Raw genomic sequence first — 107,990 nt, forward strand, 5'->3', positions numbered from 1 at the left:
AGACAGAGAGAGAGGGAGAGAGAGACAGAGAGAGAGGGAGAGAGAGAAGAGACAGAGAGAGGAGAGAGGGAGAAAGGGAGAGAAACAGAGTGTGTGTGCTAAAGGCTGAGGGGAAAGAGGCAAGGGGCAGGCATGTGTGGGCTGGGCCAGCCCATCAGGAAGGGCACCACCCTTGGGAGCTGGAAGGGCAAACACACAAGGCAAGGGGCCAGGGGGACAGTTAAAGATTAACTCCCCCGCTTCCCCCCACTGTTTATGGCTGAAACACAAACACCACCTATCAGACACCAAAAGGCATGTGTCCTGTCCCCGCCCCCCAGCCTGGCTAGGCATTTGCCCATAGTATAACCCCAGCTTGGCGGGGGCGGGGTGGAGGGGGGAAGGTTGGTGAGAGGCGGTTCCCTTGCCCATCACAGAAGCTGGGGTCCCAGAGAATATACTGGACTGGGAGTCAGCGCTTGCCTTGGCTTTTATCAGACCTTTGATTTCATTAATAGGAGCACCTTGTGACAACCCCTGCACAGATGGAGGCCAACACCTCTTCCGTCATTTATCACTTTGAAGTCAAATGACTTGTCCAAGTTCATGCAGACAGGAGAGCAGAGGCTGGTTCTCCCTGACTCCAAAGTGAGCTCGGTTCATTATGATGCCCTGCCTCTCGCCTGGCACAAAGTGGGTGCCTAGGACCTGCTTGTGGATTATTTCGTGTTAAATCGGGCAGGGAGATCTCACACCACCCATTTCCTCCCCACCTCATCTGCTGGGCAGTGCTGATCCCAGCTCCTGAGGAATCACTCCTGATAGCCTCCATCATGGAGACATCTGGTCTTCTGACCCCAGTCCTCGGGGCCAGGGCTCCAAGGGCAGGTTGTTGTGGGAACCAGGGAGGCTTGTAATGCCAACCTCACCCCAAAGCAACCAGAAAACAGGCGTCAGGCTGAGGGCTCAGCAGCTCCTGCTTCCCAGGCTGACCAAAGCCTCTCCCTCCAATGGCCCAGGTGCTTCCTATCGGACCCGATGGGCCCCCTACCGTTTCTCTTGTCTGTTGTCTCCCCCATTAGACGATGGAAAGCCGACATTGCTAAGACTGTGTGAACAGGGACTGTCTCCTGCCTTTCTCTGTATCCTTGGTGCCTAGCACAGAGCCGGGCACAAAGTAGGTGGTTAATAAATGCTGACTGTTGATGGCATCCAGTTTCAGAATGTCCCAGGACCTCCCTCCTTAATGCAATCTCTGATCACTCCGAGGAAATCAGCCTACAGTCTATTACGTGGAGGGAAGATATCCACTGCCAAGATGGCACCGACCGTATGAAGGTTCAATTCGATTCAGCCAGTGCTTGTGAAATATCTGCCTTGTGCCAGGCACCATTCTGGGAGCTGGGGGCAGTGACAGAGATGAATGTCATCGTTTTAGGGCATTTCCAGGTGAGGAAACTCCCTCTTTAGGGCAGAATAACAGGGCCCAAGCCAGAACATTATTGCTGTCAGTGATACAGAAGGACAAAACTTTCTCCCAAAGGCAAGGACTTTCCACCCCAGATCACCCTCCTGATCTGAATGCATAATGCAGTAGTGATGGTGTAAGGTTGGGAAGGGATGGTCTGAGTGTCCAGTCCCAGCAAAGGCAGAGCAGCTACTAATGTCCACGGTCCATCAAGACAATAATTGTAGGGGGCAGCTAGGTGGCACAGTGAATAGAGTGTCGGTCCTGGAGTCAGGAGGATATGGATTGGGATCTGGCCTCAGACACTTAAAACACACACACACACACACACACACACACACACACACACACACACTAGTCATGTGACCTTGGGCAAGTCACTTAACCCCAGTTGCCCTCCAAAAAGCAAAAACAAAAAACAACAAAAAAAGACAATGATTTTCTCCTACAAAAGGACAAAGAATTGGAGGGGACCTTCCATCCTGGGCTGAATCCCCACCAAAGGGGAGCTAGAAGTGGTGGGAACCGTGAAGGAAGCTGGTCCCTCCATCTTAGAGTGTGTGGGAGGAGAGAGTGTGGGCATGCAGCCCAGGGTCAGATTGCACAGGGCTCAGGAGGTGCACAGGCGGGCCCCAGGGACCACAGTTCATCAGGGTGAGGAGTGAGCACCAGGGACTGGTGAGGGTGAGAGGGTCACTGTCATGAATGAAATTTGGAAAATGCAAAAATAAACATTTTGGATAAAGAAGTGAAGGAAGAATTGTGAGGAGGGATAAATGTGGATGCACAGGGGACTCACCAATCAACTTAGTGTTTTTAAAATAACATAGAAAATGGAGGCAAGGGCTGAGAATGACTAAAAGTTTTGGCGTCTGAGAAGCCAAAATGGGCAGGGGATGGGGAAGACAGCTAAGGAAAGCAAGGAGATTTTGTTCTGTCTTGGAGCATGTTAGAAGAGGAGGATCAAGGAAGAAGCAGATGAAACATGTCTTAGGGCATAGAAAGATCTGCAGACAGGGTGGCGTTTCACAAGGTTGTAAAGAGAGACTGAGAAAGGTGAGGGGAGCAGTTAACACAGGCTCTGCCCTGACCAATTCCTGGTAAAATTCTAGAATGCATTGCCAATGAGATAGAAAGGGAAATTGTGAATTACATTTTGGAAACTTTAATCATCCCAGAACAAAGACCCATCTTTTCAAGGAAATTCCACCCCCCCCCAGTCTCCCCCTCCCACCCCAGCCAAACTAGACATGCCTCAGACAGACCACAGTACGAGTCAGAGTTAGGGACTGATTGGATAGCTGGACCCAAAGAGTAGTCAGTCAGTGAACACTTTTAAAGTGCCTGCTATGTGCCAGGCACTGTGCCAAGTGGTCATGAATGGGTTAATGGCGATTGGCACTGGGGTCTGGCCTTGGGCTGTTGAAAATGGTTGGTGACTTGGATAGATGCAGGTGACCAAAAACTAAGATAAAATCGATAATTCAGCAGATAAAGGAGAGTCAGGATTTCAAAAATCTCAACAGGGGACACCACAGAGCTGGCTCACAGAATTAAAATGCTCAGGGATAAATATCAAGGCAAGCATTTGAGTTCAAAAACTCAGCGTCACAAGCACAAGATGAGGGAGGTGTGGAAAGCATCACCTTCATTGGAAAGAGATCTGGGAGTTCCCAGAGACTAGAAGTAAGTGTGAGTCCCCATGTGAGAGGGCAGAGAAATGGGATTTGGCCGCACTTGGCCATGGTCAGGCCAACTCTGGAGGACTTGGTTCCACTCTGGAAACATTTTAGGAAGGACATTGATCAGCTGGAGTCTGTCTAGAGAAGGCAGGTGGGTGAAAGGGTCTTGTGTTACCTGACCCAGGAGGAAGGGTGTGTGCACATGGTGACTCTTATCTAGTATGCCAAGGACTGTCTTCTGAGCTTTAATCCAGCCATGCCAGGTGGATAAACTGGGAGCATTTGGGGGATGGGGTGGATCTCCAGAGAGGCAGATTTAGGCTGGATTTAAGGAGGAATGTTCCAGCCGTCAGAGCTTCCCTACAATAGTGAGTGCCCCCTTACTGGCGGTCTTTGGGTAAAGGCTGAATGGCCATTTGTCTGGAGTTGACAGGAAAGTCTTTATATCCTGCCCCTGAAATCACAGGTCCTTGACTTCTGTCTACACATAGTGCCTGCCCACCAGTGCCAATGTTGGGGGGCAGGAGGAGGCAGTCCTTCGGGAGGAACCAGGGACTAAGATTCCCTAACTAAGAAAAGCAAAGCCAACAGACCCTGAAGGCAATGCAGTTCTATAGACAATTCCTGACAGAAAGGCCATCTCAATGATGTGTTCCCACAGGGGGAAAATAAATCAGCTGCATTTCATGGCAGAGGTGGTGTCCAAGGACCTGCATTCAAATTCCCTCTCCCGCACTCCCTGGGTGACATTAGGAAAGGTCCTAGATGAATGTGGGCCTCACTTTCCTCATCTGTAAGACACAGGGGTTTGATCCGATGGTCTGGAAGGCCCCTTCCAGCTCTAGACCCTAGATCCTTCAAAAGCACCTATTTAAGGGGGTGCTATTCTTCTGATAAATCCAGCTGCTTCCCATTTGCACCAAGCAAGAAGCCATTCTTGGTCCCCTTTAATGATGTGCCTTCACTCTGTGATTCTCTCCAGTGCAGTCTGCCTATGGTGTATTTGTACCTGTTGTCTCCCCTCTTAGACTGTGAGCTCTGCGAGGGCATGGGCTGGTTTTTTTTGCCTGTTTGGCATCCTGACACACAGTGGTGCTTAATAAATGCTAGCTGACTGACTGCACCAGTCAGTAGTCCCCAAGTTTTCTGGTTCTGTGTACTTTAAAGTTCTTCCAGGGTGGGTCATCAACTCCTGGGAACTCCCAGAACAGTGACCATGGTTCCCAAAAGAAGTTACACAGATCCCAGTATCTTTCTCTATAAGACACCAGGCCACTGCAGGCCTGGCTTTGCTGTGAGCATTGATGGTGATGGAGAGGTAGCAGCCCCACTCCACCCTTCCTTTGGCTTAATCTCAGAAATTGCCCAATGGAAGGGAATGGGGGCCGCCCTTTGCCACTGGGGCCAGTAGCAGGTACCTTCCAGAATCAGCCCTCCCAAGGCCAAGCTGTGTGCTTTGGGACCAGGGACCCTCCTTAATGCTTCCCAGCAAAGCTCCTGGAAGCTATTTTTCTTTCAGTGCCGGCGCTGAGGCAGACTGCGTTGGGGAGGGCCCTCAAAAGTCTATTCTTTGCAGACAGCTCACAGCTTTTCCAAGCCCACCACAGTCAGAGGCAATCTAAGGGATCAGAAAGCTTTCTGATTCCAGCAAGTCTCCCTGGCCCCTCTTTGCTGGCCCTGGGGGCAGGTTACAGGAGACTGCCCAGTCCCCAGCCAGCCTTGGGAGGGGCTTCTCCAAGTCTGGCAAGCACACAGGCCATCTGGAAGTTTTTGCAGCTCTGGCTGATGACTGCCCTCCTCTTGCTAAGGGTCTAAAAAGTGGTACTTCCCCAAAGGGCCTTTGGTCAAGGGATGCCCTTGATTTCCCATGGCTCTCAGGCCAGGGTATCAGAATGGGGGCTCCCTGCAGATGGAGGAGGAAGACTCAGGGTATTTACCCCACTTGACCCTGACTCCCACTCCCAGAGTTTAACACTGTGGCCCCACCCCCTGCGCCCAGGCCACAGCTTGAATCTAGGATCACATCCAAGTGGGCACCTGTCCTAGGGACACCTAGTCAGTGTGAATATCCATGTTATCCCAAGACTAAATGGGAAAAGAAACAATTGAGCTGGTCAGTCAGCACTAGGAAACAGGGGGAGAAAGCCGAGGACAGTCCCCTGTCCCCAAGATCCTGACTGAATCAACAGGGCTGGCTGGCACCAAGAAAAGCCTTGTTGGAGCACAGGCCGTCGGGTCGGAGGGAACCAGCATGGGAAAGACGAGAGAAGGGGCTGGTGCTCTGCTGCCAGGTCTGGAGTCCTTTGCTTGCGGCCTCGTGGGGCCCGGGAAGAGCGAGGCTCTCAGGTCTCCAGAAGGCTCCACGATGCAGCAGACAGGCCCAGCTTTGGAGGCAGTGGCCTTACTGACCCTGGTGGCTTAGAGGAGTCCTTTCCCCTCTCCGGACTTCATCTGTGAAATGAAGGGGTTGGCCGGATGATCTGAAGTCAACCCTCGGTCCTGCAAGGTAGAATGTGCTATCCACATCTGACTGGCGCTGGACTTTCCAGGAACCTCCAGAGATTATGTAACCGGGTGGCAGGCTGGGGGCTGCGACCTGCCCCGTCTGCTCCAGGGATGCAGTGAAGAACCCAGAGCAGTTTGATGAAAGGAAGCAGCACAGATGGGACTGTCCTAACATGGTCTTTAGGGGATAGGATGGAGACATAAGCACAGAGGCCCTCCAGGAGAGTGGGCCTGCAGGCAAGACCCAGGTAGAAGCAGTACTCCAGCTTAGCTCCCCCGCTGCAAACAGCAGAGCTGTGTGGGGCGGTGTCACCCCCAGCAGGACCCTCGAGGGGCCTGGCAAGGGCTGGCTGCTGACAGTGAGCCTCCGTCTGCCTAGGAAGCTTCCGACACCTGGTCTGAGGTGAGCTGCAGTCACTGGGGGCCAGCCACGAGCCCCTGGAGTAGCACAGCTCACACAGGGGTCCATCTTGCAGGTGCCCCGTGGCTGCCCCCGTCCTGATTCTTCCCATCAGCCCTGAGCAGGTACCATCAGTGCAGGTGGAGGCAGCACACAGACCAGGGTTAAACACCTCCAGCCTGGAACCACCCTCGGAGATGGCAGCTGACTACCACTGCTGGCACCAGATAGAAGGGCATACCTTCCCTGGACTGACCAAGGAAGAATCCATGTATGGGTTAAGGGATGCTATAAGAAGGTGGGCACAGAGGCAGGAAGACAAGCTGGCGAGGGTCATCATCAAACAGGGCTATGGCCTCAGCAATTTTCAGAAAACAAATGGCACCTGGTTGAAAAAAACAACAAATTACCAATACTTTAGCATGGGGGGGGGAGGGGGGCGCCAAACCTCTAGGCAAGACTTCTCATACAGGGAGACGACCTTCCCTACTTTTCCTGATACTCAGGGTCAGGGAAAGGACTTATCCAAGGTCTCCCAGTGAACAGCACATTTGAGACCCCTAACTCCTAAACCCAGGGCTTGTCCTGCCTCATGTGGCTGGTGACAATGGACAGTGGAATGGTGTCATTAGTTTGCTGAGACCACCTGAGTGAACCTCTCATCTGCTACCTGGCCCTCAAAGATGTCCCCAGCTGGCCTCTTGCTTCCCAGTCCAGCCTCACCTCAGCTCATCCCACCCCACAGCCTCCTTTACCCAGAAGCCCATTCTTGGCCAATCCCCAAATCCTGAAGCTAGACTAGAGAGGGCTGGGGAGGCTGGTTAGTGAAACCTCTCTCATTTTCCAGACGTGGAAGTGACCTGGATAAGGGCACACAGGCATTATTTATGTACAGGGTAGTCAGCACTCAAACCCAGGCCCTCTCCCTCCAAATCTGCATATTTCAGTGTCTTCATCTTGTTCTATTATATACACTATACACTGGCCAGAACGTTTTCATTTTTGAATTTATTAAAATGATTAACCTCAATACTGCAAGTCCATGTACAAAATTTTTGTAAAAAAATGTTTTTTTTTTTTTTTTAATGAATTGTAAAGAACTTACCTCAAATGCTGAAAAAGGCCTTTTGGCATTCATTCTTTCAGTACAAGGAATACAGAGTATCTCAAAAGTATTACAACTCAGTCAAACAATTTAAACAGTCATTTGAAAAATGATTTAAAATGGGATCTTTACATAGATTTCTATGATTATCTCCTAAGCTCTCACAATGTCTTAATCTTTACCCATCATTGCATAAGCTCAAGCGCAAGTTTTGACCTCCTGCACTCGGTCCCAAACTGGCCCCAGCCCATGACTCTCAATCCTCCCCCCGGCCCTTTTCCAGGCCCACAGCAGCTCTGAACCTTCTGTCCCAACATGGGAGGATCGGACTCTTGAGATGGCAGTGCCAGCGGCTCCCGGATGCTTGTGCAAACCAAACCCCTGAGAGGCAGCAAGCTACGGCACGGAGTCTTCCATCAGGGAACTGATGGTATGAGACCCATGGGACAGAAATCTCAGAAGAGACTGACAGAAAATAAATAAGGAAAAAAATAAATCTCAACTTAAAAAGCAAGAAAAATGAGAAATGTAATTAAAGATTTTTTATTACTTTACAACGAAAGCTAGAACCCATGGAAGGGTGGCCCCAAGTATGCAAAGAACCAGTCCAGGCCATTCCTCTACCCTCTCCCACTCGGATCCCCCAGTGTCCCAGGCCCCGACACGATGGACTAGCCATCTAAAGGACAGGACATGATTTTGAGCCCTGGAGTCATTTGCCCTCTCTGGGATATTACCTGGCCTCCTGGGGCATGTTCTTTCTCATGTAAGGGTGCTATAAGGATTAGGTAATGTCCAGAGGGGCTTGAACCCCTCACAGACAGATCATCGTGCTTCTAGACCAACTATGATCTGGCGGTCTAAGAAATCTACACCCACCACCCGTAGACAAGTCTGGCTGCTCCCTAAAGACCGTGTGAAGGGCTAAACCACACAGGCAGCGGAGAAGACAAGACTAGGGAACTCCCTCCTGGGAGAGTGAGAAGCAGGCCAGAGCCAGAGGGTAGGAAGGCCATTTTCTCTGGTCACCCCCTGGCATTTCAGCAGAAAGAGGGAGCCGGACAAGGTCTGTCGGGCAGGGGGTGGGGGTGGGGGCGGGGCAGACACCGATGGCCCCTCCCCAGCTGGGCCAATCCCCTCCTGAGCTACGGGCCTCATGACCACCACCTGGCATGGCAGCCTTTCAAGCTCCAAGTTCAGTGATTTACAAGAGGCTGGCATCAACACCAAGTTGTAATCAAAGTTGCTTTGTTCATTAAATTATTAAGAATTTCTCTTCCCTCTCCACAGGGCTCCTGTGTGGGCTGTGAGCCAGGAGGGCCTGCTGACCCGGGGCTCTGAGGGGTGGCCTATGGCATTGGCATGAATGTAGAGAAACCTTCCTGGTAAGTTCTTTTAATGTCTCATGACAAAAGTTTCTCACAACACACAAATATTTACAACATATACAGTGTTTTCAGTCCTTTCCATTGAATCTCCAAGACAAAACATTTTTATAGGGCACCACAGAACAAAAGCTGTGACTCATGTTTTTATTTCATAAACTATTATAAGTTAAAGTGAATAGATTTCTTTATATTCCTTGTAGCATTTTACAAGTGCAACAGAAAACGATGAAGAACCGAATGACGAGCTGTGGGTCATGGGGTCAATGCTGCCTGGTGTCACCACATTGTTTCACAGCAAATTTTTGAAAAAATAAGCACCAATCATTCTTGCAAAGAACAATTTTATCTAAAAGTATTGAAAAGTGTTAAATACAAGGTGTTTAATTTACATAACAAGCAATAAATACACCCTATCCAAACTTCCGTTCTGCACACTGCTACCCTCGTACATATGATGTACTAAAAAGCTAGCAAACTGTCAACACCTTTGTCATCGCACTCTTTAAAAAAGAAAAAAGAAATCCGTGTGACTTCCAACCAACGGTTTGCTACAGGACCAAGGCCACCAACAGTCCATCCGGGACAGCGTACAGTGTAAAACGGACAAGACTCCAGGGAAAACACCTACCAGGTAAATCAAAGAGCCACAGGTCATTGCTGGTGATAGTAACACGTACTCAGAACGTTACTATGCTGCTACGGTGATTCTGTAAATGACAGTTTAGTCCGCTCTCCAAGAGCCGGCGGCTGCTCTCGAGGGTTGAAAATCATCATCTCCACATCATTGTTCCCCCTCCCCTGTCCCGAGGGAAAGCGGGCCCCTCTGTACAGTGTTCTTCGAGCCTTTATTCACAACGGGGTGCCCCCTCGACCTCAGAATTGCACGCAAGAAGAAGGCGCGCCGCCGTGCGTCGGGCGCTGGCTGCACCCTCTCCAACACGAGTGGGGCTCCCCGCAGCCCCGCTCAGGCGTTCAGCCGCAAGGACTGGTCCTCCCGCCGCCGGGAGGAGATGTCGATGTCGATGGAGTCCTTGCCCACGATGAGCCGCAGCCGCTTGGCCGGCGGCAGGGGGATGAAGTCGTCGTCCTCGGAGTCCTCCGTGTCCTCGGACGCGGACGCCTCCTCGGCGCTCGCCTCCTCGTAGGGGCCGTAGTCGTGCGCGTCCACCCGCGACTCCAGCAGGGAGCACAGCCCGTTCTCGCGGAGCTCCTCCGCGTAGGGGCCTCGGCTCTCCTCTTCCCGCTTGAGCTGAATCTTCAGCTTGGTGGAGCCGCCGCCGCCTGGCCCTGAGCTAAACCCGTTATTAAGCTTGGCTACGTAGAGACTATGTTCCCTGTCATGGTCCTTGCTTAATTTGATGCTGATTTTGGAAGAGTTCACCCCGTCGCCGTCTTGGTCGTTGGCTTTACTGCTGCTATCGTGGCGCCTCCGAAGAGTCAATTTGGGAATCCCAGAGCTGTTTTCCAGGATCAGCTGCGCATCATACCTGGTGATGCGCCGCTTTTTTTTGCTTTTTGCAGTTCTAAAGTTGTCTTTTGTTTTGAAATGATCGGGTGTCCCCACAGCAGCAGGTGCACAGTCCTGGCGGCCCAATGGCCCGTCCCCTCTGTCCCTGGGCTCTCCGTGGTCAGAGGGAGAGCTGATGAGGTCGGGCACCGCTTCACTGCTCTCAGGGGCATCCAGGACTGGAAGGGATTCCTCTGCTTTTGCAAACTGTTTCAAAAGTTTTCCTTGCCGTGATTTCTTTTTGGCCATGCTTACGTCATCCTTTGGAGACCTCCCCTCCCCTTTGGGGGGCATGGTTTCGTGAGCCTTTTCCTGGTCATGCACTGCATGAGGGGCGGGTGGCTCCACACTGTCTGTGTCCGTGCCAGGGCCCGTGCCCGGCCAAGTGCTGGGAGAGCTGCCCGGCAGGTCTGGTTCAAGGGCCGGCTCAGAGGTCTCCTTCCAATTCGTTCTCGTCCTCACTGACCTCCGAGTGGTATATGTGCAGGGTGACCCCCCATCCTGCTCAGGAGCCCCATTCACAGGCCCCTGCCGGTGCTCTCGTGCCGCGTGGCGGGTCAGGCAGCCGCTGCCCGTGGCGGCGCTCGCTGGTCCCTCGGCTGCTTTGTCCTTTTTAATGGGCAGGTTTTTGTAGAGAACCACTTTGGGCTCTTTGAGGACCAGGTTCCCCACTTCGAGCTTCCTCGAGGCGCTCTTCGGTTCTGGCCTTCTGCACTGGTTTCTTAGCTTTATCTTGGAAAGCAGAGGCTTGATGACCGGCCTTTTCAGCTTCTTTGGTAGCCTGGGGTTGTGGAGAGGAGTGAGTTTCGATGAGGTAGAGTTGGAGGCCGCTGGGATCCGCGACACCGATGACGACGGCCGTGGGAGCGATCGGTTCTTGCTGCCCTTCTTCACGCCAACAGACGATTTCCTGTTGGCGGCTGTAAGAAAAAAAAAAAACCAACAAAGAGTCAGGGAAAGCCCAGGAAAGGGACCGAAGGTTCTGGAAACCTCTGGGCTGAGCAGGGATGGCCAACAGCTTCTGGACAGCATGAGGTGTGGGATGTACACTTTCTTTCCACGAATTCCTTTCCAAAGATTTCCACTTATGAAACATCTATTACTTTTTGAGGGAAAACTATTTCATGGCTAAACAGCTCTTATCACTAAGAATTTAGATTTCATGGTCAGCCTTTCCTTAATCTCCTCCTAATACCCAGACCAAATGAAACCAGCCTATAATTTTCACCCTCTATTTTTCCATGTCTCAAAACACCCTTAAAAAGGAGAAATCAAGAGAAAATAGGTGTAATTCACTTTCCCTACCCAAATCTTGTTTAGTAGAAAGCAAACAGTAATGGGTTTGAATGAATCATCCAAGTAATGGCTAGTGCTATTACGTGGACTATTCCCCAAACTCAGATGAATAAGGAGGAGCCAAAGCCCAGGACACACAGGGCAGGCATAGGCTCAGGGATGGCCCTGGGGAGTGAAGGGACAGGCAGAAGTTGTAGAGCTAAAGCTCGGGGGCATCCATGTAAAATATATCGGACACACGTGCCCTCCCCTCTTTCTGGACCCTCTATGCTCAATCCCGGCGATGTGGCCGGCACCCAGTCACCTTGCCCTCCCTACCTCCTCTGAGACCACCCTGATGCTTGAGCTCAGCAGGTCCCTGGATGCCAGGGCTAGACAGGCTCCCTAAGCTACCCTTTCCTATCCATTGTGTTCAGCTCAATGACCTCAGGAGACAGCAGGGACCCCCTGACTTGGGAGCTTATTGATTGCATTATGAAAGTGTTTACTGAGTCTAGAACAGACTGTTCTACCACACATTTTCCTACCATTACCCCATCCAATCAGAAGGGGATGGATCTTGTCACAGTGGGCTCAAGTGTGCTGACCACATCTCTCTTTATGTATTGGTCCATTCTGTTTCCTGGGGGACCCATAACACATTTTTTTTTTTTAAAGCAATCGGGGTTAAGTAACTTGCTCAAGGTTACACGGGCAGTTACTTCTGGGTGTGGTGCTAAGTATCTGAGCCTGGATTTGATCCCAGGTCATCCCAACACTGGAGCCGGTGCTCTTACTCGCTGTGCTACCTGGCCGCCCCTCCATAATACACTCTTAGCAACAGTGACCTGTGAATCCAATGGGACAATGACCAACCTAAAGGGAACTGATGCTCCTGGGAAAAGTAAAAGGTGCTGGCAGGCCTAGGAGAGAGGGAGACAATAAGAATCCTGACAGGCACACTCAAAGGTCATAGATGTTTTAGATATCATCCCTTCATATTCAACTCACCCTGTGCCCTCTGTCCATACACACACACACACACACACACACACCACACACATATACACACACACACCACACACTTATATACACATGCACACACACACATATTCCCTTTAACTAGGGGATAGATTTTTTTAAAAAACAAACATTGAGAAGCAAGTCAGGATCCTGGAGTGTCTCATCAGGACAAAAGGGCCCTGAGGAGGGGCTGTGAAAAGAGATCACTGCCAGGCCGTCCACTCTTCTTACTGGCTGGAGGTTCAAGACTGTGTACCCCCCTCTCCCCTCTTTTGCATGAACTATATGAATGAATAAAAGCATTTATTAAACACACATTACATGTGAAGTCCTAGGGTAAGCACTGGGAATACCAAGAGGCCCTGCCCTCAAGGAGCTCCCATTCCAAGGGGGAGATCACACATGGGGAGGGGGGTCTCAGGTGCCATCTGGATGGAGAAATCACACAGTCCTTAGGGAGCTGCAGCTGCCAGGAAGGTGTCAGGTCACTTCTTTGATATCATTTCTACTGATAAAGTCACCCCAGCTCCCCATGTTGAAACACTGGGCCAAGGACTCTGGGGGGCCACAACCTTCCCTTCTGGGTCCCCAATTGCTGCGGCTACAGCCCCTGCAGCAGCAGGTCCAGGCTATGTCTCCTCAGGGGCCACTTCCCAGGATGACCCCAAAACACGGAGGCTCAGCTCTTCCAAGGCTCTTGTACGCAGGCCCTGGGCTGTCTTTATCAGGGTCATCAGTTCTGAGGGGAGATGGTCATCAGGGTGGGGGCAGGGGTCTGACATTTCCCCTGGAGGGTGTCTTCCCACTCTAGGCAGGCTGGCCAGCCTCCATCCACAGGAGTTGTTTCCCCAGACAATAGCTACAATGGCTGGACAGGACAGCGGGATGTATAGTCTTATGGGTGCTGCTACTCCAAAGGTGTCTTGTTGGCATATGACGGTCAGGATTCTGGGTCCTTATGGCATTCAGGCAGGCAGCCACAGGGCTCTATGGTGACACCAGGGTACACAGGCATGACTGTGGGCTTGGAAGGGGGTAGCAATGGCAATGGAGAACTGAGATGTCCAAGTACATTAAAAGGTCTACAATTCTCTGACATTACAGGCTACATCAATAGAATTCAGCTGTGTAAAAAAAAAGAGCTAATAAGGACAAGAACCCGTGTCAAACAAGCTAAGCAGCGTGGCTGGTCCTGAGGTGTGAGCCGGCTTTCTGCAACATGCCTCTTGTCAGGGCTCAGCACAGCTGGAGTTAAGACAGCACATGTCCAAGTCCAGCTGGCACCAAGGGCTCCTGTCCGGATGAGGCCCTGCCTCAGAATCTTGGGGGGTTTTCCCATCCCCCTCTGGGCCTCACCAATGTGTCTGACTGGCAGAATGGGAGGGTGCTCTCAGTTCTCTCCTGGCCGCCTCTCCGGCTACAGAAAGGGAAGCAACATAAGGTCGTGGCTTCCCCGACAACTTTCAAAGGCATTAGCATGGTGAACAAGAGGAAGTTTCTCAATAAAAAAACCCCCAATGGAATCTAAAGGCTGACTTGGGTGAGGGAGATTGGCAGCCACACAAAAAAGGAAGCCCTTGCTCCTCATTTCCCACGGCTACTTCCTTTGGGGGCTCGATGCTGCCATCTGCTTTATATGGACACTTCAATCTCTCTCTCTCACAAGTGATCAGTAACAGAAAGAAATAAAGCGTGAAAGAACACAACTGGCATCCAAGGCCTTTGGTGGTGTTCAGAAAACAGATAAACACAGCAACAGAAGCAAAGCAGACCAACGACCCAGTTCAATACCTTGGAAGACATTAATTATTTAGGAAAGAACACCTGATCTGACAAATCTGCTGGGCAGACTAGGAAGCAGTCCGGCAGAGAGAAGGTGCAGGGCAGCATCTTGTGTCCAATTCACAATGAATACTCAGAGAGACTCTAGCGATGGCAGCTGGTATAATTTACAGAGTCCCTACTCTGTGCCAGGACCTGGGCCAAAGGGCATACTCTCATTTGATCCTTACAACCGCCCTGGGAGGGAGAGTCTAACATCACCCCCATTTTACAGATGGGGAAACTGAGGCAAACAATGATGTGACCTGCCCAAGGTCACACAGCTAGTAAGCGTCTGAGGCCAGATCTGAACTCAGGAAGACGAGTTTTCTGGACTCCAGGCTCAGTGCTCTTTGCCCTACATGACCTAACTAAACCAGACCATAAAAAATTAGGAGAGAAGCAAACCAGATGCCCTCCCAAAGCTCTGAAGAGGAGATGGCTTCTTAATCAAGCAAGGCAGAGAGCCAATTATGAAAGATAAGACTGCTCTCTGGCCACAGGAAACTGAGAAGTTTCCACACAAACCAATCAGGTGCCCTGAGGAGAAGAGGAGGAGACCTCAAAGGAATGGAGAGAAATGCCAAGCCCCATAAGGCCCAGGGCACTGGCAGCGTGAGGCCCCTGAGGCTGGAGGGCGGTGGGAAGGCGGGCACCCTGGGAGTGCCCCCACAATTAGGTGAATCGAGTAACTCTAGTGTCTGGCCTCTGACCCGGAGCTTCTACTGCAAGGCTTATGCCCACGGAGGCCCCTGACAGAAGAAAGTCCCTGCTCCCCACAAATACTGGGCGCAGCCCTTTCTGGGGCCCAAAGAATCAAGTAGGAAATAGCACGTGATGTCACAGAATGTGACTCATGCCAAGAAGCATGGAGGGAGGGATAGGAATTGCCAGGAGCCCAGGGTAAATGATGACCACAACCTCGTGGAGGAACCCCTGAAAATGATCAGAAGGGAATGAGAGAAAGCATGTGCCACAAAAAGAGACCGGAGAAAACACCCGGCCCTGCCTCCCCAGAGCTGTGAGGGCCGCACCCACAGTGCCCTGTGGGTGTTTGCCTCACTTTTTCAATGTTTCAAGTTTGCTGAATTTTTTTTTCCTTTAAAAAAGTATTATTTGATTTATGGCATGGGAGCAAAGAAAGTATGCTGGGAAAAATTCTGGTGATTTAATCAGAAAATTATTAATAAAAGTTTATTTTGGAAATAAAAAGACCATAAATGAACTCTGAGGGTGGTCAAAGGCACAAATGATAAGGAATGATACAGGAAACCCCAATGGTCCTCTATGCCAATGTGCTCTGCCCACCTGACAGTCTTCAACAATTATTTTAGGAAAACCAGACAGAACAAAACAGCCTACTGACAACTGATTCACTTTTCCATTACTGAAACATGGACATCTCTTAGAATAGAATGCTACATGTTTAAATTATGTTTTGTCCTCTGCACCACCGCCAGGGTAATGAAATGTGCCTCCAGGGCAGCTGAGCCCATGTCCCTGCCCTACTCAAGGCACTGCAAAGTCTCCCTAACCCTGTAGATCAAGCCTTAATTCTTCTATCTGGTCCTCAAGGCCTGCCTCAGTTCCTCGCATGCACATTAAGGCAGGGTCAGCTGGCATTCTGCCCACTTCCATGGCTTGGCATGGTGCTTGGCCATGCCTAGAATGCACCGTCTCCTAACCTCTGCTCAGAAGCCCTGGTTTCCTTTGATGATCAAACAAGCAGGACCTTCTAGATGGATGGTCCTAGGTCTGGCCTCCTCCCATCCCCCCTCCCCGGTGTTAAAGCTTTGCCTTCAATCCCCTTGTCTCTGTTTTCTCTGTGGATGTATCTTCCCAAGCAGAAGCTAGGTGATCCCGGGCCTGGCACTCAGTGAGTCACCTGGGGACTGATTCCAATGCCAGACCCAAAGTTCTGCTGCTCTAATAAAATGTTCGAGTTACAACCCAAATGCAGAAACCTGCTTATTTGCAAGTAGGCCTAATGACCCACACAGCTGTGGGACAGGCACTTCCTCAAATTTAGAAAACCACTTAGGAGCACTGAAAAGCCTTGGGAGCCTGGCTGGAAGGACCCTGAAGAGATCAGGCCCTGGCAACCAGATGCCTCCAAACTATGGCCCAGCTCTCTAAGACTGGGCACATTCAGGTAGCCCACTGGGGCAGGTGTGGTCTGGGCTGTCCCCTTTTAAAGCCAGCTGAGCATGGACAGGCGGTTTATACATGTGCCAATGGTGAATGTCTGGTCCTTCATGTCAGAGGTCCAGATGGAGGAATCCAACATGTTTCTAGCTGTGAAAACCTCTGGGCTTATAAGAGGAGCCAATGAATCCTGGAAATGGAAAACGAACATTTGGGATGATGCCAAGGATCCCCTGGCCCCAGAGATCCTACTGCCAGGCATATGCCCCAAGGAAGCTACAGACAAAAAGCCAGGCACCACAGACCCCAGAGGCAGCTGAGAACCAGAGCAAAGGCCAGGCCCAAGGAAGGAGCAGAGGAAGCCTGAGCTGCTGCAGGCTGGGAAGCAGCGTCAGGAGAGTGCTCTAGACGAGGGCGAAGGCTGGGCGGCCAGTGCAGCGACCGAGGGGACACCCCCGCCCCAGCTCTCTGCAGATCCCTGTCGTGAAAGCTGTCAGATTTCCTGGAGGTCTTGGTCAGTCTTGCTGGCTTTTTGTTCATGAGCTCCCTTTTTTGCCTGTGTCCTTTCTGAGCCGTCCCATGGCTGCCCCAGGGCTGGCATGCCCCACTTTGCTCCTGCCCTCCTGGGCAGGTGAAGACGCTGGGGAGGGGGACACACACAGTCAGTCCAGCCCCGTGCTCGAAGGTCGTGGGGCATGACAAAGGGGTCGTGAAGCTCTTTAGTCTAAATCCGTGCAGGGACCTGTCAGCGCTGCCCCCATGAGGGGGTTTCTGCAGCAGGATTCTTGGGTCGTTGTCCCCCTTCCAGTGTGGTTCACAACTGAGTCCTCTCTTCTCGGGCCTTGGCTTTTGGGGCCTTTGCCCTTTGTCTTTCAGTTTCTGATACTCACCAAACTGATCTGCCTCGTAGGAGCCCGCCAAGGGGATGGGTCACTCCTGAGCCGCCATCGCCACCAGAAGCTCCTCCTGGCCGCTGAATGACGCTGCTGTGACGGGCTGTGCCAACAGCCTCTTTTGTTCCCCTCTGGCATCGCTCTCAGGGCATATTCCCAATAACAGTAAGCAGTCTGAAGGAGTGGGGCTCACTTTCAATCCTGCCATGAGACACATCAGCCAAGGGCGGCAGTGACGGCCTGAAGACAGCTCCCATCACTGGACCAGAACAGGGGCCGGCCATGCTTTTCTCTCTCTTTTTTTGCTTTTTGGAGGGGGGAGGGTAGGGCAGTTGAGGTTAAGTGACTTGCCCAAGGTCACACAGCTAGTAAGTGTTAAGTGTCTGAGTCCAGATTTGAACTCAGGTCCTCCTGACTCCAGGGCCGGTGCTCTATTTACCGCACCACCTAGCCCCCCCGGATGTGGTGCTTAGAGGTGTCCCCCCTCCCCGGCTGCCCCCACAGGATTTCCAAATTTCATGCAATTTAGCACAGATCCATCCTGCCCCCTCCCCTAAATGAGAAACCAGGAACCTAGCATCCAAGTATCATCTATTCAAGGAAAAGGTGGAAAAAGCACATTAAATTCTGAAATAGCTGATTGGATCAGGAAGCAGAGGAGGAAATCCATACTAGTGGGGATCTGAGGGCCTAGCCTCAACTTCCTCCTCAGCTGCCCAAGGGAGCAGGACTCGGGGCTCAAGCTTGTTAGTCAGGGGCTTAAACCCCTTCCCTTCAAAGGCCGGGGTCCTCCTGTGGCCCCGTCAGCTCAAAGACCTCCCCTTTTGAGGAACAATGTTCTCAAGCCATTTCCTCCGCAGGCATTAGCTACTTACAAGAGCCGCGTTTACCTGGGAAACAAATGATGGTGTGATTTTTCTAAAAGCCACACAGCAGGGGAGCCCTGCGGCCTGGCCAGCCCAGTGCGGTGAGGGACGGCTCCCTAGTGCAGGAGGCCCAGGCACAAGGACAGAGCACACGCAGCCCTCCCCTTACTCACTCGCATCGTGCTTTTCCTGAGTGGTGTCTGCGTCCGTGTTGGAGCTGACAGACTGGCTGTCTGAATTCTTGCTGCTGTCCCCGAGCTTTTTCAGCCTGTTTAAGCGCTTGTCAGTCTCTCGCAGCCCATATTTACTATTGATGACAGGAGCAGGCGTGGGCAGTCCCACTCTTGATTTAAAAGCACCAGTTCCCCGTCTGGAAGAGAGAAGAGAACACTGGCAGTGGAGTCCACGCCCTCTTGGGGCTGGTGGTGGAGGGATGACCACAGGCCCTGGCTGATCATACCCCTTCCCTCCTGCACTGGAGAAGCCCTCAGATCCAAGGCTCAACAGAATTTGAACACACTGGATAAGAGCGACTGTTTAAAAAAGACAAAAACAAAACCCAAGATTTTTTTTTAAAAATCAATTTTTTGGTTCAATTCACTGGCCATTTGTTAAGTGCCCACAAGGAGGGACCAGAAGCTCACAGTGCCAGATTTCAGGGAGCCTCCATCCTCCTGATAGGACACAACATGGTGTCCTAGGACCCCAGGGAGACAGAAGGGGATGTGGTCATCGAGGGCAACCTCCTCCTCCCATTTTAAAAGTGAGGAAACTGGGGTGGCTAGGTGGCACAGTGAACAGAGCACTGGCCCTGGAGTCAGGAGGACCTCAGACACTTAACACTTACTAGCCATGAGACCTTGGGCAAGTCACTTAACCCCAATTGCCCCGCCTTCCCCCCTCCAAAAAAAAAAGTGAGGAATCTGACACCCAGAGAAGGTTAGACCTACACAAAGGAGGAAATAAAAAGATACGTAAAGTAACTGTGGAGCTTCAAAAGGATCAAGGGCTAAGGTGGGGAGGAGGGTGGGGTACCAGGTAAGGCCACAGAGAGGAGGCAGCAGCTGAGCTGAGTTCTAAAGAGGAGAGAGGTCATGCCAGGTACGGGCCCAGCCTAGACAAAGGTCAGAGAGGTGGAAAATGGAGAAACAAACTATGGCCAGAAGCAGAGGTGGGAGCCAGACGGAGAGGGCTTTACATGCCAAGGTGAGGAGCAGCCGGGGAGGCCCAGAATCTGGCTGGCTTGGCAGAGGGAGTCCTGACAGACAAACTGGAGAGAAAAGACCAAAGAGGCGCCTCGTCAGGGAGACAATGAGTGGTGAGGCGCAGGGGTCACTAGGGACCTGCCTACGACAACAAGGGGCCAGAGGCAGAAGGCCCTGGATGTGCAACCCGCCTCCAGGCCAGCACCCTCTTGTAAACATGCCCCCAGCTCCAGGTTCATGCCTTTTCCTTACGAAGGGCCTAGATGGTTGGCTCAGCCGGTGGGCTCAGCCCGGCATGGCTGGATCAAGTCTGCCCATAGGCCCTTGAGGAGGATGGTCATGTGAGCCCCTCGGATAAGCCTCCCAGGCCCAAGGGCCACTCTTGGGCCAGTGCCGCCCGTTTCAGCTAGGCCATCTAACTTAACAAATATATCAGAAGAAATCTCCGTGACCACCATTGCCTCTCCCTTAAGGCCCCAGGAGGGCTTGGGGAGGCCAGTGTCAAGTACGTACTTTATGAAGATGACACATTTCTATGCCCAGAATTTCTGGTGATTAGAAATCATTGAGCTGCAGCCCAGGTGCCTCAGTGGCCCTGCTTTCCAGGCTACACACCGCCTGGCAGCCAGCACTCCAACCGCCTGTGTGCTGCCACATGCTTTTAAGATAACGGAGGGGGCATAACAAGGGGTCGTTCTCAAAGATGCCCAATAATCCTTCCGGGCAGACCTGCTCTATGGGCGGGACTCCATCTCTGACTTTTCCCTGCTAGATGGCACACACCTTTACAGATCATGGGCACCTGAAAAGTCTGCAGCCTCATGAACAATCAACAGCATTCATTCATTCATTGAAGATCGTAAAGCATGATTTCCTGTGACCCTCCCCATCTCCTTGGGAACAGGGGCCGTCTGCATGCCCGTCCCACAGATGAGGAAAATGAGGGAGTCAGCAGTAAGGGAAGCCATCCATACAGCCAGGAGGTGGCCAAGGCAAGACTTGGAGGCACTGAGGCACCCTGGTCGTGGCCACTCAGCGGCACAGCGCGGAGTGGACGGAGCACATGACACCACTTATGGGATCCCTCTCTACGACCTTAACCCCAGCCTGGATCAGAGGGAGACAGAGGAAGCGCCACAAGCAGTCCCATTCTGGGCTCCTTAAAGCGCCGAGAGGAGAAGACACACACAGTCTCACCCCTGGCCTGGGCATCCTTGGCAGGGCCCATCTCGCAGCTCAGTGGAAATCTCTAAGAAGTAAACTGAGGCTTGAGCACAGGGGAAGAAACTTTCTAACAGAGCTTCCTAAGAATGCAATGAGCGGGACTGATAGGGGCCACAGTGATGGGGATTCTAGTTTGGGGCTGGCCTTCAAGGTCTCAACATGCTCTGATCAGTGAGGCAGAAAGAGCAAGAAGGGAGAACAGCAGAGAAAGAGAGGAGAGACACATGCACAGGGAGACAGAGAGGGGAAAGAAACTGGGAGGCAGAAGGAGGGGAGACACAGGAGAGAGACAGAGAGGAGAACCTGGCTTAGCGAGTTCCTCCAGGAATGACTCTGAGGCACTGAGGGTTACAATAACCCTCAACGCCCCCAGCGCTAACCCTCCGACCTAACCCTCAACGCCCCCAGCGCTAAACCTCCGACCTAACCCTCAACGCCCCCAGCGCTAACCCTCCGACCTAGCCCTCAACGCCCCCAGTGCTAACCCTCTGACCTAACCCTCAATGCCCCCAGCGCTAACCCTCAATGGCCCCAGCACTAACCCTCTGACCTAACCCTCAACGTCTCTAAGTCATTCCTAGAGTGACCCACCACATTCTGAAGATTAAGAATATATCTTTTGGGGAGGTTAGATGATACAGTGAATAGAGCACCGACCCTGGAGTCAGGATGAACTGAGTTCAAATCTGACCTCAGACACTTAACACTAGTTGTATGACCTTGGACAAATCACTTAACCCCAACTGCCCTGCCTTTCCCCCTCCAAAAAAAAAAAAAGAATATACCTTTCACAAGTGTAACACTCGCAATACTCATTATTTTCTCCAAAAAACCCGTCTCCATAATAACAAGATATTTCTTCTCCGGGCTCAATATCTCTCAGGGCTTTCACACATGCTGTGTCCCGACCAGTTGAAACAAACTGAAACATAACAAGGAATTCATTAAATGAAGGGTATGATTTGAAGAGGGCCCAGAATTCAGAGACACTGATATTTTTTTAAACAAATATACCTACCTTACAGTTAGGTCTGCAATCTGAAAAATGTCCAAAAGATAAAGTCAATTAAGTGCTGATAAGATCTGAAACACGAATAATTCCAGAAGCCTGAAACAAGCTTTCAAAGCCGTGCTGACGCCTGCGCTAAGAGTGAGATAGCGACGGCCATGTCCCATCAGGGGGACAGGAGAGGGTTCTTGTTGGGGCCTAAGGGGTGCCCCCCAGGATGGGCTGGGCTGGTCCTCACCAGCCCGAGAAGGCGCGTCTAGCTTGGGGCCGCACTCCCAGACTCCCAGATGGGGGTGGGGGTGGGGATGGGGGGCGCTGACCGCCGGCCCCACCCATCTTACCATGGTTTATGAAGGCAGCGGGGCCGAGCCAGAGCTGGGCACAGTTCTTCCTGGTGGAGTACATGACGCTGAAGTCATTCTCTCCATGCCGAAGGAGCATGTTCTCCTCGATCTCAGAGAGCTCAGCGATACAGCCCACCAGTAGCTCTATCTTGTCGTTCCGCTTCCTGGCGAAAACACAGAGAACAGGGTCAGGACCTTGTTCTGGCTGGGAATGGCCACAGTCCCCAGGTGACAGGGGTGCCTACCCACACCAGGGGCCCTCTCCCCCCACATCAGCTGGCCCCTCACGCCCTGGGCCTCAGGGGGCATCCGAATCTCATAGTTACCACTCTTTTGTTGCAACGATTTTGGCTCCATTCTGTTCTGATGAATATCGATTGCAAGGCAGGATTTCAAATCCGCTGTCAGTTGCAAACATTCGCAAATAAATAAATACCTAAAACATGGAGAAAAAAGTTTTGGTGTGACTCTATACTCAACTGCCTCATCACCAGCCTTCTTGGAAGCAGGCCCAAAGAAGGAGGTCATCGGGCTGTAACCTGGATGGCTATTCCCGGGGCCACAGGCCCTCTCTGGGGAGATCCAGTGGCTTCCTCAGAGCCCTTCTAAACACTCACACAAACTCCAAGGTTTCTGTCTGGGCATTCCTTCAATCACCTCCTCCCCACATTTTGTTATCTCCTTGTAAAAGGAGAATCGGTAACTAAAGCCACAGTGCACATCCATTATTATTCTATCATTAACTACTGAACTTTAAACATGTCTCAGCGCTAACAGGCAGTTTCCTACTAAGGTATGTCCAAACATCCACAGATTCCTTCCTTCTGGACGTTCTTTCCAACCAGGGACCCGTGGGCAGCCCGGCTTCTGGGGAGCCTGTCTCTGAGCCCCGGATCTGTGCAATAGGCTCAGCACCTGGGTGACTTTGCCTCCAGTGGGAGCACGGGCCCACAGCACCTCCCAGCCCTGGGTCTACGTCCTCAGGGCCCTTTCCCAGACCAGGAGGATGACCGCGTTCTGGCTCCCGCGGCTGCTGATGCCCCGTCCCACAGCGAGATGAGGGCGCCTAACAACTAGGGGGCCTTCCACCTGCCCCGTCAGAGCCAAGCTCCCCAGCACAGAAGGGCCACTGGGGGCCACTGCAGACACCTACGTGTTCTTTGAACAATCGCTCTTGCGTTTTATTCTTGTTAAGAAAATAGTGCCGAGCCCACTCGCCCGAGGTCAGGCATTTGAAGGCCTTCTCCAAGTGCTCGTCTTTCTTGAAGCGCTCAATCACCTCCTTCAGCTCTTCTTGTCTTCCTTTAATAGGACGAAATCTGCAAGAGAACATGAAGGCATCAAGCGCCTGCTCCGCGGGCCCTGCGGTCAGCGCCCAGCAGCTCGAGGCCCCGCCCCCGGCAGAGCCCGTGGATGTCTCGCCCTGTCACCAAGCAGGCAGCAAGGAGCAGGAGAGGGGCTCCTGGGCCTCCCAACGACGCCCCCCCCCCAGCCACCTGGCCATCTTAATGCTCATTCGATTGGGGTTCTTGTCACTGCACCTTCTCTTCTTCTCAATCTCTTTCATTTATTTTGTTAGATATTACAATTACATGTAAAATATTTTTTAAATTCACTTTTAAAAATGTGTGAGCTCCAAATTCTCCCCCTCCTCTCCCTCCCCAACCCCTTGAGAAGGCAAGCAAGATATTAATTATACACGACCTTACATTCCCAAGACAATGCCAAAGTGTCATGGAACAAGCCTGCTGGTAGAAGGAGCCATCTGGCTCCATTAGAGCGGGGCCACTGCCCTGGCTGTGCCCGCCACAGGGCGAACCATGGCCTGGGGAGCCTGGCTGACCTGGAAAGTCACAGAGCTGGCACGTGGCCTTCACCACTGGTGCTGGAGAGGCCGCTGGGCATGGGGGCCACCTGTGAGAGGGCCAGCTCAGAGGAGGGAGGAGCCTGCCCTCTGGTGGCCAAACAGAGCAACCTGCAAAGAGTCTGGACAGGTGGGGTCTTGGCACAACCCGGCTGGGCCTGGTGCCACCTCCTGGGGTGGGTAAGCACCCACACTGCCAAAGGGCAGAGATGCCCTGCCACAGGGGAATGACCATGGGGGGGCGGGGTCTTTGGTCTGGGTAACCCAGGAAGCCAAGCATGGAACCTTGTCCACCTCTGCAGCCCAGGTGCTAAGAAATCTGGGTGGGGAGGGGGGTCCTAGAGCCAGAGCTTATAAGACAATGCTGTGATACCCAAAATATGGCAACTGGGACACGAATAAAGCCAAAGGAAAAAAGGAAGCCACTGCTGAACGGAAGGCTAGCTCCAAGGCTCTCCTCCAAGAAGCAGAGAAAGGAATCCAAAGTCAGTAAGAACTCTAGTGTCACGGCACAGTGGGTCACTGCCCAGGGCAGGCAGCCCTTGTGGGGTGTACCTGCCTCCCTGCCCCCAAAGGAAAGCAAACAAAGGAGCAGAATGACTGCAGCTCCCACGTGTGTCAGCCTGCGCTGAAGAGGAGACAAAGTCTACAAGCCACACGACGAGAGCTGCCAAACAGACAGGACCCAGCGTCTTCAGTGCAAAGACGGCACAAGGAGGCCCAGGGAGGTCCGGAAAAGCAGGGCCCCCAAGAAACAAGAGGTCAGACCATCAGATGAACAAGTCTTCCTGTCAGTCAATCGACATCCCGCTGGATCTTCTGAAAGCAAGCTCAGAAGGGGGTGCCCCCAGCCCGGGGCACCCCAGGCCTGGGGACGCTGGGCCTGTAGTATGGGCTCGGCACTGGCCACTGAGGACACACAGACAAGGAAGGAAGCAGTGTTTGCCCTCAGGAAGACAAGACCTGCACAGATAGATAAACTCGGGGTTCCTGGAGGCAGCACCCGTGCACCAAGGTGTGGGCATGGGGGGTGACCAATGGTAAGAATGCCAGTGCGGCAGCACTGAAAAGCGTGAAGGGAAATCATCTGTGATCAGGCAAGGGCGGCAGGGAGAGCGAGGCTGCGTAGGGCTCCAGGGGAAGATCACGAGGGTCTGTGTTGGAGCCCGGAGGGTGGCGCATGGAGGACAGATGGAAGGAGGCAGAGGCTGGAGAGGGGGGCCTCAGGGCAGGGAGCTGAGAGCAGAAGCAGCAGTGGGCATGGCAAGGCATGGGAGCTGCAGGGGCAGCCGTCAGGGGCGAGACGTAGGGCATGGCCACCTGGGGAGGCGGAGCTGCAAACAGAGGTCTGAGAGTCATGGGCACGGCCATGAGAGGCAAGGAGAGGGCTCAGAAGGGAGCCTGGTGGAGCCAAGGGGGTAGAAAGCCAGAGAGGATCCAGAGGTGGGGGGCAGGTGGGCACGAGGGACGAGGACCAGGAGGAGGCCAGTGAAGAGCTCACCAGCTTTCTCACAGCTCTCCTTTGCAGGTGGGAAGCAGGGGTTCAGCATGACGCAGACAATGCAAAACTTCAGAATTTTATGTTTTTTGTTCTGCTAATTCTTTTTTCTTTTCTTCAGTCAGCTACTGACACAATGGACAGAGCACTGGGCCTGGAGTCAGGAAGACCTGAGTTCAAGCCCAGCCTCAGACACTTCCTAGCTATGTGACATTGGGCAAGTCACCTAACCTCTGCTTGCCCTGGTTTCCTCAATGGCTAAGTGAAGCTAATGGGAGCACTGACCTCCCAGGATGGCTGCAAGGCTTCACTGAGATGATAACGGCACATGGCAGGGGCTTTCCCAGAGAAGAGAACTAAGAAATTCGGGGTGTGCTCAAGCACAAGCGATAACCACACGGAGCCTGATGTGGGGGTCATTCCAGAACCAGAGACCGGTCAGTGCCAGGTGCTGCTACGGCCCCAAGGGGATGGCCTCTCGAGGCTACGCTGCAGGGCGCTCCTTTGGTCTGTGTTGTACCCAGCACACAGAGGGAGTTATAAGTGTCTGCTTGGCTGACTCCCTGAAGGATGGGACAAAACCAATGGTTTGGAAAAAATGTTAGCCCCCCAAAGATGACCAAGAGAATCAGGTGAGCTCCCAAGCCAGATGTCTCCTTCCTCATCGCTACAATCTGCACATGTTGAAGACAAGCATCCCTGGATGAGGTTTGGGAAAGGAACAGGCAAGCTCCCCCCGAGGTGCTCCAGGGCAGACCTCGGCAGTGGTCAGCAGCTGAGCCTGGTCTGAAGCCAGGAAGGCCCGAATTCAATCCTGCACCACATGCCCTGCTTGCCTCATTTCCTCATCTATAAAGTTGGGATGCTGATGGTGCCTCCCTCCTGGGGCGGTCGTGAGCCTGACGCACTCGGCACAGGGCCTGACATGCAGTAGGCACTACATAAATGCGTGCCCAGAAGGGTTGGGAACAGGAGCTGCCAGCCGTCCTCGAGGGCGCGCTATGGATGTGCACATTTACGCACAGATCTGCAGAGCAATTATGGATTTCATAAAACACGAATCTGAGGCCTCCTTGACCTTGGAGTCAGCAGAGCCGATGGAGGAGCGGAAAGACAGGGTCAGTGCTGGCTCCAGCGAAAGGCCAAGGAGGAGACCTCTGTGAGAGTGGGGCTCTCAGGGAACACAGGAGATGGAAGGAGGAACTGACTCATGGGGTCTATGGGGTTATGGAGAACAAGGCGTGGAACACCGGAAGGGATGGCGGGTGTCCACTCCCCATCTGAAGATGAAGACGCTGGCCTCCTCCATAGGCCATGAATGAGAATGGCCTGGACCAAGCACCCCTGTCCATGGCAGCCAAGGGCCAAATGAAAATGCAAGAATGAAAATAGGTGAATTTAATAAGAGACGGACACCCTGAGGGGAGCGGCCTGGGCCAGGAAGAAAGTGGTTCACTTAGACATGACATTCTAGGCAGAAGAATCAGAGGCCTGAGGACACAACGGGGAGGGAAGGACTGGCTCCTGGAGTGGGCAACGGCTGCTGGACGGCCTCAGAAGACTTGCTTGTCTTGCAGCAGTGACACAGGCTGAAGCCGGAGGACCTAGAGTCCAAGTGCACCTCAGATGCCCACATGTGGGACATGTGTCTCTGGACCTCAGGTTCTGTCAAATGGGAGAGGGGGCCAGGGAGCTTCTGCAGGCCCTTTCAGCCCAAACTCTACTCTCATTTTAGCAGAAAAGGAAACTCAGGCCCAGAAGGCATGAGTGGGAATGGCAGAGTTGGGGCAGCAAATACCACACTGTATCCCAACCTGTCAATGAACACCAACATCGTGTCAAAAGTACAAACTATAAATATGTATGACTGATGTGACTCCATGATGACATGGGCCTGGCAGCCCATCTGCAGGTGAGCCAGCATCCACCACCTCGAGGGGCAAAGGCCTCCAGACACACTGCCCAGCCCCACAGCCCTTCAGCTCTGCCTTCCCGAGAAACTCTGAGGCAGAAGTCCATCAAGGAGGAGTGTGGGCTGCAGAGAAGGGGTCATGACTGTGTAACGTGGGAACTCTCTACTGGAATGGAGCAGAGCAACCAGCACAGAGCAATTACATTTCTTTTAATTAAATGTGGTCGCCCCATGCTGAATTATTCTATATTGGGATCTATGTAAAATAATTTGGAAATGAAGTGCTGTCATCTGACTGGTTATGAGGTTTGCCTCATGTATTAAAATATGATTTTGTGTAGGTTAAGATGTTTCTAAATTCTCATACTGTGCAATCTGAGAAGTCATTGTATTAGAAATGCTGTTAGAAAAACAACTTTGTTTTAAAAATCTAGATCCTGTTAAGGTTACAAATTGAGCTGTTAAAATGATGTGTTTTTAAAAGACAGATATTTGAAAACTCAGTGGACAGCATGTCAGGTCTGGAGTCACAAAGATCTGAGTTTAAATCTGGCCACTCATGTGTGACCCCGGGCAAATCACTTAACCCTGCTTGCCTCAGTTTCCTTATCTGTAAAATGAACTGGAGAAGAAAATGGTCAACCACTCCAGCACCTTTGCCAAGAAAATTCTAAATGAGATCATAAAGAGTCAGACATGAACAAAAATATTTAATGTGATATATTTTGTTTTGAAACATCGTAACTTCCTGTTTGGGGGAAAAGGTGCACAGCTTCCTTAAGATCCTTAGGTGTGACACCCCTTGAGTCTGTATTCAGACTGGGTCCTAAGACTGACCACATGCTGTGAAATGTAAAGTCCTGAAGCTTAAGAACCTACAACTGAGAAAAACCCAGAATCCTCTCTCCTGCTCCTTGCCATGGGCGGGGGGAGGGCAGAGATTTACTCACTCTAGCAAAGAATGAATTTCATTTGAAAAATTTTGGCTATCACTTAAAAATCATGAAACTGTACAGGGTGGCTTAAAGACATAACTTCAGAAGAAAACATGCGTTAACTATCAGGTATCTGCTGTCTGTCTGAAAGCCCATAATGCAGTTAATTTTAATGTATAAGCAATGCAGAGACGATATGTTAGGGAAACATGAGAAAATGAGTAACATTCAAGCCCTAGGTCATGGTTAGTGAAATTCTGCCATTTTAGGTAAAAACTCTTGGGACTACAATATTGTTTTGAGTACGATTTCAGATTTGGTTGTGGGACATGTTATGAAGCCAGTACTCTACCAGTCAAGGAGAAAACGGCAGGTGCAGCAGTCTAAGGATTGCTACAGGTGGATGTCTATTCCTAGGCAAAGTTGAGGGAACTGAGGATATGACCTTGATGTGGTACAACACAGGAGCCTCTTGGCTCAGTCTTCCAAAGGTCCTATTTACTTTTTTTTTTTTTTAAAGCAATTGAGGTTAAGTAACTTGCTCAAGGTTACACGGCCAGTTATTTCTGGGTGTGGTGCTGAGTATCTGAGCCCAGATTTGATCCAGGTCATTCCAACACTGGAGCCGGTGCTCTTACTTGCTGAGCCACCTGGCCGCCCCTAAGCAATTGGGGCTAAGTAACTTGCTCAAGGTTACATGGCCAGGTGTTTCTGGGTGGGTGCTAAGTGTCTGAGCCCGGGATTCAATCTCCAGGTCTTCTCAACACTAGAGCCGGTGCTCTTACTCTCTGTGCTACCTGGCCGCCCCCTATTTACTTTTTGAAGAGGAAATTTCTCCACCTGTTAATCCTAAGCTTGATTTTTGATACCCTGTGAACAATGTGGAATTTTGCTAAATGACTGGCTGTCAGATATGACTCATGCCTGGAATCAAAGAGAGCTAAGGGAAGTTTTCCCTGTAATGGCAAATGTCAAGTCTGTGGCCTTGAGGGGATGACTCCTGACGCTGTTATAACTGCATTACTTCTTCTCCTTTCATAGTGAACTTCTATAATCAGAGCAGGTAAGCAGTGGAAGTTTTGTAAACATGGCACTAAACTAATTAAAAAATGAATACTGGAACATCTCTGAGTTACTATAATAGGATGCAAGGATGAAAAATCTTGCAGTTTTAACCTGTATTTATGGTCAAATGACGACATAGGAATGGTATCCTCCGGGGGAGTGGGGGGTGGGATTAGTAATGTAAAAGTTTTCTAATTAAATGGAATAGTACATCTTGAGAAAGAGACAGGATTAATGTTTTCTAGGTTATATACACATGTGTATGATTGGCTTCCAAATGTTTCTAACTGAAAATTTGGGTTTTGAATACGTTTTAGTAACAAGTTCTCAAAACTGGATCAAGGATTTTGCACATAAGTTGCATTGATAATGGTGAAAAGAGTAAAATTATTTTCCCATTTTAAAACAGCTAATCATTTTAAAAACAGAAGGGTTCATTTACAAGTCAGACCTTTATTAAATGTTTTTAAAGATGCTTATATCAATAGAGGTTTTGGGTAAATTTAAAAATAGCAGGTAAGATGTAAAAACCGAAATTCTCTGAAGTCTCAGGTGACGTATGGGCTCCTAATAAGCTCCATAAAGCTTGCACTGGCTTCCACCACATGCACTACTTTCTGAAAACCAAATGTGGTAGGTTGTTGTCATTCAGTCATTTCAGTCGCGTCTAACTTCATGACCCCATTTGGAGTTTTCTTGGTAGAGACACTGGAGGGGTTTATCATTTCCTTCTCCAGCTCATTTCACAGATGAGGAAACCGAGGCAAACAGGGTGAAGTGACTCACCCAGGGGCACACAGCTAGGAAGGGTCTGAGGCAGTCTGCAGTCTCCCTGACTCCAAGCCTAGCACTCTATTAACTGTGCTACCTAGTTACTGAGGATTTTCTGCAAGTGACTGTGAACTGGAGAAGCAAAGCCCCAGTCAGAGCTGTCCTGAGAATGAGGCCTAATTCAGAATGTTCAAGAGAAGATATTTCTAAGACTGGACAATATACAGGACATCTGGGACTCGAGACAAAGACGTGATGATTAAATGGGCAATGGGAGAAGGCTGCTGCAGCTATGAGGAGACCTGATGTTGTTTTGTGCTGACCATCATCACTGTGTTGTGCTGGCTTTTTGCTTTGTTGTCTTATGTTTGCAGAACTATGTCAGTCATCTAGTGACACGTAAATCTCGCCTCCCAAAGTCAGTCCATGTGAGCCCTCTGTGTGGTCTGATCTGTGGCTGACTTCATTTACAAGATTTATGGATCACCCCATTGCTCTGTTAGCTGCTGTACTAAGCCATGCAAACTGTGCGCGAGGATGGTCTTTCTTGACACAGAGTACTGACAGTGACCATGAGCACATTAAACCACCTTATCAATCTGGCTTCTAGAGAACTGACGCAGAGTGGTAGTGAGCTGGTTCCTCTACCAAGAATCAAAGTCAAGAATTTAGAGAATCGTGGAAATTGTGGGAACCAAACTGACTCCATCCTGTAAAATGAACTCCTTTTTGCGACCTACGTTTCCTTTTTTCTGTAAATTCCACCTGCGTGTTAATTGTGGGAACTGAGGGACATCCCGCTTCACATCTGCCAAAGTCCACCTGCTCGCTCTCCATACTCCCAAATCACAAAGTCTCTAGTCTTTCCTCCAGTTACCTAATATTACATCCTGTTTAAATGCTGTTAATTTTCCTTTAATGCATAAAAATCTGTCTTCCACTGTATTTGGGGTCCAGTGCCATGCCAAGGAGGCCTGATCCTGATTTGTTATGCAATTGGCACACCTGACTGCATACTTCAAGTATGGTCAGAAGTCTAAATCTGTTTCCCCAGTTATTTCAGATTTCACCAGCTACACAACTTAAAATGTGATTATAAGAGTTAGAGAAAGACCAGGTAATCATAACAGCCAGAACTGCTGAAAGGATGCGACTCTTGGGCCACTCTGACTTTATCTGTATTATTCTCCTGGAGATGAGCGAGGGGCTACCTCTCCTTAGCTATGTACCTGCACGTGCTGAGGGTTCAACAGTGGTAAAGAGCCAGAGCATGGACCAATGAAGAACTTTAACCAAATGAAGGGCTGTCAAAGGCAAAGGTCTGCTCTATAAGCGAGTCAGATGCAACTTTGAGAGAGTGTCAGAGGATGAGGGAAGGAGCCAGTGGGAAAGAACTGAGAGGCTGTAGTAAAGGTCCCTCAGAAAGTGAAGTGACAGGATCCAGAGCTGAGGTATAACATGGTGCCCATGGCGAGGATCTCCTGGGTAAAGTCATCAATCTCAGGGCCTCTACATGGCTTCACTCAGTGACATAAACTGGAGGGTCTATCTCACCAAACCCAGACAATACGTGGCCGAATTAATTTCCATTTCTGACCAACTTGGCCTGACCAATCCAGAGATGACCATCCTGGTCACATACCAAGCCATTCCATGAATCAAGAAAGTTCTTTGGTAGGTTGGTCCTGTCAAAAGAGCACCAACCTAAATCAAGTCAGGGACCTGGGGAGTGCTGGTGGTGTCCTGCATCTACAGGACAGTCAGACCTAGGCTTCAGCACAAATGACAGACCTGAACTCTAAGGGGCTTCATCATAGTCCCCTACAAACTAGGCTTCAAGGTCAAGGCCTTGGCTAAGCCTGATAAGAGCCAGGCCACTAAAGGAGAAGCTCTGCTTGCAGCCAAGGAGGCTGCCAGAAGGAGTGAAAGCAGGATGCAACAAGGAGGCTCCACAGTGAAATATTCAAGTACTGGTGACGGGAGGGGGCAGGGGACCAAGCAGAGTCTAAGACCATTGAGGCCTCCCTCCTTTAAACTAAGTAGACTGCTTTGGCTTTCCGTTTCCCCCCAAGTGCAAGCGCAGACACGCGCAGACACACGCACACACATACACACACACACACACACACACACACACACACACACACGTCTATTCCTCATGCTCTCTCCAAAGACAGCTTCCCTGGACTTCTTGCCATTTGACCAAGAGGGCCTGGAGGCAGGGAGCCAAAGATGCCGACTAAAGCTCTCCCCACACTGGCATGAGAGACTGAGAGGCGACTGGAAGCAACCAAAGGCAAGGGGGCGGCTCAGAGAGGACAGAACACTCAGAGGCTGTCCACAGGGATGCCACCAATGGAGGGGCTTGCTGGCCTCTGGGCCAGACTCACTTCAGAGCGAACTCTTCATCTCTGGACCTGGAAAGAAGAGACCCCCAAACGTACCTGGCTGAAGCCCCACGTATGCTGTCTCAGAAACGCAACCTAGCCAGGACTTACTGGATCTGTTCAGAAGAAGGGGTGGGTGCACCGTTATCTCGAGGGAGGGTACCATGTTTTCACCTACCTCACTGGGTGCGTGTGAGGGCAACTGTCAGATTTGGTAAAATGCCTGGAACTCCTCCAAGGAAAGGCGCTAGAGAGAGGCAAAAACAAACAGCAACTGTAAGAGACAAGGTTAGTGGTGAGCAGGCCCTAAGGAGCCCAGACTGGCAGAGGGTCTGGGCGGGGGCCAGAAACAGGTCTTACACTGTCACCCTTCTGGACACCCTTCCTCAACCTAGTTCCAAACTAATGACAAGGGCCATTCCCAGCATCTGACCCACGCAGCCACTAAAAAACAGTCTAGGGGAAGGCTTCCAGGTGAGTAGGGAAGCACAGGGATGCTCCCCACCCAATCCCAGAAATGATGCAGAGAGAAGGCCCTGTGGCCTGACTGCCCTCCTCCACTCCCAGCTCCGAGGGAGCTGCCCACCCCAACCCTGCTGGGGGCCTTGAAGTCTAATTCCAACAGGTAAAAGGTCCACAAAGCTAGCTCTGACTCCATCTCTTCCAATTAGCGTGGATCACAGTTAAGGATCCTGTGTCTTTACTGGAGAAGCAGAATTTAGCTCTGGCTGCCCCTGCCATGCAGGGTCTGTGTTGGACCCTTCACTCTTATGGGCCCAAACAATCATCTCAAATGATGTCCAACGTCAGATAAGTGGCTTACAGGTAGAAGGGACCAAGCCCTCCATCCCAGAGATGACAAGGCACAAGGCACAGAGAGGTTACTAGGGATTTATCCAAGGTCAAAAACAAGTATTAGAGAGAGGATGACGCAGGATCCAATCCCACCTCCAAGGTCAGTGCCCTCTCTGCTACACACCACCTACCCTGGCCCTTCCCAAGAGCTCTGGGTTCTTTGGGTCTGTGGGATTTTTGCCTTTTCTTTGCAAAAGGTAGATGGAGTCTAGGTGGGGGCCACTCTTTGGCATGTCTGGGTCATCTCACCTTCACGCCCAATCAAGCACACTCCTGAGCCCAGGCCTGGACACTGGCTTCTGTGGGTGAGCGCGATGCACACCTGTGGCTCTCAGGGACATCTCCCTTGCCCTTCCTCTCCCAATGCAGATTAGGACCCGGCCCCCACACCCTAGACTCAGTATGGTGATGGATAGATGAAGATTTTACATCACCAGCTATAAGCCAGAGCAGCTTCTCAACATCTCGTGATCACACATTGCTAAGGGGAGGGCAGAGTTGCTCTCCCTGGGAACCCCTTCACTTCTCCAGTCCTGCTTCCTGCCTGGGGCCAAGTGACTCCTGGGATCCCTTCTGGCTCTCAATCTATCATCTGTATCCAGTCTCAAAGATGACTTTTCAGGCCTTTGCAAATTGCCTGTGCCCTCCTCCCAGGATGCGGGAGCAGAAAAAGCCCCTGGGCCCAAGGTCAAAGCCTTGAGGACATCTCCGGACCCAAGAGCCTCTGTAAAGCGACCCTTGTGCTGCCAAACTCTAGTCAATCCAGTTTCCTTTAAGCTTTAGATGTGCTGATTCAGCCAAATGGCCTGGGATCATGATGCAACTCTGCAAGCCCTGAAGACAAAAACATGCACAGGGCAGGCCTCTGCCATGAGGACTGATGGATACACAAAGAGAGCTGGGCCAGGGGACACAGTAGCCTGGCTCTGAAGCAGGACTGCCGCCGGCCACCGGCCACCGGCCTAACCGAGGCCATGGTGTGTCAGCGCTACTGGGGACTTACTTCTAGACAGCTCTTTAGGACCTTCCTCTTTGGGAACGGAGAGGATCCCAGCATCACTCCTCAGTCAAAGGGGGGCAGAGGATGACGGAATCCTGAAGAAGCTGAGCTGCTTCATCTTGTGACCAGACACTCGTGGTTTAGTCACGTCTGACTCTCGGTGATCCTACTGGGGGTTTTCTCAGCAGAGGTACTGCAGGGGTTTGCCATTTCTTCCTCCAGCTCATTTTACAGATGAGGAAACTGAGGCAAGCAGATTAAGTGATTTGCCCAGGGTCACACAGCTAATGAGAGTCAGGGGCTGAATTCGAACTCAGGAAGATGAGTCTTCCTGACTCTAGGCCCAGTGCTTTGTGCACTAGGCAGCCAACTGGCTGCCCAATTTCAGACATGGAAGGTCAAAAAAAAAAAAAAAGGACTTATCCGTGATCTGTTCGAAATCGGTCACATCCTTTGCACCTCGAAGGCTGCGAAGCTCACTCTGATGCCCGCTCAGGACAGAAGGATACAGGCTGTCACTGGTGCCCAGTGACTAGAACCCAAGGCAGCCTGAAGCTCCAATACTCTGTGCACTCAGCCAGGTGGGACAGCATCCTCCAGCATGTGAAAAGGATGATTGTCTTCTCCTCCCCAAGACTATCAGAGACAGCACTGAACCACACTCTTCCTTCTCCTTTTATTCAGCCAGGGGCTTTGGGAACACTCCCTTCCTCACTTCACCACCGGAGCTGGGAGAAGGCCATGGTGTACTGAAACTGATGTGTCATCAAGGGGTGTCCACAGAGCCACAGTCCAAAGCAGACTTCCTCTAATCAAGGCAAATAGCCCATCCCAGCAAGTTCCACAGGACATTTCCCTCCACCTCCCCCACGTGGACCTTCCTGGTCGCCAAATGACCACCATGTTGCCTCCTTTCCTTTCAATGACAAACTTCTCAAATGGTTTCTCCACACTGCCACTTCCATCTCTAGCTCATGGCACATGCTCTCTAGCACCTTCTCAGCCTTCTCTCAGCCCTCCTTCCCCTGTGTAGCTGGCCACTGCTGACCACACCTCCCTTCTGGAAAAACTCTCCAGACACCGCACTACCCTGGGTTTTCCAGCCTCCTTCCACAGTCCATTCCTCCCAAGACTTAGCCCTACAGATCCTGTTCTGATGCGATGCCCTGAGGGCTGGATGGGAGGATCGTGGCCCCCAGCTCTCAACACCTGCTGGTTCCCTGGGAAGGCTGCAATGTCCTTCAGAAGCTGTGCAATGCCAGCTATTGGCCCAGCTATTGTCCTGACTTCACAATCATTTCCAGCCCTGATCACTCTCCTGGGCTCTCATTCCCCATAGCCGGCTGGACAAAGATAAATCTGCCCCACCCAAAGTAACAGATCTAACAGCAGATTCATTATCATGGCTGCTGTCTTCTGCAAGAGTGCATCACCATGAGGAGAATCATTGCTTCAGAATTAGATTGGAGCAAATGGAAGCTAATGACTTTATGAGAAATCAAGATGCTGTTAAACAGATCCAAACAAATGAAAGAATAGAAGGCAATGTGAAATATCTCATGGGAAAAACCATTGACCTGGAAAATAGATCCAGGAGAGATAATTTAAAAATTAGTGGACTGCCTGAGAGCCATGACCAAAGTAAGAGCCTGGAAAGCATCCTCCAGGAAGTTCTCAAAGAAAACTGCCCTGATGTTTTAGAACCAGAGGGCAAAATAGAGGTTGAAAGAATCCACCGATCACCTCCTGAAAAAGATCCCAAAAATAAAACTCCTAGGAATATTATAGCCAGGTTCCGGAATTCCCAGATTAAGGAGAGAATATTACAAGCAGCCAGGAAGAAACAATTTGAATATTGTGGAAACACAATCAGGATAACCCAGGATCTGGCAGCTTCTACACTGAGGGATCGAAGGGCCTGGAATGTGATATTCCGGAGGTCAAGGGAGCTGGGATTAAAACCAAGAGTCACCTACCCAGCAAAACTGAGTATCATGTTTCAGGGGAAAATATGGTCATTCAGTGGAATACAGGACTTTCAAGCATTCTTGCTGAAAAAACCAGAGTTGAATAGAAAATTTGACATTCAGATACAAGAAGCAAGAGTAGCATGAAAAGGTAAACAGGGAAAAGAAATCATAAGGAACTTATCAAAGTTGAACTATTTTTTTTTTTTTAAGCAATCGGGGTTGAGTGGCTTGTTCGGGGTTGCATGGCCGGTTGTTGTTTCTGGGTGTGGTGCTGGGTGTCTGGGCCCGGATTTGATTCGGGTCGTCCCGGCACTGGAGCCGGTGCTCTTGCTAGCTGAGCCACCTGGCCAAAGTTGAACTATTAACATTCCTACATGGAAAAACAATAATTGTAACCTATGAAACTTTTCTCAGTAGTTGAAGGGATTAGAAATATATATATATGTCTTTATATGAGGGTATTCGGGCATATGAATACATATGTGAATGTGTGTATATACGTTTACAGGTATACATAGATAGAGGGCACGGGACCAATTGAACCGGAAGGGATGATACTTAAAAGGTGAAATTAAGAGGTGAGAGGAATATAATGAGAGGAGATGGGGAGAGACAGAGTGGGGCAAACTATCTCATACAGAAGAGGCAAGGGAAAATGGTTACAATGGAGGGGAAGAATAGGAAGGCAAAAGGGAATAGGTCAACCTTATTCCTATTGAATCTGGCTTGAGAAGGGAGAGAAATACACACTAAATAGGGGATTTCACCCTCCAGGAAGATAGGGGGGGAAGGGGATGTGAGGGGGGATGATGGAAGGGAGGGCAGGCTGGGGGGGAGGGAAGTTGGAAGCACCCACTTTTGAAAAGGGACAGGATCAAAGTAGAGAATAGAACAAGTGTGAGGTGGGATAGGAGGGAGGGAAATATAGTCAGTCTTTTACAATACATCTACTATGTTATTGTTTTGCATTAGCCACACATGTACAACCTATACTGAACTGCTTGTCCCCCCAGTGGGGGTGGGTGGCAGGGGGGGGAAGGGAATGAATCTGGAATTGAAAGTTTAAATCAAATATTCAAATATATATATGTGAGTGTATATATATATATATATATATACTATTATTAATACCATCTTACATGTAATTAAGAAAAAAGATATACAGGCACTGGGGCATAGAGATCCACTGGAAAAGTTGAAACGTGTATGGGAGAAAATATGGGAGAGAGCAGATCAGAGGTGGGGATATCCTGTGGGACTGCTGTTTTGGGGGGATGGGTGGGGGGAAAACGGGGAGAAAATTTGTAACTCAAAATCTGGCGGAAACGAATGATGTAAATCAGCAGTTAATAAAGCATTTAAATTAAAAAAAAAAAAGAGTGCATCACCAAACGTTTTATGCTCGGCTCACACCTGGCACGCTTGTACCCCCCTATCTGCTGCGTTTCCTTCCACATGCACTGTCTCAAGAAGTCTTCACCTGACACAGAGATGCAGGGCAGCTGTACATTCTAAGGACCCAAATGGACACTGAACACCCCACCCACCAGCACCAGCGGACAGGCTAAGCTACACGTCAAGCAGATCGGCTACTGGCCCAAGTCCCCTCGCCACTGTTGGCCTCAAGGAAAACTGCATTCTCACCAAAGCTTCTGGGAGAAAGAGCCCTCTTTAGAGGGATGCTCATTAAAAGGCCATCAGCATCATCAACAGCCAAATGAGCAGCAAGCCAGCCTCTGCTCTCCCCCTTAGCCTCTGGCCAGCTTCCCTAGAGAGTGGCACAGGCTCCCACCCCACACGAGGACTAGCACCCTGACTTTTCTTGGGGCTAGCTGCAGGGCTTGGGAGTGGGGGAAAGCGCGATCCTGGAGCTCAGCCATTCTGAGCTTCTGACTCCCCTGCCTCCAAGTTCCTTGTTGCCCTAAAGACAGCTCCAAGTTTACCTTTTGATTTTCTGAAAATCAACAGTTTCCTTGTTCCCCTTCAGGATAAAGACAAGAAAATTACCTAGTGTTCATTTTGTGGGTCTGAAAGCCTAGGTAGGGGTCAAGCACCAGACTGGTGGCTAGGTCATCGTTTTCACACAGCTCCTTGGCAGACATCCCAGAAGAAGGTACATAGCGACTCTGTCCTTCAAAGCCCGAAGTACCGCTACCTGGGAAAAGCAAGAAGCACCCGGATTACTCGCTTTGGCTGCTGTGCTAATCTCCTGAGTTTTCCAATCAATCAAATCAGCAATTCCCTGTCCTAATCAATGAGTGAAGAGTCAGTCAGACAGAGGGCCCTTGTGGTTTTCTGGGGCCCAGTTTCCTCCACTCCCTGGGTACTGGCATTTACATCACTCCCCAACCAAGGGGCCTACAGCCCTGGGGAATTCTCAGCTGCGTTCGTCTCCCTCGCCGCACAGGTGGGAACTTGGGAACAAAATCCCATGGCTTTAATAGGGCAACAAAGGAGAACACGGGGGAGAAGAAAAAGAGGTTACAGGTGGTTGGGGGCATAAAGAACTTTCAGCACGTAGAGGCAGAGAGTCTGGATCTTGGCCCTAAGAGGAGCCTTAAGAGAAAAGTTGGCCTTGACCCCTGCCTTTACTGGAGGTGAGTAAAACCTGCCATCTGACAGGTGAGTGTACAAAGTAAGGGGTATGAGGAAGGAACTGGCGTGAACTGCTCAACTGCTCAGCCCCAAGAATTTCAGGGACTGGAGGAAAATGAGATCATGAACTGAATGCTGGTTTAGAAGAGCCAACGTGGTCAGAGCAAATAACAGAAGCAACAGAGGCCGAGGCCTGAAGGCCAAGGGCCCCAGGTTGGGGGTGGGGTAGGGGGCTGCTGGCTGGGAGAAGCAGGAGACAGAGGGATGGCCCTGTATCATGTCACAAGGAAAAGCGGCTCTGCCTCTGTTGTCCAGGCTCTTCCCACCTCGTTCCTTCTCCCCCCTCTGACGGCCCTGATCTTCTTAGTCTCTGCCCCCAGGACCCAGAAGCAATTCTGACAAGTCTTCAGTCTGGGGTCTTGGATGGATGCTCTGTTCTGGGGAAGGAAGGAGGCCCTCACAGGCCTCATGCTCTCTCTAGTCTCCAGGGTCCAGGGGATACCAGGCTAATTCTGATCCCAGGAGAGTTGGGAGTCAGCATTCTACAGAATTTGAACTGGTCACCAGAGGGCTGGACTGAGTGAGACCAGCACCAGGTCACTGTGAAGTCTGTTTAGAAGAGGAAAGACTGGGGCTTGGACCTGAAGGCACTTGATCTCAACCCCGATCTCTGAAGTGTGGCCATCAGCAGCCCTTCTGGACCTTTGGAACAACTTTGGATCACCTTCTCTACAGCTCTGCATTTATCCCGAGTCACAAAGTATAGGTCTCTGAAGTGGCCCTGGTAGACACTGCAGGCCGGCACCTTGGAGCAGGCCCTGAGAGAGGAAGTGACCTGCCCAGGGTCACCCAGCCAGAATGGGAGCTCCATGGCTAGCTCCAGGTGCGCGCCTTCTGCCCCCTACCCTTGAAACAGACACCAATAAGAATGGACAATTTCTTGAAATAAAAAACGGGGGGCAGGAAGGGAGAGAGAATTTGGAACTCAAAATTTTGAATAAAAATGCTAAAAAAAATTGGGGGAAAAGTGGATCCCTTCCAACTAAGAGGCAAACAGATGATGACATAATTGTTTCATTGTGCAGTATTTAATACATCCCATGGGGAACTGGGCAGAGCAGGTGAAGTCGCTTCCGATTTCCTTGCTTACCCTCCAGGCCTCGGCCCTATTTCATCCAAAAACACTAAGATGGAGAATTGATTCTGCTGTTCATGACTATTTTTAAAACCCTCTATGGACAGGTTATCAAAACCAGATGCTAACAATCACTCTAGAACCCTTGAAAAAGGTGTGGCTGGACACGCTGCTGGGGCCCGAGTAGCTGCACTGTCCTGGTTTTACAGAAGGACGCAGCAGGCAGGTGTAAACTCTGGAGGACAGGAGGGGGCAGTTTCAAGCTGCAGACCCTAACCATGCCAGCCAGATTTCTGCATCGGGCATCCAGGGGACACTGGTGTCACTCACTCGCCATGACAAGAGCTGAACGGTGGCATTTTTCTTTTTGCTTTTTGGAGGGCGACTGGAGTTAAGTGACTTGGCCAAAGTCACACGGCTAGTTTTTGTGTTAAGTGTCTGAGGCCGGATCCAAACCCAGGTCCTCCTGACTCCAGGGACGGTGCTCTATTCACTGTGCCACCTAGCCGCCCCAAATGGTGGCATTTTTGAAGGAGGAATAAATGATTCTTCTGATATGCACGGGATGAAAATTGTCAAAGACAACAACAAAACAAAATGTGTTACTGGAGAAAGAACAGTGAGTGGCCCTGAGCACGGTGGCAATGCCTCAGAGGCCAAGCGTCCACCTACATCTGCTCGACCTCCTCTCCACTGCGCTCCGGCTGGTCTTCAGGGTGTCCTTCCCCGTGGGCTGAAGCTTGGACGGACTCGGCTGGTGCTCGCTAGACAGCTTGCCTCCATGTCTCCTGCCATTCACCACCATGTTCTTGGCGTCTCCCAGCCACTTCATGCCCACAGGCAGCCCGGCCCAGTGGCATTTAGTCCCTCTCTTCAAAGAGCTTGGAGAATAATTTCAATTTTCTCTCCTATGGAAACAAAAGATGGGAAAAAAAAGTAACTGGGGAGGCAAAGACAAGCAAGACCATTATGCTAAACAGGCCCGGAGAAAGGCACAACCAGCAGTGCAGCGGTCGCCTCTCCTGTTTGGGGCACTCCTGGCACTTCTTGAATCCCTCTATGATCTCATGCCTGGGAATTCAGTCCTAAGAGTGCCCCCCCCAGGCTCCTGAAGGGATGGCTACTAAGGGGCACCCACTTTACTTAACGACATCTGAGGTGCAAATCCCCACATGCGTGCCTTTATCTGGTCTTCCCCACAGCCCTTGGGAGGTAAGTACTATGGCCATTATACCCATTTTATGGATAAGGAAACCAAGGCTGGAAAAGGTGAAATGCCCTGCCCACAATCACCCCACTCACACCTGAAATAAGATCTGAACCCATGTCTTTCTGACCCCAAGCCCGACATTATTCCATCCCTTTATCGTGGCCTGTTTCTCTGAGCAGCAGGCAGTCTACAGACAATCTGCCCCCTCCTAAGCCCCACGTCCTCTCTACTCAAGTCAAAGCAGGCCAGGCACGGCATCTAAACGGAGCCCATCACTACTATCATCATTATTATTGGGAGCTAGGCTGCTGGGGGACAAGATGGGGGAAGTGACATGTGAAGGAAGGACTGGAGGAGAGAGATCAGACACAAGAAAACCAACTAAGAGGGGATTTTGATGGTCCAGGCAAGTAAAGTCCAAGTTGCAAGAGAAACTGAGGAGGTAAGAGTGACAAGAACTGAGAAAGTACATGGTGGGAAGAGGTGGCTGGAAGGCTGGAGCTGTCCCGACCAACACAGGGAGTTAAGAGGAGGGAGAACGACGACTTCCTTTTCAGCAGGATGAATCTGAAATGCCTACAGGACACCCAGGCTGATTTCTAGCCAGCACATGGGGATGTAGAAGGCCGCATATAGAGCTTTTTGGGTTATCTACATACAGATGACAGCTAAATCCACAGGGAGGGGTTTGTGTGGCTTTTTTGGGGAGGCAAGACAGATGGGGAGATAGAGGGTCATAGACATGGAGGGAGAGAGGAAGAGGGAAGAGGGAGAGAGGAAGAGAGGGATAGATAAAGAGGGAGGGAGAAAGAGGAAAGAGGGAGAGGGGGAAGGAGGGAGGGAGGGAGAAGGGGAAGGAGAGAGGGAGGGAGAGAGAGAGAGAGAGAGAGAGAGAGAGAGAGTATATGCACACTGAGGAAACTGCAAAGATCAGCAGTCATAAGGAAAACATGTCCAAGAGAAGGAAGGGGTGGGTGGTCAGAGGTATCAAATGCTGTGAAAAGATGAAAAAGGATGAGGCTTGAGAAAGGCCAACAGACTCAGAAGAGATGGTTGTGACCACAGAGAGCACTCCTTCAGTGGGTGGTGAGTCAAGAAAGGGACACAGAGCCCTAAGCCCAGGGAGGAGTGAATATCAGCAGGTCAAATACTCCAAAGGCTCAAGAAGGCAAAGGCTGAGTAAAGGCTCATGGATTTGGGAATTAATAAAATCACTGGTAAAGCCTGGAGAGAGGGGAGGCAGGGGCTGAGAAGTGGAGTCGGCTGTGAAATCCTTGGCTGTCATCTAGCTTTACCTTCCTGTTTTACAGAAGAGGAAACTGAGACCCAGAAAAGGAAGTCACACTCCTCCAGGATGGACAGTCAGTGTCAACGTTACAAACAGAACTCAGATTGACCCCGTACAGGGTTCTTTCTGCTCTCCTGGAGAAGCCAATCTCCACTTTTCATTGTGCAAAGAAAACTAAAGAAGCCATTTCCTATAGCTGCTCTCAGAAATTCCTTTCTCCTCCTTCCCTTTATAATGCTCCAACAAATGTTGCCCAAGCTTCAAGTGCCAGCGTCTCTGCCGCAGCTTAAGCAAAGGCATCAGCAGCATCACAGCTTGGCCAGTGACTGTCTTGACACACCTGTTCCTTGTTACACTGGTTTGTCTCCCAGGTAAACTGCGCGGTCAAACTGAAACTCCTACTTGGTCCATCTTGTAATTGTTTCTAAATCATGACTAAAAACCCAGAGCCACAGAAGAGAACACAAAAGAGGGCAATTTCGAAGTCACCACAGGATATACAACAATTTTTCCTTTATTCAACTTTCTTTTAAGAGATTTTTTTCTTTTTTGCTTTTATCGTAGGGGCAATTGGGGTTAAGTGACTTGCCCAAGGTCACATGGCTAGTAGGTGTTAAGTGTCTGCAGCCAGATTTGAACTCAGGTCCTCCTGACTCCAGGGCCGGTGCTCTATTCACTGCACACCCTACCTGCCCCCATTTATTCAACTTTCTTACCAAATTTACTGTAATGATTCTTTTACTCAGGTTAATAAGGAAATAAGTGGCATAGATTTAGCTTGAAATCATAACAATATAACGCATTTAATTCAGAAAGATTCAGAATACTCAGGAGGTGCTATGTAATCTAAATTTTCCTACCTGCGAGTGCTAACTGACCCTCTTCTTCAAGGCCAAGAGTCAAAAGCAATACCGTGAGTGACCAGAGTTACAGAACCAGATTTTGCCGATGGCAGTATGCACAGAGCAATCCCTTCAATCTGTTCTTTACTAGAGATGGATGATGTGGGGAAGGGTGCCAAGGGCCGGGACCAAGAGCTGCCCCTGGAACCATGATCCAGTCCTCCTAACTACTGTGCCCAAGTCATTGCTGAAGGATCCATGACAAGGATGGCGTCAGCAGGGCTCCAGAAAGTCTGTCTTGCAACACTTTGTCCATGAGGTAGGAAGAAGAAATGGAGATGGAGGGTAACAACAGAAGAGCAAATCGGGAGTGACTGCAGTCCCCAGACGACAGGGTTCGAACTTGACTCTGCCCCCTTTCATCTTCAGAGAGGTCTCCAAACTTGAGGTGTTAACTGGGCACAGCAGGAGGCCATCAACAGAACCAAGGCTTCCGAGTAAAGACAATCAAATAGAGCTGAGAATAAATGGCATGATCTACTTGCTGATGACAGAGAAACACTGATTGATTTATGGGCTTGAAGCACAAGAAATTTCAGGCCATTTTTTCTAAGTTATGCTGCTGATGGGTAAAGTTTCATCACTCTCTAAAGCATATATCCCCTATGAAAGCAAGCTGGGATAAAATACATCCACACAGCTCCCATAAGCAAGCTGACAGAGCAGGCTATTGTTTGATAAGCCCAGAGACGCCAATTGCTGGATTAGAAACTCCTTTGAAGAAAACTGCTGGGAAAACTGGAAAGGGGTTTGGCAGACATCAGAGTGAGCCTAACACTTTACACCATATCCCAAGATAAACTCCAAATGAATATATGAATTAAATATGAAAGGTCCCCAAAAAATAGAGGAAAAGGGAAGGAAGTGCTTTGTATAACTATGGTGAGGAATAGTCTTAATTAAACAGGAATAGAACAATTCTGATTACACAACACAAAATAGTTTTTACATGACAAAGCCAATGCAGCTAGCAGTAGGAAAAAAAATCCGTGATGGTGGGAGGGGGGAGTCCTAACAGCCAATGTTGCTGATTAAAGATTGATACACATATCAATACAAATGCATAACAAAAGTCAATAATGGTTAAATGATATGCAAGCAGATTTCATGAGAAATGTAAGCTATGAACAAACCACATGAAAAACATTCCAAAACACTAATAAAAATAATGTAAATTGAAATTCTGATGTTATACCTCACACTTATCAAATTAAAAAAGATGACAAGAAACTGTATATATTGGAGTGGGGCAGGGGAAACTATGGGAAAGCAAGCACACTAATACCCTCGGTGGAGCTGTAAATTAATGCAACTATTCTAAAGAACTGGAAATTATGCTAAAAAGTCACCAAACCACGTGTATATAAGCCACTGCTAGCCATATACACATACAGACACACATATAACATATAACACAGACACACACACATAAATACCTCAGAGAGCTCAAGGAGAGAGAGAGGGGAAGGGCCCATAAGGACAAAAGTTAAGAACTGGAGGGAATGTGGGCGCCCGCTGCTTGGGAGATGGCTGAATGTGGCACATTCATTTTACAGAATATGGCGGTTCCATAAAAAATGACAGCTGAGTTCAAAGGAACCTGAGAAGATCTGAGTGAACCCTGGCAGGCAACCTTACTTATTACTGGGGAAAACACAGGCAGTGTGGTATGGGCTGAGCCAGGAAAGCAACTTGTGCACTGACCGCACTCATGGAAAGGAAAACAGCACAGCAAAGCTTCAGAGCTCGGCATGACCAGCGAAGATTCCAGGAGCCCAAGACGGGGCGAGCTCTTTTTGCTACTCAGTCAGTAAACATTCATCAGGTGCCTACTGTGTGCCAGGACCTGTGCCAAGTCTAGGAATGCCAAGAAAAGCAAAAGGTAATCCCTGCCCTCAGAAGCTTATAGTCTAGTGGGGGAAATGGCAAAGTCACAGATGTGGCAAACAATGCATAGAGAAGATAAAGAGGGAACAATCAGGCAAGAGAAGGCATCAGAACGAAACTACAGGAAACTCCCAGATTGGAAAATTCCATCTCCTAATGCAGGTCTGCTACTTTCTCTGTAATTCGTGTGTGTGCGTGTGGTGCGTGTGTGCGCACGTGCATCACCTAGAGGTCTGCGGTCTTTCAGCCAGTATTTGCACATGGGGCTTCCTGACCTGGAGGCCAGCTCTCTTTCACCCTGGCTGCCTCCTTACATTTCCATTCCATTCCCGTTCTTTACCGGAGCTCCCGTCTTCCTGCTAACAGAGATGCCTTGTCGGAATGTGACCAGTTGTGTCTGACTTACAGCAGCTCCTGGCTTAGCTCATTCACAGGACGACTCTGAGGGGGCAAAGGGCCTTCCTTCTGCCAACAAGTGATTCCCATTGAAGAAAGGCCTTCCAGAAGAACTCTAATGCCTTTTCTAACAGTTGCCAGGAGGGACTGGGGATTCGAGCTCAAATGGACAGACAGGTTCAGTATGTTTTTGTTTTCTGAGTGCCAGATCTGCCCAGTCAGCCCTGATGACTTAGCCGGTCACCAAGCATCAACACTGAGGACGGGCGGCAGCCAGCCAAGGTCACGTGGCAGGCAGCTTAGAGGAGCAGCACGAGACCAATTCCCGGAGCCCGGGTCTTTCCCTTCTCACAGATCAGTGCCGTCTCTCCAACGGGCCCCAGCTCACCGCACTCATGAACATCATCATTCCCACAGAATCATTTCAGGAACCTTCATTCAATCTAGCATGTCCCAAGATGAGAAGTCACTTGAGGTCACAGACTAAGGCAGATAAGCCAGGATTTGAACCCCAATGACTGAACAGTCACAGAAGCCATAAAAAAGTCAGGGAGGCCGTCCTTGCACTTGGCTACATGTCCTTTCCTTCCCCTGTTTCTCAGGGGAAAGAGGATCATGATGAAAGCACCGTAGGTGTAAAGGGGCCCAAGTCCATGGGGGACTGTGCCATTGACTCGGCCAACATCTGCAGCGCATCTAGAGAGCTAGCTTCACAAGGACAACTGGAGCGCGCTCCATAAGCAGAGACAGAAAAGATGGGGAGATGAGGGGCAATGTTGGAACAAAGAAAGTCCAAGTCCGAAAAGCACAAGGTTGTTAAAATTCTGAAAAGAAACACTGCAGGTGGGTGGGGAGGTGGTGCTGGAGGACAGATCAGCCACAATCTTCTGCTCCCTTCCTGAGTGACCCTTGGGCCTCAGTTGCCTCCTCTGTAAAATGAGAAGGTTGGGCTGGGGGCCTGGAGGCCCCCTGCAGCTTCATCTCAGCAGCTGTTTCTTGGATCCTCCTTCTCAAACTCACAGAAAAGGGGGTCCCTGGTCCACAAATAAGACTCTCTGCAGCACAGACTGACTTGATTTTAAAATGGGATATTATCTTGGCTTCAATGGATTTTATTTATTTTGTGAACTATTTCCCAACTCCATTTTAATCTGGTTTGGCCTCACATGGGAGGGCTGCAGGTGACCTCCTCGACAACTCTGGTTTAGGTGACTAGACCGCTCCAACCTGGGGCCGTCCACCATCCCTCAGAGGACTGGTGGGAGGCTTTTGTCTCTGGGCCTGTGGGGAATTAAGAGGCTCCAGGGAACCGAGCTGAGATAATCCTGTGGCCTCTGAGTCTGAGCCTAATGGATCTAGAAGCCGCTGCCATCCTCCAGGCTTCCAAGTCAGCGAGTGGTTTTTAAATGCCCGCTTAGCATTGTGCTAAGTGCTGGGTACACAAAGAAAGTCACTGCCCCACTCCAAACAAGAGTCCCTGCTCTCAAGGAGCTCCCAGTCTAATGTGAGAGACAACATGCAAAGAGCTCTATACAAACAAGCTAAATGCAAGATAAACTGAAGATTATCTGAGGCAGGGGCTGAGATGAAGGCTGAAGACAGGTGATTCTTATTTCTACTGTCAAATATAAATAAAAGGAAACAAGATGCAGTCAACAAAAGACTTCTGGGGATGCTCAGAATTAGGAGTGGGAGCTAAAAACGGTTTAAAGAAGGGGCCTCATGTTGCCCACTATACAGCCCCAGGAGCACCCTGCCAGTGACAGGTTTTGCAAAAAAAAACAGAACACAGGGTTCTTCACAGTAAATTCTACTTGTAGAGAAAACAAGCACTTCCTCTAGACAGATACGTCCACTTCCTGGATTATTCAGTGACACCACTTTGTCTGAGGTCCTCTTGGGTGGGTCAAGGCCCTTGTGACAGAATTCCCATCTCACACTGGGATACCAACAGCTCCCCCTGGGATATCTCACCCAGTGGCTGTGAAATCATCACAAATGCCTCTGGGGAAAAAGTGATGTGCTAAAGACCAGAAGCCAGGTAGAAGTCTTTGGGAGATCTTTACACAGAGAAAAGAAGCAATCTTTCCAACCATTTTCACTGACTGTGCTCCACGTTCAGTCAAGGCCAGCATCCCCACAGGACACCGACACTTATGTAGAGTTTTAGTTGTTTAACATGCCTTCCCCTTTGAGATACAGGAAAACGAAGGGAACTCCGAGGTAGGCTTCTAAAGCCCGGAGCTTTGTTCGATACAGCAATTGTTACAATGCTGCTGCCGGTGTGTACAATGTCCTGGTTCTGCTCACTTCACTCTGTATCAGTTCATGTAAGTCCTCCCCGGTTTTTTCTGAACCCATCCCCTTATTTCTTATAACACAATAACATTCCATCATAATCATATACCACAACTTCTTCAGCCATCCCCCAACGGATGGGCAATCCTTTAGATTCCAATTCTTTGCCACCAGAAAAATATCAATCTTTTTGTACCCATGAGTCCTTTTCTTTCTGTTTTGATCTCTTTGGGATACAGACCTAGTAGGGGTGGTGTTGCTGGGTCAGAAGGTATGCCAAGTTTTATAGTCCAAACTGTTCTCCAGGATAGCTGGCACCAGTTCACAGCTCTACCAACAATGCATTAGTATCCCTATTCTTCCAGCATGTCATTCTGCTTTTCTGTCGTGTCAGCCAATCTGATAAGTGTGAGGCAGTACCTCAGAGAGAGTCTAATTTGCATTTCTACAGCATTTTTTTCCATATGACTAGTTTTAATTTCTCCTCCCAGAAACTGCTTGTCCATATCCTCTGCCCATTCATCAATCAGGAAATAGCTCTTATTTTTATAAATTTGGCTTAGTTCCCTATATATTGGAGAAATGAGGCCTTTACCAGAGAAACCCGCTAGTCTAACTTCCCCTCCCCCATCCCAGTTTCCAGCTTTCATTCTAATTTTGGTTGCATCTGTTTTGTTTTTATCTTTAAGAATCTGGTCGTACTGCTATTTGGTCCATATATGTTTCTTAGTAGTGATATTACTTAATTGTCCATTGTACCTTTTTGAAAAATCCTCTGATTATCTCTTTTAATTAGGTTCATGTAGGCTTTTTGCTTTGTCTGAGATCACGATCACTACCCCTGCCTTTTTTTCTTTTTTACCATGGCTGAAGCATAACAGATTCTGCTCCAATCCCTTATTTTAACTCTGTATGTGTCTTTCTGTTTCAAGTATGTTCCTTGCAAGCAACATATTGTTGGATTCTGGTTTCTAATCCATTCTGCTATTCATTTCCATTTTATGGGAGATTTCATTTCATTCACATTCATAGTTATTATTACTGTGTATTTCCCTCTTTTCTTTCTTCTGTTTATCTATCTTTTTAGACTTTCCTTCCTCAAAAGTCATTATTTTGTTTCTGACCACTATCTCCCTTTTATCACTCTCCCCCCTCCTCTTATCTTGTTCCCTTCTTATTTCCCGGTTGGATAAGGCAGATTTCTATGCCCAACTAAGTGTGTATATAGTCTTCCCTTTTTGAACCAATTCCAGTGAAAAGTGAGATTTAAGCATTACCTGCCACCACCCCTACTTTCCCCTCAACCTCCATAAAAGCTTTTCCTTTTGTACCTCTTTTACATGAGACAATTTTCCCCAGTCTCTCCCTTCTTCTTCTCCCAGTACATCTCTCTTTACCACCTACCCATATTTTTAAAGATCATCTCAACACAATCAACTCACTCTTATGCCCTCTATGTAGACTCCTCCTAACTGCCTAATAATGACAAAGTTCTCAAGATTTATATGCATCACCTTCCCCATATAGGAATATGAACAATTTAACCTTATCAAGTTCCTTATGATTTTTCTTTCATATTTACTTCTTAATGCTTCTCTTGAGTCTGTCTGAATGTCAAAAGTTCTATTCAGCTCTGGTCTTTTCATGAGGAATGTTTTATTAGTCTTCAATTTCATCTTTAAATGAAATTAGATTATTTTTTCCCCTGAAGAATTAAATCAGTTTTGCTGGGTAGGTTATTCTTGGTTGTAATTCTAGTTCTTTTGCCTTCTGAAATATCATATTCCAAGTCATACACTCCTTCAGTATGGAAGCTGCTAAAACTTGTGTGATCCTGCCTGTGGCTCCATGATATCTGAATGATTTCTTTCCGGCTGAGTGAAGTATTTTCTCCTTGATCTGGGAGCTCTGAAATTTGGCTATAATGTTCCTGGCAGTTTTCATTTTGGGATCTCTTTTAAGAGGTGATTGGCAGATTCTTTCCATTTCTATTTTACCCTCTTTCTGGTTCTAAAATATAATTTTCCTTTATGATTTCTTCAAATATGATGTTCTTTTCTTGATCATGGCTTTTTTCAGAAAGTAGATAATTTGGCAGAGTGAACCCCACCTGCTCCAACCCCCACTCAGACCCTGAAAACATAGTAACTATTGCCCCAGGGCAAAACCCTCTACAGTAAAGGCTTGGGAACCCTAGAGGAAAGGTGTGGCTAGGGCCCTGCCTCAAAATGGGTAGAAAGCAGACCACAAAGATTCTGGAGTCCTACTATCCTCAGAGGAAGGAGCCAAACTCAGAGGGAGACAATGTGGACTCCACACCCACAGCTGAAACATCAACAGGGAAGGGGTCCCAAGCACAGAAAGCTCTCCTAGATAAGCTCAAAAGGAACTTTGAAAACCAAATGAGAGAGAAAAGACAAAATGAACAATTCTTTTAAAATCAAAATTGCAGAATTAGAAAAACATTCCAATGAAGCTCCAAAAACTAACCAAGGAAAATGATTCGCTAAAAACCAGAATCAACCAAATTGAAACAAATAACTCTATGAGGAACCAAGAATTAGTCAAACAAAACAACAAGAATGAAAAATTAGAAAAAGAGGTAAAATATCTCAATGGAAAAATAACTGACTTGGAAAACAGATCCAGGAGAGAGAATCTGAGAATCATAGACCTACCAGAAAATCATGATGAAAAAATGAGCCTGGACAACATTCTCCAAGAGCTCATTAAGGAAAACTTCCCTGAGATACTAGAATCTGAGGGTAAAATAGAAATCGAGAGAATCCACCAGACACCTGCTGAAAGAGATCCCAAACTGAAAAGTCCTTGAAATGTTGTGGCCAAACTCAAGAACTACCAGGTAAAAGAGAAAATACTTCAAGCGGCCAGAAAGAAACAATTCAAATATCAAGGGTCCACAGTGAGGATCGCACAGGATTTGGTAGCCTCTACACTGAAAGATCAGAGGCAGTGGAATACAATTTTCTGGAAGTCAAAAGAGCTCAAGTTACAACCAAGGATCACATACCCAGCGAGACTGAGCATATTCTTCCAGGCAAAGAGATGGTCATTCAACGATATAACAGAGTTCCAGGCCTTCCTGATGAAAAAGCCAGAGCTCAATGGAAAATTCAACCTCCAATTACGAGATGCAAGAGTAACAAAGAAAGGTAAATAAGGAAAACACACACACACACACACACACACACACACACACACCCCCTGCTATTTAATAAGAGCAAACTGTTTATAGACAAGTAGAAGGTATGAGTATAAATTACTCAAAATGATGATTAAAAACATCTTATTAAGGGCTACAAAGGGACTGCAATGGAAGAAGAGGAATGAATGAAGTGGAAAAGGGTAAATTATGCCACACAAAGAGGCATAAAAACAATATAGCAGAGGAAAAGAAGGGAGGGAGATGAGAATCATATGAGCTTTTCCCTCATTGGGTCTGGTGCAAGGAGGGAATAACAACCAGTTAAGCATAGGGATCTATGGAGAAGAGACACAAAAAGTATCATTTTAGAGGGAAAGAGGAGAGGGAGAGGAGTTTCACATGAGATTTGTTCTTGTCACCCTTGGTGCAAAGAAGAAATAACATACTTCATTAAGAATAAAAATATCCTACAGGCAGTAGGAGGGGGAAAGGGCTATGAAAGGGGGCGGGTGGTTATTAGGGAGGGAAGAAGTAAGGGGGAAGGGGAGGAAAAGGGAGGGGGGCTGATAAGGGAATACTGAGGGAGGTGGTGGTCAAAAGGAAAACTATTAAGGGGGGGAAGGGAGAAGGGGAGAAAAATATATAAGCATTAACAGGGAAGGGAATAGGATGGAAGGAAATAAACATAATGATCATAACTGTGAATGTGAATGGAATGAACTCTCCCATAAAAACGGAGGCAGATAGCAGAATGGATTAAAAATCAATCCTACAATATGCTGTTTACAAGAAACACATCTGAAACAGAGGGATACACACAGGGTAAAGGTAAAAAGGCTGGAGCAAAATACATTATGCCTCAGCTAAAGTAAAAAAAGCAGGGGTAGCAATCCTTATCTCAGATAAAGCAAAAGCAAAAATTGACTAATTAAAAGAGATAAGGAAGGCAACTATATCCTGCTAAAAGGCACCATCGAAAATGAAGCAATATCATTACTTAACATGTATGCACCAAGTGGTGTAGTGTCCAAATTCCTAGAGGAGAAGGTAAAGGAATTAGAGGAAGAAATAGATAGCAAAACTATACTAGTGGGAGACCTTAATCTCACCCTCTCTGAGCTTGATAAATCCAACCTCAAAATAAACAAGAAAGAAGTTAAGGAGGTGAACAGGATTTTAGAGAGGGTAGATATGATAGATCTCTGGAGAAAACAGAATGGGGATAAAAAGGAATATACCTTCTTCTCAGAGGTAGATGGCTCATACACAAAAATTGACCATGTACTAGGACATAAAAACCTCACAAGTCAGTGCAGAAAGGCAGGAATATTAAATGCATCCTTCTCAGATCATGATGCAATAAAAATTACATGCAATAAAGGGCCAGGGAAAGACAGACTAAAAACTAATTGGAAACTAAACAATTTGATCCTAAAGAATGAGAACAAGAAATCATAAAAACAATCAGTAAGTTGAATGAAGTTCAAGAAGAGAATGATAATAATGAGACAACATACCAAAATTTGTGGGATGCAGCAAAGGCAGTTCTTAGGGGAAGTTTCATATCCCTGAGTGCATACATGAATAAATTAGAGAAAAGAGAGGTAAATGAATTGGGCATGCAATTGAAAAAGCTAGAGAAAAAAATTGAAAATCCCCAATTAAATACTAAATTAGAAATACTGAAAACCAAAGGAGAGATTAATAAAATTGAAATTAAGAAAACTATTGAATTAATAAATAAAACTAAGAGCTGGTTTTAGGAAAAAAAAACAATAAAATTGATAAACCATAAGTCAATATGATAAAAAAAGAAAGAAAACCAAATTATAAGTATCAAAAATGAAAAAGGTGAACCTACCACCAATGAAGAGGAAATTAAAATAATTAGGAATTATTTTGCCCAGTTGTATGCACATAAATTTGACAATCTTAGTAAAATGGATGAATATTTACAAAAATATAGGTTGCCCAAATTAACCGAAGAGGAAGTAAATTACTTAAATAACCCCATCTCGGAAAAAGAAATCGAACAAATCATCAGTGAACTCCCTAGGAAAAAATCTCCAGGGCCAGATGGATTTACTAGTGAATTCTATCAAACATTTAAAGAACAATTGATTCCAATACTCTACAAACTATTCTAGAAAATTAGTGAAGAAGGAGTCCTACCAAATTCTTTTTATGACACAAATATGGTACTGATACCTAAATCAGGAAGAGATAAAACAGAGAAAGAAAATTATAAACCAATCTCCCTCATGAATATAGATGCAAAAACTTTAAATAAAATATTAGCAAAAAGACTACAGCAACTTATCACAAGAATAATATACTTTGATCAGATAGGATATATTCCAGGAATGCAAGGATGGTTTAATATTAGGAAAACCATCAGTATAATTGATCATATCAGCAATAAAACTAGCAAAAAAACACATGATTATCTCAATAGATGCAGAAAAGGCTTTTGAAAAAATACAACATCCATTCCTATTAAAAACACTAGAAAGAATAGGAATGAATGGAGCCTTCCTTAAAATAATAGGTAGCATCTATTTGAAGCCATCAGCAAGTATTATATGTAATAGGGAGAAGCTAGAAGCATTTCCAGTAAGATCAGGGGTCAAACAAGGATGTCCACTATCACCCCTCTTATTCAATCTGGTGCTAGAAATGTTAGCAGTAGCAATTAGAGAAGAAAAAGAAATCAAAGGAATCAAATTAGGCAAAGAAGAGACCAAGCTATCACTCTTTGCAGATGATATGATGATATACTTAGAGAATCCTAGAGAATCAAGTAAAAAACTTCTTGAGACAATAAATAAATTTGGCAAAGTTGCAGGATATAAAATAAACCCACATAAATCCTCGGCATTCCTGTATATTTCTAATGAAATTCAGCAGCAAGAGATAGAAAGAAAAAACCCATTTAAAGTTACTGCAGACATTATAAAATATTTGGGAATCCACCTGCCAAAACAAACCCAGGACCTATATGATCACAACTACAAAACACTTTTCACACAAATAAAATCAGATCTAACTAATTGGAAAGACATCAACTGCTCGTGGCTGGGTCGAGCTAATATAATAAAAATGACAATTTTACCTAAATTAAATTATATATTTAGTGCCATACCAATTAATTTACCAAGAAACTACTTTATAGAGCTAGAAAAAATAGTAACAAAATTCATTTGGAAGAACAAAAGGTCCAGAATATCAGGGGAATTGATGAAAAGAAATGCTAGGGAAGGTGGACTAGCTATACCAGATCTCAATCTGTATTATAAAGCAGCAGTCCTCAAAACTACTTGGTACTGGCTGAGGAATACAGTAGTGGATCAATGGAATAGATTAGGCACACGAGACTCAGCAGTCAATGACTATAGTAATCTTCTATTTGATAAACCTAGAGACCCCAGTTTTTGGAATAAGAACTCACTATCTGACAAAAACTGCTGGGAAAACTGGAATATAGTATGGCAGAGACCGGGCATAAACCATTATTTAACACCATATACCAAAATCAAGTCTAAATGGGTGCATGATCTAGGTATAAAGGCTGATACTCTAAGCAATCTGGGAAAGCAAGGAATAGTTTATCTGTCAGATTTGTGGAGAGGGAAAGACTTTATGACCAAACAAGAATTAGAGGGCATTATAAAATGCAAAATGGATAATTTTGATTACATTAAATTGAAAAGCTTCTGTACAAACAAAGCCAATGTAACCAGGATTAATAGGGAAGTGGAAAATTGGGAAAGAATTTTTACAACCTATGTCACTGATAAAGGACTCATTTTTAAAATATACAGAGAACTGAGTCGAATTTATAAGAATACAAGTCATCCCAATTGATAAATGGTCAAAGGATATGAACAGGCAGTTTACAGAGAAAGAAATTAAAGATATTTATAAGCATATGAAAAAAATGCTCTAAATCACTATTGATTAGAGAAATACAAATCAAAACAACTCTGAGGTACCACATCTCACCGGCCAGACTGGCTAAGATGACAAAACAGGAAAATGATAAATGCTGGAGAGGATGTGGAAAAATTGGAACACTAATGCACTGTTGGTGGAGTTGTGAACTGATCCAACCATTCTGAAGCGCAACCTGGAACTATGCCCAAAGGGCTATAAATAAGTGCATACCCTTTGACCCACCAATATCACTTCTAGGGTTGTATCCCAAAGAGATCATAGAAGTGGGAAAAAGACCCATATGTACAAAAATATTTATAGCAGCTCTTTTTGTGGGTGCAAAGAATTGGAAATTAAGGGAGTGCCCATCAATTGGGGAATGGCTGAACAAGCTGTGGTATATGCGTGTTATGGAATACTATCGTGCTATAAGAAACGAGGAGCAGATGGACTTCACATTTACCTGGAGAGGCTTATACAAACTGATGCTGAGTGAGAAGAGCAGAACCAGGAGAAATTTGTACACAATTTCAGACACAACGTATGTGTGATGATCCAGCTTTGACAGACTGGACTCTTCTCAGCAATGCAGGATTATAAGTCAAACCCAAAAGACTCATGATGGAGAGAGGTTTACATCCAGAGAAAGAACTGAGATTGAACCCAGACTGAAGCAAACTACCTGCCCTTTTTCGTTTTCTTGTTTGGTTTTGTTTCCTCTTTCCCATTGCTTATTCCATCTGATACAATCCTTCTTTATAACCTGACTAATGCCTAATGTGAAAGTATTTGCAGATACTATACCTGATTATATGCCACCATGGGGGGGAGGGGAGGGAGAGAAAATGTGAAACTCAAGGAATTGTGGTATCTTGTAAACTAAAAGTAAACAAATTAATAAAGACCAAAAAAAAAAAAAGTCCAGTAATTCTTAAATTACCTCATCAAACTATTTTTCAGGTCAGTTGTTTTTCCAATGAGTTATTTCAAATTTTCTTTCATTCTTTTAGCTCTGTTTAATCAATCATTTCTTGACTCTTTTGGAATCATTAGCTTCCACCTAAAAAATTCTAATTTTTTTTTTTTTTTTGCTTTTTAGAGGGGAAGGCAGGGTAATTGGTGTTAAGAGATCTGCCTAATGTCACAGGGCTAGTGTTAAATATCTGAGGCTGGATTTGAACTCAGGTCCTCCTGACACCAGGGCTGGTGCTCTATTCACTATGCCACCTAGCCACCCCCTAAATTCTAATTTTTAAGGAATTATATTCTTTAGTGAGCTTTTGCACCTTTTTCCACTTAGCTAATCCTTCTTTTTAAGGAGTTATTTTCTCCCATGAATTTGTGTGCCTCTTTTATCGAGTGGTTAATTTTTTATAATTTTTTTGCATCACTCTCATTTCTTTTCCTAATTTTTCCTCTACCACTTTTAACTCTTTCTTTAGTGCTTCTAGGAATTCTTGTTGGGCTTGTGTCCAATTTGCATTTTTTTCTTTGAGGTTTTACTGATAACCGGGTTCACATTATTGTCATCTTTTGAGCTGTGTCTTGACACACATTGTCCGCTCATTTTTCCAGCCTACTTCTTGACTTTGAACTTTATGTTAAATGTGACCTCTGCTCGCCTAAGGGTGGGGAGACCCTTCCAAGTTTGGGGCCTCCCTCACATGCTGTTCTCAGAGCTAGTTTTGAAGGGTCTCTAAGTTCTGGAGGCTTCAAGGTGATGTGCTCCCAGAAGAGGTGTCATCACTGCTCTCCTTGTTTTGCTCTGGTCTTTACCCATCAAGGGCTGCAGTTACAAGCTCTAATCTTCCTCGTGGCCCTTGGGGACTGTGACCAGGCCTCCTGATCCCCTGCAGTAAGAAGCGCTAATGCTCCTCTTTCCCCTGAAATGCCTCTGGGCTGAGAGTTTCAGAAGCAGCTGCCTCTGCTGTTGCAGCCCCCTTCGAGATCTGTCACTGATGCTGCAGTCCACGCTGGTGCCACAGACCTCTCCTTCTCAGCTGGAAAACTGTCTCACCCCTATCTTTTGGTGGCTTTGTCTTAAAGTTGTTTGGGGGGAGGGGGACATTAAGGGAGCTCAGCTGAGTTGCTGCTTCTGTTCTACCATCTTGGCTCTATCCAATCTCTTCTTTATATCTGTAAAGTAGCATAAGTAATATCTCCTCTCAAAGGAGAAATAGGTTTGGTAAGCTCTGAAAGTCGAGAAGTCCCTCCTTTGCAGAGCTATGGGACTATACAACACAGCTCTCAATTTACATACATTCACATTATATAAATCTGACTTTACATAAAGAATTCTGAAAGAAATCTGCATTTCAGGACCCACCCATATTAATATAATTAATCTCCTGTCCCTTGGCTCAGCACTCCAGGACACACAGAGCCCCACCCCTGCCCCCCAAATAAAACAGCCTCCAAGGGAAATCAGAAGAACCAACCTCTGGTGATGAGAAACTCACTTCCCAATATCTATTCCTCTACTTAGCCATCACCCACTAATTTACCACTTCTGTCCTCTGGGTCTTATTGGGTTGATCAGAGTTCTTATGTCTTTCAAAGTTCTTTGTCTTTACAATGTTGGTGTATATATTCTTCTCACAATAACACCCATGATTCCAGAGGACCAATGATGACACATAATAGTCACTTCCTGATGGAGGGGCGAGAGATTCAAGGTGCCAAACGATACACATTTTGGAGAGAACATGTGTAGAGTTGACCTGATTCACCAAAGAGTGAAGATGGAGAAGGAAGGAGAATATAGCCACTTAATGGGTAATGGCCTGGGAAAGAACTGAAGGATTGGAGGCCACGGTATGGACAAAGAACAAGGTCTAGGGTTGCAAGGCAGAGGATGGAAGTGATGAATTAGTGGGTGATGCCTGAGGTGGAGTGGAGGAGTAGGTCACAGGAAGTGACTAGGTTGAGGAATTGGGAGGTTAGGCTGTTTGAAAGTCCGCCAGTATGAAGCCAAGAGTCGAGGAGAAAGAAAACCTTAAGAGTCAGACACTGAACTCACTGAGGAAAGAATGGGAGTGTCCTGAAGGTTAAAAGATAATAGCTACCAGGATCCGGGTGGCAGAAATGAATGGGGTGAACCTCAAAGAGGAAAGGTGGCACTGGTGGTAGTGGGAAAACCTCAAGTGGTCATGGGGAGGTAAGAGTATTCCAATTTCTCCACTTAAACCAGGGAGTCCAGAGAGAAGTAGCAAAAATACAATTGAGGATGGAAAGGGAGGCCATGTCTCCAGGAGGGAGCCAGAGAATAAGAGGAGGGGGAAGGGAAGAGATGCCAGACTGTGCCCACAGAGCAGGCATCCAGAGGGCACCATGCAGGGGGTGGCTAGCTTCAGGGTCATTGGGAATGGAAGGAGATGGGAATAAAGCCCAGACCAGGACTGAAATGACGCTACCCTGGGTTTCATAATCACTGGAATGGAGAAGGCATGACTGGGGAGAGCAGGGTGGCCTCAGCATACCCCACACCCTCAAAGCTCCTCAAAGGTAGGGACTATGTTGTATCCCCAGTGCCTAGCACAGTGCCTCAATACTGGGTATGTTTCAATACTAGAATTATAACGAATTCTTCTATAACAAGTTCTAAAGTCTATTAATGACCCTGACCCCAAGCAATCAAAATATCCTAGCCATCTAACTAAGCACGGCTCAGTCTCATCCAGAAAGCTTGGCAGATACTGAGGTGAGTGACCCCAGCCCAATACATCCATGAATGAGACCGCCATGGCTGGGAGGCTGCACTCACCAGCAGGGCTGAAGCTGGAGGGTCTTCTCTGCCAGCTGCTCTATAAGAAGTGGGAGGCCTGTGATGGAACTGGAGGAACCACTGAGGGGGGTCTGTTTTCTTTTCTAATGTATATGACCTTATTGACCAACATGAAAGACAAATAATTTTGCTACCATGGATATAGGTCACACTATAACAACAAGCCTTAATTAAGGACCAATGACAGTGCCAGGCTCTGTGCCAAGTAGTGTATTCAAATGATAATCACTTGTGGCACTGCCAAGCTCCTAATGGTAAGGGTGGGGTGGTCCAAAAATTCATCTTTGCCTCTGGCCCTATACAAAGACAGCTTTCCCAAGCTCCCACATCCCAACAAGAAGCAGAGACCACAGAGCAGAAATGCTGTGGCAGCATGCCACTCCTCAGAATCTCACAGGCCCTGGGTGGATGGAGAGTAAAGCTCAGAGTCCCCACCACTTTGGGTTCTAAGTTGTATCTGACTGCAGGGAGAGAGAGAAGCCTATAAGAAGAGAAGATGGCAAACAGGTGCCAGGGCACGTGCATGTGGCCCCAGGGCTGCTAGAATCATGTAAGATGAGAACATCTGGCCCAGACAAACCCCAATAAAAAGCATTTTAGACACTCTAAACAAATTTCAAAATAGTTCCGACCAAACTTTAAACAAAGAACATTAAAAGAATGAAATTAGTTTTCAAATGCATTATAAAGGAGGTACAGTAAAAGGGGGAATCCCATTCACCCCTGATGGCTAATATTCTGCGTCCAATCTGTGCTGGCTGCCCATTTCCCATCCCAGCATCTTCTGAGTATGAATTGACTGACTCTGGACAAAATTCCCAAAATATAAGCCACCTGTATTAAGAAATAGAAAATAAACAGAAATAAATGAAATCCAGATTATTTCTGAACTCATTTTGGCCATTAGTTCCCTCTTTCTCCTTAATTTAAAAGATTGTGAAAATACATAAATTCAATTAATTTCCCTTCCCACTTCTGTCTGCTAAAGAATAATGTAATTCCAAGGGATAAAAACAAATGGATTGGAGAAATGGCCAAAGACTTGGCATTCTACAAGGTGGAAAAATTGGCACTGAAACACTGAGCAAATGATACTTTAAGATCAAAGTATAATACAAATTATCCCTGAAGATTTTCACTGAATTATATACCAAGGGATCCATTAATAAAAATGAAATTTTGAACAATCTTTTGAATGACATAAATTAGAGACTTTGAAATGTGAGCATCTGAAAAATTTTTCCTAGTGCCTTTCAGAAACTCTTTTTGAAGAACAGACCTGGCTTCCTTATTTTTTTTTAGAGGGAGTCACAAAAGCTGTCTTGCCCAGCTGGGTGCTGTTGTCAGAATTCATGACAGTTATTTAGCAAACACTTAGGCTTGCAAAGTATTTCACAAACATTATCTCAAGTGACCCTCACAACAATCCTGTGAGGTAGCCAGGCCAAGTATGATTATCCCCATTTTACAGATGATGATTAAATCGTTTGCCCACAGTTACACATCTGGCAGGTACCAGAGACAAAAATCCCCCCCGCCCCGCCCCTGGGCCTCCTGTCCACACCAGGATGCCTTCTGGGATTTGGTTGGGTTTGGTCAAGCTTGGATCAGGCAGAGAGTGCAACAGCCACTCACAGGCCTGATTCCACTGCTCCCTGGCCTTCCTTGGGCACTCTGGGCACCTCACTGCATTTTATCAGGGCATTAGCCCTATGGCAAATTCAACTCTTCACCACAAGCAATTTACCAGTACCAGTCTCCCCTTTCACTGCAGTTACAGACAAATGCCACCTCCCCTGGCCAATATCTGCTTCTAATGACGCTCCCTGTGGACAGGTATGGAGGCTAACTTGCCCTTACATGGGGACCCCTAGTTCAAATTGTGTTGTTTAGTCATTTTTCAGTCATGTTCAATTCTCCATGACCCCATTTGGGGTTTTCTTGGGAGAGATACTGGAATGGTTTGCTATTTCCTTCTCCAGATCATTTTACAGATGAAGAAACTGAGGCAAACAGGGTGAAGCGACTTGCCCAGGTCACCCAGCTAGTTAGTATCTGAGGCCAGATTTGAACTGAGGAAGAGTCTTCCTGACTCCAGGCCTGGCACAGATGTACACTGGGCCACCTAGCTATCCTTATGAATTTATACATAGTTCTAGGGTTTTCTATCTCTTCACATCTTATCAAAGCCCACGGCCCTCCCTTTCTAATCAGTGCTCACATACACTGCTGAATATGACCAAGCCAGAACACCCCTCTTGGTAGAACTGTGAATCCAAGTAAATCAGAGCAAAGGGAAGGAAGGCCTTTTCCCCAGGAGAAGACCAAGAATTAGGGCTTCGCTTCTAGCTGGCCTGGCCTCCAGATTCCAGCTTCTTACTTAGAGTTGGGCACCAAGTTCTTGAGGGAGGTGAGGACAGGGGCAAAAAAGTCATTCCTCTGAGAAGTGAATGTGACTGAGGCAAGAAAGAGCTTCTGGGAGCTTGGTGTGTGCACACAAGGAGACAGACTTCACTGAGTACTCATCTGACCAGATGCTCACCCGTGTGTGGAGCAGAAAGTCCACACTCCACACACAAAGTGCTACAAATTGGGCTCTGGCCCATCCTTCTAGGCTTCTTTCCTACCACTCGCTTCTCATCTCCCATCTCTAAACCTTTGTACACACTTGTCTCCCCTGCCCTGAAGGCACTTCTTTTCCCCCAATTTTTTTTAAAACAATTTTATTTTAAGTTTCAAGTTCCAGAGTCTAACCCTTCCTCCCCTCCCCCCATCTGAGATGGCAAGCAATCACATTAGATTATACATGTGCAATTATGTAAAAAATCTACGTTTTAGGCATTTTATACAAGACTGGAATAAAAGGAAAAAAATGAAATAATGTGACAATAGTCTGCTTCAGTCTATATTCAGTCAATATCAGTTCTTTCTCTGCAGGTGGACAGTGTCCTTCATCAGTGGTCCTTTGGGATTGTCGTGGATTGTATTGCTGAGAACACCTAAGTCATGGTCTTCACTGAACAACACTGCTGTTACTGTGCACAACGATCTTGTGGTCCTGTTCCCTTCAACATGCATCAGTTCATGTCAGTCTTTCCAGGCTTTTCTGTAATCATCCTGCTTGTCATTTCTTACAGCACAATAACATTCCATGCCAATCATATACTGCAGCTTGTTTAGTCATTACCCAACTGATGGGCATCCTTGGACTTCCAATTCCTAGCCACCATCTTGCACCTCTTAAGCTAGACCTTCCTGATCCCGGACTTCTTCCAAAGCCTTGCCTTTCCTGATCTGACCCTGTCCCAACATCCACATGGCTTTCCAAGCTGTCCTACACTTACTTCTCTGTGGATATCAATGTAGCCCCTCACCACACAGTAAGCACCTTGACGGCACAGACTGTCTTCTTTTTTGTTTGTCTCTCCTGCCCCTAAGCATAGTAGTCTGAACACGGTAGGCACTTAATAAATGCTTGTTAATTAAAATCAGTAACTGCTATGAAGTCCTTTGTTTACAGCTCTGCTACTATCTAGCATGCCACAGCCCATTACAATATCCTCCCACCTCCCCTTACAAAAAAGGGCAGATCAAACAAGATGGTGGCTTGGAACTCCCCTCCAGAAGAAGAAATCTAATGAACTTCTCGGTCTACTCCCAGGGAATTTGCTCATTTCCCAAAGTACTTTTTCTGCAGGTCTTAAATCAGCTTACATCCCTTGGCTCCAAACCCAGAGACAAAGGGAGATGGCTACACAACAAAGCCAGGGATGGGGCAGCCAGGAGCTGGGGTTGAAGCCTTCCTCCTCCCCCTCCTCAGTTTCACTGCTGGCCCAGTGGAAGGTTTTATTCTACCTTCCTTTGAGAATCTACTCAGTCAGTATTTTGATTTATGGTGTTACTGGGAGGGGAGCACTAAAGACTCTTTGATACCTAGCAATGAGCGATTCTGCTTTCTGAGGCACACAATTACCTAACTGGGCTCTGTCTGAACACTAAGACTGGGGGGGGGGGGAGAGTATGAGGGCTGAGCAACATGAATACAACCATCAGATTTCTTGTTCTGTCATCAAGAAGTAATTTCCCTGCAACCCCTAACCTCATTATCCCCCTTAAAAGTCCCCACAAATATTCCTTCAAAATTCAGCAATCTGGGGAAAAAAGGGGGGGGGTAGCAATATATAGGATAGATATTTAAGCCATTCTTCAATTTTTTTTTTTAAAGCAATCGGGGTTAAGTAACTCGCTCAAGGTTACACGGCCAGGTGTTTCTGGGTGTGGTGCTGAGTATCTGAGCCCAGATTTGATCCAGGTCATCCTGACACTGGAGCTGGTGCTCTTACCTGGCCACCCCTAAGCAATTGGGGTTAAGTAACTTGCTCAAGGTTACACGGCCAGGTGTTTCTGGGTGGGTGCCAAGTGTCTGAGTCCGGGATTCGATCTCCAGGTCTTCTCAACACTGGAGCCGGGGCTCTTACTCGCTGTGCTACCTGGCTGCCCCGCCATTCTTCAATTCTAACCTCAGAGAAGCAGATCCACCTCAGACACTGGTTTCCTTCATCTTAATCCCTTGGGCCTCAGTTTCTTCTTCCACAAAATGTGGAAGTGGAGGCTGAAGCCCAGACGGCTGTGAGGTCTAGATACAGGATCCTGTGATTGTCTGACTTCAATTGATTCTTTAGTTCCTCAGGTGAAGCATGTGATTTCCAACAACATATTATAATGACATTTCATTACACAAGCATTTTGATCTATGGATTTTATGTTGATGGGATCATGACCTCTCTGTAATTCAAGTTTTCTCACCTGGGAAATGGAAAGGCAAGCTTTCTGACTAGGATGCCCAAGATTTGTGCCTGTTTTCACCCATGGGTGGTTGCTAGCAGGCTCATTTCTAATTTTGCTACTCTGACAGATTAGGGCCTCTCTGAACTCCCTGATGCCGAGGCCAATCAAGATGCCCCAAACAGGCACAGGAATGCTGTGGCCCATCCGATGGCTCCAGAAGGGCAGCCACCAGGAAGCGTTCTCATCTCCTAGAATTCCCGGAAGAATTCCACTGATTCAAGTCTGCTAAAAGTAAATGCCCAGCGATCTTCCACCTTAGTCTTTCTCCCTCACAGTTCACAGGCAACTTCAGAAACAAGTCTGTGACAGCATGGATGGCTGCTTGGTCCCAAGCTGAGAGGGGCTGAGCCTCGCTCAGGTCTGACCCACAATTCCTGGCTGCTCTGGCTCAAGAACCATCACTGGGGTCACAGGATTTTAGTCTAGTATGGTCTAGTATGAGAAGTTTCCACATGGTGAATCACTGGTTGTAACAGGATAGATGTATATATTTCTATTGTCATGATATGAATTCCCAAGAAAACCAGGTATCCAACCTTCCGCTTAGAGAACGCAAGCTTCCTTAGGGCTAGGATGGTTTCCTTTTGTCTTACTCAGAGCACATACTTCATAAATGCTTGCTGAATGATTCTTCCTTAACAGCAAAGGGCAGTGAAAAGACTTGGACCCAGAGGTGAGAATACTTGGTGCTGGTGATGGAGAAGGGCCCACTCTCCTCCTGCTGAGGCAGATTAAAGCCTAGCTGACTTGGCTAGGTATCTGGACTTGGGACTTCCTGCCTCCAGGCTCAGCGCTGGGGTGAGAGGGAGGAGACCCTCACTCAGAAAGTCAAAAGGGCCACAGGAAGACACAGGAGGGGGGCGCTTGTGCTGCAGGTAATGTGTGCGCTCGGCTTGGGGCAACGCACTCAATGCAGCAAGGGGGAGAGGACTCCAAAGAAGCATGTTCAATACTCCCTGGGTCACGCTATGCTCTACAAAATGACCTGTAATACTCATAGATTCTGAAACAAAAACTAAAAGTCTTTCGATTCAATTCAACAAATGTTTATTTAAGCAAGGACATCAGCAGGAACTGAGACAGTCGCAGGTCACATACACATCTCTACTGAAAGGTTCAGCCCCATCCCTGGCCTGGGGCACTGACCACACAGACACGCTCACAATCCAACAAACCCTTCAATGTTCTTGGCCAGGGGAAGGAGGCAGGAAAACCAGGGGGCCTGGGCCAGGGTAGAAGGCCCCAGACAGCTTGGGGGCTATTTTCAGAGTCCAGGCAGGTTACAAGGGCCCAAAGGAGTGAGCGCTGTGTCAACAATCAACAGGAAGGCTATCCTGGAATGGAGGGTCAGAGACAGGACATGGGCACTGATTGGAGGGGAGAAAAAACGCCAAGTCCAAAGAGGCACCAAAGTTCCAAGCATCCAGGTCTGGGGGGTGGTAGAAGGAAAAACAAAGACTAGGAATTGGTTTCAGATATTTGGAAGCAGAAGTGTCAGCCCATCCTCAGATAATGGGAAGGAGCTCAAGTGGAGAAGTGCCCAATTTGGGCTCAATGAGGGAAAAACTTTCTAGACATGAAGGGGCTGCCTGGGGAGGGAGAGAGAGAGAGAGAGAAAGAGAGAGCGAGAGCGAGAGAGAGAGAGAGAGAGAGAGAGAGAGAGAGAGAGAGAGAGAGAGAGTGTGTGTGTGTGTGTGTGTGTTTGTGTGTCTGTGTCCCTGGAGGTCTGCAAGCAAAGGCTCTACCATCACCACTCAGGCACAAGTACATGGGTGGAAGGGGGGTCCTGAGTGTGAATAAATCAGCCTAGGCAGCTGCTGAAGAGCTCAGGGGATGAGGTGCTATCCATCCTGGCAGCCTCTGGGAATGACATGCAAAGGGGCTGGGGGAGAGCTGACAAATTGTGGGGGCATTCCTCGGGACGATGCTGCCCTAGCTCTCAGCTCAGCTGCCCCTGCTGGATCTGCAGGCACATAGTGTTCCCTCTCTGGGCCTCAGAGGGGTCATCACCAAGAAAGGGGTGCAGAATCTCAAGGTATATCTACATATAAAGGACAGGAGAAGGAACAGGAACCAGCAAAAGAGAAAAGGCCAGGGATCAAAGACCACAGGTGTGGGCTCAGGTCCTCAAAGGGCTCAAATTCTGGAGGAGACACCAGGAAGACGAGGGGCAGATGAGACCAATCAATGCACTTAGCAATTCAACTCCTATCAGAGCACCTGGTTTCTATGTAGATGAAACAGTGCCTTTTTTTTTTTTAAAGAAAGACTTATCAGATGTCTCCCCCACCAAGATGTCTATCTTAAACAAAGATAACTCTGGGCTCCACCATGAGTTCCAGTCATTACATTTAATAGGTCAAAAGTCACTAGACCATATGCTACAATTTCTTATGTCAAACTGTCTCATTTCTTAATAGAAAGTCCAGGGTTTAAAGTTGGCAAAGATTCATTTCCCAAACACTCCCAGATCTCAAATTCATAGTTATTCTTTAAAACTAGATCAGAACTAATTAAAATCATTTTTCCATTAAGACAAATGCTGGGGGCATGCCAATTTCAATTGGTTCCAACAAAGCTCCAGGAATACAAAGTCAGAGGAGAAGCAGAATCTGGATTCCTACTCAGAGTCCTCCACTGACCAGGGGCTGCCACTTTTGGCAAGCTGCTTACTAACCTCTTTGCCTCAATCTCTTCGTCTATAAAAAGGACATCAAGAGGGAGAAAAGAGCCTTACAAACTCTAAAGGCACACATGTCTCTCTGGCTAAGCCAATGCAACCCTAATTCTTTCTATAAAAATAATGTTCATTCTGCAAGACTCCTCAGGACAGCAGGCCACCAGATCCATAAAACAGAGCTAAGCAAGGGGCAGCTAGGTGGTACAGTGAATAGAGCACTGGCCCTGGAGTCAGGAGAACCTAAGTTCAAATCTGACCTCACACACTTAACACAAAACCAGCCATGTGACCTTGGGCAAATCACTTAACCCTAATTGCCCTACCTTCCCCTTCCAAATAAATAAATAAAAACAGAGCTGATCAATAAGTGGGTAACCTGGGACAAAGCAACACATCCAAGAGGCAGATGGAAGCAGGTATAGGCAGCACGGAGGGAAAGCCCTCCTAACACAAGCCACAGACACATAGCCAATAAAAGCCCACAAAGGTTGGGCATCTACAGAAAGAATTAAATAGGTCCTTGACTCCCTCACAATCCCTGCACACCCATCTCAGAATCTGAGAGAATATCTTAGCCAACCAAGATCTGAACTCTGACAACATCCTTAAGGGCCATGCTGTGCTTCCAGTCCTCTGGGGAGGAGGTGCTGACTACCAGCTGAGGAAGCCCTTTACTCCTTTAGCTGGAATTGTTTCTAAGTTTTACCTTGAATCAAACCCAGTTCTGTCTCTCCACAGCTTGTACACTTTGGAGAAGCATACCCAGGCACATAAGCCTCTCTCTCCCCACTCCCACAAAGATCCAGAGCTCCCCCTTTCCTTGGACCATCAGCCCCTCCCCCACCTACCTGGTGTCCCCCTCTACCCAGCCACTCCTATCACTAGCAGGAGGCTTGCCTGCTCTTTCCAAATGCAGATTTCCCACACACCTTCTCCCCCAATATATGGAGTTACCTACTGACAGGCTGCAGGTGGACAGAGCTTAGGGCACAGCCTGTTTGCCAGATGAGAGAATGATTGAGCACAAATAGGTAAGTAGGTGGTGAAAACTGGGTTTGAAAGAATAGTGGCTATTAAAAGTGGATTAAATAAGTCTATGGGTGGGTAGCAAGTGAAGATTTGGCCAGTGCTGTGTATTTCTTCCTCCAGAAAAACATGAGCACCTGGGGATACATTCTATAACATTCTTTTAAGAAATAAGGTTCCTGTTGATATGATATTTGATTTTTTAAAAACTAAACTCCTTATTACACATTTGCTTTAATGGAACTAAGATCCAAGTGTCCCCAAACCTCAGCCAGAGTTTGGTAAATTAGGGATGTCTGTTACTCGGTTCTCGGCTTTATCATCAATTTACGACTGTGACAGTGGTCACTTCTTTCTCCAAGGCTAGCAAAGATTAAACATTTTTGCATCCTTTTAAAAAAATGTTTTACTTTAACAGGCATTTCTCAACCCACACCCAAAGAAACTCCCCTCAAAGGTTGAACAAAACTACTTCATGGAGGGATCGAAGTATTTCACTTCAACAAGTAAATTTGAAATTCTTCCAGTATTTTCTTAGAATGGTAATAGTGTAGCCACTAACAGGAAAAAAGTAACAATTACACCAACCCTGCCTTCTCAGAACAAGGTGAAACGCTTCCTCTGAAGGTTGTACAGTGATAACACAACCCAAGGCCACTCTGTTGCTAAAAAAACCCAAGCTAACTAGTTACAACTGGGGACCAGGGAAGGCGAGTGTGAAAATTCCGAGGCTCCTGAAACCCCGCACTGCCTCTCCAAGCGCTCCCTGCGCCGCCGGACCGTCCGCTCGCCCCGCCGCCCAAAGCCGAGCCCGAGCCCGAGCAGAGGGGTCTGGGGGGCGAGGGCAGCCCGGGGCCAGGCCGGCTGTCCCGCAGGGGGGAGGGCGGAGCGGGGCGCGGGGCGTGGAACGCATTTTGTTTCCAAACAAAGGAGCCCAGGCTCAGAACTGGAAGGGCCTGCGGGGGTGGGCGCCGGCCCTCCCCGCCCCCTCCCGTACCGGGGGCTCGCCCGGTGGCTGAGCCAGGACTTGAACCCAGAAGCCCCGGCAGCAGCGGCCTCTCCCGAGCCCTCCGCCCCCTCCCCTGGCTTCCCAGGACCAGGAAGGCCACGGAGAGGAGGGGAAGGCAGGTGGAGGCCTCGCGCAGGCGCAGAGCCCCAAGCGGGCTGCTAAGCCAAGGGGGCGGTGGCCACGGAAACCGACCAGGGGGTGGGGCCTGGGTAGCACGGAGGCCGCCGATTGGGCGAGCCCGCCCGGCGCTGCCCATTGGAGCAGAGGAGGGCCCGGCCCCCCAATCCAGGGAGACCCGGCGCGGGCGCCTCCCCCGCACGCCCCGCGCTCCGGCTCCCACCGCTCCCTTCCGGCGGCCGGCCCCCACGACACGGCCCGGCCCGGCCCCCCCCCGCCCCCCCCATCCCGGCTCCCAGCCCGGCTCCCTCCCCGGCGTTACTCACCGCCCGAGCGCCGCCCGCTCCCCCTCGGGAGGAGGACGGGGCCGGGGTTGGAGGCCCGGCTGCCCCGCGGCTCCGAGCGGGGCACGCGCTGCCCGCGGCCCTTTCTGCCCCCAAAGAAAATTAATCACCAAAAAATAATTCCAGAGAAAAAATGGAGAGTAAAATCCAAGATGGCGGCGGCGTAGCCGCAGCACCGCCCGCTCCCTCCGCCGCCGCCGGCAGAGAAAGGAGTCCCAGCTGCGGGCCCGGCTCCCGCCCCCTCCCTCCGCCCTCCCCGCGCGCTCCCGGCGCCCTCCCCTCCCCAGCCCCGCGCGCTCCCGGCAGGCCGCCCTCTTCCGCGCGTGCGCGCCCCCGGCACGCACCTCCTTCGCCCCGGACGTGGGGGTCGGCGCGCGCGCTCCCGGGCCTGGCCGTGAAGGCCGCCGCGCGCGCTCCCAGGACCTCGACGTCGCGCGCGCGTCGCCCCCCCTCCCCTCTCCACCCCCCACCCTCGGGGCCGCGGCCGTCGCTCGGCCCCCGGCCTCGGCCCTCGGGCCCGGGCCTCCGCGCTCACCTCCGCCTCCGGAGCGGCCGCAGGGCCGGAGAGGCATGGGCCGGGCGGCGCTCCGCGTCCCGGGGCTGGCGCCTCGCCTCGCCTCGCCGTGCGCGGCCGCTCACCTCATAGCCCCGGCCCGGACCCACCCGGGGCGGCGGCGGCGGCGGCGGAGGAGGAGGAGGGGCACGGAAAGGAGTCCCGGAACCCGGCCCGGCGCCCGCGGCGGAAGGAGAAAAGTTATCTTTTAAAAAACGAGCGCCGGCCCCCGCTGTCTCCGCACGCCGACCTCGCGGCGGAGGGATCCCGGGGAAGTTCTCTACACACGGGAGGGTGAGGGGGGATGCGGAAGCGAGGGATCCCTCCGCCTTGACGGCTGCCCTTTAAATGGCGGGCGGAGAATCCACGGCACCGCCCCCCGCAGGGTGCCCCCCCCCCCCCCCTTTGCAGGGAGCGCGCGCTGGACGGCAGGACGGCACCGTAGCGCCCCCTGACGCTGAGGCCTACGCTGCCCTGACACTTGCGCGGTGCCGGGATCAGCTGAGCTGAAGAACTGGGAACCATAGAGCCCCCGAAGCCCCCACAGCGCCCCCTGGCGTCCCGGGGTAGGGAGCCGCAACAGCGCCCCCTGGCGTCTCGGGGTAGGGAGCCCCCACAGCGCCCCCTGGCGTCCCGGGGTAGGGAGCCGCAACAGCACTGGTCTTGCATCATCTTTGATCTTCGAATGCTATGGAGGAAGAAAGATTATGAAACGGGGGGCGGGGGGGGGGGGTGTCAAGCTCAGTGACCTCGAAAGGGGGCGTCGGAGTCGCGGGCTCGGCCTCCGGGACTGACGCGAGCCCCAGTTGGATGAGTGGGCCGGCCTCCATCTTCGCGTCTCTGCCTCCCGCCTTCCCATTGGCCGGTCTGTAGCCCCGCCTCCCTGCCGGACCTGGCGCCCCCTGGAGGACAGTCCCCGCTCGCTGTAGGTGGGCACGCGGTAGTAGGGGCTCGCCCCGCGCAGTGTTCATTCATCCGTCGGCCGGCAGCCCCTCGATGGCCGGCAGCCCTCTGCAGTTAGAGGGCGCCCACCGGCTCGTGGGAGGGACTGCGCTCAGCATAGAGTTCCCTGGACTTCGCAGATCTTGGTCCGCCCCTCCGCTTCCCAGTCCGTACCCTCCTCCCAGAGAGAAGCCCCCAAACAGGCACAGCGTGGGGGCGGGGCAGGGGGTGCTGCCTTGGGTCCGATTCAAGGGGGGGGGGCCGTCCGGGGCAGACCCAGAGACAAAAACAAGAGAAAATCCCGACTATTATGGAAGAAGATGGAGTCACTGGGAGAGGAGGGGGCTCTAACCCTGGAGAGGTCAGGAGAAGTTCTGGGGAGCCTGAGGGAAGCCCAGGAATCCCCCGGGAGAAGGCGAGAAAGGGCATCCCAGGCACAGGCACGGCCTGTGCAAAGGTACAGCAGCAGGAGATAGAGTCCAGGATCGCTGGGAGTCTCGTGGAAACCGCTGGAAAGCTGGGCTGGAGAGATGGTGAAACGCTCTAGATGCCAGGTGGTTGCCACAAGGCAGGAGGGAGCTGCTGGGCTTCCTGACCCGGCAGCGCCTTGGTCATTGTGCTGTGGCTACTGCCAGGAGGTCATTCTGGAAGAAGCGGGAGCAGGGAAAGGTGGGGGCAGCTGGCTGGAGTCAGGAGCTGAAGGCCCTGGTCAGGAAACTAGGTGCCTACAAGAAAGGAGACTCTTCATGAAACAGGAAATGGGAAAGGAGGGAGAGTTTGGGACAAAAGGTCTTCCATCCAGAAGAGTCCAAGAGGCCAGTGGGGCAGGAGCTCAGAGGACCCAGGACAGATTCTTGGAGACCCCAGCCCCCCAGGTGGGAAGCAGAACAAGGCCGGCAAAGGGGCCTGAGGAGGAGTGTCCAGCCCTGTAGGAGAGAGCCCAGACAGAAACCTGGAGGAACACATCTTTGGTAACTGGATGCAGCTGTTCTGACGGAGTAACAGAATCCACATTACAAGGGGTTGAGAAGTGACCAAGGGGACAGTAAACAGAGGCCAAAGGGAAGATGACTTTCTAGGAGTTTGGTAGTGAAAGGAGGCAATGGTAGGGTCGAATGAGGGCTTTTAAATGCATTAAGCACCTGCTGTATGCTAGGCGCTGAGGATACAAAGTAAAAAACTGAAGCAGTCCTGTCCTCAAGGAGTTTACATTCTACTTTTAAGCACATAGAAGGTCCTGGAGTCAGGAAGACCTTCAGTTCTTGAAATCATGAAGAGTTCAAATTTAGCATTGGAAACTTACTAGCTAAGTGATCCTGGGCAAGTCACTTTACCTAATTTGCTCACAGCAGTAATCACATCCTTGATTTCCCATCACTGCAAAATGTTCTATCTGTGTCCATGATCCATAACTCTGAAGGTGCACTCTCAGCCCATAGCCTGGAACCGGTCCACTCCTCCCTCTGCCACACTCCTCCCAGCTCCCAGCTCTGACTAAATGTGCTCCTCCCCAAGGTCACCAGCAAACTCTCTTTGAACATTTGTGTTTCAGTCTTTGGTTTTTATGTCATGGTCATCTCAGAGTATATCCCTCCCAACTCCCCTCTCCAGCAAACCATCCCTTGTAACAAAAAAAGAAATGGGGAGGGGGAAGAGGAGAAGGCAGTTCAGCAAAACAAACATAGCAACTTAGTCTGACAAGATATTTAGTGTTCCATGTCCATGATGAGGAAGGAAGGCGAATTTTCTCATCTCTTGGGCATTACTATTACAGTTTTTAGTTTCAGATTGTTTTCCATTTACATGGAATTAGATATGCGGGTGTATGTATGTATGTATGATATAATCCTTGGTTTAAAGGGCCAATGGCAGAAGACCCTCTCTTCATTGGTAGAGATTGATTACTTTGAGCTTTGAGAGAAAAGATGAACCATTCCAGCCTCTCTGGGACAAAGCCAGCATGTAGAAGAGTTGGCAACACCTATCATATCATGTCCCTGTCCCGGGCTTAGTTACACTAGGGCCTTTGGGGAATTTCTCTTTGGGCAAGACCCTCTCTTGGTTGACCTAAGTTATCTCATGCCCCATGGAAGAACTCATTTACTTGGTGTTATCTGGTACATATTATCCCATGTGTGCTTCCTCTGATTTCCGTTCTGTTCTCCACTTGGATACATGGGTTTCTTTGCTATGGGTGTGTTCAGTGTGGAGTTGGCACTTGGCAGGGAGAGAGTCCAGCCTTGGGTGTAGAGCACAGGGCCTCGTTAAGGGATGAGAACCAGTAGTATAGCTTGAGCCTAAAAGTTGCTTTCCCTAGATTAGCGATATTTAAGGGAGCCAGATAGACATTCATCTAGCTGGGCGCCCGCTCTCTCTGAGAAGAACAGAGGGGCGGCCTCTGGCACCATCTCCTTCTTCCCTCCTGGCAGAAGCGAACATCTTCCTTGGAGAAGATTGATGCTAGCAATGACTCTTCTTGTCTCCCTGTGAGCCACATCTAGACAGAGCCATGAGCTCCATGTGACCTACACGACCCAAGAAGCAAACAGCACCCACACAACGCCACACCCGCCTCTTCCATGTGTGTTATATGCACATATGATGCAGATGTGCACGTGTGTCTGCTTTTTTAAGCATTCCCTAGTTAATGAGAACTTACTTTGTTTCCATATCTGTGCTACCATAAAAAGTGCTGCTATTAATATTTTGAGGCACATGAGACCTTTCTGTCTTTGCCCACTATGAGTTCTGTGTCTAGCAATGGGATCTTTGGTTCAAAGAGTAAGAACATTTTTTTAGAGCATAGTTCCAAACTGCTTTCCATAATGGTTCACAGTTCTACTAAAAGAGTGTTAATATGTTTGTCTTCCTTTATCCCCTCCAACACGGACTAGTTCCTTCTTTTTTAAAAATTCAATTTCATTTTCAGTTTTGAATTCTCTCTCTTATTCCTCCCTCTCCCTTCTCCATTGAGAAGACAAGAAAAACAAAGCTGATTACAAATATGTATAGCCATACAAAGCCAATTTCTGAATTGGACATGTCCAAGAAATGAAAAGAAAGAAAGAGAAAAGAATATGTTTCAATTCACACTCTGAGTCCTTTAGCTCTCTTCTGGAGGTTAATGGCATGTTCCCTCATGAGTCCTTTGGAATTGTGATCCATCATGTGTTGATCAGACTCACCAAGTCTTTCAAAGCTGATTATATTTACAATATTGTCATTGTATAAGTTGTATTCCTCATTTAATTTTGCATCAGTTCACACAAGTCTGTCCAGGTTTTTGTGAAACCATCCCCTTCTTCATTTCTTATAGCACAAAGGTATTCTGTGATATTCATATACCACACCTTGTCCAGCCATGCCCCAGTGGATGGGCATCGCCTCAGTTTCTGATTCTTTGTCACCACAAAAGAGCTGCTATCAATATTTTTGCCCTTTTTTTCTTTCTTTGATCTCTTTTAGTTCCATCTTTTGTCATCTTTGCCAGTTTGATGGATGTAAAGTGAAATCTCATAGTTGTTTAGTTTGCGTTTTTCCTTTTAAAAAATTGATATTCTTTTTTTTACATCACCTACATTCCCAATGTATAGAGAGCCATGCTTTATAATGAAGAGTAAAAGAGAAAGAAAGAAAAACATCCTGTCCAACTTAACAAACACAGTGAGCCTTCCTACATTATGAAAGTGCCTTAGTCCTTTGCCTCTACAAAGAAGGAAGAAAGGTAGATTCTCATATCTCTTCTCTGAAGCCAAGTCATAATTTCGCATTTTGATTGCTTTGCAGTTATCACCCTTTATCCGAAAGTTATCGTCATAATTGTGTATGTTATTGTCCTGCCTCTGTTTACCTCATTTGGCTTTATTTCCTCTGTTTGTCCATGCCACTCCCCATTCTTCATTTTCACAATTTCTTACGGTGCAGCCATGTTATTCTCCGAGCAAGGGACATCCTTTGTTTCTAGTTCTTTGTTACTGCTAAAAGTGCCGCTAAAATGATTAATTATTGTGGTCCATGGATATTGTGGAATATCACTGTGCTGTCAGAAAGCACTGAAAGGGATGAATCATACAGCAGTGGAAAGATCTGTGTGAACTGATGCAGAATGAAGTCAGCAGAACCAAGAAAACAGACAGCAACCATGAAACAATCAAAATGTAACAACCATGTTACAGAATGACAAAGAACAGGCCTTGTTTCAAAAAGGATATGCAATGTCCACAAGTGCTGTCCGTTGCATGTATTTTGAGACTTTCTGGAGGGAGCGATCACTTAAGTGCTTCAATTTTTTTTTGTCTCAAAAAATGCTGTTTGAGGGGGCGGCTAGGTGGCACAGTGAATAGAACACTGGCCCGGGAGTCAGGAGGACCTGGGTTCGTATCCAGCCTCAGACACTTAACACACACACATACAAAAACTAGCTGTGTGACCTTGGGCAAGTCACAACCCCAATTGCCCTCCAAAAAGTAAAAAAAAAAAAATAATGCTATATGTTATATAACACGACTCTCTGGAAGGAGGAGGGGAAGGACACTGGGAAAAACTATGGGGGAGGGGAATGTAAAAAAACGAAAGACCAATTAAAAACTTTTTTTTAAAGTGTTGCACATGGACCTTTTTTTTTTTTAACCCACCTGGAGATTCTGTAGACATTTTGGATTCAACATGTCCGAGGTGGAATTTCCCCCTGAACCTCTCTGCCTAACTTAAAAGTTTGAAGGTTTGAAACCTTGGAGGTAGCTACTATTATTATCCTCATTTTGAGGATATTATTCCTCAGTTGAGGGAACTGAGGCAGAGGGGAAGTGACTTACCCAAGGTCACATAGCTAGTAAGTATTTGAGGCCAAATTTGAACTCATTTCTGACTCCAAGTCCAGTGCAATTGATTCACTCTCTAATGAAGTGATCTGTCTGATTGTGTTGATAATAAGCAGATCTTGCTAGCTAAAGCAGCTTTTGTTGCCCTCATCCCCACCCATGTAAAGTCTCTTTCTCACTTCAGGTCAGGGACTTTGGCCCCTCTCTACCCTTTTCCCTTTTGTACTGGAACAAAGCCTCTATGGTTCCTCCAAAAGCAGGCAGCATGGCTAACTCCCAAGAGCCTCCATGGGAAAAAGGGATGAGAGAGATGTGCAGACTGGTGTGGACCGAGTTGCCATTACTCTTCCTCCATTTCGTCATTCCTGATTTCAGTTCACTGCTTGCTTCCACGTTCATCTGCAAGGGGGCTCTCTGAGCTTCAGTGTTCCTTACTGCTGGCCAGCAACAAGCCCACTACAGCCACAAAGAAGTGTCCTTTGAGTAAAACCTCAAGGGGAGAGAGGAGGCTTCCCGAGGAGGAGGAGGAGGAGCCAAGGGGACGCAGAGCTTTTTCTCGTCACGGAGGCATGGCTGCTGGGGAGACAAACGGAGAGTTGAATTCAGCTGTCCCCTGGACTTCATGGAGTGTGTGTTTGCTCACAGACGGAAGAGATGAGAACCAGGAGGAGAGGCTGGAAGGAGAGGTGGTCAGTCAGGAATCTCTTCAGTAGTCCGAATAAAGTGTGATACAGTGCCAGAGTGGGGAGGCTGTGAAAAGAGACATGAGTGAAAGATGCTGGGAGTCAGAATGGGCCAGACTCCTGGGAGACTGGACTGAAGTGAGGCAGAGCCTCACTCTCTCTTCCTGAGTCATCCAAGTCCAGTGGCAGGACAAGAGATACCGAACCTGGGAAGACTTATATGAACTGATGCAAAGTGAAATGAACAGAACCAGGAGAACATCGTGCACATAACATCAACATTGTACAATGATCTATCAATACCAGATCTCAAACTATATTATAAAGCAGTAATCATCAAAACTATCTGGTACTGGCTAAGAAATAAGAGTGGTGGATCAGAGGAATGGCTTAGGTACACAAAACACAATAGTAAATAACCATAGTAACCTAGTATTTGAACAAAATCCATTGAGCTAATAAAACTAGGAGCTGGTTTTATGGGGAAAAAAAACCCAATAAGATAAGCCACTTATTAATCTGATTTTTAAAAGGCGGAAGAAAACCAAATATTCAGTATCAAAAATGAAAAGGGTGAAATCACCACCAATGAAGAAGAAATTAAAGCAATCATTAGGAAATATTTTGCCCAATTATAAACCAATAAATCTGACAATCTGAGCAAAATTGATGAATATTAAAAAAATATAAATTACCCAGATTAACAGATCAGGAAATAGAATACCTAAATAACCCTATCTTAGAAAAAGAAATTGAACATGCCATTAATGAATTCCTTAAGAAAAAAATCTCCAGGGCCAGATGTATTCACAAGTGAATTCTACCAAACATTTAAAGAACAATTCCAATACTATATAAACTATTTGGGGAAATAGGTGGTGTCCTACCAAACTCCTTTTATAACACAAATATGGTACTGATACCTAAACCAGGAAGAGGTAAAAGAAAATTATAGACCAATTTCCCTAATGAATATCAATGTAAAAATTTTGAACAAAATATTATCAAGGTGATTATGGCAATATATCACAAGGATTATACACTATAACCAGGTGGGATTACAACCAGGAATACAAGGCTGGTTCAATATTAGGAAAACTACCAACATAATTGACCATATCAATGACAAAACCAAGAGAAACCATATGATTATCTCAATAGATGTGAAAAAAAACCTTTCTACAAAATATAGCCCCCATTCCTATTAAAAGCACTAGAGAGCATAGGAATAATGATAAGCAATATCTAAGATAAACCTACACAAATTGACAGCCTTTTTATATGACCAATGAAGCCCAGAACAAGAGATAGAAAAGAAATTCCCCTTTAAAATAACTAAACAATTTAAAATACTTGGGAGTCTACCCACCAAGACAAACCCAGGAACTATGTGAACACAATTACAAAATACTTTTCACACAAAGTCAGATCTAAACAACTGGAAAAAATATCAATTGCTCATGGGAGGACTGAGACAATATAATAAAAATTACAGTTCTACCTAAATTAATCTCCTTATTCAGTGCTGCATCAAAGTACCAAAAAATTATAGAGCTATAAAAAAATAACAAAATTCATCTTGAAAAACAAAAGGTCAAGAATACCAAGGGAATTAATGAAAAAAAATACAAAGGAAGGTAGTCTAGCAATACCAGAGCTCAAACTATATTATAAAGCAGCAATCATCAAAACTATCTGGTAGTGGCTAAGAAATAGTGGTGGATCAGTGGAATAGGTTAAGGTACATAAGACACAGTAGTAAATGACCATAGTAATCTAGCGTTTGGGAAAAAAACTATGGAGCTAATCTATTGTACAATGATCACCTGTGAAAGGCTTGGATACTCTAATCAATACAATGATCTGAAACAATTCCAAAGGACTCATGATGAAAAATGCCTTACACCTCCAGAGAGAGAACTGATGATCTCAGTGCAGAATGAAGCCAATTTTCTTTCAGTTTCTTGCTTTCCCCTACCGAAACATGGCTAATGTGGAAATGTGTTTTGCATGACTTCATATGTATAATGGGTATTGTATTTCTTGTCACCCATTAAGGGTAGGGGAGGAGTGGGATAAAGGGAAATAAAAATAAAAGTAAAGATATTTTATAAAAAAAATAACAGAGAAAAAGGAGATGCCAAAGGCTGGGAAAACGTTGAACCTTGTTATTAGAAAAAAGAAAGGAGGAAAGAGAGACAGAGAAGGAGGAGGAGGGCAGCAGCACCCACACTGGCACCCTCAGGATGGCTGCTGGCACAGGCTCTGAGATCTGGTTTACTAGGAAAGAGAGCTGTTTAAGGGGTCATCAATCTTTTAAAAATTACATTTACTAGTTCAGGGAAAAAGTCAGCCCCCTGAACTCCAGAGAAAATACAAACAGAAAACACCAGCAGAGAAATAAAGATGAATAGACAAGGCTCTAACTGCTTGAATCAACCATACACTTTACATACATCCCTGGATCTGAGCAGTCGGGGAGCTCTGAGCACAGGCCACTCCGAATCTCTGCCAGGGAGTCACAAGATCCTTCTCCTAAGCAAGGCCCAAAGCAAAACACCAACTCAGAAGGTCATGTGACTCAGTGCCTAATTAGAGATTAGCAGAAGGTGTGAAAGCCTTCCCTGTGAGCAAGCCTCCCCTCAGCAAGCTTCCCTTCATGGGCTCCACCTGAGGCCTATTAATGGGTGGGGAGTTCACATTCAAGGAGGAAGAGGAGGAGAGAAAGAAGAAGAAAGGAAGGAAGGAGGAAAGGAAGAGAGGATGGGAGGAAGAAAAAGTGACCAAGAGAAGATCACTCGTCAGTCCATATGCTTACTTTCCCATCTATATAAATTTTAAATAAGTTTTTATTGATGTCTTGTGTTTTGCACTATGATAATTATCCTCAGTATCCTTCTGATTACCTTTCCCAAAGGCCACTCCGTGTAACAAATACTATTCTTTTAAGAGGAAATAAAACCAATCAGCAAAATCAATACACTGAAAATAAAATCTGAAAACATTTGATGTTGAACATCTGTGGACCCCACCTACACCAAGGGTAGGTTGGGCTGTCTTTACATCTCTGTTTGTTTGAGTGCCGCTTCATCTTTATAATTTTGTTACATTAACTTTTGTTTTTTGGGGAGTATCCTCATTCTTTCCATTTCCGTCATTGTAGCTCAATGTATAGTGCTTACTTTACTCTATCAGTTCATGTAGACCTTTCTACATATTCATCACATACATAATTTCTTATAGCACAGAAATATTTCATTACATTCACAAATTCCTGAATTTGTTTAGCCATTCCCAATTAATGGGATCTACTTTGTTTCTAATTCTTTGCTATCACAAAAGGTGTTACTATAAGTATTTTGCTGTATAAAGGGAATTTTCTTTTTATCACTGGCTTCATTGGATTATAAGCGTAGAAACAGTCTCAGGTTCAAAGGATATGGACATCTTAGTTAACTTTTTTTGCATAATTCCAAATTGTTTTTCAAAATGGTTGTACCTTTTCACAGCTCCACCAACAATGTCTTAGTGTGCCTATCATTCCATGACCCCTTCATTTTGAGTATTACCATATTTTGCCAGTTTGCAGGGTGTGAGATGAAAAGTCAGGGTTGTTTCAATTTGCCTGTCTCTTATTATTAGTAATTTGGGACATTTTTTTCATGTGGTTGAACTTTTCAGTTCTTCTGAGAACTGTTTGTTCATATCCTTTGACTATTTATTGAGGAATGGCTATTAGTTCTGTATAAATTTATTAATTGTTTATGTATCTTGGATACTGACCTCTTAGAGAAATTTCATACAAAATTTTTTTCCCTATGCAGTTATTTCCCATCTTAACCTAGATGCATTAATGTGCAAAACCCTTTCAATTTCAAGTAATCAAAGTTGCTTTTTTCTTTTTTGTAATTGCCTCTATTCATTATTTGATTAAGAATACATCTGCCCAAAAGCTGTGAGAGGGACATGATCTTCTAATTTTGTTATGGTCTGACCGTTAATGTTAAAGTCATAAAGTTTTTGTTGAAATAATTTATGCAGACTTTGAGGGCATCCTCAGAGAGGTCATTAGAAGGAAATGGGCAGGCTATTACAAGCAATATTCCACAGTCCACAGTGTGAGGCTGTTTTTTTGAACAGATTTGACTGGTAAGGCAACTCATGCCCAGATAAATAAAGTCAGTTACCTAATATCCAGCTAGATAGTGTCAGGACTAGAACACAGGGCTCAAGGTTCTGTTCAGTATATTAGGCTTCCTGGGGGCTCAGGCGGTGAGGCAATCCTTCCCATAGTGTTAGTCTGGGAACTTTCCCAGGGGTGGCCTTACTCATCGATGACCCAGATAACTCCCTACTTAAGAACATTTCAGGGGCTCTGGGGAAGCCTCATTGCCTCTGAACTGTGGCTTGATTTAAGTACCATGAAGGTTCCACCCTTTTGGTTTAAGGCTTTAAAGCTTGTTAAAACAAAAGGGAGAAAGCAGACACTGACTGCAGCTGGTGGAGGCTGTGCCTCCACAGAGGGGAGAAAAGACTTCACTTATTCATTTGTTCATTCAGCAACACTGATCACCACGACTACAAACCAGGTACTGTGCTAGGTACAAGAACAAAGACAAAATCAAGATAATTCCTTGCCCCCGAGGAGCTTATATTCTTCTGAGGGGGGTGGTGGAGAAGAATATGAACACAGATAAATACACGATGCCTTCAGAGTAAGGGGGGCCCGGCAATGGGCAGGGGAGGAGGATCAGGCTCGGTCTTGTGTAGGAGGAAGGAAGTTGGGGCTTCCGAGGGAGAGCCCTCCCAGGATGGGACACCTTGGGCAAAGACATCTAGAGAACATGGAGAACAGACCGGTTTGTCCAGAAGGCAGAGATGGGGAAGGAGAGTGAGGAGCAGCCTGCTGGAAGGGCCCCCTGGAGACAGATTATGGAGGTGCCACCAGGGAGGTCCTAAGCAGAGTCAAAGCCAGAGGACACTCCAGACTGGCTTAACTCAGGGGGGGAGGGCACGGGAGGAGCACTGCCTTCTCCTGCCTTCGACCCCAGCCTTCTGTCTTCTGCTGCCTCCGGCCCACGGGGGAAGAAGTGACCCCTTCTGCCTAGTGACAAACACTCTCACCCCTGGTCCTACCTGTCCTAGCTCACCGATTCTGAACCCCTTTAGGTCTTCATCCAAACCCTGCTCTCTGCTCTCAACCCTCCTGCCCCAAAGTTTTATCTGAACTCCACCTGGCTTTCCACTGTACCCTCCAGAATGCCTGTTCCATAGGCAACAAACTTCCCTTCCTCTTAAATCTTTTCCTCTCCCACTCCTTCCATCTTCTAGCTCTCACTGAAGCCTGGCTCACCCTGATGACAAAGCCTGGCTGGCCACCTTTCCAGGCTGGGCTGCACCTTCACTCGTCCTTCTTGGCACATTGGTTGGGGCAGGGGGAGTTGGGAGACTCCTGGCTCCCCGACGTCCCTTCGAGGTCCTTTCTCTTCCTCCTTCACTCAGGCAGCCTCTCTTCCTTTGAGGTTCATGCGATTCCTTTCTACCACCAAATCGAAGTCCTGGTGGCTGTTGTCTATAGCGCACTGGATCCTTTCCCGATGAGCTGGTACTTGCTCACAATTTGTCTCTCCCCTCTCACTGGGAGAATTCCACACACACATTGACTGTCCCTCAAATCCCCTGCTCACTTCCTAGAAGTAACTCCTCTACCACACTCTAGCCACAAACCCTTGGTGGTCATGGCCTTGAGCTTGCCATCACTCACAAATGTACCCCTTCCATGTTCAAGAATTCCAAAGTCCCCCTCCCCGACCACATTCCTTTGGCTTTCCACCTCTCCCTCTGCTCTCTCTTACATAACCCTATACTTCATCCATACTGTGACCTCTATCAGCTGACCCCTCCATCATCTCCACCCCATGACCAATCCACCTCTGTACTGGCCTCCTCCCTTGAATCCCTTGCCCCCTTATCACATTTCTGGTTACACCCTGCCAAGCTCAGCCTTGGATCCCTCCCACCATCCCCTACACGTGCTGCTGAGCAATGGTGGAGAAAACTATGAGACTGTTCTGGGTTTGCTACAGATTCATGTTGCACAACCTCCCCTGGGCCCTCACTGCTGCCTGGCAATCCTTTGATACCTCCCCCTCCCACCCTCCTCAGCTGTTCTTCCAGACCTTCTTATCCCCCCTCAAACCTCCCATGGCTCCCCGCTCCCTCATCTCTTCCCTTCCTTATCTCCCATCACTTAGCCATCCTCTGCCCCTCCTCCTTCTGCTTCACCCCTGTGTCACATGATGAGGTGGCCTGACTCCTGACCAAGGCAAGCCTCTCCACCTGCTCGGTGACCCCATCCCAGCAGTCTCCTCCAACAGCATGCCCCCTCTATCATCCCCATCTCTCCCTCCCTACTGGTTCAGTCCCTGCTGCCTGCAAACATGCCTGTGTCTGCCCCATCCTCAAACCCCTCCCCTGGCCCTTCCTTCCCTTGCTGACATTGTCCTAGATCATTTCTGCCCTTTGTGGCTGAGCTTGAAAAGGCCCTCTGCCTGGGTGCCTCCACTCCTCTCCTCTCCCTCTCTTCTTCACCCCTTACAGTCTGGCTTCCAACATGATTCCACTGAGGCTGCTCTCTCCAAAGTTGCTAACAATTGCTTAGAAGCTAAATCCATTGGCCTTTGCTCAGTCCTCATTCTCCTTGCCCTCCCTGCAGCCCCTGACGATGGGGATCACTTTTGGCCTCGAGACTCTCTTCTCTCTGGGTGTTCAGCCCCACCACCTTCTCCTCCTGCCTCTCTGGCTGCTCCTCCTCTGTCTCATTTGCTGGGTCTTCCTCCACATCCTGCCTCTAACAACCAGTGTCCCTCAGGGCTCTGTCCTGGCCCCCTTCTCCCTCCAGGCTGCTTCCCTTGGGCATCTCATCAGCTCCTGTGCATTTAATGACCATCTCTGTACCAGCGATTCTCATATCTACTGGTCTTGCCCTAAGCTCTCTGTTGACCTCCAGTCTCACATCTCCCTCCAGTCACATCTTGAGCTGGTCAAACACATGTCCAGAACAGAATGCATCATCCTTTCCCCTAAATCCTCCCCCCTCCTACTTTCCCTGTCACTGTAGAGGGCACCACCATTCTCCCAGTCCCTCAGGCTTGAAACCTAATAGCCATCCTAGACCCCTCACTGCCCCCTCCCCCCAGCCCATATCCAGGCTGTTGTCATGGCCTGTGATTTCCCCCCTGCAGCATCTCTCCAATATGCTTCCTTCTCTCCTCTGACCCTGCCCCCACCCTGGAGCAGACTCCCATCACCTCCCACTTAGATTACTGCAGTAGCTGCTGGGGGAGGGGGTGGGGGCCTACTTGCCTCATTTTCTCCCCACTTCAGCCCATCCTTCACTCAACCACTAAAGGGAATTTCCTAAGGTGCAAGTGGGACCGTGTCACACCCCTCCTCAAAGACCTCCTGTGGCTCCCTTTCACTTCCAACAGCAAATACAAAAAGCTCTGCTTATTTCAAAGCCTTTCCTAACCTCCTCCATTTCCAGCTTTTGACCCTTCATCTCTGAGCTCTGGGTGTTCCCTCTGGCTGACCACTGACCTCCTTCTACAAGAAGCCTTTCCCACCCCTCTTAATTACCAGGAGTCCCTTCTGTCTCCCACTCATCTCCTGTATTGGGGTATGGTCTTCCCTGATGGACTGTAAGCTTCTTGAGGGCAGAGACCCTTTTTTTTGCCTCCAGTGCCTGGCGCACAGTAGGCACTCTATAAATATTGATTGATTGGCTGATTGATTCATAAGGACAGACACCTGCTGAAGTACAGGCAGGAAGGGAGCTGGGGTCAGGCTTTAGTGTGCTCCCGATGGGCTTGGGACTGGGATTTCTTCTGCCCTGACTCAGGAGGAAGAGCTGGGAATGGTGGGGGAGCTTCCAGAGAGGCAAATAAATCCCTTTCTTGCATCTGAGCTCTCCAGGGAGGGTACAGGTGGCTCCCCGTCACCAGAGGCTCTGGGCATTTCATCATAACATGCTTCAGTTGGATCCCATGGCCTCTGAAGACCTTTCCAGTCCTGAGGCGGGATAATAGGAATGGGCCAAGAAAAGGAAGGTTTCGGAGCATTTTTTAAATGCATCGGGCCCCGAAATCATGTCTTTGTCCTCTGAGAGCTCTGAGCTGGTGGTTCATTGCCAAGGAAGATGAGAATGCCATGGATGTGAATTCTGTCCCACTCATGCTGGGGTCCATGCCTTCTTATATAACCCAGGTTTGGAGCCGAGGGCATCTTGTGTCCTGCTGCTTAGGTGTGAAGGCTAATTTGGGGGAGAATGCTGATGAGATGCCGCATGACTGTGAGGGACAGTGTTCGCGTGAGAGCTGGAGGGGAGAGGCATCTTCCTGACTCCCCTGCAGACCATCCTGACACACTTAAAGAGAAGACAGAGACTTTGGAAGGCAGACAGGCAGGGGGAGCTAGCTGTCTCCACACCCCTGTTCCCAGCTTGCCTCCCTGGACACTGGGGCATTTCCTGGTGGGGGTGAGATTGAGCCCTTCTCTTGGCTCAGCTGAGATCGCTCCTCTCTCCCCCCTGAACAGCCCCTTCACACTTGGCTGGTGCAACTTCTCCCATTTCTGCTCACCACTTGAATAAATAAGTTTACTCATCATCACAAACTTACTGTTTGTCCTGTCTTTTGTGTAACTAGCATCTGGTGGGGAAGAGCCCAAGCTGAAGAGTGTAAGCTCTGAGGGACCCTTCTCCTGTAGGGACAGTGACCGGGAAACCAGTGGCCTTTAAATATAAAAATCATGCCCCTCACCAACAATATCTGGGAGGGCTGAGAGATGTATGCTTCTAGTCCAGTACCTATCTCAGAGCAGCCTGCTTCGTGGCTTTCTTATTTCCCTTAAGGCAGAATCTCCCTTCAAGAAGGGTGGGCTTCCCCTTCAGCCTACACATATAGACATCCCATATGGATATAGACACCTTATCTTAAGTGGGTCCCTTACACATATTTCTACTTCTGCTGTAGCTACCTGTCTCGTTCCTGTTCATTTACCTGAGAAGGGCCCCCACTTGTTTATTCCCCCTGTCCTGGAGCCTTGCACTCACAGCTGGTGCCCCATGGATATCTGAAGGTGGAAGACTGAACAAGTTTTTGAACTGCTGGGTGTAGCCCTCAGTTCCTGTGACAGACATTTGGGATTCCTTCAGGGACAAAGGCAGCACTATGAGACAGGGCCAGAAGGGGGAGGATCCCAGAGCATTTTTGTCCCTCTGGCATTGAAACAGGTCTTCCAATGGGCCTTCCCCAGTGGGCCTTCTTTCCTCCCCCCATTTTTATGAGGGTCCAGCAAATAACATAGAAAGTCAGCACACAATGACTATGTCTACTCTGGGCCAAGCAGAGTGCTGGGTGCTGGGCACTGTGGGGAGTCTAGAATATGAGCAGACCCAAGTCCTACTCTGAATGTCATCTCCAAATTCTCCTGGCCCTGGAATGAGCTTGTGGCTTGAGGGGCACAGTAACCCCAAGACTGTGGAGCTAGACCTGGAAAGAACATTAAGGGTAATCTCCAGCCCCCATTCTGCAGATGGGGCAAGAGAGACTCACTGAGGCCGGGATTCATAATCAAGTACCTCTTATGTGCCAGGCACTGTGCCTAATGGGGGCAAATGCAGCCCGGTCTCAGGGTTTACAATCTGATGGGAAGACAACAGGCAAACGACTACGTGCCACAATATGCATCCAGGACTAAAGGTGCAGCATCGAGGGAGACAAGGAAAGGCTCCTTGTAGATGGCAGATTGAGATGACTCCAGAAGGGAGAGAGTGCCGGGCATGGGGACAGCCAGGGAGAGCCCTTGGAACCAGGGTGTGCAATGTCATGTCTGAGGAACAGCAAGAAAACCGGTGTCACTGGGCCACAGGAAGGGGGTGAAGGACAAGAAGCCTGGAAAGACAGGAAAGGAACAGACTATGGAGGGCTTGGAATGCCAAATAGAGGGTTTCATATAGACCCTGGAGGTGATAGAGAGCCCTGGCATTAAACAGGGTGTGTGTGTGTGTGTGTGTGACAGAGAGAAAGAGACAGAAGGTGTAAGAGAGACAAAGTGTGTGTGAGAGACAAAGTGTAAGAAAAAGCGTAGAGAGAAAGTCTGAGAGAGAAAGTGTGTGTGTGTGTGTGTGTGTGAGAGAGAGAGAGAGACAGAGAGAGACAGAGAGAGAGACAGAGAGAGACAGAGAGAGAGAGAGAGAGAGAGACAGAGAGAGAGAGAGAGAGAGAGAGAGAGAGAGAGAGAGAGAGAGAGAGAGAGAGAGAGAGAGAGAGAGAGAGAGAGAGAGAGAGAGAGAGAGAGAGAGAGAGAGAGAGAGAGGAGAGATAAGGCCAGACTTAGGCTTTTTGGAGATCAGTCTGATGCTGAGTGGACAATGGACAGAAATGAGAAGAAACCTGAGGAAGGGAGAGCCACCAGTGGCTTCTGCAATCATTCAGCTGTGAGGCAATGAGGGTGGGTGGCAATGTCAGAGGAGAGAGGGGGTGTATTCTAGAGATGTTACCAGGGCATAAAAAACAATTGGAAACGGGGAATGGGGGAGAATGAGATGTCTAGGGTAACAGCCAGGTTGGGGAGGGCTGGGAGCATGGTGGTCCTCTCCACAGTGGGAAGAGTGGCGTGGCTGGGATAAGGAGGAAGACAATGAGTTTGGTGGCAGACATGCTGAGTTTAAGATGTCTCTAAGCCATCCAGTCTGAGATATCCAACAGACGGTTTGAGATGCAAGGCTCGAGGTGAGGAGAGGTGTCAGGGCTGGACAAGTAGATCTGAGAATCTTCTGAACAGAGATGATAGCTAAATCCATGGGAGCTGGTGAGATCACGGAGAAAAAGCATAGAGGGAGAAGAGAAGAGGGTCTACAATGGAACTCTGAGGGACAAGCATGGATAACAGGTGTGACCGGGAAGAAATCCAGCAATGGAGAGAGAGGAAGAGGAGAACCAAGGAGAGGTGTCATGAAATCCTAGAAAACTGAAGGTGATGGAGCGCGTCACAGGCTCAGGGGCATCACGAAAGATGAGCGACGAAGAAAGGCCATTTGATTAGGTATCTTTGGAGAGAGTAGTTTTGGCTGAATGATGGGCTGGGGACTGGGCTGTCCGAGTGAAGAAGAGAGTGAGAGGAAAGGGGCAGAAGAGGAAGCTGTCCTCTCAAGGAGCTGAGCCATGAAGGGGAGAAGAGGTCTAGACTCCAGCTTTATGGATGGACCACACCTTGTGAGGGTTTTTGAGGATGTGGAAGACATGAGCATGTTTGTAGGCGGCAGAGAAGCAGGCAGAGGACAGGGAGATACGGACAATGCAAGAGTGGGAGAGGTCTGATGGAGAATTCATGTGGGAATGGGGTCATTTAGGCACTGGGGGGGCTTGGCCATCGTCATGTGAGACAGGGATAAGGGAGGAGAAAGTGGCCAAAGGCCTCTGGGAAATGTGAGATGAGGGAAGCTTCTGCAAATGGCTTTGATTTTTTATTTTTAGAGAAATGAGTCAAGGTTTTTAGCTGAGATGCTGAGAGGAGGGGGATGCAGGGAAAGCTTAAGGAGCCGTGACAATGTCTGGAAAAGCCCTCATGTTGAGTAGGACAGGGAGTTAATAAGGGAGGTGACCAAGGATTTCCTTGGTGCAATGAAAGGCTGGCTGAGCTTATTCAGCATAAATCCATTGTGGACCTAGGGAACAGTTTCATGATCGTCCCCATTCTCCTTCATCAGCTTGTGAGTAGAAGGGAGGGCAGTGGAGAGTGGGAGTGACCCAAGGCTGAGGCTTAGAAGGGCAAAATCTCTGAAGATTGTGATTGGATGAGGGAATCTCAGAGGCCATGAGTGTGGGGTGGTGCCTTTGGGGGTAACCGCAAGATCAACAATATGACCCTTTTTGTGCATAGCTGAGGGAGGTAGAGGTTGGTGTTTGAGAGGTCTCACTATGCATGCTGAAGTCCCCCAGTACCAGAGCAGACTGAGCCTGGCACTGAACTCAATGGAGAGAGAAGGAAGTGTCCTGGGGGTCAGCAGACACTAGTTACCAGGCTTTGGGGGGCACATATGGATTAAGGGAACCTCAGTGATCTCATCTGAGATTCACAGCGACCCTGTCTGAGGTCAGCAGGCAGGTTGTCTATCACAAGATCCATCTGAGGGTTAGAGCCCCACAGGTTCTTACAGAGGAGGAAACTGAGGCATGGGGAAATTAAGTGCCTTGCCCCAGGCCACACAGCGTCTGAGGCGGGGTTGGAACCCAGGTCTTTCTGAGACCAAGGCCAGCACTCCTCCACAGCTAACACACAGTTTTGTTTCAGGTTTGTAGAACACTTGGCACCTGCTGTTACTTTATCTGGTCCTCACAATAACCCTGTGAGGTAAGTGCTATTATTATCCCCATTTTACAGATGGGGAAACTGAGGCTGAAAAGAGTTTTCCTAGGATCAATAGCTAATAAACGTCTGAGGCAGGATTTACATTCGGGTGTTCCTAGCTGCGAGCCCAGAGGTTCGTTTAGAAACTTTGGACAGAATGCTAGACTTGGAGCTGGGAAGTCCCAGGTTCGAACCTTGCCTATGATACTAATTGTATGATCATGGTCTACAATTTAACCTCTTGGAGCCTCACCTGAAAACAAGAATAAGCAAACCTCATGGGGTTATTGGTGAGGCTCAAGTGAGAATGGTATGAAATGGCTTTGTCAACTATAAAGTTTGAGTTTGCCATGCTTTTGAGTTATCGTTGTTAATATAACAATAATATGGGTTAATATTAATTAATATGAACAGCAATAACTACTTAAAGGCCGCAAGGGGGCGCCAAAGTGGGGCTGGAGTCAGAAAGACCTGAGTTCAAATCTAATCTCCAAAACGTTCTGACTGTGTGACCCTGGGCAAGTCACTCTTCCCCTGTTCGTTTCCTCGTCTGTAAAATGGGGATAATAATAGCACCTGCCTCCTGGGGACGTTATTGTAGGAATCGAATGAGATGGCAGAGGAAACAAGCCTCCTGTCCCTCTAGTCACGGAGAAGCCAGACGCGGCAGGGGCACAGTCCAGCCTTGGCCTCGGGAAGGCTTCGTCTGCTCCCAGACTACCATGTTTCCCCGATAATAAGACACTGTCTTATTATTTCTTTTGGACAGAAAAACACCAGAGGGCTTATTTTCAGGGGAGGGCTTATTTTAATGAACATTGACAGCAATTTTAATAAACAGGTAAATGTGAACAAAAAAATGTACCTTTATTCAATAAGCAAATCACTGGGGAAGAACAGGATGATTTGCTCACTGCTGCAGCTCTGATTGGATGCAGCTCGGAGCGCGGCGTGCGTTTCACCCTGGGGGGGAGGGGACGGTGCATAAAGAGGGTACTGTAATGTAGCGTGTAGCGCAGGGGATCACCTTCACTACAGTAGCAATCTTGATAGGGCTTATTTTCGGGGGAGGGCTTATTTTAGAGGAATCTTGCACAGTAAGGGGAGGGCTTATTTTCGGGATAGGTCTTATTATCAGGGAAACATGGTAAGACCTATCCCGAAAATAAGCCCTATTGAGATTGCTACTGTAGTGAAGGTGATCCCCTGCGCTACACGCTACATTACGGTACCCTCTGTATGCACCGTTCCCCCCCCACCCCCGTGAAACGCACGCCGCGCTCCGAGCTGCATCCAATCAGAGCTGCAGCAGTGAGCGCATCATCCTGTTCTTCCCCAGTGATTTGCTTATTGAATAAAGGTACATTTTTTTGTTCACATTTACCTGTTTATTAAAATTGCTGTCAATGTTCATTAAAATAAGCCCTCCCCTGAAAATAAGCCCTCTGGTGTTTTTCTGTCCAAAAAAAATAATAAGACAGTGTCTTATTATCGGGGATACATGGTAGGACGGTGCTGGCAATGGTGTGGTGGTCAGGCCGCCCGACTTTCTGAGGCTCCCCGCACCCAGGACAGGCGCTTTACGTTCCACGGAGGCACTGCTTTTGCATCGCAGGAATCTGCAGACACACATTTCTCAACACAAGAGGGCAAATCCGGGCAGTGCATTCAGCCTTCTGCACTTGCATCTTCCTCTTCTCCCACCAGGGGAGGGAGGGAGGTGCACTTCCCCATCCCTTTTCTTGGGCCAAGGCTGGTGGTCCTCTTACCCCACAGGCATGCTGGGATGGCCAGAGGAGGTTGGTGGGGCGGCTTCCATTCTAGAAGAGACATCCCTATGTTAGAGTTCAGAGTGTCTGACTGCGGCCGATCAGACCAATCCGCGCTCAGAATGTTCTACCACAGGCAGGGTGCAAACAGTCTGTGCCAACATTTGCACACCTCCCATATCTTTTGAGCTATTTCAGTTCTGCTTTGCTAGTAGAGCACAGCGCCTTCTCAGATGAGGGCTTGCCATGCGGGGTGGTCCTGTGCCAGTGTCTCCCATGTCAATCAATTCTGAAGTTAAGAGAGACCTTGGGAGTGTCCTTGTATCATTTCTTCTGACCCCCATGTGAAACTCTGCCTTGTGTGAGTTTCCATAAAATAGTCTTTTTGGCAAGCATATGTTTTGTATTCAAACGGTATGGTCAGCCCATTGGAGCTGCACTCTCTGAAGCAGTTTGAATGACTGGCAGTTTAGTCCGAGTAAGGCCCTGGGTGTCTGGTCCCTCATCCTGCCAGGTGATCCTCAGAACCTTCCTAAGACAATTCAAATGGAAGCGATTCAGTTTCCTGGCCTGGTGCTGCTGGACAGGCATACATACACCAATGGGGTCAGCACAATGGCTCTGTAGACCTTCAGTCTGGTGGTCAGTCTAATACCTCTTCTCTCCCACCCCTTCCTTCTGAGTCTCCCAAACACTGAGCTAGCTCTATCAGTGCGTACATCCCTGGAAAGTCACTGCCAAGGTGAGTGAACTTAGCCACAGCCTTCAAAATGTCTCTGTTTGCTGTAACTGATGGTTCCATGTACGGATGGTGTGGTGGTGGCTGGTGGAGAACCTGTGCTTTCTTGGTGTTGCTTAACAGAGAATTGGTTCATACTTTGTTGCATCTCAGCTTCAGATGCTGCATTGAGTGCACAATCATCTGCAAACAGAAAATCCTGCACCATCTCTCCCTCCACTTTGGTCTTGGCTTGTAGCCTTTTCAAACTGAAGAATTTACCCTCAGTGCGGTAGCTGACCTTGATGCTGTGCTCACCCTCGTTGAAAGCATTTGACAACATGACTGAAAACGTCATGCTGAAAAGCAGGGAGTGAGCACACAGCCTTGCTTCCCTCTGTTGGTGACTGGGAAGGCACGAGAGCATCATCCATTATCTAGAACCCGGACGAGCCGTCGTGAAACTGATGCACAATGTTGATGAGCTTCTCCAAGCAGCCCAATCTGGGCAGAACGTTCCCTAAGCCTCACGACTGACAGTATCCAAGGCCTTGGTCCGATCTGCACACGCCATGGAGAGACTCAGGAAGGACCGAGATCAGCTTCGCTTCTTCTCCACTAGGGGGAGCCCTGATCAGCCACTCCCACAAGTGAATGTCCATTTATTATGCTTTATTTTAAGGTGCTTTAAACATCCTGCATTTATTGTTGTTGTACAACGGCAGCCCTGCCTGGAACAAGTCTACTGGCGTGTGCTCACATCAAGGCTCTGCGCGCCACTCGGGTCATTCTCAGTCTTTCCCACCCTTTCTTTACCACTCCCTCTGCTCTGCTGATCCGGACTAGTGACCACATAAGACGCTCCTAAACGTTGTGTGTGTCCTCACCGTTCTGCCTCCTGGCCATTCCCCAGCCCTGTCCCCCACCTTCTCCCTGAGATACAATCTTGAAGAATATTGCATAAACTAGTTGATAAGGCAGCAGGGTTTGAGAGGACTGACTCCAATTTTGAAAGAAGTTCCATGCTGGGTGAAATGCTGTCAAACAGCATTACATTGCACAGAGGAATCTTTTATGAAAGGAAGAATCAATTAGGCAAATCTTATTGTCTGATCTTAAGAAATTACCACAGCTACTCCAGCCACCATCAGTCAGCAGCCATCGGCCCAAGGCAAGACCCCTCAACAGCCAAGATTACGACGGGTTGCTAGCATTTTATTTTTAGCAATGAAGTATTTCGAGTTAATGTATATGCATGTTTAGACATAATAAAGTATTACACACTTAATAGGTGACAGCATAGTGTAAACATAACTTCTATGTGCACTGGGAAACCAAAGAATTTGTGGGATTGTTTTATTGTGATATTCATTTTACTGCAGTGTTCTGGAACCAAACCTGAGCTATCTTTGGTCAGAATGGGTACAATGGAGAATTCCCCTGGAAGTTCACTGAGGAGCTCCCCTCCTCTCTGAGCATTCTTGCCTCTTCCTTCAAGACCCCCTACTCATCCAAGTCTCCACCCAGGGCCGACGTGCTGCTCCTTCATGAGACAGATGCTGGTTGAACTCTTTAATCCTCATCAATACCTACCTGTGCTGGGTCTGATGCACTGTGAGGGCTCATGCGTAAAGCGACTCGGAACAACTGATCCAGACTGGAAGGGTCATTGAGGTCATCTAGGCCATTTCCTTCCTTTGATAGAAGAGGAACCTTAGGCATGGAAGAGGGGAGAGGAGCTGCCCAAAGTCACTCAGTCGGAATTCAAACAGACGCTCCCGTGATTGCCCCTTCTCTCTGCCTACTTGGAAGCCTCTCCATCTCTCCCTTTCTGCTGGGCCCCTCCCCATGGCTCTCCTGCCTTCCACAGTAAAACGGCCCTGACCTCCACTGCCCCTCTCACTTCTCCAACCAGTCTAGACCCCTGCCCATCACTCAGCTGAGTGACCAGGGCCTCTTAACGGTCAAGCCCAATGTCCTTTCCTCTCTCATCCTGCTGGGCCCCTCAGAGCTCCCAGCACTGTTGGCCACATTCTTAACCTCAACACTCCTCTAGGGTTCTTTATGGTCCTTTGCTCTTGGATTCTCCTCCTGCCTGTCTGCCCTGTCTTCTTTGTCAGCTCATGTCACGTCCCACCTGCTGACCCCAGGTGTCCGGCCCGGGCCCCCCCCTCTCTCCTGACCCCCGGTGTGTCCGGCCCGGGCCCCCCCTCTTCTCCCCTGACCCTTGGTGTCCAGCCCGGGACCCCCTCCTCTCCCTTGATCCCGGGTGTCCGGCCCGGGCCCCCCCCTCCCCTGACCCCCGGGTGTCTGGCCTGGGGCCCCCCAAGCCAGACCCCCGGTGCGTCGTGCCCGGGCCCCCCCCGTCCCTGTGCGGGGGGCCGAGGTGTCGCGCCCGGGCCCCCCCCTCCTCTACTGTCTGCTACACTGTCATCCTTGGTGACTTTGCTGATTTAGGCAGCTTCGATGACTGTCCTCATCTCTCACTATCTGGTCCTGGTCTCTCTCCTGAGCACTGGCCCCTCCCCATCGTGCTGAGCCTGCTGACAGCACTGCCAGCCTCCCTCTCACCAGCTTGAACTGGGAGTCGTTCTTGGTTTTTGTGCTTCTGTGGGAAGCCGGACCATGTTGTTCCTGCCATGACATCTCCTGCCCCCCTTTACGCTTGTGCCCCCACTCATGGGCACAATCCTCCCCACTCATGGGCACCACCCTCCCCACTCATGGGCACCATCCCCCCACTCATGGGCACCACCCTCCCCACTCATGGGCCTGGGCTGAGAAGGGCTGAGCTGGGACAACTGGACAGGGAATGGAGAAACAGACACGTCCAAATAAATCATGTCTTCAGTGGGTTCAGCGCTCTGTATCTGGAATCTGCATACCCCTGAAGCTAGAGCGAGAGCCATGGCAAAGGGGGGTCATCCCTTGGGACCCACGGCTGAGGAAGGAGAAGCACGGCAAGGCTCCAGCTGGGCAGCATTCATGTCATGTTCCCCATCATATCCCAGGCTCAGCAAGGGGAGCAGAGAGGCTGTCCCGGGGACAACCTTGCCAAGCAAAGGGGGTGAGCCGTCAGGAAACAAAAGTCAAAATAAGAGGCAAGGAAATGGTAATCTCTTCAGGATCTCATGTTTTATTAAATGAGTGTTTACAAAAATAAACCGTATTACACATTATACATCTCCAAAAGGATCTGACTTCAATGAAGCTTGGCAGCACAGTATTACAGAAATATAATTAAGCTCAGAAAAAAGTCCATCAGAAACCCCGCAACCTTGGTTGCTGGCATTCTGACCACGACATTAAACGACAGAACATGAGGAGGCAACCGGAGGGTTCTGGAAGCACCGCCTGATCTGGCGCTGTGATTGCTGGCCCGGCCTGGCCCTTGGTCAACATGATTTTAAAAATAATAATAAATGAAGCAGCAATTCTTTAGTGATAATGGAATTAGATAGAAATTAAATCCTTTTAAGTAGCTGGCATTTCTCCTAAATTGCACCAAATTAATTTGGAAGCACTTGGTTTGGTTTATAGGCAAACTGAAAAAGAGGAAATGTTTGCGCAGACTCGAATGCTCCTCCCACAGAGAGGGGCCGCGTGGGAGTCCACCCGTCACATCTCTGAGTCCGCGTACATCCCGTTGATTAGATAGTCCACTTGGGTGTAGTCCTTCTTCTTGTAGCTCTCGTACGCTTGCATGGCCAACAGAGCCAGGACAGCGATGAAAAACATGGTGCCCGCCAAGAGCATGGCCAACAGTAAGTTTTTATTGACCAAGGACTGGGTGAAGGGGGAAGTAGCGATCCATACATACTGGTTTTCTGTGACCGTCTGTACGGATGTCTGGGGCATTGTGGGTGAGCTCTCAGATGTGACTCTGGGGGACACTGGGCTTAGGGTGGTTTGGGGGAGAGCTCTTACCGTAGTCTGTGAAGTGCCTGGGGTCTCTGTGGCCTGGGCGACCGTGGTTGGCGTCACTTTGGGGTCTGGCATTGGTTCTGGTTTGGGGGGGGATCCCACCCTTGTGCTGCTGGAGATGGTGGGGGTGCTCATGAATGCTTCTGTTGACGTTCTGGAGCTGAAGGGAGCTGGGGACGGGGTGGTGGTTGAGATTTCTGGGTTGGACGGCCCATCCACAGACCCGCCTTTTGTTGGGGTCAGTGAGCTGGATGTTGCAGCAATTCCAGAAGATGTGAGCAGAACCTGGATGGTGGGGCTGCTGGCAGAGGCACCGGTGGCTTCTCCTGGGGTGTTCTGCCAGACGACGTGGCCATTCGTTTGGACATGTGTCACTGGCAGGGGATCAGGGTCAGCTCTCACACTTGGGGCCAACGCTGCCGTCACCACCATGGAGGGCTTTCCGGTGATTCTTGGGACCTGTGGCATGAGGCGTGCTGAAGGCACGCCCATGGTAGCCATCGAACTGTTAGGGGCTGCAGAGATGCCCACCTCGGTACTGTTCAGAGCCCTGGCTCCAAGATCCGTATGGTTGCCACCAGTTACTGTGACAGGAGACGTCATCTGGCCTAACTCTGCGGCACTCCTGACGGTCTTGTGATGGGGAGGAGCTGGAAAGACCCCCGGCTCAGGGCGAGGGAGCAAAGTGTCTGCGGTGGGAAGGCTGCTCCATTTCTCTAATGCATAGTCTTTAAAAAAAAAAGCCCAATCGATCCTCAATGAGCCGCGGCAAACCTCGTTCTCCTAGCCTCCCCTCCTCTCTGCAGAACAACCCTCCAGAGCTTCCCCTATCTCAGTCCTCCTTGGCCTTTCTGTAGCACCGCCAATCACCCTCTAGCTCATTCTACAAGCACTCATGAAGCCCCACTGTGTGCCAGGCACTGTGCCAAGTGCCAGAGAGGCCTCAGGGAGCTTACAGTCTACCAGGGTGGGGCATGTGCTCCCTTCTGAGCTCTCACAATGCTGCCCTGGAGGACTAGTGGACAGAGTGGAGACCCAGGTTCAGAACCTTAGCCGTGTGACCTTGGGCAAGTCACTTAACCCCAAGTGCCCTCCAAAAAGCAAAAAAATAACCCCCAAACCCAAGAAAATCACTACCTTGGAGCCCTTAGTCCCAAGGCACTCTATGAATGTGAGTCACTGTCAGTCATGATGTTTATCAAGACTGCTTTTTTCAGTTGTGTTCCACTCTTGGTGACCCTGTTTGGGGTTTTCTTGGCAGATACTGGAGTTTTTTTTTTTTTGCCATTTCCTTCTCAAGCTCAATTTACAGATGAGGAAACTGAGGCAAACAGGGTGAAGTGACTTGCCCAGGGCCACTCAGCTAGTGAGTGTCTGAGGCTGAAGTTGAACCCTGAGACATGAGTCTTCCTGCCTCCAGGCCTGTGCTCTCTGCACTGTGGGGCCCCAGCTGCCTTCATCATAATCATGGCTACTTCTCTCTAGCCACTCCTCAGTGGGGGGAGGGTCCCCAAGGCTCTGTCAGGGTCTCCTTCTTGCCCTTCTCTACCCCTGGTGACCTCACCACTTCCTTGGGGCTCCAGGAGGTTTGGCTCTGGCTTAATGAGAATAACCAGCCCTCAGCCTTCTTGCAAGCTCTAGTCGGCCTCCCCACTCAAGTGCCTGTGGGACATTCCCAATTTTATTTCCTGTTCACCTCACACTCAATGTGCCCCAAACACATATCATTATTGTTATTAAAATTTTTTTGGAGGGGGGAAGGCAGGGCAATTGGGGTTAAGTGACTTGCCCAAGGTCACACAGCTAGTAAGTGATAAGTGTCTGAGGCCAGATTTGAACTCAGGTCCTCCTGACTCCAGGGCCAGTGCTCTAATCACTCACCACCTAGCTGCCCCAACATGTCTCATTATTTCCCTTCAAACTCTCCCCTCTCTTAAGCAGGGATACTTTGGGGTCCTGCTCGACTGTTCCCACTCTCTTGCCCCATCCCTCTGATCAGCTGTCTCAACGAGCTCTCAGACATCCAGCCTCTTCTCTCCACTCCCAAGCTCGGCCTCATCCCCCCCTCACCTGCATACTTACAACAGGCCCCTTCGTGGCCTCCCTGCCTCAAACCTCTCTGTGCCCCAGTCCCCATCTGCTGGTCTATGCACCTCACCCCAGGCTCCAGTAAACCCCAGACCAAATATAAACCCCCTTTCTCTGGCACCTAAAAGTGAACCCTAATTCATGCCTGGTCTCCATCCACCTCACACTGTGTCATCACGCAGGCATGACCCCCCACACTGGGATGACCCCTCCTTAGGGACCTCTCTCCACCGTCTCAATCACCTGCAAGTGCTAGGCCCTTTGCTGTGGGTCCACAGGGACACTCAGCACCCCGGGCCCCCAGGTCGCCGCCTCCAGGCCCCTGTAAGCTCCTGCAGGGACTGTATCTTTGTACCCCAGAACTTGGCATGGGCCTGGCACAGGGGGGCTAGAGAAATGCTTGCTGATTGATGGGATCGGACCAGGGAAGTCCTCTGAAGGAGCCAGGGAGGAGTCAGGGAGGAGCCAGAGAGGAGTCAGGAAGGGCCAGGGAGGAGTCAGGGAGGAGCCAGGGAGGAGTCAGGGAGGGCCAGGGAAGAGTCAGGGAGGAGCCAGGGAAGAGTCAGGGAGGAGCCAGGGCCAGGGATCTCCAGTTGCCCTTAAACCAGGCCTGCCCAGCGGTGGTACAATGTAATATAAATGTGTGCCTCCCTTCAAGATAACTCAAAGTTCAAAACCCTGCCCTGACCAAACAATTAAACTGCGGGGCAGTGCGTGTATTCCGCGTCCAGGCCCCTTTAAGAAGTGCTCCTTCCAGCGCGTTTAACGCCTAACTCCCTACACAAAGACGCCAAGACCCCAGGCCAGGCTGGCAGCAGAAGCTGGGGAGGGCCAGGGCACGCTCTCTGCCAACCATGGCCCCGCAGAGCCAGGCCTGACCCCTCCAGAGACCGTGGGGGGGGGCGCCTCCTCCTCTTCCCCTGGGCCACCGGCTGTCCACAGGGCCGCCTCCCAAGTTCCATTCCAATACCCCAGGGGGCCCCGGGCTCAGCCCTATAAGCCCCGTTCTCTCGGCCTACTGTGCAGCGGGCGTCACTCAGCCTTTCTCTTCAATCCCTCAGAACACAGAGCCCTACAAAGCTCAGGTACCTGTGGCTAATCCTTGGACATCCTGGGGTCTGGCTTCTTGGCACGCGGCTAGCACTGGACAGTAGAGGACAATGCAATGTCTTGGCTCCTTTGTGGACAAACTGCAGAAATGGGGACCTACAAGAAATGCAGAGACCAGGTCTGGGCTAAGAGGAAGCCACTACGGCCCAGCACTGAAGAGAAGAAATGAGAGCCAATTCCCTGCAGCCCCTGAAGGCCGCTGCTGGCAGGGGTCACAAGAGGCCCCGAGGGAGTCAAACACAGGGAGGGACGAACAAAGCTCTGCTGGCACTTCAGGCCACAGGGCCCAGGACCTCAGGGCTCTGGGCATCTCCAAAAAAAAAATAAATAAAAAACTTCTCTGAATAGAAATAAGGGTGTGCCAAAGTCTTGCTGCATTTCTGTGTCTTCCCCCGCACCTAAAGCTAGGAGAGGTACATGAAATAAAACAGGACAAGGAGGTGGGGTGGCTTCTGAAATGAAGCCTTGAGAGGGGCTGAGGATGGGAGATAAAACGGTGGAATCAGACACAGTCCTGGCCCTTGTGGCACTTCTGCTCCTAAAGGATACACACAAAGCCCTGACATCAAACAGAACACGCCAGTTCACACTTGGGCCCAGATGTCTGGCACACCCAGGGATGGACACAGTGCTGTCCACCACCAAACTGACAAATCTGGTCCCAGAGAAGAGATGAGAGAATGCCCCGCCCTCCTTCCCTGTCAGACGTGGGACACTATGGGTGTGGAGCACGGCACACGCTGGCGAGAATCCTGGCCGGCTGGTTTGGGGGCACTACTTTTTGACCCTGTTCCAAGACAAGGCTGCAGAGGGAAGGGGAAGTGACTTTTCCCCAGCCTCAGCCATTTGCGTTTGGGGCCCACCCACTCCAAACCTGTGCCAAAGGAAGAAGCCCAGCCCCAACACCACGCGCCTCCCACATGACTGCTCCACCCTGGGACCGACCCTTTACTGCTCACCTGCCCAGGCTGGATCTCTGCACACGCGGCTACACTGTGCTTTGCTCTGGACTTTCTGTATATGGAACACTCGGGCCCCGCTCTCTTTCAAGGAGGAAAAGTGGGTCTCTGGTAAGGACAAGGACAAGGAAGAAAGCCAAAGGAGAGCGATGGGGGCCCACATCTTGGGGGGACGCTCACAGCACGATATGATGGTCTCCAAAGGTCCCCGGGAGGCGGGGCCGGCTCCCAAGTTGGCCCAGCATGGACTCAATTCTGCTCAGACGTGGGGCATCTGCAAACAAGAGGGCACAGTCATTAAGGGGACATTACTGGGAAAGGTGCACAGGGCTGGTGGCATCTGTCCCACGGCCAGGAATCCAGAGGACGGGACCTCGCCGCTTTCTGTTTGCTCAACAGGCATTTGGGGGAAGAGGTCAGAGAAGACGCCCCCAACTGTGTCAGGAGATCATCTGTGAAAGGAGGCCTGAATTCCACATGCGCCGTCACACAAGTCAGCTCAGTGGGCAGTGAGTGGAGTCAGGACGCCCCTGGCTCAGACACTGCTGGCTGTGTGACCCCAGGCAAGGTGCTAGAGCTCTCTGAGCCTCCATCTTCTCATCTGTAAAATGGGGATGAGGAGAGCCCCTACCTCCCAGGGCTGCTGCAGAGGTCCAGTGAAATCACACACAGAAAGCAAGACATCAGCACCAGCTGGTGACCTGCAGGAACAAAGACCGGCAGGAAGTAGTCTTGCTGTCTCATTCTGTCTGCTCGGTCCTGTCCATCTCTCCCAGACCCCATGTGGTGCTTCCTTGGCAGAGACACTGGAGGGGTCTGCATTGCCTTCTCCAGCTCATTTTACAGATGAGGAAACTGAGGCCGGCAGGCTGAAGTGACCTGCCCAGGGTCACCCAGCTAGGGCAGACGTGAAGTCAGGAGGAGTCTCCCTGACTTGAGGCCGCTCTGGCACCACTTGCTGCCCTCCTTCTCAGCGCCCCTCAGGCCATCCTTCAATGACCCTCACAGCACTGCTCTAATGAGCTGCTGAAGGGAGGGATGGATGGTGCTGGCACAGCAGCATGCCATCACATGGCACAGGAGGGAAAGTAACTCGGAAGAAACAATGGACAGGCATTAACTGGCCCCTGCAGTGAAGGGCACGTGGACAAGGGAAGCCTGAGGCAGCGTGGGGGTGCACGTCCACCTGATAAAAATGGGTTCTTGGGGCTCCTGCATGGTTGGGAAGGACTCCCCGGCCCCTCGAGCTTCTTGCCACCCCTGGAAATCACCACATGCCGGGGCCTCCCCTGGAAATCACCTTGTCCTGAATCTCTCTGCACTCCGGGCAGATTGCTCTGTGTGCATGTGTGCACACGTGTGTACGTCTGTGTGGGTGGGTAGGGGGGGCTCCCCCACAGATTCTCAGTGGCCAATCCATCTCGGGCTTTGGACAGCCCCGGCCCTGGCAGGCAGCACAAGCTTAGGGATCGAATCCCATCAGTAAGCACTCACTGAAGACCTGGAGGGGCCAGGGTAGACACAGTAAGGGCTACAACAGGGGGTAACAAGTATAGGGTAACACGTACATGGAGAAGGGGGGAAGGGCCACGATGACCTGGAAGTCAAGGTGAGGGAGAACAAGGCACCAGAGTCATGGGTCTGAATTCTTGCCAGGGGAGCAAACTTGTAGATGAGAATCACGGCCTGACTGTCCCTGTGGGTAGCTGAGGGGGAGGGAAGAACAAGGGGCCTCCCATGATGCACAGTGGGAACGAAGGCCAGAAAGCTGGGTGCAGGACTCTGGACTTGTCAGTTAGAAGGGTCACTCTTCCCTCCCCTGCTTGGGCCTGTCACCCAAAGAGTGAGCACCAGCCAATGGAGACCCTCCTCCCTGGCAAAGGCCATCTCCCTCCCCTCCTTTCACTGATGGCATTAGTGGGTTTAAAACAGAATAAAATCCAAACCCCCAAACAGGAAAGCTGTACCTGACATGTTTACCCAGCAGCTCGGCTCCTCTGAGACACCAGGCCTGGGCCTCTTCCACTTCTCCTGGCCACAGGAGCCAGCCTCCTGCACTGACTTGCAGTTTGCCAGACTTCCCGATGTGGAGGAATTTGGGGACCTGAGATCGGCAAATTTCTTATTTCACACATAATGAGCAGGAGTAGTGTGGTATAGAGGTCGGGGATCTGGCCTGAAAACTGACCCACACTGCTTGGGCGATGCTGGGCCAACCTCTCAGGGCTCTGGGTCAGAGGGGACAAGCTCAGAGTACTCGGGACCAAAGTAGAAGTGGGAGACGTTTATCAAAGTAAACACACAACGCAACAGATCATGTCAATTCCTGCCAGTCTGACCCCCTGCTTGGGGACAAAGGGCTTCCTTGCCTAAGAGTTCCACAGGGTCAGTCCCAGCCCTGACTGCACCTGGAGGGAGATCTTTGGACATTGCTTCTACTAGCAGCCAACAACACTGCTTCCTGGTGCAGTGAGGGTGCCAAGCGTGGCCTTGGGCAGGTCCTCCCAGGCCCAGCCTGGCCAGTTTTAAGCAGCTCATCCCCAAGGCTGGGCAGGAGGATGGGCAGCTTGAATGCAGCAGCTCTCCAGGGTTATCTTCCACAGGGCAGCAGTTTGTGGTGCAGCATAAGCACCAATCCTTCATCCTCGCCAGGCTGGCCTGTGCTCCAAGTACCAAGTCTGCCTACCTCGCTGACCCCCGTCTTCATGTTGTTTTTTTTTTTCCCCAGATCTCAAGCTCCTGTTTTTCTGCACTCACTTCCTTGGGCAACTTTTGATTCTTCAAAGGTCACATGCCCCACCCTTACTAGGGCTTGTCTACCCCCAACACCCCAATTTCCCACCTTCCACTCACTTCTCCACAGTATGATTCCTGATCCCACTGCTCACATGTAACTGCCCTCTCCAGGTTACCAGCAGCCTCTTAGCAGCTCCCACCTGTGGCCTTTCCTTAGCCCTCTGATCCTGCTCACCATCCCCTCCTCCTGGCCCCTTTCCTCTCGACTTCTGACACAGTTCCCCCTCACTTCTTTCCCTGTCTGGCTGCTTTGTCTGCTCTGCCTGCCCATTAAGCATGGATGTCCTTATCTCAGTTTCTCTTCTCTTTCCTCCACACTCTCTCCCTCAGGGACCCCATCTATTCCCATGGGTTCTGTTATCAACTTCATGCAGATAATTCCCAAATCTACATACCCAGGCTTAATATTTGAAGCTAATGTGTTAGTGGAGTTGTGAACTGATCCAACCATTCTGGAGAGCAATTTGGAACTATGCCCAAAGGCATAAAACCACGCGTACCCTCTGACCCAGCAGTACCACTACTGGGTCCCAAAGAGATAAAAGAAGGAAAAGGACCTACATGTACACAAATATTTATAGCTGCCCCTCTTGTAGTGTCCAAGAACTGGATGTCGAGGAGATGCCCATCAATGGGGGAATGGCTAAACAAGCCGTATGTATGAATGTGATGGTGTGCTACTGCGCTATCAGAAATGATGAGCAGGAGGATTTCAGAAAAACCTGGAAAGACTTAGACAAACGGATACAAAATGAAGTGAGCAGAACCAGGAGAACATTGTACACAGTCACAGTGACACTGCATCACGATCAACTGTGAGTGACTCGGCTGTTCTCATCAATCCAATGATCTAAGACAATTCTGAAGAACTCACGATGAGAGACAGAACTGACGGAGTCTGAATACAGACCAAAGCATACTTTTTATGTTTTATTTTGCTTTTTGGAGGGCACTTGGGGTTAAGTGACTTGCCCAAGGTCACACGGCTAGTTTTTGTGTTAAATGTGTGAGGCCGAATTTGAACTCAGGTCCTCCTGATTCCTGGGCCAGTGCTCTATTCACTGCTCCACCTAGCCGTTCCCAAAGCAGGCTTTCTAAACTTTATCTTCTTGGGTTTTGGGTTCAAGTTTTCTTTCACAACATGACTAATATGGAAATGTTTTGCATGACTGCACACATATAACCTATATAAAATTGCTTGTCTTCTCAATGAGGGGGGAGGAGCAGGGAGGGAATTTGAAACTCAAATTTTTTTTAAAAAAATGAATGCTAAAAAGGTTTTTTTTTACACGTAATTGGGGAAAAAAATAGGATACCTGAAAAATGAACAATCCAGTTTATCTGGACATCTCCACCTAGATGTCTCATAGGAACTAGAAACTTAACATGTTCAAAACAGAACTCATTTTATTTCCTAATCCATCTCTCCTCCAATTTCCCCCATTTCTGTGATGGCACCACCGTCCTTCCAGCCAGGAAAGGCTGCAGCCCTGGGTCATTCTTGACTCCTTCCTTTTCCTCAACCACCAGGCCCAATCACTTGCCAATTCCTGTCCCTTCTATCTCTAAACATCTCTTCTCTCCACTCACACAACACAGCCTTTACCTTAAACCAGGATCCAGGATCTTAGCATCTTGTCAATAGTCCTCCTGCTTCTATTCTCTCTCCTGTCCGATCCACTCTCCATGAAATTCGCAAATTGATATTTAAGAAAACAAAAAAGGTAAAACCATGTCACCTCCTTACCCGAAAAACTACAGTGGCTCCCTGTTGTCCCTAGGATAAGACACAGCCTCTTCGGCCTGGCACTGTAAGTCCTGCCTCCCCCCCCCCCCGCCCATTCCCGTTACTGAATTAGATCCTCCTTCAGTCGCTCTTGGTGGCAGGAACACTACAACCCATCAGGTGTCCCATGTACATAACATTCCTCCCCACTCTCACCCCTCAAGCCATCATCCCAGCCCTCTCTAGTGTCTACCCTGCACACCCTTTTCACCTCTGACTCACAGAATCTCCAGTTTGCCCTAAAACACAGCTCAGGTACCAGTGTTCCTGACACTATCTGTATACACAGCATTTATCTGGGTGTGTACATGTTAACAGCCCCAATAAAACGTCAGCTTTTCAATGACAGGCCGTTTGGGCTTGTGTATGGTCCACACTTGCATACAGATGTCTACTCAATTGTCTGAATGGTCACTGAAGGTCATCCTTAGGCCATGCTGGTGATGAGCCTCTGCCCTGATCTGCTCATGTTGGTCCCTGAATAGATATCTGAGCCTTTCCCCTTGGGCATCCAGGATCTCCTTCACACCCCAGAAATGACTGGCCTAGAGCAAAACCACAATGATTTACTGACAAAAATGGCAGCTTTCACCTGGATGTAAATGACCTCCTCACTGCAGCCTCTAGCTCTGAGCACCTATCTCCATTTCCAGCAGAGAACCTGGATCCCTTCCCCATGTCCTACATCACTAGAGGCCCAGACTTTGACCAGAGCTCAGCACTACATTACTATACTATATACAACTGGTCGCCTCTCTGTGACTCAAGTCCTTCTCTGCTCACTGAGACGCTGAGCTTCACACACGTGCCTGTAAAAGCTAAGGAGGCACCTAAAGGGGGAAGTACAGGCTCATTATTCTAATGGACTCCCAGGCATGCCCTTCCCCTCTGCCCTCCACCTAACAACACTCTTCACAAAGGAGGCATTCAGTCAATATCTGTTGACTGAATGAATAAACATTTGTTGAATAAATGCTTGGCTCCCCATCCATCAGCTCATCCTTATCCAAATCTTAATCACTTCACTCCTCGGCCATTTTCGGCTCCTTCAGTAACCACAATGACTTCCTTAAAACATCACATCTCTCCTCCAAAGTCTGAAGAATCTCCCATCCCCAGATCACACACCTAATCAGCTCAGTATCAGAGCAAAGTTGTGGGGTGAGGAAATCTCTGGAGTCACTTGCTGAGTGAGCTAGTTAGGGGAAAGGCAGATGGCCTATGAGGCACTTTTGGGTATTTAAGCCCTGGTAAGGGTGTGGGTGTGGGGGATGGCAGAACATGGGGAGAGTCTGCAATCTCACACCAGGATAAGGAGGGTTGTAAGAAGTATATACACAGATTCTGAAATGCCATCTAAAAAGAATGTCATATTGTATATACATAAAACCTTGTATACAGTAGGTGCTCAGTAAATATTTCTGATTGTACTGAACAAAGTCACAGGGGAGCCTGTAGCCAGGAAACTAACCAGAAACTAAGGCATTCTTCCTAAAACAAAGCTACAATAGCCCCCCTGTAATCCAGTCTAATCTCTTTTTCTCTCTCTTTCCTGAATGGGAGGGCAAGTATCAAAAAAAGGGTAACTTAGGGGGCCGCTAGGTGGCACAGTGAATAGAGCACTAGTCCTGGAGTCAGGAGGACCTGAGTTCAAATCCCACCTCAGACACTTAACACACACACAAAAAAAACTAGCCATGTGACCTTGGACAAGTCACTTAACCCCATTTGCCCCTCCCCCCCAAAAAGGGAAAAAAAAGGGTAACTTCCCAGCAGCAGCAACTGAAAACAGTAGGGGTGTGACTAGGCAGCATCAGACTAGGGGGTGAAATTCATGCCCCCCTTGCAGAGGCTGCCCCTGGGATACTTCTCAAGCTGCCACATCAGCAGCAGCTGCCTGAGACCCCCAGGGCTAAGCTGGAGTCTGAGTTTGGGTGGAAGGTAGAGTGGGGGATGCTCCCTGCCTCTGAGCCCTTTGGGGTGTGCCTTTTGGCAGGGATCCCCAACTAGGAACTTTCTTGGGGGGGCCGTGGTGTTACAGATCACCATAAGCTCTCCAGGCACTGGTCTGGGCACTAAGTGGCTACCCAGGTCATAGGGAAAAAACAGAGAGAGGAAAAGAAGTTGAAATCCAATTCACATCTTTCAAAACAAGTATGGAAAGAGGGAAGAATTCTGCTGTGACCTTCACAGTGTGCAACAACTATCTAACATCACCACTATGTGAGCCAGGATCCCCTTACTCCTAGGAGAAAAGGCAAAGGGATTCCAGCAAAGCCTCTGAACCCTTCGGGGCATCAGGGAGAATGAATTATTCCTTTAAAAGAATGGAAGACTGAGGCAGAGAGGTCCCAACTTGGGTCAGGAGAGTGGAGGAGGCACAGCTGGGATGCAGAGAAGCAACGGATGAAGGAGGGCTGGACATGTGGGAAGGAGCATCTAAGACCCTTTCCATGTCGGTGGAAGCTTCTGGAAGAAGTCACTACCTACATCCAAAAAATGACCATGTAGATCCAAAGGGGGTGAGTGAGGAGAGTAGAGTTGGAGCTGGCCACGCCCTGCAGGCGGAGGGCCAGGCCAGTCTTTGGGGGACCAGATTTAGTAAGAGAAGGCTTCTCATGAGTGAGAACCTCCCAAGGACCCCTCAAAGCTGAGGAAGGCTCCTCACTTCTGAGGACTCACATGGGCACAAATGATACTATCAAAAGGGATCAAGAATGTGTAAAGGATTGTGAAGTATCAGTAAGATAGTGGAGGCCTGAGGGCCACAGGACCGGTGTCTAAAGAAAGCAGCCAGGAAGGTAAAGGCCCCAGAGGAACCACCTGAAAGGGAGAGGGGAGGAGCTGGTTTGGTCCTTTTTAGCACCAGGTGGCTGGCGGTGTTATTTAACAGGCTGTCCAGGGTGTAGTAAAGGCTTTTCTGCTTGGCCTCAGGGGACAGCGCAGGAGCCAGGGGTGACCGTGCCAAGAGGAGAAACTTCCTCCCAATCCAAGCTATTAGGAAGCAGAAAGGATTGCCCAGGGAGGTGCTGGTTCTTCCTCCTTAGAGGCCTTCCAGGGAAGACCACAGCATCTGGGGTAGAGTGTGGCATTTCAAACACTTCTGAGAGTTTACCAGCAGCCTGCCCTGGGGCCTCAAGCGAAGACCCCTTTGTGGTCATCTGGTCCATCCTTCAGGGGAGGGCACCGAGGCCTAGGGAGGTAAAGGGCCTTGGAGGCGCATCCCCTAAAGTCAGAGTCAAGCCTCCTTCCACTGTACCTGCTGCCTTCACGCTGCTTTTTGCTTAATTTGGCAGTAGAAGGTGGAGATCAGTGCAGGAACTTGTGACCCAGGCCAACCACCCCACCCAAAATGCAACAGCCAGAGGCGCCTCACCCTAGCACAAAGCTCCAATTCAGGAACCAAGACTGGAGAGATGAGAATAAAAAACTGTGTCTGCAATGATGTGACGATGTTTCATGTGAATGTGTATGTAGAGCCTATATCAGATTGCTCACTGTCTTGGGGAGGGGGAGAGGGTAGGGAGGCAGAGAAAATTTGGAACCCCAAATCTTATGGAACTGAATGCTGGAAACTAAAAATAAATATATTTTTTAAAAATTGTGTTTGTAAACCTAGAGATGTTAAAAACAAAACAAATCAAACCAGTCTGCAAAGGGAATCTAACCGTTACACCTGCAAGCAGTTGCAAAGGAAAATGAAGCAACAAGTAGTTTGGAAGATGAAGCCCTGAGCCCTACCCGATTAGCGGGGACAAAACCCAAATTTGGGGGGAAAAGAGAAGAAAACATAAAATAAACTATGATCGTAAAAGGCCTAGACACTATACATCAAGAAGTCCTAAATGAAAACTGCTCAGATCTTAAAGACTAGAGGGCAAAGTGAACAGCCTAACACTTCCCGAAAGAAACCCCAAGAGGAAAAGACCCAGGAATGTCACGGCCAAGATCTAGGGCTCACACAGAAGTAAGAAGAACCAATCCTCTCCACACCCAGCAGGGTCTCAGGAGACTTGGCACCTTCTACTTTAAGTGAGAGATCCTGGAATTTCAGTATTCCAGAAGGCAAAAGTCCACCTTCAAAAGCCTCCACGGCTAACAAGGAAGAAAACTTACCCTGCAGAGCTGAGAGCAATCCTGCAGGGAAAAACCCAGGCCCTTCATGGAACTTTCAAGACTTTTAAATGTAAAGATCAGAACTGAATTGCTTCTCAGATGTTTTCAGTCATGTTTGACTCTCGGCGACCCATTTGGGGTTTTCTTGGCAAAGATATTGACCCAAGCAATTTCCTTCTCCAGCTCATTTTACAGATGAGGAAATTGAGGCAAACAGGGTGAAGTGAGTTGCCCAAGGTCACCCAGCTACTAAGTGTCTGAGGCCAGATTTGAACTCAGGGAGATGCGTCTTCCTGACTCTAGGCCTGGCGCTCTATCCACTCACCGCGCCACCCAGCTGCGAGATACAAACACAAGAATCCCAGAGTAACTGAGCAAACAGAAGAGGCTGTAGGATGATGCAGGGCTAACACTAACCAAGGAGCTAGGACCTGAGAGCTGCTAAGCTTTGTCCTGGGAGTCTGAGGAGAGGAGATAGAAGGAAGGCTAAGGGGAGGAAGAAGAGGAGATAGAAGGGAGGCTAAGGGGAGGAAGAAGAGGAGATAAAAGGGAGCCTAAGGGGAGGAAGAAGGGGAGGAGATAAAAGGGAGGCTAAGGGGAG

At 48.8% G+C, this 107,990-nt stretch overlaps 2 protein-coding genes across 3 annotated transcripts in view; both read right to left on the reverse strand.

Moving 5' to 3' along the window:
- Positions 1-8,661: 8,661 nt before the first annotated feature.
- KMT5B (lysine methyltransferase 5B) lies at positions 8,662-69,381 on the reverse strand. Of its 2 annotated transcripts, none has more exons than XM_069066524.1 (11): positions 69,250-69,381; positions 40,495-40,734; positions 38,104-38,247; positions 32,450-32,518; positions 22,993-23,158; positions 22,166-22,275; positions 21,837-22,003; positions 21,505-21,524; positions 21,272-21,408; positions 18,231-18,427; positions 8,662-10,954 (listed from the first exon to the last, which is right to left on the reverse strand). In XM_069066524.1, exons 2-11 carry the CDS (start codon positions 40,656-40,658, stop codon positions 9,492-9,494), a joined length of 2,637 nt encoding a protein of 878 aa, XP_068922625.1. In that variant the 5' UTR covers positions 40,659-40,734; positions 69,250-69,381; the 3' UTR covers positions 8,662-9,491. The 2 variants fall into 2 exon arrangements, with proteins under 2 accessions (XP_068922625.1, XP_068922624.1); XM_069066523.1 differs by lacking the exon at positions 69,250-69,381 and adding an exon at positions 68,697-68,901.
- Positions 69,382-93,725: 24,344 nt separating this feature from the next.
- Positions 93,726-107,990, reverse strand: part of CUNH11orf24 (chromosome unknown C11orf24 homolog) — a 16,743-nt gene continuing 2,478 nt past the window's right edge. The window contains 5 exon segments of the mRNA XM_069066124.1: positions 93,726-95,262; positions 97,712-97,828; positions 98,692-98,893; positions 98,895-98,965; positions 100,659-100,795. Coding sequence (XP_068922225.1) covers positions 94,229-95,262; positions 97,712-97,828; positions 98,692-98,893; positions 98,895-98,965; positions 100,659-100,795 — 1,561 coding nt within the window. The 3' untranslated portion in view covers positions 93,726-94,228.

This window comes from Petaurus breviceps, unplaced genomic scaffold, assembly GCF_028583685.1.
Source record: "Petaurus breviceps papuanus isolate PSGF00001 unplaced genomic scaffold, PetGlider_PUasm1.0 90721, whole genome shotgun sequence".
NCBI lineage: Eukaryota > Metazoa > Chordata > Mammalia > Diprotodontia > Petauridae > Petaurus > Petaurus breviceps.

Excerpts from the sequence above, each read along its gene's own strand:
- KMT5B (XM_069066524.1), bottom strand. The coding sequence starts at position 40,658 with ATGAAGTGGCTGGGAGACGCCAAGAACATGGTGGTGAATGGCAGGAGA. Across the intron at positions 21,525-21,836 it reads CGCTGCCTTCATAAACCATG|ATTGCAGACCTAACTGTAAG; the intron begins GTAAGATGGGTG and ends GACATTTTTCAG. Across the intron at positions 10,955-18,230 it reads TCAGGAAAAGCACGATGCGA|CCGCCAACAGGAAATCGTCT; the intron begins GTGAGTAAGGGG and ends TTTTTCTTACAG.